The following is a 141876-nucleotide window of genomic DNA, read 5'->3' on the forward strand; positions in this document are numbered from 1 at the left end:
TGCTCTCCTGTCCCTAACCTGTCCCTGCAGCCCTCAGCACCTTCATGTGCCCTGTTAGGACAAAATGTAGTGGAACACCAACCCCAAACGATGGATGTTGAGGGAAACTGAGTGCAAAATTCCGTACCTGAGCAGGGTGACAGCCCAACCTCCCCCTCCCAGATTATTTGTGAGAGATTAGGCTGGGGCAACATCCCTGATACAGCAGGTTTCCTCTCTGAGATAATAAACCCAACCAATTAATTATTCCAAATTAACTCCATCCCTTCAGGCCTGAGGGGTCTGACACAGATGGAGACCCTGATTCCCTCTGCACACCAAGGAGGGAGGATGGAGCTGGATTCTCCTGTGTGAGGGCACAGCAGCTCCTCCCAGCCTGATGGGGAAACACCAGTGTTCTCCAAGCACAGATAAGGGAAGCAGAGCATTTCCTGGAGCTGGCTGATGGTAGTTTTCACACTTACCAGCTGTTTGCACATGAAATTTTTTCACACGATTAGGCAGGTAACAGCACCTCTAAGCCCTGTGTCAAATATTATTACGCAATAAAATAAAACCCGGAGGGAAATCGTCTTGACACACACCCTGATTTACACCCTGCACCGTGGAGATAATTACATTTCGGTGTGATATATAAAAGGCAGCAGAGGAAGCTGGTGGGGAAGGCGCAGCTCTCTGCAGTACCTGCTCAGTCAGAAGTGTCTTGTTAATCATTGTTTTACAGGAATCAAGAAGCTGCTGGAACAAGGAGGGACTAACAGGGAGGGATCCCCAGGGTGGCTGTGAGAGGGCTGGATTGGGGCTGGCTGGGGAAGAGCTCTTGCTGAGCAGGTGACAGGGAGGGGGAGCAGGGTGACCTTTTCCTGCCTCTTCATTTCCTAAACAAGGGTAGAACTCTGATTATTACAGCATTCTCAGCCTTGCTCCCAACGAGAACAAAAACATGGCTGAGGGTGAAGCTCATATTTAAATACATATTCAAATACGTATTTGGGGATGTATGGAGCTGGTGGAGAGAGGGGCCTGGAAGGACGGACTTGGGAGGGAGTTTAATATCTATGGAAAGGGAATCTATCCCTATTCCCTATTTCCTATCCCTATTCTCTATTTCCTACCTCTATTCCCTATCCCCTATTTTCTATCCCTATTCTCTATTCCCTATTCCCTATTCCCTATTTTCTATCCCTATTCCCTAATTCCTATTCCTATTCCTATTCCTATTCCTATTCCTATTCCCTATTGGGTTGGCAACACCAGTCTTTTCACAGGGTGAAAAAGGGACCTGAAAATCTCAATTCCCACCACCTTTTCCTGGCAAGAAAATCCTAAATGGAAATAAATTGTGGCCTGGAAGTGCAGCTCTGAAGTTCTGTGGAATTTCCAGCTGAAGCCTGGGATGGGGCCAGTGGATAAGTTGAAGGGAGCAGCTGAAAACTGAGATTTACTGGACTTTGCAGCCTTGAATTGAGTTCTGACCCACCCTCCCATCTTTGCCTTTCTGCTTGTCTGAGCAGAGGTGAAATCAACACTCAGTGATTGGAAAAAGAAGAGAAGAGAAAGAAATTAATTACTCCTAACAAACTTTTAAGATCATGGGTTCTGCCTTCTGAAAATTCTCCAAATCCCCCTGAAAAGCCAGGTCTGTGCAGTGCACTTTGCATGCCAGCAGGGCCCAATTCTCTGCCTGATAAAAGCAGGAGGGAAGATGAAAAAGCTGGCGGGCAAATAGGATTAATTGTGTGTCAGAGGTGCCTAATTAGACAGAATGATGGACTGGAAGGCAACACACAGGAGGCACCAGCCAGCCCAAGCTGCTCTCAGTGGCCTCTTCTGTTTCCAGGAGCAGCAGCTCTGGGCACTGTAAATGCTCCAGAATCAGCAAGTCCCTCTTTCCCCATCTGTGCCCTCCATCAGGGGTCACCTCTTATGTGCCAGCCTGACCCTGGCATGGTTTCATCCATCCACATGCTGATTTATTCCATCTACCTTTCCCCATGTGTTGGAGAACCCATGTTCCTTCTCCCTGCTCCATTTCAGGGTTTGTCCTTCTGAGCCTTCTCTCCTGCAAGGATTTGGAGCATCTGGAGTGTCTGAAGGAAGTGTTTCTCCTCACTTTCAGCCTCAGGGAGCCTCGGAGTCCCTGGACACAGAGTTGGCTTTGTCAGGGTTTCTCTGTGCCCAGAGACGGAGCCTGCCTTGCCATCCTAAATGGAAATAAATGGCTGGCAGTGCTGTGCTGGAATTTTCCATAAAGAAGAGCAGCTGGAGGGGATCTGGCTATTACACGTGATGGGAGGGTGCCAGTCTCCCCTCCTGCTTGGAGGCTCAGAGAGCACGAGTGGGACTAATTTCATTTCACCTAAAGCGTTCAGCGAATCCTTTTCACCATGTAAAATCCATTGCAGTTTTCTCATTAATCCTCCAAAGTACAGACACTTACTCCAGGCCTAATCCCACTCTGCTATTGTGTTTCTCCACTGCAGCCTTCCCTCATCAGCTTAACAAATTCCCTGATTTCAATAGAAGATCCAGAGCTGAACACGCCGGGCATTAAACTGAAACCTTCTCCCAAGGGCTGCTGCACCTTCCTCCCATCCCTGGGCAGGGATGAATCCTGCAGGAAGGCAGGGGAGGTGGAGGTCATGAGCTGTGACATTTAAAAATTGCTTCTCCCAGCCCGTGTCAGGTGAGACAAAACAAGAGGAACGTGTCCCAGGCAAATGAGAATTGATCGGAGCCGGCTTTGGGGTGAGGCTCTGCTCTCCCCTTTGTGTCTCCCTGGGAATGATCCCAATCCATGCAGGGAGATAGATGGAGAGCCCACGCTGGTGATAAGGTGCTGGATCTAATTAACAGCTTTGTCAAAGGGCTTTGTTTCAGAGGCTGGGCTGCCGCTGCCAGCACCCCTCATGCATCAATGCTGGGCAGCCCTATCCGTGCACAGACAGTGCTGGGGAGCTGCTGAACCTCCTGCTGGACCAGCCACCCTCACACAGAGCTCCTCTTCCTCCTAGCACTTGCATTTCTTCTCTTTTAGCTTCCTCTCCTTTGTATTAATTTTGTTTTCATTCCCTCTCTCCACACAGACTCCGTCCCTCGTTTCCCTTGGCTGTTGGTTCAGGATCAAGCTATTACTTTGCCACCTCTAAAGAGGGAATGCTGACCCTTCCATCTGCTTGGGGCTCCTAAAGGAAAGGCTGAAAGATGGTTATAATAATATTTTCATCTCCGACTGCTCGGCTTTGCTCACCCGTGTCACTTGAACAGCTGTTTCCTTAATTTACACCACAAAATCCTTTTATTTTCTCCCAGTGTGAGTTGTAGCAGGGAAGTATTTCTTTATCTCCTGGGTGAGGTTACAAAGGATTTCCAGCCAGGACCAGCTCAAAATCCCCCTGCTCTGGGTGTGTCTGTCAAGTTTTAGGCTGCCAAAGGTCTTCTCATGGCTCTTTATCTACAAACAAATACTGCAGATAAATACCTGCCATTGCCACCAACCTGACCTTCCCCAGCTCTTCACCCACTCACAGCCCATTCCCCTTCCCTGGGTGCCTCAGTGGCCTGCAGAGCTCAGCTCTCCTCCTCCTCCTGGCCCTGATTTTGCTCTGGGGATGCTCCAAACACCTGAAAAGGTTCCTGAGACACATCTGCCCTTAGACCCCCTTGACACCAATCCAGGCCGATGCCATTTGCTCTCGTCCCATTTATAAGGTCTGATTCCCATGTAAATGTTTCATTTGCTTCCGAAATTACTTTGATCTCTTCTGAATTTTTTATCTCTTTTTATTGCATCCTGGGATCATAATCCTGCTTTATGTCCCGCTATCTTTTGGAGAGGCCAAATGCCTGTGCTGCATTTGTTTTTCAGCCTGGCATGTTCACTGTGCAATTGGCTACATGAGCACACTTCTGAGGGAGAGATTCACAGTGGAAATTAAGCATAAAAGACTAAATGCTCCTGTTGAGCTGTGAGCTGTTGTGTTGCTTTGTTAAATTTTTAAGAGTATTTGGATGGAAACGGTCCTTCTTTTTGGTTTTTAGTTTTTACAAATCTCCTCTGAGAAACCATAGCAGCCTTCTGGAATATGCAGGGAAGAGTTGTCTGTTTTAATAAAAGCGAGAAGGGGAATCAAAATAAACCCAGAAACAGTGATAGATCCTCTAAAATTAGCAGCCTCACAGGCATCCTAGGAGAACTAACTTGGGAATGATGGTGTGACATGCACAGGAATGGGGGAGAGGCTCTTTGATCTCCTCAGCCAAGCCCCAAGCACGATGTTGGGTGGGAAAGTGATGTTCTGGCTCCAGTTAAAGGTGTGATCTCCAAACCTGCAGCACCTCCATGCAGGAGATCCTGCACTATGGGGGAAATGGGCAATGCTGGCACAGAGCTGGAGCCAAGAGGAGAAACACAGGGAGCCAGAGGGGTGGGAGGGGGAGTGTGGGTGAAAAGCAGGCTTGGAGGAGATGAGCAGGGTGCAGAAGGGAGGTTTTGCTGTGGGAGAGCAAGGTTCTCCATCTTCAGCGCATTCTGGTTTGTACTGTGAGCTCGCCCGGCTTCTGAACACAAAGCAAACAACCAGGCCTGTCCGTGCAGTCTGAATTTCCCAGCATTAATTTCCTGGTGCCTCACATTGCCATTGAGGCTCTCGTGGGGGTTTGTTCTGCTCCATCAGTGCTGCCCTGGCTTCAGGAGGGGTCACCCTGCATGGCTGATGAGGTGGTGCCAGTTCCATCTGCACAGGAGCCCGGTGAGAGCTGAATTTCCTCACCTGATCAGCTGGCCCCGAGGCGCTCCTGCAGCACAAAGCACAGGCCAGGCCTGGGGAATCCTAAAAGCCAAAGCCTGGCTTGATCAAACCCTGCTCTACTTCAGTCCTGGCTGCCTGCAGATCTCCCACAGCAAAGCGCAGCCAACAAGGCAATCATGGCCTGAGACACACGAGGCTGTGCCTGAACAAAGGGCTGGATGCTGATGCAATATTTAAAGAGAAATCACTTTTCCTCAGCCCCAGCTGGATAAAAACCCACCGGGCAGGTGGGGTTGGCCCAAAGCTTTTTTCCCTTTATCACTGCAGCAAGTGAGGTGTTTTCAGTGTGAGCCCCAGAGTTATGGCTGTTATTAAGTTAGAATATTTTTATAGACTTCTCCACTTAGAATATACAGGCGTGTTTACACACACAGCCCTTTTGCTTTAATTTAGTCCTCCCCTTCCCTGCACCCCATCAAGTAACTTCTAATAAATGACCAAATAAATGCATTCAGATAGTGCTGTAATGGAGAAAAATTCAGTGCCTAATGAAGAGATTGTTCCTACCCCAGGACTGTAAAGATGAATGATGCTGACTGTGGTTTGAAAACTCCTTTTAGTTTAAAATATTACTCCTTCATAAGGCAAAAAAGAAAGCACAAAGGGGAAAAAAAAAAACAACCCAAAACAATTCTGTATAGTTTTTACCAGTCAGGATCTGCTTGCACACAAAACAGAAACTGTCTCAGCCAAAATTGCTTCATATATCATAGCCCAGCACCAGGCAGATAATGGCAAAGCCAGTTCTGATCAGGGAGTGATTATTGCTCCATGCTCTGAGCACTGATGTGCACACAACTGCTGCAGCTTGATTTCCTTCAGCTGGATTGATCTTTCCAGGCTGAAATTAAGGATGTGATCACCCTGATGAGGTGTTGACCTGAAGGAAAATTCCTAAAAGGAGCCAGTCCTTCTTCTCTCGCACTTAAATGTTCTGTTTGCAATAGGATTGTCCCTTCTCTGCAGCTCTGGGTGCTTAAAGGGAGAAAAAAAAAGGCTTTTTGTCTTCCTGACCCGTTACTGACAGACATCAAATTATCTCAAGATCATCTTAGACTCGATAGAAATGTGTGGTCAGACCAGTTACCAGATTGCAGAAATGAGAAGCAGAACGGAGGGGATTGTGATGAGATCATTGAGTCTGGTGTCATTCCGCTCTCCCCCAGCTCATCCAACGTGATTCTGGAGCACCCACACTGTCCCAGGCTGTTTGTGTGCCTGCTGATCCCACGGAATGTCCCCTTTTCCCACAACATTTTTGTCATTAGGAGTTTCAAAACAGGGACATTTCCCACTGGTACATCACCAGCCAGGATCTGCAGGGACAAATCCCAGCACAAACAGTGACAGGAGCAACAACCAAACCCCGTCCACTACAAAGCTGCGGCCACCTCTCCTCCTTGTTTATCTGAGCCTCTCAGAAAGGACAGAAAGTTGGGAGAAGCCCAGGTTTACCCACATTTGGCAGTTCCCATGTGCCTGTTATCAACATTTCCCTGCTGCAGAACAAGCCCCAAGCTGGGAAAGGCACCCAGCGGCCAAAGGAACAGAGGAGGCAGCAAATAACACAAGGAGAAAAGCCATGCACTGATGAATCCCCTGCTGCTGAGACAACAACAAGTCAAACTTGCACCTTTCATGGCTAAAGCAGCACATTAAAATTAATTGAATCAGCCTCAAGTTCCGTGAAAAGGATGTTCTGTGTCTGTTCATCTGAATCCTCGCTTCCCTCAGAGATGTTTTTCTTGTGCCATGAATCCAAATCCAGGCTGTAAATTCTCCTTGTTGTAAAGCACAGCGAGGCGCAGACCTGGGATCTGCCAGGGTTTGTTATTGAGTTTGTAATATGCAATTGTGGCAGTGATTATAATATCAGCAACTGGATTTCATCTGTCCCCACACATTGAAACAGGCGAGCTGAAATGAGCAGTGACAGGAAAATGGTCTTGTTTGCACATAAATCCTTTAATAACCAGCAATTTCAGAAAGAGAATAGTAGCAGAAAGAAGAAGTTGAAGGACAAAGAACTCACAGATTCAATCCTACATTGAATTTTAGTCTTAAAAACCATATCATTAAGGCCTTCAATGGGCCTTGAAGAGTGGTAAAAGCAACCAAAAAGGGTTAATTCTCCCCTAAATCTCTCATCCAGAGACCACTATTTGCATGCCTTCTAAGGCAGCCAGGAAATTACATTAATTTCTCTAATGTGTGCAGTGCCATAAGTTCCTTTTTTAATTACAATGATCAAAATATTGCTTAAAATTAAAGGCAGCTGCATTTGTTTCTGACGGATATCATAATTGCAATTGTAAATTGGGAAATGTAATGTTTCCTGGTGCTGCTGTGAGTAATGGCTCTGAAATCATTATAGATAGGTAGATATAAATAAACCAGGAGATCTGTGAAAATAGAGCAAAAGCAAGCTAAAAGGGTAATTAGCTGAGCGAATGGGAACAGAGGAATCCGGTGCTCAAACAAAAAAAATCTAAATATTCAGAGGAGCTCTGTGAGTGTATTCATATCATGTTGGAAAAAAAAAATCCAAAAGAAGAGGGGAAAAAAAAAAAAAGAAAGAAAAAGAATGAATTTGAACTCTGAAGGTTTTTTCCTGCTTTATGAATTCCTCCCCATGAGTGAGAATGGCACAGAATTCCTGTGGGGTTTTCCTACCCTTGGAGCATTGCTCACATCTTGTGCTGCTCCCTGAGGATCAGCAGGTGGAAAAGTGGCTGGTGCTGGTGCTGAAAAGCCAAAGGTGACATCTTTAAACCAGCTCCCTCTTTTCAGGGAGTCTGGAGCCATTTTTGGGCTCCTGACCCCAGGGCTATCCCAACCCAATCCCAATAGGAGGAAGAAGAAGCTGAAGGACAAAGAATTCATATATTAAATCCTACGTTGAATTTAAGTCTTAAAAACTGCATCATTAAGGCCTTCAATGTGCCTTGAAGAGTGGTAAAAGCAACCAAAAAGGGTTAATTCTGGGGTTTTTTTTGCTGTCTTTATATGTCAGGATGCTGCTGCCCTTGGGAGAGGGATGGAGCTGTGGAAGAGCTGAAAATATTCAGAAAAAGCCATCAAGGTGCAGCTGTGCCCTTTCTGTGTGCCTAAAAATCCTCCCAGAACAGGAGCCAATTCGGGTGTAAATCCAGAGGAATGAGCTGTCCATCCATTCAGGTTTTTTAAGGGAAAAGAAAAATGAAATTTTCTGGATCTGGGGCCTGGGCAGCTGGGAAATGGCCAGCTCAGCAGCAACATTTATCAGCAGGCCCTGAGATATAACAAGCAATCACACTCCAGCTGGTTTCCCATCAATAAGCAGGGATGGAATATTAGTAACTATTCCGTGGGATTTGGAAGGCAAACACTGAATAAAAAAAGAAATAAAATCCAAAAAAAAAAAAAAAAAAAGAGCAGTTGCGAAACTGGAGAGCTCAGCCCGGGTTCCCTGCTCTGCTTAAACTCCCTTCTCCAACAGCTCCAGGTGGTGCTGCCATGCTGGGAATGGTGGGGAGGACAGATGAGCCAGGGAGGAGAGAAACAGATGGGAAAAGGGGAGCAGGCAACAGCTGTACAAACCCCTGGAACATCCCCAGATGGAGCAGCTGGGCACGGGGCTGGAACTGTTCCTAGCACAGGCAGGACACAGACATCCAACACTGGCTGGAGGATACTTCCTGGAGATAGAATTAGAGGCACAGGAAATAGAAGAAAAAAAAATTATTATTAATAATAATAATAATAAAGGTGTGGAGCTCTGGTGCTGCGGGACAGCCTGAGCTTGGCTTTCAGTGTTGTGCCCACAAAATCTGCAAGCACAAGTAGAGCTGAAACCATTGAACAACTGCTGGAGAAATGCATGTCCTTGCATGTGTGAGAAGGCACTTTGAGCTGAATTGGAGCCAAACCAAGCACCAGAATTTGACTATCCAGGCAAAATTCTGAGAAAAGCCACTCCATCCCATGGAATTACCAAGAAACTCTTTGCTCTGGGTGGGAGGAGAAGCCTGGAGACTTCTCAGGCTTCATTAAAGACACAGGGATCATTATTTTCCTCCTTCAGCTGGTGGAATCTCCTCCTGAAAGGATCTTTTGGCAGCCAGGGATGGACCTAACGAGGACAGTGACCGATGGGAGGGCCTCTGTGGGCTCTATAAACACTATTGATTTTCACATTCTCAGAGAAATGAATTAGGTGGAGGAACTGAGCCCCTGCCTCCTGCACTGGGAGAACAGAACTGCAAACACTGCTGAGGAAAGAAAAGGCTGGGCAGGGAGGGAATGCAGGTGTGGGATGGAAAAGGTTGTCTCCAGTTTAGTGCCCTGCTGTTGTGCCTTAGGGAAGGTCATTTCCCACTAATCAGGCTGATGTTAAACCATGAGGAAATGAGTTTGAACTCCCTGGCTGCTGCCTAATATCAGAATTCCTTCCTAAAGGGGACCAGAAGAGAGAGAAAATGGTGGGGACTGAGTGAATAAAGTGAAAATGGGTTCCTCCCTGCTCCACAGCACTTTGCACAAATCCAGCTGCATATTTATGTCCTCATGCTTGGCAGATGACAAAACAGACACACAGGCATCATCTCCGTGCCACTCACGGGGAGATTGGCATATATATATTACCATTACCATTATATTTACCCTTCCAGGGCTTCCCAGACAGTCCTGCACCTCTGGGAGCTGCAGGGACGTGGGGGTCACAGGCAGTGACAGATGCTGTGACCCCCGAGCCGTGACAAACGGCACAGCCTGTGCCACAGGGCCCTGCCCGCCGCTCCAACCCATCATCACCACCACGGGGAACAGCTCAGGCCCTGCAGCCGGGGGTGGTTTCATCTTCTGCAGGGCTGTGAGCACTCTGAGCCCTGTGTCTGACATCACTCAGCGTGACTGCTTAATTACAGTAATTAGGGAGCGCGGTAGGAACCTGTGCTGTGTGAGAGGGAGGGACTGCACTCAGGAACAGGATTCCCTGGGGTCAGCTCCCTTTGGAGGTGATCCTGCCCATCCCTCCAGCTCCTGGGCTCAGGGAGCCTCAGCAGGGCACCTGCAGCTTCTCCTTGCTCCTCATTCCCTATTTCCCAGCTCGGGTTTCATGCTCAAAAATCAGCGAAACTTTACTGCTGGCTGCTCTTCAGGAGAAGGGCAGGCGTTGGGTAATTCCTGGGAGGGCAGGAGGTGACACCACCACCACCACTGAGTGATGTAGAGCCCTTGGAGCCCTTTCTCACCATCACCACCAAGTGATGTGGAGCCTTCCCACACCATCACCATCAAGTGATGTGGAACCCTTGGAGCCCTTCCACACCATCACCACCAAGTTATGTGGAGCCCTTTGAACCCTTTCCACACCATCACCACCAAGTGATGTGGAGCCTTTTGAACCCTTTCTCACCATCATCACCAAGTGATGTGGAGCCCTTGGAGCCCTTCCACACCATCACCACCAAGTGATGTGGAACCCTTGGAGCCCTTCCACACCATCACCACATCCAAGTGATGCGCAGCGCTTCCACACCATCAGGACAATGGAAGTGCTCCTCACCTCCGGCTCTCGGGGAGTGCAGATGGATAAACCCTTCAGCTGGATAAACCCTCTCCAGCCTGGCAAAGGGACACGGGGAGCTGGCACACAGCACTGCTGTCACCCCAAGGGGAGCTGGATCTCCTGGTGAACAAACCTTTCCCCATGGCACCAAGCACATCCTCGAGCACTCCCTGCTCTGCTCCTCACGCCTGGGCTGGAACAAACCCCATTCCACAACATCACTGCTGACCTTTCCAGTCCTGCCGGGGCTCAGAGCCACCCCCAGCCTGCTGTGACAGCGCCGAGGTGGCACACACGGCTCTGGTCACACTTCAGCAGGCGCTGAAGGGACACGAGGATGAGGAGCTGCCCCCAGCCAGGACAGGAATAATCCTGACCCCACAGCACCGAGGAAAAGCCCTGCCTCGCACTTAATGAACCGTGCATTCCAGTGTAATGAGCTTTATGCTGAGGAGAATAATTAATGTAATTAGCAGTGATATGAAAATGACGGCGCTGGAGCCTGGATGATGATGAGGAGGAGGAGGAGGAGGAGGAGGAGGGGAGGCTGGGGGTGGGAGGAAGCTCGGAGGAAAAGTTCCTTCCCTCTATGGTGCTGTTCCGCCAGAGGAGCAGGGCTGGATGCATTCTTGGCAGCCTTTAAAGCCTCACCTCCCATCTGCCATAAAGGGGAAGAAAATAGAGCATGACAGTAGAGAGAGAGAGAAAAAAAAAATTAAAACAAAATGAAAAAGAAGAGCTCAGCCTGCCCTGTTTGCAGCAGGGATGTGAAATCTTCAGAGCAGCCCTTCTCCTGTGCTGGCCTTGGATTTGCAGCTCCTCCTTGAATTTGAACATCCTCCACCCTCCATGGGGCCTTTTTTTTTTTAGTTCTAGGAGAAAATATCTTTATAAAGGTAATTAGATGGTAAAACAACAGCTTTTCACCTTACTCCACATAAGTATCAATTTACTTATCCTGTGTAAGTGTTTTGATAGGTTTGATATATTTAGTGCTGTCCAAGAGCTGTATTTTAGTTTTATACATATGAATAGATGCATAAATTTCTCCACAGCCATAAAATAGCCCAGCAGGAAGTTTTCTCTTCTGACTGTGGCACTGATCAGACATTCAGCACTGGGGAAAGGGACCACAAAACTCAGTGCTGACCCTGCCAGCCACAGGGAAATAAAAAATGAGCTGGAATTGATGTGTATTCCCAATGGAGTGGGCAGCTTCCACTTGTGCAAGGTGTTCCTGATGCCACACTGGGTGTTGGTGTGAATTTTCATCTCCCATGGGCCACGTTCAGATGGGCATTGGTGGCAGTTTGTGGGAAAATGCTTTAAAAACAATGCAGGAGGTGAATCCAGATTCTTTTCCTCTTCCTGGGAAGTGAGCACAGCCCTGGGGGGAGATGCCAGGATCCAGAAATGCAGGATAAACCTGTCTGTGTGCCGAGGAGAGCATTGCCAGCACTCTGCTCCCACCATGCTGGGTGATTTCCTGGCCCTGAGGAGAATTTTCTGATATTCCCAGAGGAACTCTGGAGTTCTCAGCAGAATTGTGTCAGCTCCTCTCCCACAGCCCAATAAACCCTTCCCAGCCATGGCCAGCTTTGGCTGCTGCTGGTGCTGGTGCATTCAGACCCTCCACCCTCCCTCTGTGCCCCATCCATCAATTCAGCCCCAAATCTGTGGCTGAGTTGTCCCAAAGAGCCTTTACCCAGAGGCTCCATCCTTCTGTGCAGCTTGGCTGGTAAGAAATATCCTGGGCCTTTTTCATTCTCAGAGTCAGTGCTAAAAAATACCATCAACAAACGGTTTATTGATCAATTTGTGTCTGATAGGGAACTCCTGAGGAAGTTCTGAGCGTTCAGATGGATTCACACCCTGGTGCAGTGACTCTGGAGCCAGCACTGAGTGCTGCACCAGAAGTGGGCTGAGGAGGAGGAGGAGGAACCCCTCTTTTCTTTCCCTAAATAGCTGCTGGCCCCAGGACTGGCTCTTTGTGACTGGATCTGTCCCACCCACGTGCAGGGAGAGGCTGGAGGAGGATTCCCAAGCAAAGTGAGGTGGGGCTGGCACCTCCTGAGCATCCAGGGCAGCGAGGAGCAGCATCCACTGAACCCTGCTGCTCTGCTTACCTTTGGGTGCTGGCTGCCCTGTGCTGCAGGCAGGGAGGGATGCAGCAGGAAAAGTGGGTTATTCCATCCTGAGGAGCCTCTGGAATGGGCAGGAACTCCCAGGAGAGCCTGTGGGTGCATTTTGGGGGGTGCAGTGCAAGGGGTGAGGGATGTGGAGGAGAACTCAGCAAGAAGGCAGCCCTGGGAGCAAGGCAGACACCAAACACAGCCCCCACGGGCAGGACAGAAGTTGCTGTAACTCTTCAGCTCACTTTTATTGAAGTTCTGTGATCAGTCTTTTCCATCTGCAAGAGCTCTGGCGTCAGTGCCACCAACACATGGAACAGAACCCGTGACATTTCACCCTGGTGACAGGAAGAACAGCTCCACCTCAGGGGTCTTTCCAACCTGAATTACCCCCTATCCTACAACACCAGCTCCTCCCAGCCCACCGGATCCCACTCCGCCAGTTTCCAGCTGGACTTGCTCAGTGATCCAACAGCGCTGTTGGATGGCTCAGTCCACAGGGCAGGGATCTTGTAAAGTCAATTGGCACCGTGTCAGCAGGAGAACACCTCCCCTGGCCCTGATCCATCACCCCCCAGGCATGGGCAGCCTTATCCTGGAGCAAAGTGAGGATTTAGCCCAGGGGAGATTGGGAAGAGCCATTGGACAAATGCTGGGTGACAGCGGGGAAAGAGCCCTGAGTCAGAACCGTTTCCAAGCACACATTTGTAAAACAGAAGCAGTGGACTCACTATTTCTTACTTCAGGGCTGTCCTTCAGGGTTTCCCCCCTTTTCCCAGGGCACAGAGGAATTTGGTGGCGTGTGGCGAGCCCCTCTTGCCATGTTTTGGGATCAAAGCAGCTCCTCAGGAGAGGCAGAGAGAACCAAGACATTCCTAGACTTAACACCTGTGCTGGCACAACTCAAACCACTGCTTTGAACTGAGGCTTCTCCTGCCTTTTACCTTTTCAGGGAGGATTGAAATCCTTTTGCTTTGCTGCAAGCCCGGTAAAACCCTTTGTGGCAGACTTCTGTGGGCAGCTGAGATCCAAAGCTGCACAAGGCAGGCAGAGTTTTTCTGTAATGCTGCAGTTTGTATCCCCTGCCTTCCCCTCGCTCATCAAAGCATCTTTGTCCCAGACATGGGCAGCAGAGAAAACCACCTGCAACGTGTTCCCAGCCTCCTCTGGCGGGCAATCATTTTGTCTGGCTTCTTTCCTCTTGTATCTGAAGACCTGAACATATTCCACTTCTCATTTAAATTCCTGGATCTGTCTGAAACCGCATCAGGTGAAGGCTCCAAATCAAACCACGGTGCAGGCAGAGCTCTGCTGTTCCAGGCATGCAGGTAGGGAAGCTTGGAATGGGTTTTTGCTTGGTTTTTCCTCACGGTCAGTGGTGCTGGGTTGATTCCAGGACATCGGAGACCTGTGGGGCTCCCAGCATCTCCTCACCTTTCCAAACTGAGGGAGCAAATGCAAGTTTGGCAGATGCAGCGTGGGGTGAATGTGGTGGCTCTGCCTTCAGTTCAGAGCACACCCAGTTTCCAGCTCCATGGTAACCCAAGGTGTTTTGGGGAGAAAACCAGAGAGAAAAATGCATTTTCTGATAGAGACCTGGAGTCCTTTGGTGTCAGGGAACAACAGGTTGAATCCTCTGGAGACTGGCAGAGGAAATGTGACCCCAAATGATCCCAGAAAGATCTGCATCAGTCAGGACTGGCAGGATGGGGTTGAAGAGTTGTGTGGAGTCCTCTGAAGCTGTGTCCTGCTGATCCTCCCCTGATCCTTTGGGAACGAGGGTGCTCCACACACCAGCACGTGGCAGAGCTGCTGCTGCCCATCCCAGCTTGGCCAAAAAATGCATCCAAAATTCCCCTTCCCCCACTGCTGAGCCAGCCAGGCACCCCCAGGTGGCTCAGCTGATGCAACCCACCTGTCACTGAGTGTGAGGCCACCTCCCAGCAGGAAACACCTCTGCAGGTGCAGCAATTCCCCACACACCCTGTCCTGCTCGGGCACTGGGGAAGGGCTGGGGGCGCCTTTTGCCATTCTGGGGGTGATTTTTGCCATTCTGGGGGGATCCATGCACGTGGTGTGATCCCCCCCGGGGCTGTGCTGCCTGACTGCCCGGGGTGTGAACCCCCTCTCCCCCATCCAGATGTGCGTGTCAGCCCGCGGGGAGGCAGAGGGAGCCAGATGTGCAGCAGGGACAGGCAGGACGAGGCTGGAGGTGACAGGGACACAGCAAGGGCGGGGAACAGGCAGAGCTGGACAAAGATGAAGGGGTGCCTCAGTGCAGGGACACCTGGCAGGAGCTGTCACCTGCTGGGAGTTCCATTGCTCACCTGCCCCAATAGCAGTGACAGGTTTGGGGTGCCTGGGCAGCAGGGCAAGGGTGTGGTGCCCACTCTCCCTGCCATGACCTCAGCTCCAGCATCCTCACGTTTTCCAGAGGGTTTTTAGTGCCTGCAGAACGCCAGGTTTGCAAAGCAAAGGAGCCAAAGCCAAGGAAATGCCCTCTGGCCACAAAGCTTTGTCCCCTGGTTCAGAACCATCCCAGCCTCACCTCTTCCATGCCACGGGTGAAACAGATGGGAGTTATCCCTGAAACCAAGCTCTGAGGCAGGATGTTCATTCCTTGTCCTCCTCTTCCTCTTCTTTGCTTTTATGTACATTGAAGTGTATATCGATATTTATATATATATTTTTTTCCTCTAATACAAGTGAACACAAATGTGATGTGGAGATAAATTCCCTTCTCTAAAACACTTTGTGGTCACAGGAATGTACACGTTTGGATTTACACACCCACACACATTCCAATATCAAAAAAAGGTGTAGTCCCAAAACTAAGATGCTTTTATAAAAGTTAAAAGGCCAAATTCCTCTATTGGCTTTTATCCTTCATTAAGAGCAAGGAGATTACCTGAAATCCTGATTTGTTCTTCATATTCTGCCTGAGTTAATTTTAAAATTCCAATCAACAGATGCGAGGAAGAGAAGGGGGAAAAGCTCGTGGGGGGCCACGTTAGGCTTTGGAAGGAAAATTAGAGAGAATGTTTTTCTTTATAATTATTTTCTCCTTTGGGTTTCAGGTTATCAGACCTGTTATTTAAAGGATGCTTTCTCCAAATGTGTTGACTCCAAAATATGTCTCCTTTAAAAGAGTCAATCCAGGAGATTGGGAGTGGGAGCAGGAAGGGAAAAGGACAGAAACAAACCGCCTAAACCGTGTCCTGATCTCTATTTTTGGGTTGGTTTTGAGCATCTTTCGTTATAAGCATCTTATGATTTGGTTCAGCAATCTTGGCTGCTCAGCTCTTCACAAACGGGGATTTGCTATCCCCACTTCCAAGGGGGAAAAGGAGCAGGGAAAAAAAAAATTTAAAAAAAAAGAAATAAAAAGCCACAGGCTCATCTTTGAGCACTGGCTGTGCTGTAAAACCTCACAGAAGCTGCAGCGAGGGCTGGGGATGATGCACACCCAGCTATTGTGGTGTGAGGGGTGCAGGAATCAACACAGGGGAAAAACCTACGGGCACTGGGCTGGGCACATCCCACCCACCACAGGGCAGCTGTCACTCACAGACACATGCACACACAGAGCCAGGAGGAGAACAGAAATATGCAGGTGCTGGAGAGGACGTGGGAGAAGGCAGAGTGTTCCCTTGAGCGTTAGCAAGCCAGGCAGACACTTGGAACTAATCATGGCAATTGCACCCGGATTTAAAACCCAATCAATAACATGAGCGATGGCAAAGGGAGGGGAGGGCTGGAAGGCCTTGGTTGTTGAGCGACAGGAGAGGTGAAAACCATGAGTTTCTTCATTATTATTTTTTTTTTTGTTTGTTTGCAGTGTTGACACTTTAAACATACTGTTCCTTAGGACAGATGTAAGGAGCCCGGGAGCCGGGAGGTGGGCAGCAGAAGGAGATGTCGGAATGGTGAGGATAAAGATCTTGTGGGAGGTCTGACAAGGGGGCATAGACATGAGGGATCTTCTCCAGATATCGATCTTCATGTGAGTAACAGCGGGTCAGGTAATCACTCGCATTCGATATCTCTGAGTGACACTTTCCAAAGTTCTGCAAGTAGAGACAAAAGTCAACGGGTGAAAACTCCGGGATCCACGGCCAGAGAACTCACACACAGCCCTTCAGCTCCTTGCTGAGACACACAGAGAGCAAGCAGGATGGAATATTAACCAGTTTGCAGAGCTCGCTGCTCGAGGAAAATGGAAACCCAGGTGATAAATCCTCACGCTGAGAAGTTTCTGTCTCGCTGCCTGAAATACCCAGATCACTGATGAATATGTATGGCTTGGGCATGGCTTGTCCCTTGTCTGTAAATACTCTGCTCTCTGCACTAAACAAGCAGCCAGCCAAAGGAGGGGCACTTTATTCCTACAATCTCTAACCTGAGTTTTGGGAAAGCAGTGCTTGAAGGCATCATTAATCCGAGCCAGGCCTGGGCTCTTCCATTCAAAGGGCACATCTGTCCTACCAGGGGACGCAGGACAAGCTCACTGTTGACATGGGAGGCAGGAGTGCTGGGCTTTACCTGTGTGAACATCTCCCCTCGGGGTGGGTTCTGTGACTCAAATCAACCACAGAGAACACAAAACCACTTCCAAACCCGAGGCTGCTCTGTCGGCTTTTCCCTCTGTGTGTGGATGCTTTGCCCTGCTGGGGTTAAGGGAGCATCCCTCCCACATCCCAGGGCTGCGGCTCCCCAGAGGGTGGCAGCAGATGGGAAGGATTCCTCCCTGCTCCCAGACCTGTTCCTGCTTTGGAAACCCTACGGGATGACCCAAGCAGGATGGACATTTGTTTTTAAAACCGACCTGCGCTCAGGGGCGCTCACCAGGAGTTAATTTCTTCTCCAAGAGGGAGCAAACAGAGCTGGAAAATGTTTTTGATGCTTGAAACAAGCAGCTTGCCCTTGAGTCTCCTTCCTTGTTCCCTTTCAAAATCCCAGGGACAGCCAGTTTAGTGGAAAGGACAAGGGTTTGGCCCTCAGGAGAAAACGCCTGAAGGAACAGAACAATCCACTCCAGCTCCTGGATAAATATTTCACCAGGATGCTTTAAAAATCTAAAATCCTATAGAAAACAAGGTGTTGGCAATAATTTATTGATGGCTCAGACTGCCGGGAGAGGCACAAAGGCAATTTTGGGAATAGTCTGGCTGAGCCCAGTGAGGGAAAGTTTGTCTGGGCTCCAGGAGAACAGCAGCAGTGCTGAGGTCAACCTCATTTTCATTTCCCTTCTATTAGTAAAACGGTTTATCCTACAGATTGAGCTTTTAAAAGTCAGTAGTGGAGTTGCTGTGCTGGGATTCTAAATTTGGGTGGGCCTTTCCCACAGTTTTTGTCCACTTTAGCCTTTTAATTGCCAAGTAAAAATGTGGATAAGGGAAGCATTAGAGCTCTTTAACCAGTGGAGCCTTAGCCAGGAGCTATGAAAAAGTTTCACTAACTCAACCTTAAATAAATGTTTGCTGTTCTTTTGACCAGCTGATAAAAGAGGTAAAAAGGGGCTCATAAATTGGGCAAATTGAATGTGTAAAGCCCTCTCCCTGTACAACCTACTCTTAAGAATTGTCACACTCAACAGAATCCTTTTCCAGACATGGAAGGGGGAAAAAAATCTGTATTTAGCCATGCTCTCCTCCTGCTTTAATCTTGTGGGTTAAGCTAGCCTGAAAGGGAAGTTGTCTTAATTACAGAAATTTAGTAAGACAAAGCAAGCAAGGGGGTTTCTCTAATTTGTTATCAATGAAGTGGGAGGGGAAATTTCTGTGCTTTCTGAGAAAAGCAGAAGATTTGCTGGACAGAAAGGTCTCCTAGGAGAGATCCTCAGTTGACAAAAGTGGAAGCTGAGCTGGATGTGACCAGGTGACAGCAAAAGGGGCTGTGAGATAACTTTACAGGCTGGTTGTGACAATATGCAGGGTCAGCAGAGCATTTATCCTCCTGCTTATCTCCCAGTTAATGTGGCTGTGAGACAGGGCCCATGAGGCATTGCCAAAGCCACCCAGAGCAGTTCTGTCAGCGCCTCTGTTTGCACAGGTGAGTGCAAACAAATCCTCCTTTCCTTGCTGGCCCCTCTTTTGCGCTCGCTCCTCACTCACACGGGGTCAGGGCAGGGCAGCTGGAGAATGTCAGGGCCAGAGGGAGAGAATTCCCTGTCTCCTTTTGCCTTTCTCCAGCACCTGAGCTAGCTGGGAGTTGCTTTGTTCCCTGAGCTCATTTGTGGAGTGGCAAAAGGGAGGAGAACAAAACCAGGCTGGTGTTTTCCAACACATCTCGCAGCCGGCGCCCTTTGACTTCCTTCCCCAGTCCCACTGTGACTTTTCCCCAGTCTAAGTTATCTTTAACGAAGTTTGAAATTAAATTAGGGATAATGAACTAATTAAATTGAACTGGCACACAATTCTACCACCTTCCCCCACCTGACTTCTCCCACTTGCCTTTGTCTCCAGCATGACTCCATACAATTCTTCATTATCTGGGTTACATCCTCCCCTCTCAGTTTTATTTCCAAGGGTTTGATTAAAGGGGATGTCAGCAATCTATCCATTTCAGACAGCCTGGCAGATTACCTTCAAACAGGCTTTATTTGATTGAATTAGGGAGCTTTCATTTCTGCCATGACTTTAACTCAACCCTTCTCCATCCCTCCACACCCAATTCCATCTTTCCTTCTATTTGCAGAACATCTCTTTGGGTAGCAGGAGGCGTGAGGCAGCTGACCATGTCCTGTACTTTTAATCATCTGGAATAATGAGTTCCTACTGGTCTGAAAGTGAAAAACTCCTTCTCAGTGACCTGAGGGTTTCTCTGCTATGATTTTCGGGAAATCTGAAGATTTTGCAGGTGAGAGTTGGGCGGGTAATGGTTTCCTCTGCTTGGCCAAGCTCATGCACTTATGGAATGTGTTCACCTGTGTTTTCCTGGCTGGGGAAAAACCCCTGTTGCTCAAAACTCCAGAAATTTTTTGGGCCGCCACTACCCTGAACCCTCTCATCTGTGGGTTTGGAATTTTGGGCTGCAGCAAAGCCTGATGGCCAGGAAGGAGCAGCTCTGTTGAGTGGCAGCATCACAAAGCTGCTGTCACACCGTGGACCAGCCAGGACAGAAAATACACTGGGAACCAAAAAAATAATTATTCCCTCCTGGTGTTGGGAGCCTCACATCCTCTCCTCCCCTGGGTCTGAACTCCCTGCTCGGGGGATTTGAGGGATTTTTCTACTTCCAAGTATGGCCATGATTTTAGGGATATCTAGGCAGGTTCCTGCTCTGTTTGGTGCTTTATCTGTGAGGGAGTTCTTGGATAATCCCTGTCCTGATTAAAGAATGAGCATTGATGTGTCAGGGAGGAGCAGGAACCTGAGCTTGGGCTCCTGTGAGGACAGAACTGAGGACAAGTGGGACAGAGGGACTCACCCTGGGTTTAGGAAATAAAATGATTGAACCGAAATTCCCAAAATGCAGAGCAAGGACCTGTGGTAAGGGATGCATTCAGACACATGCAAGTATTAATTATGCAGAAAACTTGCTCAGAACATTGCATTCCTTCTTGAGCATGCTTTTCTCTTCCCCTGCTGCCTCTGGTACCTACCTGGTCCGTGTTCCTACAGCTCCTCACACCATCAATCATCCCAAACATTTCCCTCCTGGCTGTTTCTCTCCCAAATCCTCCTCTCCACCCTTCTGGAGTCAAGGCAGGGCTGATCTCCTCATTTAAAAATGGGAAACTAATAAGGAGCTCGCTCTTTGCAATTTCTCCTGCAATTTGGAAATTTTACAATTTCTCCTGCAATTTGGAAATGGGAATCTGAACCCTGGTCACTGATTTGTTGTGTTCTTGATTCCAAGTATGATGGTTTCCAGCTATTCCTGCTGCAACAGGGACAAGAAATTCCCAAGCAAAACAGAGAGCTGGATTGTGGGGAAGTGAAGGGGGAGGAAATAATTAAAAAAGCATCAAAAAAAATTAAATTGCCCTGATTTGTGGTGTGTCTTAGCAGGGAGATTACACCTTCAAAGCACCATATGACTGGCTTTATTTTTACTTCAGAGAGACTGGGAGGATTTCCAAATTTGGATTTGGAGGATTACTGTCCTTTTGCTGACAATAAAATTCCCCACCCTGGGGAGGACGAGGCGAGACCTCCCAAGATGGATTAGGGAGCTCTTGCCTTGTTTGGAGCAGCGGGAGCAGCCCAAGAATCTGTTGGGAACGGGAGGTGAAGACACGAGGGAGAGAGGCTGGTTTCCACCAGCCATTCCCATCCCAGAGAGGCTGGAGGTGCCAAACAGATCCCCACAAGGAGACAGAGGGAAGGGGAGAACCAAACCCATCCAGAACTTACTGTCCACTCTCGCTCGTTACGTCTACGAAGACCTTGATCCTCATTCTGGGAGCAGGAGTGGGTGAGACACCACAAGAGAGACAGGTTATGGATCTGCTCCGGCCCAGCTGCTGCAGACACTCACCTAGGAGGGCTTTTGCTACACCAGGGGAGCTACAGGGCTGCTTCCAGCACGGGGAAACCAGGGAGAACAGGGACAGAGCAAACTGGAGCAGCCCCTGCACAGCCCGCACCCGGCAGTGGGTGCTGCACCCTCACCGTGGAGCTCCTCAGCTCAGGGGGACCTGAACTGGATTGTCCAGGGCTTTATAAAAATGCCATTTTCCTCCTGCCCTTCCTCCCTTCCTTTCCCTTCCCAATGATCCAATGGTTTTTGTCTTCTCCAAGCCGTCCCTTTCTGGCCCCAAGCTCCTGCTTCTCTTGAGCCCCCTCTGATCTACCTGGGCTGACCAGGAGGGATTTAATGATCTCCAAAGCACCTCTGCGTTTGCTGGCTGCCTTTTCTCCTCCCCTTTCCATTCCTTCAAACCCAAAGATCCTTCCTGCTGCTGGAAAGGCAGCAAAGCAAAGGGGAAGGAGCAAGGCAGAGCCTGGAGTCACCACAGCCTCAGGAGTGAGGGACAGCTGGAGCCAAGGAGAGGGGCACCAGTGGCATTTCCTTGGCCAAAACCTCTTGGAATCATCCAGCAAATGTAGGAAAGGAGAAATCTCTCCCTTTCAGGGACCTGATGTGTTTAATAAATGAGAAAAGCTGTGATTATGGGGCAAAGGAACATAGGAAGAGCAGAAGTCACCCCAATTTTAGTGTTTCTTCCACTAAAAAAATCATAATTCAGGCAGTTACTGGAGATGGTCCAGAACAAGCAACTGAGTCCAAATCACTCCCTGCCACAGGAGCTGAGCTTGAAAGAGCTTGGTGACACTTGAAAAAGTCCAGAGAACAGGGCTCAGTCAGTAACCTTGTCCTGAGAAGGAGAACACCAAGCAAAATCATCTCTCCCTCTCTCCCAGGCATCCATACTTGCCACCTGCACCAGCCACACCACGCCAGCCCTGTCACTGTCACATGCACTGTCCCTCTCTGCCTGTCCCTTATCCACGGAGTCTTTCAGCTTGGGGGAACCTTTAGGTGCTCCCAAATTCTGTCACATCCTCTCCCACCTTGTTCTTTCACATATGCTCCACCTTCTCTAGAGTTACTTCCACATGCACACAAGCCTTTCTTTTTTTTTTTAAATTTTCCTTTCCATCATTCCCTTGTCCTGGGAGCAAGGAGGGAAAAGCCCTCTGAGCCTCTCTGACCTTCTGGTTCCTCAGAAATTCCCTCAACCAGAGCAGGAACTTCAAACCCACCTGGAGCAGGGGGGCCAAACCAAGCCATGACCCCTCTCCCCCTGTCCCACATGCCTGGCTGCAGGAAGCAAAGGGAAACACAGCAAAAAGAGCATGCAGAGAGGCAAGGCAAGGCAAGGCAAAGGCATTCTGGGCAACAACCCCAAAAAATAAAAAAGAGAGACAGAAAGAGAGCAGGAAAGCAGGCAGGGAAGGACAGACAGAGAGAGCGCTCCAGAGGGAGGGAGGAATGCAGGGATGGGGGGATTTGAGGGGTGCAGTGAGGGAGGCAGAGTGTCGTGGCGAGTACCTTGAGGCCAGAATCTGAGGGGAAAGGGCCTAGAGGGACATGCGCTAGCGAAGGTTGGGCTGGATGGTTGCATACTCGACTAGGTCTCCTCCTGCATGGATGGAGCTCCGAGGGCTGGGTGACACAGCCAGAGCCGACGTGTCCAGCTCTGCATACTGGACATCACAGTCCTTGTTGCCAGGGTTCTGGAGAGAAGAGAGCAGCAAGGCAGTGGGGGGACACGAGGGAGGAGTGGGGGGCAGGAGGGGAGTGAGGGCAGAGGGGCCGTGCAGATGGTGAGGGGTGAGACAGGACACGGAGAGGGTGAAGGGAGAAGAAAGAAGAAAAAGGGTGAGGAGGGAGGGGAGGAGTAAGAAAACAGGGGGGGAGTAAGAAAAAACAGTTAAAAAGAAGGAGGTAGGGAGGTAATGAATAATCAGTCAGGTAAAATCCCAAATCAAAGCAAAAGTCATCAAGGTGCTGCTCCCCCAAAAGCAGAGCTGAGTGACCCAGCCCTGGCTGGCAGCACTCCCAGCCACTGCCCCTTTCCCTGGGGCTGCTCCCAGCACCCTCTCACTGCTCTGATCTTCCACTGAACCCCCCCTGGCACCAGCATTGTCCTTAGCTGGGGCTGGGTCAGTGAGTCCAAACCTCACAATGCACCTGAGCTGTTTGAACCCCAGAGTTTGGGATTCACTGCAAAATCAGGTTTGAGGAAGATGAGTGAAATTCCTTGGTTTGAAATTTGGGGTTTTGTGAAGGAGCTACCCAGAGGGAATGGCTTTAAAGCCCAAACTCCAAAGGCATGGCCACAGGGGAATGTCAGTGTTGTTCTGCCCCAATGTGGGAAATGTGGAGTGCTGAGGAGCCTCGTTTAACACAAGGCTTGGCTGCACAGCTTGGCACTGCAGATTACCTCTGCAGCACGAGTTTGTCATCCTAACACGGTCTAAGAGATGCTCAAAGCATCCTCCTTTGGCATGGAAATATTTATGGGTATTCCTTCACTAAGCAGGCTTATCAGCGAGGACTGCATGAATGGAATATTATCCAATTTGTCTGATCATTCCTAGCCAGGCATCTTTCATGCAGATAATAATAATGGGAGAAGCCTGGGAGGCAGGATAGCCCAGAGCTTGTGGCTCAAGGGGAAAAAGGATCACCAGGAGCAGCCTTGGTGCCAGCAGCCATGGTGTGAGGGGGGATCCTGGCTTCTTGCCCCATGGAGTTTCTTTAATCCTCCCTTTTTGGGGCTGGTTGCAGTGCCAGCATTAGCCAGGCATCTGTGAGCCTCTCTGAGAGGAGAGAGGTGTCTCTTCCAAACAAAACAGCTCTCCAGTCTCTCTCTCCCCTTTCCAAGATGGCTGCACTGCATGGCAGTCGTGCAAAAGGTGTTTAATTTGAAAGTGCTCCTCTCCTCTCCATTTGGAAGTGTCCTCAGTCACCGAGCAGCTGTGGCTGAGCCGTTTTTAGGAGTTTATAGCCCTGTAATGAGCTGGTTGAGTGCCTGTTGCTGGAAGGGGCTGTTCACTCCATGATTATCTCGGCCTGTGCCAGGGCCTGGCTCCCTGCTCTGCCCCTCAGCCATGGGGATGAGGGGAATGGAGGGGAACGGGGCTGCAGCAGCATTCCCAGCATTTCCAGCGCTCAGCAAAGCCGGGGCTGCAGGAGCAGAGGGCTGGAGGTCACCTCTGTCCTGCCCTTGGTGGCCAGATGGCAGTGGCGAGTTGTTGGCATCAAAGCTGCACATCCTGTGGAGCCTCTGCTTCGTGTCTGGACACAGAGTTTGGACATTTAGGAAAATTAGCAATGCCAACTCCAGTCTCAGACCTAAATCTAGGCCTTACAGAGCTCTTTCCCTCTGAATTTTGTGTCTCAGCACCTTCCCCTACTCCTGGAGGAAGCCAGACTAAGTTTTACCTCCTCGTTCCTATCCTGCCTGCTTTGCCTCACTCCTCTCTGCTTCCTTCTCACAGGAGGTGTTTTCTCCATGGATTTCCCTTCCTTTCTCCCACTCCTGGGCTTGCTCCTGCACTTTTCTGCCTGTTTGGAGCAGAATTTATTACAATATCAATAATGTGCCTTGTATACAAGGCCCAGCAGTGCCTCACGCAAGCGCTGGGTGTAAATCATCACCATCGGCACCCCGGTAATTGCCCTGCAAACCCTGAGAAATTATTTGGCTGTCTGCAGCAATGAAACTTCCCCTTCTACCTGTGCAAATGGGCCCTGCTGACACGGACACTAATCACAGCTCTGCTCCTGCACTGCCTCTGCCTCCACCCTTCTCTGGCTCCTGCTGCCTCTCACACATGCATGGAGCATCCACCTGGCACAAAAGCACTGGCAGAGCTCACCTGCCTTCACCCACACACCTGGAACACCTGAATCACACTCCTCACTGTGATTTGGGGTGATACCCTCACTGTCACCCCAAAAGTGCTCAGAGAAAAGCACTGCAGGCAGCCCCCACACCCACCCCTGGAGCCTCAAGTGCCCACACCACTCTCCTTGGGCATTTTGGGGCTGTCAGCTCTCTGTTGGCTTCCTCACAGCCTGGAACCCTAAAAACAGGGATTTATTCATGGCTCTGCTCCCTCCTGCAGGTATCCTGAGCCTGCAGACGTGCCCCAGCCTCTCCCTGTGTCCTGGTCCCCTGCCAGCACACGTCCACACGCTCGGCCCTGCACACCCTCTTGGAGCTTCCTCCTCCACCTGCCTCTTTTATTCTCTCCTGGCACTTCTCCCGCTCTCCCCTCCCTCACTCTTTGCCATCTCTAATCACTCCCTGACTCCCATTCTAGCGCTGTGAAATCGTCAACCCCAGGCGGTGCCTTTCGTGATAAATCTGGTTTATCCCAAATTACGAGGTTTTGCACAATTCATTCAAAGCTGAACGCACCCGCCCCATTTTCCTGCAGGATCTGCTCCCTTCCACTCTCATCTCCTTCACTCCCCTCCCAAAACAAATCTGCAGATGAGGTACAGGCAGAACAAGAATATCCTGCCTTTCTGCAGTGCATTTCGCTCTCAGGGATCCCAGAACCACAGAGCAGCCACTGCATCTGCATTTGGAGCAGGTGGGAGCAGGGCTGTGCCAAAGTGAGCCTGGCAGGGACCAGGGATGTGCTTCCCTCCTCATCCTCCAGCTGAGCCAGCCCTCAGGTGAAGGATTGGGCAGGAATTGCTTCATCCCATGGTGGTTTTGGACACCACTGCTGTTCCCTGGGGCTTCCCAGTCCTCAGAATCCCACTGTGACATGAAAAGGAGGTTGCGCAGTGCTTTAAGGGTGAAAAAAGTGATGCAAGTCCCTTTTTTCCCCAGCAGAGAGGAAGGCAAAGCTCGTTCCTTGGCAAAGCGTGGCCCGACAGCACAACCCAGCCCTGGCCTGGCTGAGGCAGCACGTCCTGCCTGTGAGATCTGGGCAGAATCCAGCAAAATCAGCACTCCTTGGCAGCCAAGGACACCCTGGTGTCCCTTGCCAGCCCCAAACTCCATCAGCCAGCTGCCTGCCCAGAGGATGCAGTCACTATTGAGCGAGGGGTGGGAGCAGGCCGCATCCTGCTGCTGGGGCAGGGAGCCAGAGCACGGCGCAGGTACGTGCTGGGCGAGCCTGGTGGCACTGCCAGGGGCTGCCACAGCTGTGCCAGCCCCGTGCCAAGAGCTGGAGACCCCCAGACGCCCCGTGCTCGCTGCAGAGCCAGTTCTTGGTGGGCCAAGCGAAGGGAGAGCTCCATGGGCGAGGAGCAGCCGGTGCCAGGCGTGGGACATGGAAATGCATCTTCTCCGGCCAGCACTGAGAGCAGCAAACTCTGTTGCCATGGTTACGGAGCAGCAACCCATCAGGCCCCATCTCACATCACTAACTCTGCCACTTAATTAACTGACTGCTCGTTATTTCCCGAAATGAGCTCCTCCATCCTCCTGCTTGCCTGAAATTCAGCTTTCAGACGCTTTCCGAGCCGCGGTCTCGCTCCAGCGTCCTGTGTTTCATTTAAAACTCAGCAAGGAGCAGAAAGAGCTGGGGAGCAGCCCCAGGGCTGAGGGAGGGCTCCAAGGGGAAGTTTTCCTTTAGGGATGAAATGAACAGGATCAGCACAGAACTGTGGCTTTTGATTTCCAGCGTCCTTGGCATCTCCCTGGCATCAGACTTGTGCCAGCTAAAGGTCACTGAGCCCTGTCCTTGCATTGTCTGCACATGGCAGGGCCACACCAGGATGAACTGGGCTGTAATTAGTGGGGTTCATAAAAGATTACTCCAGTCTGGGCTGATATTTCTGCCCCTTTCTCCAGGCAGGATTTCACTATGCTGAAGCACCAGGCCGGGTGTGCAGTGCTCTGAATTCCTCATGAGGAGGAGTTTGGGACAGACCTGAAGGATTTACATTGGGATATCTGGTCTGCTATGGTTAAAAAAGCAGAGCATCCCCATGCCATGGGGTGAGGGAGGGAAAGGATGCTGTTCAGGGCCTCGGAGTGGGATGGTTTTGTGTTTTCTCATCAAAAACTCACTCTAATCTTACCTGTTTCCTATTCCCTACACCCTCACATCTAACATTTCCTCACTCCTTGCAAACCAGCCTTTCCCATGTGACTGCCAGCATCTCCTCCTGACCCTTAATCTCTCCCTGCTGCTGCTGCCTCACATTAACATCTCTCCATCTGAGGCTGAACAAATCCACACTCCAGAAAAAAAAAAAAAAAAAAGGTTTAAATAACTTGTTGTTGTCAAGTGAGAGTCAAACGCTGGCATGCTCTGCCCTGCAGATAATTGCTTTGTGAGGCTCTCACTGCTGCTTCCCTCAGCTGCAAACCCCAATAGGGGCTCCCTGCAGGAGCTGAGCGGTGCCCAGGGGTGGCAGGTACAGAATTTGGGGTGGGCAGGGCATTTTACCCATAAAAGCACATTTGTGGGACCTACAGACAGCTGAGTTAGAGCTGGGATCAGTGTGGAGGCTGCTTTCCTCCAGGATGGGATAATCCCAGGCTGTGGATTTTGCTGTTTCAGGGTCCTGGGTGCCAGGTGGGGCTGGGCTGAGGTGCCAGGCGGTGCCACTGTCACCCTGTGCTCCTTACCAGCTTGTCACTGTAGGGAGAGGGCTCGGGGGCTGCCATGTCATAGTAGGGAGTCTGCAGAGGGAACTTCTGGATCTCCTCCTCGTGTTTCATGTTGTCCAAGTGAACAACCTGGAGTAAAAGGGACAGGAGAGGGATGAGAAGAGAAGGGATAATCATCCTGTGGCACAGCTTGGGGCAAGCTCTGCTTCAGGTGGCACCACAACCAAACACCAACTCCTTCAGACTTCAATATCCATCAAAGGGGCAGAGCAGAACCCAATTATATCTTTTAATTAATGCTAGACTCTGGGAATTCTGGGGGACAAGTCACAGAGTCAGAGAATCATAGAGTCATAGAACAGTTTGGGTTGGAAGGGACCTTAAAAATAATTTAATTCAAAGCTCCCACTAGACCAAGTTTCTCAGAGCCCCATCCAACCTGGCCTTGAAAAATCCTCATTTTCTGCCCCTCAAACCCAATCCAGGAACATCTTTGCTCTTGCAAACCCCATTTCCCAAAATCCAGGCCCTGTGGACCCTGCTTGGGATCAGTTTTCCGTGCCAGAGGCAGGAATTTGCAGGTTTTTACCTGGATGTCTTCTGGAGTCAGGTGGCTTTTCATGTCCTGTTTCCTCTTTGGTGGAGGGGCAGGTTTGTGGGATGGAGGGAGGTCAATCCTGCAGGGAAAGAGGAGGCTGCTGAGCAGAAAGCAGGAGAAAAGGTTCTGCTGCTTTGATGTGCCCAAGGGTTTGATTGTGTTTGTCACCAAACTGCCAATACAATCACACAGATTATCCTCAGGAACTCCCCCGTGCCCTTTGCCTCACCCCAATTAGAATTGTTAATGGAAAATAAACTCCCTCCTAGCATTGTGTCCTTATTCCAGGCAAATCCCAGTGTCAGAGTGCAGATCCTGAGGGTGCAGTGGGATACCTGCTCAGGAGTGACTGCAAATCCCTTGGGAGGTGTTTGTGATATGGCTGTGAGGTACCAGAAAGTGATAACAAGGTAATCGTCACAGACATCTTTTATGGAAAATCCTTTCCTTAGGATTTTTTTTTCCTCGTGAGAAGCTAAGAGGCCTCAGGAACAAAATGTAAACAATGGTTATCTGCTGCTGTGGAATGCAACAGTTGCATCTGGGATTGGTCTCATGTGGTTGTTTCTAATTAATGGCCAATCACAGCTGGCTCGGACTGAGAGCCGAGCCACAAACCTTTGTTATCATTCCTTTCTATTCTATTCTTAGCCAGCCTTCTGATGAAACCTTTCCTTCTATTCTTTTAGTATAGTTTTAATGTAATATATATAATAAAATAATGAATCAAGCCTTCTGAAACATGGAGTCAGATCCTCATTTCTTCCCCAATCCAAAAACCCCTGTGAGCACCGTCACAGGTAATGCCAACCCCAGCCTGACATCTCTCTGGAAATGGTTCCTGTCTGCAATAAACAGCCCTGTTTGCAGCCACAGCTCCCCAGGAGGAGTTGGAAGCCTCCTCATGGACCTGCCCTGCCAGGCAGGGACATTTATCTCCAACCCTCACCAAGGATCAGCTCCTACCCCAGAGAACAGGGATTGGCAGCCACGATAATCCCAGCCTGGAGACTGTCTCCGCACATTCTGTTCACATGCACAGATGTGTCTAATCCTTTTACAAAACTTATTAAAACTCTGATCCGCTAATTAGCTGGCTGCCCCCCTCGCTCCTCTCCGTGCAGACTCCACCAGATCCGATGGAGATGGGCGCCTTCCCTTGGATCCCAGCGCGGGACTGGAATGTGCTGGGGACAGGGAGGGCAGAGCAGGTCCCCGGGGCTCTGTAAAACATTGACTCCGTGGCTCTGCACAAAAGAAACGCCATTACCTTCGGGATCAGCCTCCACAATAGAGGCAGCACCTCGGCAGAGCCGGGCACAGTTGTGTTTCTATTCTCAGCTAAAGTGGCTCTTCCCTGAGCCTGGTGGAGGGCCATTGTGGGAAGTGGATTGTCAGAATGCATCTCGATCACAGGCCCGCTGCTGTTGATGCAATTTCACCTTGTGGTGCTGGTTTTTGTTGTTTGTGTGCCTCTCTGCCTCTCCTGCCGCTTCCCCCGCTCCTCTCCCCTGCCTCTCCTGCTATCCTCCAGGGCCCTCTCTCAAATGGGATTAAATGGAGCACAAAATGTGCCCAAGGTGGAACAACAATGAGCTGGGGGCTGGGGGAGCATAAAAGCAACCTCTGGGTGCTGGGCTTTGCGTGCCTCCCTTGCTCTCCCTGGGAAGGGAGGGAGGGAAGGAGGGGATGAAGAGCCGGTGCAGGACAGAGCTGTTCAGCAGAGCCCAGGCTAAATGCTCCTGGAGAGGTTCCTGCTGCACAAAGTGACCTCCACACCACTGCACTCCCTGCCTGGCATCTCTGCTGCCCTGTGTGGGCAGGGCAAAGCCCAGTTCCAAAGAGGAGCCCCTCTGGTGGCCTCTGTCCCTGCTGTTGGCAGAGTTTATGTCACCCACAGATCCCAAACTGCAGTGCTGGTAGATGTGAACCCTTCCCAGACTCTTTGGAATGCATTCAGAGATGCTCAGGTGTCGCAGATATCTTTTTATGAAAGTCCTTTCCTTAGGATTTTTTCCTCCTGAGAAGCTGACAGGCCTCAGGAACAAAATGCAAACAATGGTTATCTGCTGCTGTGGGACGCAACAGGTGCATCTCTGATTGGTCTCATGTGGTTGTTTCTGATTAATGGCCAACCACAGTCAGCTGGCTCGGACTCTCTATCTGAGACACAAGCTTTTGTTATCATTCTTTTCTTATTTTATTCTTAGCTAGCCTTCTGATGAAATCCTTTCTTCTATTCTTTTAGTATAGTTTTAATGTAATATATATCATAAAATAATGAATCAGCCTTCTGAAACATGGAGCCAGATCCTCATCTCTTCCCTCATCCTCGAACCCCTGTGAACACAGCCACAGAGAAACAAGACAGAACCAGCAGGAAAACATTTTCCCACCAAATTTCCCCCTTGTGGAGGTAGAGGAAGGGCTGGAGGAGCTGTGCCCGTGCCCAGGGCAGCTGCAGCCTGGCTGGGCAGTGCTGGTGCTACTCACAGGTCGTTGTCGGTGTCGGAGCAGCTCTTCTGCTGCCGCCTGTAGACAATGATGACGGTGACGGCCACGCCAATGATGAAGACGGCGGCAATGACGCCTCCCACGATCCCGATGATGCCTCCGGGGGCACTCTGAGGTAGTGGCTTGTCTGCAACACACGGGGAAGCACAGGGGACAGGGTAAGAACGGCAGAAATGCAGCTGGGGTAGCGCTGGCACCACCAGGGAGCAAAGGTAAGGATGAATCCCAAAGCTTTCCTGAGTGTCCCTGTCCAGCAGCTCCATGGAGGGAACCAGATCCTATTGAAATGCACTGCTCAGAGCTCAAGAGGAACAGAAAATGTGGCAGGGGACAGGGTTAGAACAGCAGAAATGCAGCTGGGGTGGTGCTGGCACCACCAGGGAGCAAAGGTGAGGATGAATCCCGAAGCTTCCCTGAGTGTCCCTGTCCAGCAGCTCCATGGAGGGAGCCAGATCCTATTGAAATGCGCTGCTCAGAGCTCAAGAGGAGCAGAAATTGTGGCTACAATTGTGTCTCCAAGAGTTAAACACTTCCTTACTCCGCTCTGCGGTTTCATCTTCAGGTGTTTATTCCTGGATCCGCTTCCCTGCCTTTGTTCAGGGCTCAAAGGAAGAAGGGTTTAGGGAATAAAGGTGCTTCCAAGCATTCATGTGGACCTGCTGCTTGATACTGTTGAAGTATTCTGAAAGCCTTCTGCTGGGCTTTGTCCCAGCTCCCTCACTGAATTCCTGGTGCTGCTGGAGTGTTCCTTAAATGAGCTAAGGAGCAATGCTCAATAGACTGAGGTGGGGCAGAGGTTTGTGCACCCCAAATCATTCCTAAAAAAGATGCCCTGAGCGCAGGATTTAGGAGCAGGAGGGAGATAGACCCAGTCTTGCATTTCATCCCCTGCTTGGTGACCAGGGCCAGCTCCTTGGTGACAAACATGGGCCTCATCCAAAGGAAACCCATCCCGATGGGAAAGCGCTTTGAAACCTGCGATAAAAGGATTTAATTTGCTCTACCTTCCAACCTAATTAAACTTGAAAACTAGCTAATTGGTACTTTGTACTTACAACTCAGGCAGTGATGAAAGGAGGAGATAATTGGGATGGAGGAAGAAGGAGGAGGAGGAGGAGGAAAAGATATTCAGGGGAGGGGAGCAAGACAGGGATGAGGGAACAAGGGGCTTTGTAGGACTTGTCTGTCACATCTAATTTTTGTACTTCTCTTAATGCCCTGGCTACTGGCTGCTCTGAGAGACCACATTGGGCTAATGGATCTTATTCTGCAACAATTTGGACCAGAATCTCCCCTAAACTACCCATCCCCAAGGCCTCAGAATTAGGCCCACTTTCCATGTGCAAAGCAGTAAAACAAAATGTATGTGGCTATAAAACATCTGCACACATCCCCAAACCACACAGGATGAGGAATCCAGGACTTTTCAGGGTGAAAATCCTGCTCTTTACTCCCACTTCACCTCCATGGATGCAGCGCTGCTCATCCTGAACCCTCCCCGTGCCAGGTGCAGCCTCAAAAGGGCTGCGCTGGATCATTTCCAAGAGCGCATTCCCAGATGTCCCCTCCCTTCCCCAGCTCTCAGATTTGCTGCTGTCATCCAGGAGTGAACTGAGGTGTGCAAACATCTCCCTGGGAGCCCCCCCTGCCCTGCTCCATCCCAAATTGCACAAAACACTCCCAGCCCCACGCTGAGGAATTCACCCTGGGAATTGCTCTGACACCAATGCCCCATTCCCATTCCCACAAAATCCTGGTTTTTTCCTGCCACAATTTGACACTCCATGGGTCATCATCCCACCCTGCCCCTGCCTTTTTCCTGCTCCTTAATGTGAGCTCCAAGCTGTGTTAGTTTGGTGGCAGGATGCTGGAGCCATCAGACCCCACGGTTGGCAGCCTCTTCTCTTCTCTGTTGTTATTATATTCCTAGAGTCCCAGCTCTCAGGCCGCTACAGCTCTCAGCTGTCCTATCTTCTATCACGTCGGGGTCACCACTTGTTGCTATTATATTTCTAGAGTCCCATACCTCCTCAGTGATATTTCTTGGGGGCAGTTCTTCACAGCACAGACTTCTGCTTGTTGCTGCTTCTTAGTCAGGGCTCTTTTCAGGCTTCCCCCCAACTGGCCAAGCCCACCCCCTTTTATCACAGTTATCTTCACTAGCCACAGCTGCAGCCCAATTAAGGACATCGCAGCGTCAGCCCATCAAAAACAACCGGGGCTTATCAGGCCTATACACAGATACTCAAATACAATACAGATATTTTACTAGGACTCCTACTTCTCTCCTCTCCTCTCCCCTCCCCTCCCTAAGTCACAACACCTTGTAAATAATATTTGTGCCTCCAGACAGTTCTCTCACATCTGACATCTCACCACAGAGCCCCCCTCCAGGCCAGCACTGGGGATTGTGGCTGTAAAGAATGTCCCAGTCACTTTGGCTGGGACATTCCCGTGATGGATTGGCCCCTGATGGCTCTGGGGATGGCAGAGAACGAACAGGGAACATCAGCCTCCTGCTGCTGCCGTAAATCAGGAAAAAAAGGGTGGAAGGAGAAAGAGGGAAAGGAAATAAATAAATAAAATGGATCTCCAGGCGCTCAGGTGAGGCTGGGTGATGGCAGGAAGGGGCTGAGAAGATTTAGAGGTGGGGGGAATACAGCAGGAGAGGGAGAGGTGAATGCAGGGCAGCAAGGGGAGGAGGGGAGTGAAAGAATGATGGAGAATTGCAGATATTTTGGTGTTTATGAGAGTCCCTCTCCTTCCCAGGCTCTCTGCATGAACATCCCAGGGTCAGAGCCCATCCCAGGGCTGTGTGGCCTTGCAGGGACAAGCATCAAAGCATGGCACAGCCCTGTGACAGCAAACCCTGCCCCTGCACGTGCAGCTCTCCTTGCTGGGGACAATGTGAGCCACTCCAAAGGGTTGGAGGTGACAGCACTAATTGCTGGCAAGAAGAGGAAACCCCAGGAGGTGAGGAAGATAACTGAGAGAAGAAGGTCCTGAGAGAGCAGGAAAGTGCCCAGGATAGAGGAAAATGAGAATTAGAGAGAAACCTTCCTTTATGCTTGCTCTTCTCTTTTACATTTTCCCCCCCTTTTAAAACTATTTTTTCATCTCTATCCACTGTTTATTTCCCCCTGGGGAAGAGTTGTGGTTGGTACAGTTTGGAGGCCACCACCAGAGCTTTTCTGGAGGGCAGGGTGGCTGCAAAAAGGGACATTTCCAGTCAAAGGGGAGAACACCAGAAGAGCCTCAGGAGATGCCCAGCAGTGCCAGACGAGGATTCGGTTCCACTGACAGGGCTTTTGGGCAGCCCTGGGAAGATGCTTGAAAGGCTTGTGAATCAGGATCAGAATAAATTGGCAGGACAGCTCAGGGGCCTCCAGACAGGAGTGGGAAAAGGCTTTGCCAATTAAGAATGCAAACTCCCGTGCTCTGTCACGCTTGAACAATTTAAGTCTCCAAAAAAAGAACCAAATTAAAAAAAATAAAGAAAAAAAAGAAAGAAAACAAAGTTTGTGTGAAGCAGTTGGCAGTGAGGCAGGTACCAGAGGGGCTCAACAAACAGCTCAGCCTTATCTGGATGTCTGAGGGCTGCTGGGAAACTCCCTGCTCCTGCTGGAAGCTGAATTAATTCACAGTATTACAATTAAGGAGAAAAGAAGGGCGTCCCACCCCCAGTCTCTCTCAGAGCTGTTTTGTTCATGACTTTGTTCTCCCACGGCTCTTCTGGAGAGGGAGGCAGGCACAGGGAAGGGAGGGAATGGTTATCTCTCTGTAAAACGTCATTCCCAGTCACCGGTGCCGCGTGAGGGGAGCCACCAGCAGATGAGATCTGTGCACAGCCAGGCCAGGAACACCAATCTGAGGTGCTGATAGCCAATTCCCCAGTTCTGAGGGGCTGATAGCCAATTCTCCAGCCCCAGAGCCCAGTTCAACCACATTCCAACCTGCCAGCCACTCCTAGGGAAGGTGGGATGCTGTTAGCCATGGATGTATGTCCTGCTATCCATGGACGTGTGTCCTGTTAGCCATGGATGTGTGTCCCATTGTAGCCATGGATGTGTGTCCTGTTAGCCATGGATGTGAGTCCTTCTAGCCATGGATTTGTGTCCCGCCAGCCATGGATATTTGTCCCTCCACATCTGCCCTGAATTCAGCTGCCCCAAGGACATCCTGAGCCCCATCTCATTGCTGAGTCACTGAGCTTCAACCCCCAGGTGAATCTGGAAGCTGGGCCACTCTCAGGGCTGGTTTACAGCAGCTCTGAGTGGAGCTAATTTGTTCCAAGAGAGATGCACACCCTTCTCCTGTCTGCCCTCTGCTAAATCCAACCTGATCCCTCTTTCCTTCCCAGCCAACCACCACAATCAACACACAGCACCTCTGCTCTGAGACCTGCTTTACCCATAACCAGCTCCAAAGCAGGGTTCCCTTTCCATTTATCACCTCCCCACAGTGAGCACATCTCCCTTTATTTCATGGCTGGCCAAGGGGCTCACAGCCTTGGGCAGGGATTGGGATCCTTCTCTTTTGAAGCTCCTGCAGCAGCCAGCCTTGCTGGATTTAATGCAACCTCAGCCCTGCTCACAGCATTTACAGCACAGCACCCTGTGCCCAGCCTGTCCCCAGCCTGGATTGTCACCGTGACCTGGTGGAAGGAGAAGTTTGCTGGACTCTTTCTGCCTGGTGAGCAAGACAATGAGCTCAGACGATGCATATTTATAATGCACCCCACCTGACACATTCCAGGGAGCCTGAGACAAGTTCACAGAGCTAAATTAAACCGAGTTGAAAAGCTTGGCAGAACAAATACTTCCCTGGCTTGGTTCTGAAGGCAGGAGCAGGATTGGCTAATTTGAGACACGCTCCAGTTGAACACACACCCCCAGGCACAAGCTGCTCCCCAGCCTTGTTGTGATGCCTTTTGTTGGCAAAGGGTTAATGGAAAGCTGTTCCCAGGAGCTGATAGGGCAGAGGGGAGGATAAACAGAGGGGCTTGCTGGGGGTTTTAGAGGGATCTGAAGCCTGGGGAGGAGAGTGACGAGGGTTTCTCTGGGGGCTCTGTGCGTTCAGTGAATCCCTTGCAGGGCCAGCCAAGGCAGGCTGTTAGCCATGGGTGTGTGTCTCCCAAGCACCCAGAGGATGAGAGGGATTCAGGAGGGCAGACACTGCTGGGAAAGCTGCACAGCAGCACTGGACCATGAGTATGTGAGGCTAAAATCCTTCAGCCCTTCATCCTCTGCATCCAAACCCTTCCCAGCCCTTGCTTGATCCTGGTTTGAAGGGGAGTGCAGCAGCTCACTCTGCTCCCTCCTAGGCCCCCTCAGACCCTGCTCAGGCTCAGACCCTTCCCTCACTGCAGGTGGTGCTGACCAGGCTGCTCTTCACAGTGAAATTCTGCCCTGTGCAAACACAAACCCACGTTCCACAGCAATTCCTGGTTTGCAGCATTAATTAACCCCTGGAAGGATCCAGACCCAGCTCTGTCACCAAGGACTGCTCTTCCAGGGAGAGGAACAGGGGCAGCTGCACCTCAGCTCGGGTAGCAGGAGTGCTTTGGTTAGGAAAGGTGATTGGCAGGGTTTTCTGAGCAGGAAGAGTGTCTGGGCTTCACTTGGAGACAAAAGCACCGTGTCAGTAATTCCCATGCCTGTTATGTAACCCCAGCAAACTTCCACACACGCTCAGGGGAAGATTTTTCTCCTGGGCAGAGCATTTCTGGTGTGATTTTCAATATTATAATGAAGATAGCTCAGCTGCAGAATGCATGGACCTTGAATGTTTCGCCACGCAGACATCCATCAACATCTTGATTTAACACATCCTTAAAGCTTGTTGGTTCCAGGAGGTTCTGGAATAAGGGATGCTATCAGCTGTCTGTTCCACTGATAGACAACATCTTCATTTACCCCATCCTCAAAACTTGTTAGTTGCAGGATGTCCTTGGCTGGGGGATGCTGCCTGCTCCCCTGATTAGGTCTCCTTTCTTCCTGATTAGGTTTGAAAGCCCACAAAGATCTGACAGCAGGGAACATCCTGACTCGAGATAGTCTTGACCTATTCCGCATTTTGCAGCACAGCCAGCTAAAGGTTAAGCACCAAAAATGAAGGCAGAGCTGCTCTTCTGCCTCCGTGCCCTGATATAAGTCAGATGGAATTTTCAGAGCCGCCACAGCCTCTCCCATCGGGCTGTTTGTTGATGTAACTCTCACTTACACAATCAGCCACCACACAGGCGAGTGCCAAGGCATGGCTGCGATCCTGACAATGCCTCCTTTGCCTGGAAATCCCCCTCTGCACCGGCTGGGCCCCCAGAATGTGCTGCTCACCTCCCACACGGCACTGCTGGGCCTGCAGAGGGGTGCTGGGAGTGTCCTGATTTACTGCGCGTGTGATGGGGGGGAAAACTCAGTGTCCCCAACAAATAAACGCCCTGACCCCTCTGCATTGTCCTTTTTCTCCCTCTCACAAGTGGGAATCCCTCTGTCCCCTTCTAATTTCCCTCCCATGAAGCCCAGAAATCTGGGTATCCCCTGGGTGCTCGGCCATTCCCAGCACAGCCATTCCCCTGTCTGGGTACTGATCACAGCATCCCTTGAACATCCCTGACCACTTTCCTTCCCTCTGTCATTTCTGCCAGCCCAACTGGCACTTTGAGGCTTTCCAAGCCTCTCCCCAGCCTCTGATGGGGTTTTGGGAGAGCCTGGACGTGCAATGTGTGGATCCAGCTCTCCCTGGGGTGCCTGCTTTGAAGTGGACACTGGGATTTCACACACATTCCAGCAGGGAATGGCTTTGCCATGCGAGGCTCTCTCCAGTAATGACCAGCTTGTCCCTCCCCTGCAGGAAGCACCATCCTTGCTTAAATGACATCTGGTTAAAGAGCTGCTGGCCACAAAAACATGTCTGGAATGTGGCCCTAGCCCTTGGTGGCCTCCCCTTCCATGCTGCCAGCAGCCACTGACAAGGATGGGGTTTGGATGCAGCTGTGGGAGCAGGGTGTGAACCCCTGGGATCCAGCAGGGATGAGGATTCTGCAGAGCTCTGGTGGGAATTTCTCACAGATTCCTCATCCTGGGCTGGTTTTTCTCCTCTGTGCTGAGGATTCTGCAGAGCTCTGGTGGAAGATCCACCACAGATTCCTCGTCCTGGGCTGAGGATTCTGCAGAACTTTGGTGGGAGCTCCACCACAGATTCCTCATTCTGGTCTGGTTTTCCTCTCTCTGCTGAGAATTCTGCAGAACTCTGGTGGGATCCCCACCACAGATTCCCCATCCTGGGCTGTTTTTTCTTGTTTGTGCCCCTCCAGCAAAGAGGGGGCAAACACAACCTTGCTCCACTAATCCACCCCAAACTCACCTGCCCTCTGTCCCTGCCAGCCCCACAGAGCCTCCTGCCTCCCACCACCAGGATTTGCAGCACCTCAGCCTGTTTTGGGGAAGAAGATGAGCCCTGGAGAAGAAGGGAAATGTTCTCTGGCATTTCCTCTGCCTCGCAGCCCTTAATTTTAGTTCTGCTTCGTTTCCTTGCAGCTTGGCAGAGTAATGAACAATCAAATCCCTTTAGTAATTTATTTCTTCTGCCGCACAGTTGCGAGGAGGTGATGACACTTGAAATTGCCTCTCCTGGAGGGATGGAGGGGCTGGATCCTGCAGCCCATTACACCAGGATGTTCCTGTCCTGCTCTCAGCAGCCTGCCCAGAGCACAGCGTGCTCCCAAGCCCATGTTCAGCCACAGATACAGCCCAGCTCCCTTGATGAGTCCATTAAGGTCACGCTATTACAAGCAGCCACCAGATGAATTCTGTCAGATAGAAGGCGCAGGGACTGCAGCTCAGACTCTCATCATTTGTGTTAATAGAGTTAATTTGCTCAACGATCCCCAGCAGCACTCCTGGGAGCTCTGGCTCTGCCTGGCCGTGTGCCCCGGGCCGTGTTTGTCTCCCGTTGCCGTGGGGGTGTTTACAGCTGGGTCCTGGATGTCTCCAGAGGATGAGCTCACCTCCCCTTTGCATCCCTGCTCAGGGAGCCAGGATGGAGCTCAGGGCGGGGAGGAGCTGCTCTGCTCCCCTGATAGCTGGCAGGGAAAGGGGCACAGTCTGTGGTGGTGTTCACAGGGGTCCCAGGATGAGGGGAGAGACGAGAATGTTGACTCTGTGTTTCAGAGGGCTGATTTATTATTTTATTATATATTTTATATTAAAACTATGCTAAAAGAATAGAAGAAAGTATTTCAGCAGAAGGCTGGCTAAGAATAGAAAAAGAATGGAATGATAACAAAAATTTGTGTCTCGGACAGAGACCCCGAGCCAGCTGACTGTGACTGGCCATTAATTAGAAACAACCACATGAGACCAATCCCAGATGCACCTGTTGCATTCCACAGCAGCAGATAACCATTGTTTGCGTTTTGTTCCTGAGGCCTGTCAGCTTCTCCGGAGGAAAAACCCTAAAGGAAAGGATTTTTCAGAGAATGTGTCTGTGACATCAGTCCTCTCCTGTGCCCAGGCAGCTGCAGCAGCAGGGAGGGCTCCAGGCTGCTCCTCACACCCTTTCCTTCTCTCCTGTCCCAAATCCCTGAGACATGCAGCAAACCAGACCAAAAGTGACTTTCCATCCTCCTGGGGCAGGGAGGGAGCTGCCAGATGTGTGAGGATGGAGCTTCCAGATGTGTGAAGATGGAGGCTTGGATGCTCCTGTGGCTCTGGTGCTGCTGCCTCCCCTCCTGCCCCTCACACGCCTTCCAGGACTGTCACCATCCCTGTCCTGCTGTCCCCAGCTGTCCCCACCCAATCCTGCTCCAGGAGAGGGGCCTGGTGCAGAAAACAACTCAGGCCTCACCTTCCTGACCTTTTTCCTGATTTCTCTCTCCTGTTAATGGCACTGGAAGGCTTCTCACACACCTCCTCACTTCACCTAACTTCTGAAATGATAAATTCACCAATAAATGGCACCAATAGTTTGCCACGCAGCCTCATTCAGCTGGGAGTTTCTCAGCTTGGACAGGGAGCTTCCCTCTTGTCCAGCATGGATGAAATGGAAAAGCAGGAAAAGGATAAAATGGAAAAGCAGGAAAAGGAGCAAAAGGAAAAGCAGAAAAAGGAGCAAAAGGAAAAGCAGAAAAAGGAGCAAATTGAAAAGCAGAAAAAGGAGCAAATGGAAAAGCAGGAAAGGAGCAAATGGAAAAGCAGGAAAAGGATAAAATGGAAAAGCAGGAAAAGGAGCAAATGGAAAAGCAGGAAAAGGATAAAATGGGAAAGCAGGAAAAAGATAAAATGGGAAAGCAGGAGAGGGAGCAAATGGAAAAGTAAGAAAAGGAGCAAATGGAAAAGCAGGAAAAGGATAAAATGGGAAAGCAGGAAAGGGAGCAGCCAGTGAGCAGCCCAGAGAAGCTGAAGGACAGCCATGAGTACTAAACCCAGCCTTACCCTGGGGGCACAACAGGACCAAACAACCCCCCTGCACTGTCCACAGGCACTCCTGCATGTGGATGTGGTCAAGAGAGCTGGAATGACCCAGAAAAGGCACAAGATTTGAAAAGCTGCTCGTGATCTGTCTCTGGGGACTGGCACACCTGTGTTGGTGGCTCCTGAGACGACAAAACAATTTCCCTGCGTTTGAGGATGGCAAAGCTGAGGAGCTTCCTGGACAGCATCTCCTTGGATATTCCACTTATTACAAGCAAACAGAGGGGTTGAAAGACTCAGCTGAGGAGATTCCAAACTCACAGCTGTTGGTTTTTTACTGTTTGTTAAAATAGTTAAATTTGAGAAAGGTTAAATTCCAGCAGAAAGGAGGAGGGCACAGAGAATGCCTCGAATCCTACAGGGTGGTTTCCTGGCACCACAGAAAAAGCAAACACAGGCTCCAGGTAATGAAGAATTAAAAGGGAGGAATATAATCAATGCCAGTCTGTGAGGGTCATGGGAAATGGGCCTTGTCAGTCAAACACAATGTCATTTTTTTGCCTACTAAACCAGTCATGTCATCAAAGCGAGAGTGGAGACGGGATGGAAAATAGATTTAGGGTGACTGACAGGATCTGGGAGTGGAACACAGAGGCTGCCAGAGCTGGGCTGTCACAAGGGCACCCTTGAGCCAGGACATTCCTCCCCATCTCCAAACCTCCCTCTGCCAGCCCAATGCCCTGCTGGGTGCCAGGAGAGGGGAGGTGACCCCTGTGTGACACAGGGCCCTGGGGTAAAGGACATTGTAGGGATGGACAGGGCTCTCAGAGCCTCTGGGCAGAGTGCAGGGCTGCTCTCAGGGCTTCTGCTGCTCACAGCGACCCTGAGATGTGTTAGAAAATCTCTTTTCCCAGCCCAGCGGTCACAGAAGGAGTCAGAGCTCTTCTATTCTCGTTGTCAAGGTTGTTTAGTGTTTCTTATCTATAAAATTTTTTCTCCTGTCCAGCCAAAATCCGTTCAGCAGGACAGACAGAGGCACTCTGAAACCCTCAGGGTGGTGTTATCTTTTTATACCAAAAACTACATGTACAATATTTACAATAACTTCCCAATACCCATCACCTGTGTTAGACAGTGAGCTTCTACTTTAAACCAATCCCAAAGTGCCACCATCACAGCAGAAGATGGAGGCCAAGAAGAAGAAGGAGAAAGGCTGGACACACCCAGATCCCTCCATCTTGCCTCCTGAACCCCCATTCTAAAAACCCCCAAAAAATCCATTTTTTCACCCTGTGATAAATTCATTGTCATTCTACTCAAAATTTTGTGGCTTGTAATTCTTCATGTAAGCTTGGTAATTTTTTACATGGGTCATAATCAAAGGCACAGGGGTCTTGGGCTCTGTGCCAGGGTCTCTGAGACCCCTGGCAGGGATCCTGGCACTCCAGGACACCCAGAATTATCTTGAATTCCAACAAGCTGCCTGTGCACATCCCTCCTTTTGGGGACAGGCTCCAACCCCTTCCTTTCACATCTCCCCATCCTGTTGCTCAGGTAACAATTTCAAGGCAGGTCCTCCAAGCAAATTTTTAGGTCAGTTATAATTGGAGGAGCTCACACGGAGCTATAAAACATCAGTTAATATGCTGGAACTATCTAGTTAAATGCCAATTATAAAACCCCATAAGCTCCTCAACTCAAATATATTAATAACATAATTAAACATTTATTGCTTATGCAAATTAAAAGTTCAGTTAATCGGACGCCAACCAAACCCCAGGAAGTGACCATTTAAATAACTAATTTCTATTTAATTACAATTCCTCCCCTTGCAAAGCCCCCCCACGCCATTTTTGCTGGGCAGTGTTTACTCCAGCTTGGCATTCCCATCCCATTCCCAGACAGATGCAGCATTCAGAGCACAGCTGGCAGCAGCTGGACTGGGCACACTGGGGCAATTATGGACCTCAGGATGAGCATTTTGGGGTGGGATCAGCTCCCTGGGTGGACAGATGTGTGTGCCAGCAGAAAGGCTCTGTGCATTGTTCTGGTGGCACTGGGAGGACTGGGAGATGCAGCAGTGGGGTGAGGCTGGAAATGAAGCATGTATTCCTCGGGGGATGGAGGAATTGAAGCATTTATTGCTCAGGGAATGGAGGAATTTAAGGATTTATTCCTCGGGGAATGGAGGAATTTCCCCTGGTGAGCAGAGCCATAAGGATGGACTCCCTCCTCCCTTCCCTCCTCCCTTCCCTCCATCCACGGGCAATCAGTTAAACCTGACAGGTGTGAACTTGGCAAATTTCTGTTCCAAAGCCTGAGGAAAGCAGGCTGGCAGGAGTTTGGGGTGTTCAGGGACATGAGGGAGAGAGGGAAATGTTCTCACACCCTCGCTCTGCGGGGTGAGGGTGGGTGGAAGGAGGGAAGGTGCACCTGGACTCAGGCTGAGGCTGGAAAAGGACCTGAAAACCACAAAAATCAGAACCCCCCTCCTCTCACAGCTCCCTTTGACCCTTTAGGATTTGATCCCTAATCACCTCCTGGGATTTAGCCAGTGATAATTTCCCCAGCAAACCACAGGACAGCGTCTTCTGCACAGAGGCAGAAAAAGATCATTTTCTGCTCACATTCAACCATTTTCCTCCCAAAATTCCCAACCATTCAGACAAAAACCTCTGCCTGCTTCCTGCCAGGACCTGGGTTTGGTCCAGCAGTGGTGAAATCTGCGGAGGAGGGAGCATCCCCAGCTCACCTTGAGCCTGGCTCAGCCACACGAGGCCACGCTCACCCCAGCTGTGAGGTGAAGGGAGCAGCTCGGATGCCAGGGATCCATAAATCTCTGCCTTTCAATAATTCAGCCCCTGGAGGGTGACACAACACTTTTTACCCTACATTTCAGGTGAAAATATCAGCCTGGCTCTCTGCTTTCTGCTCGCCAGGATGTGAAATTCCAGCAGCGCAGCACGCATCCATTTTTTATTCTTTTTTTTTTTAAATCGTTTTTTATTTTTAACAGGCTGAGCCTTGTTCTGCAAATACTCTCTAAATCCAGGCTGCATCTAGACACGTCTGGGAAGGCTGTGAAATGCCTGTTTGGAGGAGGAGGAGGAGGAGGAGGAGAGAACCAGCCCTCCTCTCCTTCTGCCAGGCACCACTGAGGGCATCTGAGGCTCAACAGCACTGCTGGTGTCACAGGTCCCTCAGCTGGAATCCATTTGCATAAAGCAATTTCCTCCAACAAATATGTTCATACAAATCAAACTGGAGATTGCAAATCATTTGAAAGTGGTGAAAAAAAAAAAAAAAAACCAACAAAAAATCCAAACCCAAAAAGCAAACCAAACCCAACCCCAATCAAACGTATTTGTTGCTACGAGTAATTCAGCCTGCACCGTGAGTTTCTCTTGGTTCCATTTGCCCAGCAGTGGCTGCAGGAGGTTTGATGGGCTCTGGGTGACCTTGAGTGCTCTGAGCTGAGCTGCAGCAGGGCTTGCCTCTCACCTCACAAGGAATTTGGGATTGGAGGTTGCATATTTCAGCGGCCTGACCTGTTTCCAGTGCCCCCTCACTGGTTTAACATCTCCCAGTCCTGCTTTCCTCTCTGGCTGCTGCAGCCCTTTGGCTCCTGCACTTCCAGCTCTGGTTCTGTGGATTTATCCCCCTGGTTTTGGGTCTTGTGCAAGGCATCAGTCCCAGGTGCTGCTCCAGGGAAATTCCCTGATCGCCCTGAGCTGCATCTCACCACAAATCCTTCTCCAGCTCCTTTATTTGGTCAGAAATAACACCCCACAGTCACCAGGCATGGTGAGGGAGTGCACAGGGTGGGGACCCGGCCCTGCACCTCCACCAGGGACATTCCAGCCCTGAATTCCACCTGCATTCACCTGGGAGGGGGATCCCACCACGCACAGAGCCACAAACCTCCCCCTGCCCTGGTGCAGCTCCTGCCTTGCTCCGTGCTGATCCTCAGGGCTCTGCAGCCCCTCTTGGGCTCCCCTACAGATCTGTGCCTTGGAGAAAGGATCCAAGCCACTTTTTTTCCAGTCCAGCCACTTTTTTTTCCTGATGCAGTTCCTGCCTCACCCTATGCTGCTCCTCAGCGCTCTGCAGCTCCTTTTGGGCACTCCTGCAGCCCCTTCTGGGCTCTCCTGCAGCCCCTTCTGGGCCCTCCTGCAGATCTGTGCCTTGGAGAAGGGATCCAAGCCATGTTTTTGTCCATCAGGCACTGCTGGCCTTCCCCACCTCCAGTGTTTTTCTGCTTGGTTCCAAAGAAAACCAATCTTTGGGCTCTCCTGCAGCCCCTTTTGGGCCCTCCTGCAGATCTGTGCCTTGGAGAAGGGATCCAAGCCATGCTTTTGTCCATCAGGCGCTGCTGGCGCTCCCACCCCCAGTGTGTTTCTGCTTGGTTCCAAGGAAACCCAATCCTTGTGGGCTCTGCCTGGGGGGCTGCTCCTGCTGCCTGCAGCCCTCTGCAACTCGAGCTGCCGAGGAGAGGCCCCGGGCTGTGGCTTTTATCCATCAGCGCTGAGCTCCTCAGGCCTGGCCTGGGAAAGCAGAGCAGCATTTCCCAGGGGCTCATCCCAGCCCCTCCTGTCCTTCTTCCCATCTCAGCCCCAGCTCTGCAGGGCTCCTTCTGTTCCTCCCCATCCCCAGAGGAGGCTGAGGCAGCTGCTGGGAGCCGGTTCTGTAGGAGCTGTGGTCGCTCCTGAAGGAAAGCTGCTCCTCCAGCAGGTGCCATGGCTAATGGGGCAAAATGAGAGGGGTGGAAAATGGGGGGAGAGATACACAAAGCCCAAGTCCCCTTGGTCACCTTGGAGCCTGTTTCTTCCTCCTTTTCCAGAAGGAAAGCATTCCCAGGGCCCTCTAATCCCTCCCAAAGCAGGTGCCATGGCTAAGGGGGCAAAATGAGAGGGGGAAAATGGGGGGAGAGAAAGACACAGCTCAGAGAGTGGTCACAAGTCCCCTTGTCCACCTTGGAGCCTGTTTTTTCCTCCTTTTCCACAAGGAAAGTATTCCCAGGGCTGTCTCTAATCCCTCCCAAAGCACAGTGGCTGAGCTCTGGCTCTGTTTGCAGAATTTTGGGGGGTTCTCCTGCCAGGCTGCACTCAGGTCACCAGTCCCAGGGACCAAACCACTCCTCCCCACCCTATTTTTGCCCTCTCCCTCCAGCTCCAACCCCAATTTGGGTCAGATCCCTCTCCCTCTGTGCTGGGCTTGGGCTCAGGTTTAGGTCCAGGCCTGCAGCACATCACCCACATGCTGAGGCTGGGTGCAAAAAGCCCTTCCCAGGGAGCATCCCACTGTCCCAGAGGATGGCACAGGAGCTGCTGATAGCAGTGCAAGGACAGCAGAAATGTTCCCTCTGATCTGCTGCCCGCCTTGTCTCTCCCTCCCTGGCCAAAGCTTGGCCTTGAGCTTTGGGAACAAGGTTTCCTTTGGGAACAAGGATCTTTGGGAACAAGGTTTTCTTTGCAGCCTCCTGTCACACAAAGTGTCCTTCCCAAAGCAGGGACATGGGGATAGTGATGCCTAAAGTTTCAGCTTTTCTATTTTTTCAGTTTCTGTGCTTCTTTACTGTGTGGGTCTGAGTTCACATCAGGGGATGCTGAGCTCTGTGCACAGAGCATGGAGACAAAACAATTCCTGCTCCAGCTGGGCACCAAGGACAAATGATCCAAATCTCAGCCCAGGAGCACAAACACCGTGGGCTGGAGAGAGAAAAACAAGCAGGGTGGGACTGCCTGGGCTAAAGCTGGGATGGGACAATGAACTGCAAGGTGCAAATGGAGCAGAACTGATCCCAGGGAGAGACCCCGGGAGCAATCGTGCATTTTGGGGCCATTTTGGGTCATCTTGGGTTCATTTTGGGACCATTTGGGTTCATCTTGGGACCATTTTGGGTTTATATTGGGTTCATTTTGGGACCATTTGTGTTCATCTTGGGACCATTTTGGGTTTATCTTAGGTTCCTTTTGGGACCATTTGGGTTCACCTTGTGTTCATTTTGGGACCATTTTGGGTTCATCTTGGGTTAATTTTGTGGCTATTTTGGGTGCAGCCCTGGCTGGGCTCTTATGCTGCCCAAGATGCATCCATTGAGGCCTCCTAATAAATCCCTGCTTTATTCTTTAGCTCCATCCAGTCTCTGTTCCAGGCCAGCCTTCCCAAGGCATCAATATGCCCTGAGCTCCCCCTGAGCTCCCCCTGAGCTCCTCCTGAGCCTGCAGAGGCTTTTGAAGCCCCATTGCCATGGCAGGCACGTGTGGCTCTATAAACCATCCTCCAGTGTCTCTGCATCCTGGCCCTGTCACCAGCTCATTCCACATTTCTAGGGAAATATTGACATTTTTCCAATAGCCTGTCCCGTCTGCTGCAGCCAGCAGTGAGAACTTCCTCACCACAGACACCCATCCTAACTTCTCACAGATTTTCCGATGGATTTTTCTGCCCTGTGTTTTTCTAGCCGTCTATTTTTAAGCTCAGGTTAGCTTTGGGCCTCAGCCAAGGAATTTCACTGTTTACATCAACAAAGGGAAGCTCTCCCAGCCTCCTTTAGCCTGCACTGGATCTGCTGTCCAGGAATTCCACACAAAACCACCGTGGTTTGCAAACCCAGTCATTCCCAGCCACCTCCTCCAGCCCATTGCTGGAGATCTCTGAACCCTTCACCCTCAGCAACTCCCCTTCCAAAATACAAATGCAAATAATTGGAATTTCCAAAAAAACACTGCAAATCCTGGGATATTTCCATCCCAAATAATTGGAAAACCATGAGTCCCCTCACAGCTTCCACTCCCACTGAATGCACAACGACGCAGCCACAGATGTCCCAGAAAGAAGGAGAAGATATCTTTTTTTAAAATTCTTTATTTATAAAAAAGTACATTTTTTTTTCCACAGCTCAGCCACTATTGGTTTTTTTTTATACAAGTAAAAGGAAGGGTGATGCAACACCCCACCCACACAAATTATAACCATGAAAATATCCCCCCCTCCGCAACCCAGGACTCAAAATGAACAAATTACAAAGGATGGAAAACAAAACAAAACAAAACAAAAAACAAAACAAAAATCTTAAAAAAAAAAAAAAAGAAAACAAAAACCCAGAAAAAAACCCCAAACCGAAATCATGAAAGTCCATTACATTATTATTATTATTATTTTTATTTTTTATTTTTTACAAAAGCACAACACAGATTACAAAATAAAAAAGAAAAAAATAAAAGAAAAAAAAAAGTGGGGTTGGGGTTGTTTGTTTGTCTGTCTGCAGTTTGAATTCCACAATGATCATTACAGCCAGAGGACGAAGAAAAAGAGAGATAAAACCACTGGAGCTGAGGAATCATGTTTTAAAAAAAGAGAAAGGCCAAAGAAAAGAAAATCCAGACCCTCAAGGAGAGCCCCTCCACCAAGAGCAGAGGATCTGACCCCGTGTGCTCCTCGCTTTCACCCAGGGAAAATCCCCAGTCCCAAATCCAAGCTCAGCTTTAGGCTTGGTTTTGTCTTTCCTTCCCTCTGATGGGCTGAGCCCCCCTGCTCTCCCCCAGCCCCTCTGCCCTTGGCCCCGCTCTGGGTGAGGTTGGGATGGATGGGAAGGACCCAGAACCTTCCCACCCTCCAAGGGGAATCCTCCAAGGGTTCCCCTCTCACCCCAGGGAAAAGCCCAAAGTGGCAGCAGATTCCCTTGGGATGAAGGGGATGGAGAGAGTGCAGGGTGAGGGGCTGCTCCACACCTCAGCAGTAAAGAGCAGGCAGCGTGATGATGCTGGCAGTGTCCCCTGTCCCCACAGACCCCAAACTTCAGTGCTGCAACAGCAGAGCTGGAGGCAAAACTAAAAGTTTAAGTTTCTTTCTTTCTGGGTTTTAACCTGCTGGGATTAGCCCCATTTCCACCCTGGGAAGCTCAGAGCTTACAGGAATGACACAGCTGAGCCCCACAAGGGCAATGGGGTTTTTCCCTCCCCTTAATCTGCTCCCCAAACCCCAAAAATCTGTGTGTGTGTGTGCGTGTGTGAGCTTGTGCAGGGCAAGGAGCCAAGCAGAGCAGCAGCCCCGTGCCAATCACACTCCCTGCTCTGATTGCCTCGAGATCAATCTTTGGAGTCTCTCTCTCCCCAACCCTCCCTGATTTTTGCTGAACTGTTGTTGTGTTTCTTTTTGACTCAACATCAGGAAAATGGCTCCCTTTGTCCCTCATGTCTTTGCAGTCAATTTGGTGCAACCATCTCAAGTTTGTTGATTTATTTCATGAGGAAATCTTCAGGTTGTTTTTTTTTTTTCCCTGCTTGAATGAAAATGATTTAACAGGGGGAAAAAAAATAAATCAACAAACCTGGTAATTAAATAAGGGAAAAAAACATCACCAGGGTGAATTGCAATGAATAATCCTAGAGAAAAGCCCCAGCAGGGAAACAGCTGGGGTGGCTTTGTACATAAAGCACAGGCTCGTTGTGGGCTGTGACACAGCTCTGTTTGCTTGCACAGCTCCCTGAATTCACTCTGGGAATGAGATGGGGGATTGGCCCAAATTCACCTGAATTTTGGGTCACTGACCTCTCTCACTGCGCGCTCAGCCTCCCCACCCACCCTGAGGTACCACGGGATTTGTTATCCAGGATGAGGCTGGGAAAGGGAAAAGGGAAAAGGGAGAAGGGAAAAGGGAAAAGGGAGAAGGGAAAAGGGAGAAGGGAAAGGGAAAAGGGAGAAGGGAGAAGGGAAAAGGGAGAAGGGAAAAGGGAAAAGGGAAAGGGAAAAGGGGAAAAAAAGGGAGAAGGGAAAAGCACCAGGCTGATGTGTCTGTTCCTGGCCAGGAATCCCTGCCAGGAGAGGGGATGAGGCACTGACCCCAGCCCCAGCAGGGTGAAGGCATTCCCCAGGCAGAACCCCAACCCAGGGGGGCCACACCAGTTTGGGACTGGTGTGAAATGGGACATTTCCTGCCCAGCAGCAGCTCCCTAGCACCAGATGGAGAGGACAGCTTCCCTGTCCCAGCTGGGAGCTCCCACTCACTCCTTTGCAGGTCCCAGGGGCATTTTCCAGCTCCTGAGCACCTCTGATGGAAGGGGGGTGGGAGAAGCAGGGGATTTTTCGCTTGAGGGTCCCACAGAGGTGGCCCAGCTCATGTGTGGCACTCCAGGCTGGCAGAATCTGCCCTCTGAGGGACATTGGGGCACAAAGGGACAGGTGACACCATCAGCAGAGCACAGAGCAGCCCAGGCTGGCCCTGCACAGCCCCAGCCCATTCCCTCCCTGCAGGATGCACGTGGTTCTTCACTTTGGCCTCTGCCCTGAGCTCACCCCTGCACTCAGGTGGGAGCAGGGATCACTTTCTGCTTGATGATGCTGGAAAAACTCATCTAATTCCCTCCAAGGGTCCCCTCAGAGCAATTTAACCCAGAGAAGGCAGTGATGCTATTACTGGACCAAAAACAGCTCTCAGATGAAGCATCAATCTGATTTTCTGCCCCCACACTTCTTTCCTCTTCCACCTTGCTATGGATTAATGGCTAATCACTCGGCTAATTACCCCCCCAAGAGTCTCCTGGCCATCTAGCTGACCTTGCAAGGGACAGCAAGAAGCAAATGACAGCACAGAGGTGGCATTTCTCCATGGCTGTGGTGATAATTGCACCAGGGGAGCAATGCTGAGGAGCTCAAGGATGAGAGAAACGCAGCACTGAGCCTTGAACTCGCAGGGTGCCTCGCTGCTGTGCCAGGCAACGCTGTCTAAGGATCTTCCACTGCAGCTTCTGGATGAAAAATGAACATCTGACCCCTTTTCTGAACCACTCTGAGCAGGTAAGTGGCTGAGCTAAGTCCTAAATTTAGGCTGATGCAAAAAGGGCAGGGAGAAGTGCTGCAGGAGGAAGGGAATGGTGTACAGGATCTGGCTTGGAAATCCCACATTGCTCCACTGTCTCCTTCCCTTTCCCTGGCCCCCACTGGGGTTCTGAGCCCTCACTCAGTGGACAGTGTGGGAATGGGCAATAAATAATCCAAGGAGGCTGCAGCTCCAAAAATGGCACCTTCAAAGGCAAACTAATAACCCCCAAAGCAGATTTCTTATGGTTCTTTTGCTCATCCCTGAATTTGGGAGCAGCCCTGACCTCTCCCAGCCCTCATGTCAGCCTTGGCACCTTTGTTCTTTAGGACACAGAGCTGTGGGGTCAGCCTGGTGGGAATTGCCCAGACCTGAGCAGTGGCCTCAATGTGAAGAACCCCTGCTGGAACCTGCAGATTTTATATAAAAGATTGTTTTCTTGCAAAGCCACCCCCTCAGAGGGAAATCTGCAGGGCAGGCTCTGTGCCACTGATCTCACAGGTGCCTGCTGGTGCCTGCACAGAGCCTGGTGTGGCACTGTCACCATCCTGTCCCCAGGGGCTCAGATCTGAAGGATTATTCACTCCAGAGTTGGACTTCGCTGGGAATTCTCCCTGCACCACACACTGAGCCAGATTACAGCTCTCCCTCTGGGGGAATCAAAGCCCTGTGTGCGCTGCTCTCCCAAGGCACTGGAGGGAAGTCATTCCCATCCCTAATCATCACTAATCAGAGCTTTGGAGAGATGTTAAGAGGTTTTTATTCCCTTTATTGGGGGCTTTCCTGCTAGCAGGGTGCTCCTGGTGGCAGCGGGGTGATTCAGCCTGAGGGATCCTGAGGGAATCTGTGCCTGCCCTGATCTGAGAGGACACAGAGCAGCCTTCCTGTGGCATGTGGCTGTCCAGGGAATCTCTGCATGCCCTGGATCTCAAAGGACACAGAGCAGCCTTCCTGTGGCATGTGGCTGTCCAGGGAATCTCTGCATGCCCTGGATCTCAAAGGACACAGAGCAGCCTTCCTGTGGCATGTGGCTGTGGTGCCAGGAGCCAGGAAGCCTGAGGGGGCTGGCAGGAACAGCAGAGAGATTACAGCCCTACAATTGGATTGCCCACTGCCCTACCCCACTAATGCAATCAGGGCACGCTGGGGAGGGCTCAGGCTGTGGTCTGCAGCGAGCACCTCACAGGAAAGGAAAGCTTTGGAGGCTGCCTGGATCAGAGATCTGACCTTGACTCATCTGTGTGGGTCTGCCTCTCCAGCCTCCTCCCTTTCTGCAGCAGGATAACTGCTGTGGAACAAAACCCAGCGGGTAAGGCAGCAGGAGAATTAGTCCTGCTATTTTTAGATGTGCATGATAATACAGCTCAGAAAACTGGGGATTTCTTTTCAAACAAAAGATTTATTTATACATGGAATTAAAAAAAAAAAAAAATATAACCCACAAGAAGAAAAATAAGCCCCAACCCAATGAATCTAATTTGGAGATGGTCGGTGTGAGACAGAGAGCCCTGAAGTCTGGAATCCCATTTATTCACAGAGCAGAGATAGCAGCAATCCAAACCCCCCCAGCACAACGGCGTGGCTCAAGGCAAGGAGGGAAAGATCAATACCCTAGGCTCAATCCCTCCTACCCTGTCTGCCAAGGCTGTGCTCAGGAGAGGGATGTGAGATTGGAAAAGTGGCAATCAATGCCACCTATGTGGTGCAGCCACGGGCTGGGGTTGTTGCTAGGGGAGAGAGAGAGAGAGAGGGAGGGAGGGGAGCACCCCCGTGCTCTGACCGAAATAAAAAATAAAGTGTAAACACATGACAATTAAGTCTTAGTGGTATAATAAAATAAACCTCAGGGGCTGGTCCTGCCCTGCCTGGGTGTGCAGAGCATGGCTGAAGGCAGTGAATGTGTGGAAGCAAAGTGTCCTCAGTTGGTCCCTTCCCCAGGGGATGTGGGTGCCCCAGTGAACTGCTCTGTGGCTGGTACCAGCAATGACAACAGCAACAAGAACAAAAAGAGCCAGCCTTTCTCTGAGCCATCACGGGGGGAAAAGTGTCAGCAATAAATACTCCTTTTCTTTCGTTTAAAAGAACACTCAAACAAAGACAGAGAAATGAAAAGCCAGGCGATAATAAATCGTAGGAGGAAAATGGCAGTTTTGTTTCCCTGCTCTGCTATCAGCCCCTACACCTGGGGTTTGGTCTAGGGCGTTTTTTTCCCCCTTTCTCCTCATTTTCCTTTTATTGAGTCATTAAAAACTGAGTGTGGTTCTCTCCAGGTGTGCAGCAGGCAATGGGAATGTCACCCAGACCCCACCAAAAACAACAAAAAAAAAGTGATTAGGGGAAAAAAAACCCAAAATCCATTCACCTGATAATGGCACCTATGTTTCCATTGCCATAAAACTCTCCTGGCTCTGTCCTACGGACAGCCCACCTGCCCCCCTCCCAAGGTTAAAAAACAAACAAAGAAGACAACATACAAACAAATTTCCAGTGTTTCAGGGGAGGTGGGAGCGGGAGGAGGAAGCCTCGGGGAGGGAAGGGCACTCTGAGACATGAAGACACAAACAGAGTGTAATATACAGGCTGGGCAACAGTCGTTAAAGCAAAGAGTAACACCTAAGCCACCGACCAATACAAACACCACAGAAGGGGACGAAAGTCGTCGAAGAGAGAAATTAAAAAAGCCAAAAACCAAAACCGAGAGAAAATAATTACCCGACCTCCCGCCCGCCCTCCCGCACGAGCCCCGCCCCCCCTCCCCAAAAAATGATCCGTAAGCAAAGCCACCCTCCCTCCCCGCTGGCCCCCAGCATCCAAAAAGTCTGTGCGGGGCCGGGGCGTGCGCGGGAGGGATGCAGGGGAGGGAGGGCATCGTTGGTGAGCGTTGGTGAGTGTGTGTGAGCGTGTGTGAGTGTAGCAGAGGGGCGTGGAGCTACACGTACCACTCCTTTTTGGAAATAAAAGAGCCGTCGGTCTGCGACACCATGTTGTCGGCCAGGTCGAGCTGCTCGGGGTCGTACTGGAAGCCGAGTGTCCTCTCGTCGTAAGGTTCGGGGTGGGCCTCGCCCTCGTCCACGGTGAAGTAAGGCCTCTTGGCATCCTCCTCGTAGGCTTTGGGGCCGCCCAGCTTGCGCTCTCCTCCGGCATCCTCGTCCTCGTCCTCGTAGGTGCTGCCGCCCAAGGGGCCCGGCTTCTTCTCGTCGTCCGAGTCGTCGGGGTACTGCAGGTTCTGGGCCATGGGGGGGTGGTGCTGTGGGATGCCAGCCTTGCTGTAGCCGTTGCCGTACACGTGCTTCTTTGTGCTGTAGTCACCCTTGAAGGTGTGACGCCGGCGCCGGAGTACCACAAAGAGCACCACGGCCACCAGCAGGACCAGCGAGACGCCTCCCACTATGCCCCCAATCACCGGTGTGGGGATGTTCGGCTGCACCATGGATTTGTGATCATCGATTGGAGACGGGGTGTAGGGAAATTCTGGGTAGGAAAAGACAGATGGAAGGGGGAACAGTGTCAAACCATGCGGAAACGCGCCCTCCCCTCCATGCTCTCATTGCCAGTTTGGGGCGGGGGGGTGAGGGGGTGGGAAGATGAGGGTAAGGAACAGGGAAGGGAAAAACTGGGGAAAGGGGAACAGGGGTGTCCTCAGCAAGGGGAAGGTGCCGTGCCAAGCTGGCCAAGCCTCATGCAGGAGCCCAGCAGGCTGGAAGCAGTGGTTTTACCCTCCCCAGCCCTCCTGGTGGCTCCTGGTGTGCTCACATCCCACCAGCCCCGAGTCGTGAGTCCGGACGCGCTCCGTTTGAGCAGCTGACAGAATTCCAGCTTCCCTGAGAGTGCTCCTGACAGGGAGCAAACCCCAAACCCCACCCGAGGGTGGGCATAGACAGGTGCCATGGTGAACCCACCAGCTCTGCACCCTCTCCTCACATCCCAGCCCAGATTAGAACCAAGGCAGCAGCACCTTGTGATCCCCCACCCACAGGTGCCCTGTGGCTGCTCAGAGCCCTGCTGGCTCCTGAGCCCTTGTGCTGACCCTGCAGCGTGAGGACACAGCCCTCCCACTGCTTCTTCCCCTTCCCTGGCCAGCACAGTGCCACTCCTCCTGCTAATCTTGCTCCTACCCTGACCTATTTAAAAATAAATAAATAAATAAATAACTCAAAAGGAGGCAGAGGAAAGAGATGAGAAAGCAGCTCTGTTCTCTTTCATGCGCTTTAACACCTACACTTTGGCACAGATAAAGTTTGAACCAGGACTTCAATCAACCTTCCTGGGCACAGGTACAGCCCCTGGCTGAGCTCAGAGCCTGTTGAACATCCGTGTCCAGCAGGCATCAAACACCACATGCTTGTCTCAGCCCTTCTCCTGCCTCCCAATTTAGGCAGCAGGTGCCCTGTTAATGCCCTGTGGCAGCCTTGTTTTTGCATATGAGGTCTCTCCCAGTGCTTTTCCCACCCCCAAGGCCTCTCTGCCAACCCTGGAACCTCCTGGCCTTCAGTTCTTCCCCCAGCAGCAAAGTCAGCATCCCTGAGCACAGCCAGGGTTGTGGGGGGCTCAGAGGCAGCAGATCCAAATGGATGAGAGGCAGTGACTGCTGCCACCCTCCTCCATTCCCTGCTGGCACAGCTTAGCCCAGTCACTGAGGGAGAGGGACAAAGGAGCTTCCCCTGAGTGCAGGCACTGCAACAGCTGCAGTTTTGGACAAGGGCACTGAATTCGAGCAATTGCTGGCCTGAGCCATAAATGTTTTAGGGTTTTTTTGTGCCTGGGAGATGATTAATTCCTGCCTTTCCTGAAACAAAAACCCAACAACAGCCTCTTGGTTTCTGCAGTGCCGACTTGCCTGGAGCAGAGCCTCCCAAGGCTGAACCCACACAGAGAGCAGCCCAGTGGGCAGAGTGGGCTGGGGGACAGATGGAGGGTCCCTGCTGCAGCCACAATGAGGAGCAGGATGCTGTGCAGGCAGGAGCCAGCATTTTTTCCCAAAGACAGCCTTAGAGAAGCAGCAAGGGCATGTCTTGCAGCACGGGGAGCTGGGGCTGGGCTGTGGAAAGCCAAAGCCACATGTTGCCTCAACAGAAGGCCTGTCCCAGCCAGCTGGTTAATGCAGATCCTCTCTGCAGGGACACCAGGGACAGTCACGTCCATCCCCTCATGGTCCTGCCTGCTGAGGGCTCAGCTTCAACCACAAACACCCACACTGCTCCCTCTGCCCCTAGCAAACCTCAGAGATCCCTCTGCCCCCAGCTCTGAGCACAGATATGAGAGGAGAAGGCTGTGCCTGATTCCTAAAGGAGCTTGGCCCACTTTCCTGTTAAAAGCCTCATTGACAGCCCAGGTTGGATGCATGCAGAGAAAAGGGGGGATGTTTTCCTACCTTTCTCAGGAGATTTTTATTTTTTCCCTGCCTTTTGTGCTGCCCACCCCTGATATAGCACTCGCCACCTCCGTGGCACTGCCAACACTGTGGACACGAGCAGGAACACATCCATCCATCCATCCATCCATCCATCCATCCATCCATCCATCCATCCATCCATCCATCCATCCATCCATCCATCCATTTTTCACCCATCCATTTTTCATCCATCCATCCATCCATCCATCCATCCATCCATCCATCCATCCATCCATCCATCCATCCATCCATCCATCCATCCATCCCTGGTGGATTTCACACATTCCTCAAGCCAGGATCTATTTTCTCCCCTCATCTCATCCCCACTCTCCATTCCCATGCCAGAAAAAACAAACCCAGACTGTGGGCAGGGAGAAAGAAAGAAAGAAAGAAGGAAAACAGAGGGAAGATCAAATCACCCCCTGATCACCCACAGAGCTCCTCCCTCCTCATCCTCCCTCCAGCCCCGGGCCAAGGGGGGCTCTGGGGGTCCCTGGGGTGGGTCAGTGTTGGGAGACGAGGGGGTCTGGCCCCTCCAGAGCCCAGCACTGCCACTGGATGGCGGCACAGACCCGTGCTGGCTCCACAACAGGGTGGACCCTGCCCCGCTCCCGGGCAGGAAGGAGGGGCTGTGCCCTGGGACAGGTGGTGAGCGGGCACCAGCGTGTCACCTGTCCCCGCATCCAGATCCATTCATCGCCAGGATCTCCACCAATCCCACAAATTGGGATCCCGCCTCGTTTCAAACAGAGCAACACCAAGGGGAGAGGGGGAAGTGTGGGAAAAGGAATCCCCTTTTTTTGTGTCCGAGGGGGGAGCGTGAAATTTCTGGAACCCTGAGCGTGCTCGGGGGCCCCATGTGAAAAATCCATTAGGAAGAGTCTGGAGAGAATTAAAGCCCCTGTGAAAAGCAGCCTGGAGAAACAGGAGACAGTGGAGCCGAGGGAGGGGGAACAAGCCAGGCTTTAATGCCAGCATGAAAAGCCTCCCTCCCCCTGCCACCCCCCAGCCCTTATAAAAAGAGGGAGTGCTGTATGAATAGGAATTAAAGCAGCAACACTATCTGCCCGTGCCCAGCTCTGCCAGCTGTTGCATTCAGCCCAGCTTCCTGTCCCTGTGCCAGCAGCCAGACCTTGGGGACAGCAGCTGGGAGAGCAGGCAGAGAGACAGGAGCTCACCCCGGGCTCAGCCTGGCACCTGGCCCAGCCCACAGGTTGCCTTTGATCCCTCTGCGAGGCTTCAGGCATCTCCTGCCCTCTTCCTGCAGCAGCCCAGGGCTGAACAGTGAGGCCACAAACTTCCCCAAACCTTCCCCATCACAAGAGTGGCTTCAAAAGTAGAGGTTTGAAAGAATCTCATCTTTCTCTTAAAGCTGTTTTTCAATAAAAATGAGGCGCATGCAAATCATCACACCTGTCCATCAATCCTTTATCTGCTGCTTTTTTCAACCTGCTGGCCAATTTTAGTGCTGTGTGACAGAAGGAGCTGAAATTATCAGAAAGCTCCTGGAGACGGCTGGAGTGGGATCCTTGCTAGAGGTGGGAGCCAAACCTCATTAGACATCAGAGAACCCAGAGGGACAGGAGGCTGCTCCCAGGAGCAGGAAGGGCCCAGATCAGAAAAAGGGTATTTTTAGACACCCAGTAATTCTTCTGTGATATGCAGATCCACTGGAAATCAGCTTTCAAAAGCTCTTCTGCTCATCTGCTGGGATATTTTAAAAGACTGCTTCCTGTGGACATGTTTTTCCTTTAAGCCCCATTACCCTCCTTTTCCCCTCAATCCTAAGGAGCTAGGGAAAAGCTAGCACCAGCCCAAATTCTCCCTGTAGCCACGGGCACTGAAGAAAATGTCATTTTCACTGAAAAAAATGTCCAAGAAAATGGATATTTGTCCATTCCATGAGGAATTATCTGCTGGACATGTGTCAGCCCAAGCTCTTCCAGAGGAAGACTCTGGGTTTCCTTTTGCTTTGGAAAACCAAACAAACGTGAACAGCAACTCCAGGGAGGAACAGGACCTGAATTCCAACGTATTCGTGGGGCTCCCCAGTTCCCAGATGGCCTCAGCAAACACAGAAATGACCCTGCAGGGTTTGCTCAGGAGCCAGATTGCTGATGGCAAACTTTCCCTGCCGGAACGGCCCACGCCAAATTATCCCAGGACTTTGCTCGTGTGTTGAGTTATGTACACGAGGCAAGATAAGGAGAAAACTCGGGACAAAGCTGCAATTTGAGAAGCCCGGAGCACTGCTGACCTCCTCCCTCCCCCCTGCGCCTCTGCCATGTCCATCTCCAGCTTTCCAAGCTTTCCCCTCCCTCCCAGGGGTTCCTGCAGGGCGGGAGGGGACGGAACAACCACTGGCAGCTAATCCAGCAGTGCAGCAGCTGCCCCCGGCCTTTCAGAGTGTGACAGCTCTCGGGCCAGATGCCAAACGTGTCTTAGGCTTTAATCTCTCTCTCAGGTCACCTATCCCCTGTCAGTCAGGCCCTGCTCCGGTGTGGGCAGCTGGCACAGATGCCACCAGACAGGATGCACAGCCACTCTGCAGGATTAGCATCAGCCAGACCCCCCCTCCCTGGGGCTTGCTCCCCCCGGCCCCACATCCTCCCACCGAAATCTGCCTGCCTTTGGGAGCACCTGCTGCAGGAACTGGCGTTTAGGGCTTCCCAGAAAGGGCTTTTCCCAGCCAGTGCTGTGTGGCAGCAGCTCCAGAGAGCCCCAGGGCTGTTTGCAGTGACCTTGCTGGGACGAGAGCGCTGCTGGTGTGTAAATAACTCCCTGCTGGGAGCCAAGCAGGGGGGGTCAGCAACCCCTGCCAGCTTTTCCTCCCCCCCAGCCTGTAGCACATCCAAGGCCAGACTGCAGAGCTGCTGGCACAGGCTCTCCCTGCTGCCCCAGCTCTGTGAGTCTCCTTCAAAGGTCTATTTGGCTTTTTTTTTCCCCAGGTCCATTTGCCATTTTTTTCCCTTTCTCCTTGTGCTTCCTCTAGCTGGAGCCAGTGCACAAATGGGTGAATGTTTCCTGCATGGGGGCAGGGTGTGTCCATGCTCTGCTGCACCCAGAAAAGCCCATGTTCATGAATTCATGGACATTTCCACGTGCAAATGTTCTATTCCTGCCCTGTGCAGGAATTCCCATTTCCCAAAATTCCCATTTTCATCCTGCCCCGTGCACGCAGCTTTGGGAAAACCATTTCCATGGGCAGGCTGAAAATTGGGAGTCTCAGGTGGGAATATCCATGGGCAGGATGAAAATGGGATCACACAGGTGTGAATATCCATGGTGTGAATGTCCATTGGGGTCACACACATTTGAATGTCCATGGCCAGGATACAGATTAGCATCACACAGGTGAATATCCATGGCTGGGATGCACATTGGGATCACACAGGTGAATATCCATGGCCAGGATGCAGATTGGGATGAGACAGGTGAATATTCATGGCCAGGATGGGATCACACAGGTGAATGTCCATAACCAGGACACAAATGGGATCACACAGGTGTGAATGTCCATAAGCAGGATAAAAATGGGATCACATAGGTGGGAATGTCCATTGGGGTCACACACACATGAATGTCCACAGGCAGGATGAAAATGGGATCACACAGGTGTGAATATCCATGGTGTGAATGTCCATTGGGGTCACACACATTTGAATGTCCATGGCCAGGATGCAGATTGGGAACACACAGGTGAATATCCATGGCCAGGATGCAGATTGGGATGAGACAGGTGAATGTCCATGGCCAGGATGGGATCACACAGGTGAATGTCCATAACCAGGACACAAATGGGATCACACAGGTGAATATCCATGGCCAGGATGCAGATTAGGATCACACAGGTGAATGTCCATGGCCAGGATGCAGATTTGGATCACACAGGTGAATATCCATGGCCAGTTCTCTGTCCAGGACCACCACACATGTGCAGTCCATAAGCTCAGCCTTTTACTCTGTCACCCACTACCTGTAATAAATAGTTACATGTCACACTACATGGCTTGCCTGCGACTGACAAAGGTCCTGCAAGGCAGGAGAAGCTATTAGGGGAACAGATTGCTGGAATAAAATATTAAATTTCCACTTATCAATCTCTTTAATGCGCCATAACTCTCCGAGAAGCATTCAGCCTTCTCCCTCTGAACAAATTGCCCTCCCCATCAGGGGGCTGGACCAGCCCTGCATTTTCCTCTCTGGGGCCTGGAGGGAAGATTTTGGGTGGCATAAGGGGGTAGAACAGGGAGACAGAAAGGGGAAAAGCTGCTGCACGCTTTTCTCTGCATCAGCCTTCTGTGTTGTTTTTTTTTTCCTCCCAAGGCTGGCTGCTCACTAGATTGAACTCCATTTATTGCATGCAGCTCTTGAAAGAGGTTTCGTGGTCCACTGACAATCCCTAAATTGCCTGCAAGACCCAAACAAATGTACCTGTAATAGCTGAGTGAGGAGGGTGAGCCCTCCCCAGCACCGGCCTAATCGCTCCTCAGGGAGAGCTGGATAAACATATTCAGATCCCATGAATTATTAAAGGATTTTTTTTTTTTTTATTATGTGGTGCAGGCCTGGCCTGTGGGGTTGGCTGTTAATCCCTCCTCACAGGGCAGCTGTGGGTGTGCCCTTCATTCTCTCTCATTTAACCTCATCCCCACAGCCAGGACCTTTGGGAACCAGCTGAGATTAGAGGCAGGCAGACACGGCACAACCCCAAAAATCCTGCCAGCCCTGTGCTGGTGGAGCCTGAGAACAATGCTCTTTTCCAGTCCTTTATAAAAACACCAGGAAAAGAGACAATTCCAAATTCCAGAGGGGGAAGCCACAGCCCCTCGTGTCTGGAGGAGCCTGTGCAGGCGAGCTGGTGCAGCCACCTTCAGTGCCACTGTGGTGCTGAGACACATCAAAAACGGGCAGGAAACACAAAGAGAGGGCTGTGCCTCGTGCCCTGACACCCCAAATGATACGGGGTGGCTGGACAGGCAGAATTGTGGAGGCCGGGAGGGGCTTCTCCTAAATTACACCCTACCCTGGACTTTACTAGCAGCAATTCAAGCTGCAACAAGAATAACAGCAAGAAATGGACACAGAGGCTATGGAGGGATGGAAAGTGAGAGCCTCTCACTCTCAAAGTCTCTTTCATTCCCTACTCCACTTCCTTCTCTCTATCTGGGGCTGACCTTGGAGGTTTTTAAGCTCTGCTCACTGTTTCAAACATGCCCCAAGGTTGTGGACGCTGTGTGGGATGGATTTCTGCTGCCAAAGGGAGTCAGCTCAGCTTGAACCAAGCACTGCCCCAGGAACACCGAGGTGACAACTCCCCAGCAGCTGATTTTGGCCATGACCTTGCCCTGGTTTTGGGTGGTTGGGCAGGGCTGGGCACAAAGGGCTTTGTTCTCCCAGTGCCTTTCCCTGGCACAAGAAACAGCCCCCGGAGAAATGGCTGTACCAGAACACTTCAGCAGGCAGGGATCCAGGACAGGAGGTGTGAATGAAAGGCCTGCTCCAGTGATAAAGATCATAAACAAATACCGGGTAATTAGCATCTAATTAGCACATCCCACCCATTGACCTCCAAGCACTTGGATAGAGGAAGCTTAGCCTGGTTTGCCCAAGTTAGAGAGGGGAGCTGAGGTGCCAAACACGGAGTTATTGCTAATTTTAGCTGCCCCAGACTCAGCTCTGTGCTTGCTCAGCATTTACCAGCAGAGAAACTGGTGCAGGGGCTGGGGTTTCATCACCCTCAGGTCAGGCAACTCCCAAGGTTTGGGGTGGCAGGAGAGGCTCTGAGTTCCTTGGGCTGGGCAGAGCAAGAGGTCACAGCCCTGGGAGGCTGTCCTGTGCTCCCCGTGCCTTGGAAGCACCCAGTGCACCTCATTCACCTCACTGCCCATCCTGTCCGGGCTGTTTGCAGCCCAGAGCTCGCTGCAGTGTGGCTGTGCCCCACCTCACTGCTCCAAGAAGCACTTCCAGCCATCCTGAGTCACTGCCTGATAACCCAAATGGCTCCTTTTGCCCCAAAGGAATGGGATAATTGTCCCTTTCCTGCTCTCGAAACACCCACAGCCACTTTTCCCCCTCGGTGATGTCTCACAATGTCACTCTGACTTTCAGAAATCAGGTTACTGCCATATGTTATTTCTTCTCTCGAAGCTGTTTCCTGACATGACTTTCTCTCCCTGACGCTACCTCAGCTTGCCCACATCTTTCCCTCCCTCCTGTGGCCACAGTGCTTTGCAGGCCCTCAGATCCCTTCTGTCTCTGTGGCATCACAGCATCACTTCCCACTGCCTGCAGCCTGGGATGCTGCTCCTCCCTGGAGCCCAAGGCTCCTCCAGCACCCACAGGGATCCCTGGCAGGTGAGTGAATTCGCAGAGCAGCACTGCAAGGAGCTCAAATGAAGAATCATGAGAATTGCCCAACACCAGGAACACCAAACACCATCGTGGACAAGTGACTCATCCATCTCCTGCCTTTCTGGCAGTCCACATCCTCACCCTGCCCCTTGTTCTGATCAATATCTCCCTGACGTGCCTCTGCTGTTAGCATGTACAACAATCTCTCTGAACCCAAAGCAGAAGACGAGGGGGGAACAAACTGAATTGGTGTAGGAAAGAAAAAAGACCACGAGAGGAAAGGAGAAAATCCACAGCAAACCAGTGCAACACCAGCACAAAGCCAAGAACTCCACTGCCCCATTTCCCTCAGGAGATTCCCACCCTGAAAGAAGACTGTGACTGAGGAGATGGTGCTGTGGTACAGACACATTTTGTGAAAAACCTTTTCTTTAGGATTTTTTCTCCTGAGAAGCTGAGAGGCCTCAGGAACTAATGCAAACAATGATTATCTGCTGCTGTGGAATGCAACAGGTGGATCTGTGATTGGTCTCATGTGGTTGTTTCTAATTAATGACCAATCACAGTCCAGCTGTCCGGACTGTCTGTGCGAGACACAAACTTTTGTTATCATTTAATTCCTTTTCTATTCTTAGCTAGCTTTCTGATGAAATCCTTTCTTCTATTCTTTTAGTATAGTTTTAATATAATAGATATCATAAAATAATAAATCAAGCCCTCTGAAACATGGAGTCAGATCCTCATCTCTTCCCTCATCCTAAGAACACCATCACAGAACTGCTCACACCTTTGTGTCCCTCCCCACCTTGTTTTTTCCATGCTGCAGAGCAGCCCAGGTGCTCACACCTTTGTGTCCCTCCCCAGTTTGTTTTTTTCCATGTTGCAGAGCAGCCCAGGTGCTGTCCTACCTGTGACATTGACCTCCACCAGGCCCGAGCGTGTCCCGATGGCGTTGGTGGCCTCGCAGACGTAGGTGCCAGCCACGCTGTAGGACACGGGCCCTTTGAAGTAGATGGTGTTGTTCTGGATTTCCACACTCCCTGGCAGGGTCCCGTTTGGCCTGGCGGGGACAGAGACAATGGTTGACCCCACAGGTGACACCCAGAGGTGACAGCAACATTCTGGGTCTGTGCTTGCCCTTGGGCAGGTGGGGAAGCTGGAGGTGCTGGCTGGAAAATCCCCATTAATGTAGGCTGGAAAATCCCCATTAATGTAGGCATGAAAAGGACACAACCTGAGCTTGTTTTAAACCCAATTTCCTGCCCGTTTAACTCTCCTGATCAGCCAGGGTTAATTTCAAGCACAGCAGTGTTGATTTAGAGCCCTGCTCACGTCACAAAGTGTGAAACTGGAATAATGCAAAACTAAACCCGGAGATACAGAAAATAAATTGACAAAGGCAGAGGAAAAAAATAATTTAAAAAAAAAAAAGCCCCTGTGTGTTAGGAAAAGACACACATGGCCTGGTTATTCTTAATTACTGAAGCAAAGTAAAGTAATTACTCCTCTTAGGCAATTAAAAATTACTCAAGTAATTCCTTCCCCTCCTCCCAACCCAAATGTGCACATATTGTCAGCAATTTATAAGAAACAAAAGGGAATAACGGGGGTATAATTAGGATTGTAAAGCAGTGCCTAAATGCATGTATTCTGCATGTCTACATGTACACATATGTACAGAAAACAATTTTTCCAGCTGCATCAAGCCAACAATCCCAAAGCTGATGGAGAAACACCTTAACCATGGTCCTATAGAGCCCTGAACCTACAAAAACAAGAGCACAGGGTGCTCAAAGGGGTGGTGTGGGATTGCTGCCTCCTCTGACTGCTGCTCATCACCACCCAAATGGGAGGAGAGGAAGAGCACTGCTGGGTTTTACATTCCAGGCACAGAAATTGCCTCAAGTGGCATCTCTTCTGCTTTTGGGTGCGTTTTTGCCTCTGAGGCTTTCCTGGAAATGTTGTGAGGAGCCCAGAGAGCCCCTCAGAGTTTTAAGTCAGACTGGCAGAACCAACAGATGGAGAGAGCTGGGGATGGAGAACTAGGAAAAAAGGCAAGATAAACAATCCTCTTCAGACTTTCACTTTGAACAGTTTGATCTGGGAAGTGGAATGAGAGAGAATGTGCTCCTTGCAAAGCCATGTTGAGAGCCTCTCTCCTGATGACAAATGCCAGCTGAAAGGAAGAAAGGATCCATTTGATCTTCCTCTTTTAAAGCTACATGAGTGCTTACAGAGAAGAAAGAGCAGCAGGAGAACCACATCAGGTTGTATCAATTCCCACCTGACTGCCCAGACACCCCTCACTCACTTTTCAAGTTCCTTTAGTGTGCTCAGCCAAAAGCTGGAAACCTGAGGACAAGGAATTGTTGCGGTTTAATGCCAGTCACGTGAGGAGCTGATTCCAGGGGAAGGTTGTTCACACACACACACAAATTTTGTGTTATTTGTGCCTTTTCAAAGCAGGGAAATCCTGGGTTCTTTCCCAGCTCTGCTGCCGAGGCACTTGGTGGTTCTGGGCACGTGAATCACCTTGTCACATCTCAGCTGCCTCACGTCACCAGGGCAGAAAATGATCCCAGGGAGGTGAGAAAGGGGAATTTTCCCTGGATATTGAGGCTGCACTGAGCTGGCAGCCACCCCCCACCACAGGCACAGGCTGTACCTTGGGGTGACACCGCTGACACTAATGGGACTGGGCCCTAAGTGACCACAGGGTGAGTGAGGTGTCTGCAGAGACTCCTTGTCCCTGCTGGGAGGTGACATTTGCTGCTGGCAGCAGGGCTCTGGGGACACTTACAGCTTCCACTCATAGGTGTGAGCTGGGGGGTTGGCATCAGACTTGCAGATCAGCTTCACATCCTTGCGGTTCAGGAACCAGTTGCCATCAAAGCCCTCGATGGTGACTTCTGGCTCATCTGCAGGGGTGGGGGGAAAGGGAGGAGAGCAGGGGGGGAAAAGGAGAGAGGAAAGGGGAGGAAATGAGGTGGGAAGAGATGAGGGGCACGGTGGGAAAAGGAGAGAGATTAAAAGGAGATGAAAGGATTGTGGGAAAGGGGACAAAATGAAATAGGTAGAGGTAAGGGGGTAGGAGTGGGAGAAGGAAAGATTTCAAGGAGCGAAAGGTGATGGGACAAGTAATGTGGGAAAGGAAAGGGGAGAAAATGAGATAGGGAGAGATGAGGAGGCAGGAGTGGGAGAAGGAGAGAGAACACGAGGAGGGAAAGGTGATGGGACAAGGAATGTGGGAAAGGAAAGGGGAGAAGGTGAAATAAGAAGAGATGAGGCAGGAGTGGAGGAAGGAGAGAAACATGAGGAGGGAAAGATCATGGGAATGCAAAAGAGAGAGAGAAGGGGAGCAAAAGGGACACAGCAGAAGCAGAGGAAGAAGGAAGGAAAAAGAGAAAACCCACAATTATTCCAAAGGATCCTTTCAGTTCTCACTCTCAAAACCACAACCACAGCCCCTCCAGCAGCCCAACCCAAACCCCTCTTTCCCCAGAGCCCAGCCCTGAGCAGGGGGAGCCCTCCCAGCCGTGCCAGGCCCCTTACACTGCACGTTGAGGGTGATGCTGTCGGTGAACCTCTCCAGCTGGTAGTTGACCACGCACATGAGCTGCTGGCGGTGCGCCTCGCGGCTCGGCACCAGCCGGTACCGGCTGATCACCGTGATGGTGCCGTTGCTGTTCCGGATCTCCTGGAACTCCGCCTCCCCCTTCAGCTTCGTGTCCCAGGTGACGGTGCTGGGGGGTTTCCCGTTGGAGGAGGTGCAGGTGGCCACCAGGATCTTCTCTGTCCTGCCAGACTTGGCAATTAGAGGCCTCTTGGTGCCCTCCATCCAGTTGGTGGGTTTGGCTGTAGGGGAGTGCGGAAAGGAGGAGGAGGAGTGTCACAGACATGTTTTATGAAAAATCTTTTCTTTAGGATTTTTCCTCTTGAGAAGCTGAGAAGCTCCAGAAACAAAATGTAAACAATGGTTATCTGCTGCTGTAGAATGCAGCAGGTAGATCTTTGATTGGCTCATGTTAGTTGTTTCTAATTAATGACCAATCACAGTCAGCTAGCTCAGACTTTCTGTCCGAGACACAAGCTTTTGTCATCATTCTTTCTTTTCCTATTCTTAGCCAGCCTTCTGATGAAATCTTTCCTTCTATTCTTTTAGTATAGTTTTAATATAATATATATGATAAAATAATAAATCAAGCCTTCTGAAACATGGAGTCAGATCCTTGTCTCCTCCCTCATCCTAAGACCCCTGTGAACACGGTCAAAGAGGAAGAGGAGAAAAGGGTGCAAAGGGATGGTTAGAAAAGCAGTGCTGCTCTGTTTGCTACATCCCCAGAGCCGTCTAACACCACTGAGGCTGTGACAGGGCTTGTGGTGAGTCCAGAGTGTGTAAATTGCCAGCAATAATTCCCATATAGTAATCGCTTTATGGCAGTGCCTATGCACCTTGCACCATCTACCTGCATCATTTATGGGGAAACAATGGTGGAGGTGCCCTAAATGCACAGATATATGGAAAGCCCTTTCCTCCCAGAGGTTTTCATCCCTGTGTTAGAAAGGAACTGAAATTGGAGAGGAAACAACTCATGTAGACCTTGGGTGGGGTCTGTTCACTCACAGCCCTGAGCTCCAGGGACAAGCTCTGATTGAGTTTAGGATCAATCTGTTGTTTCTTCTCTCTTGACAGCCCCCGCTCATTAAAACTCACCACTCCCACAGGGCCCTGGTCACTGTTACTGCACCTACATTAGGAGTGTAGGTGGAGGGAAAAGGGGAATTGAGGCCTGGAAAAAGAAGAGGTCTGACAGCTCAGCTGTCTCAGAACCACCTGCTTTGTTCTCCCTGCTCTTCACCTCTTCCCAGTCAACATTAAAACATTCAAATCCATCCCAGCTACAATTCACACCCCAAATTCACCCCGAGCTCCCAGGATGTGAATCTCAGCTTCCTCCAGCTCTGTTGGACTGGAGGTTCACCCTGCAGAGCCTTACCCAGCACGGTGAGGTTCAGCTGCCCTTCCCGGTTGCCGGTGGGGAAGGTGGCAAACTCACAGATGTAAACGCCCTCATCGTCCAGCTCCAGCCGGGACAGCTGGATGGTGCCATCCTTGAAGGAAGGGTTGCGGAAAGTCACCCGCTCCTTGTAGGGGGACAGGATGGACACGCCCATGGCGGGGTTGTAGATGGCCACATTCTGCTTGGTGCCGTTGGTGGCCTTCTGCCACGTCACCTGCGTGATCTTCACGATGGGCAGCGGGTTGGTGAAGCTGCAGTGCAGCACCACGTCCGTGCCGATGAACCCCGAGACGGAGTCATTGACCAAGACGCTCTGAGCTTGCAGCCCTGCAATGAAATGGCAACTTGTGAGCGTTTGGGGGCTTCCCAGAAGCACTGTGGTTATTGGCATCAGGCTCAGGAATTTCTCTGTTTATTCCACTTGTTTCACAGAATTCACAGAATCACCAGGTTGGATGAGACCTTTGAGATCATCGAGTCCAACTCAGCCCCAACACTTCAACTAAACCCTGGCACCCAGTGCCACATCCAGGCTTTGTTAAACACACCCAGGGATGGTGACTCCACCACCTCCCTGGGCAGAACATTCCAGAACTTTATCACTCTTTCTATAAAAACATTTTTCCTAATATCCATCCAAAATTTCCCTTGGCACAACTTGAGGCTGCATCCTCTGGCTCTTCCCTCTGGCACAGCCACCTTTCAGGAGATGTAGAGAGTGATAAGGTCACTCCTGAGTCTCCTTTTCTCTAGGCTAAACAACTCCAGCTCCCTCAGTAGTTCCTCACAGGGCTTGTGTTTCTTATTGACATGGCTGATACAAGAGCAATTTGTGGCTACAGGCACCTTCTGCATCCACCTGCAGCCTCATTCTTGGTCATAAACATCTTCCTCCCACTATGACCAGCCCAGCTCATCATCATCACCCAAAGGCACAGGGCTGGATCAATAACACCTTCCTCCCTTTTGTCTTCAGCTCCGGGTGACACTGAGTCAGTTGTGGTAAATATGCAGGGCATGTGTGTCTGCAGGCATGTGAAAGCCCTGATGTTTATCAGCACAGCACATCCCAACATATGCTAACACACACTCAGACATCCATTTAATCCCATTGGAGCTGCAGCAGTAATTAAAGGAGCTGCAAAGACTCAGCCCTCATTTCTGGGCAGCAATAATTCCCATATGAGAACAATGTTAAGGCACTGCCTCTGCACCTTGCATGATCTCCCTGTATCATCCAGATCATTTCTGTGGCCTTTTTATAACCCCAGAAGTGGCTGAATTTAGGAACCTTCCACCCTGTTCTGTGGAAGGTGCTGGTGAGAAGTGGGAGCTGAAGTCCATGACAGCTCTTCTGTCTCAATTGATTCCTCCCCTGCCAGATGGAGAAAAGCATCTCCCACCAGACTGACCCTGAAATTCATCTTTGTTGCCACTGTGTCTTTTCCTAATCTGTGTGTTTAGAGATAATGCTCTGGTAATTATACAGCCAGTATTTGCATGATAAATACAACAGTGAGGCAAGGTGGGAAGAACGAGAAAAGCGGGTTTTGCTCCCAGCTTCTGGGAGAATCTGCAATTGGATGGATTTTGGAAGCTGGGCAGGAAAGGAAAGAAAGGGATAATAAAAAAAAAAAAAGATAGAGAACTCTTTCATGTTCTGCACAGAGTGAGAAACATGAAAGAATAATGGAACAGAGAGAGGGGCTGGGGAAAGAAAAATGCAGAGCAAGAGAAACAAGACAGCACCTCCTAACAGAAATGTCACCCTGCTCTGTTCTTCCAGGGATGAATGGCTCCCTGTCCAAGGCTAAAATAAACTCCTCAGTGTTGGTCCCCGTGGCAGATGTGCCCTGGGACCTCTCCAAGAGTCTCCTTCCTGCAGTTTCACAGACACACACACACGAGTGCAGGGAGACAAAACTCTTCTCCACCCACACTCCACGTTGCCCTCTCACTCCCTGCCTGCTGTTCCCAGCCTTACCCTAATCCCCAATTCTCATCCACGCCTCTTCTTTCTCCCTTCTCCTTCCTGTGACCCTGAGGACAAGCCCCAACAACCCGGCCTGGCCACGAGACGCCACCACTGACCACAGCCATCAGCAGTTCCGACCGAAACTCGGCCTCCAGAGCTTTGTGTGGACTTGCCCCCTGCTCCCCGAGCCAAGCCCCACACCCCAGCACTGCAGCTGGGTGCTCAGGAATGTTCTCCAGAGCTTCTTGCAGCCACAGCAAAGCGCTGGTGCCCTCAAGTGCCTGCACACACAAAGCCACCATGTCCTCTGGGGCTGGCAGGGTGCATCCTTCCCCTCCCAGCACAGCCAGGGCCATCTTCCCCACAGTTTTGCTTCCACAAAGCAGAAGGTAGGATGTCCCCACTCTGAGGAATCCTTCTCCAGAGGGGAAATATGGTCCCCACTCATCTGGACCGTGTTTCCTCTCTGGATCAGGATGTTCCAGCAGGACACAGTGCAGGACATTTCTACCACCAGCACCCACAACATCCTCCCTGATGAAACGAGGGCACAGGCTGGGTTTAGACAAGGCCACGCTGGGATCTGAGGGAAGAACGGGTGCACAGGGGAGGGGGAGATGTCTCCACCATGCTGTGCAGCATATGCTGCTCCTTCCACCCCGGAGGTGAGCATTGCCCACACCCGCCAAGGTGAGGAACAGCTTTGCCAAGCAGTCTGGCTCGGAAGGCTCCAGAGCCTCCCAGAGCGTGTGGGAGCTTGCTGGGGAGCACTTCAATCACGTAGCCAGGGCCTTGGGAACGGCCCGGCCTGGGTGGGTGTGCTCAGCACTCCCTCAGCTCTCAGGGCCGGGGGAGCGCGGAGTCATCAGTGCCGCTTCCACCGAGACCTGGTGCCCCCAGCAGGGCCTGCCTGGGGCTGGGGCGCTGCCACAGCTGGCTCTGCTCCCCACAGGAGCTGGCTCTGCTCCCCACAAGCTCCCTGACCCCCCACGGGGCCTGGCGGGGCCCTTTGAACTGGAGTTTCCACACCCCAACAAAGCGGCCCAGTGCAGGAAGTCACGGCTCAGCGTCTCCTCTTGGTGCCCGGGAGCAGCAGAGGAGCCAAACTGCACACAGGAGAGGGTGGAAGGCCACCAGATTCTCCTCAGGGTCACCCCTGCAGGGCTGGCAGTCCCTCGTGTCGTGAGCACTGCTAGGCTGAATGTCGCAGACATCTTTTACGGAAAATCCTTTCCTTAGGATTTTTCCTCCTGAGAAGCTGAAAGGCCTCAGGAACAAAATGTAAGCATTGATTATCTGCTGCTGTGGAATGCAACAGCTGGATCTTTGATTGACCCATCTTGGATGTTTGTAATTAATGGCCAATCACAGTCAGCTAGCTCGGACAGAGAGCCGAGCCACAAACCTTTGTTATCATTCTTTCCTATTCTATTCTTATCTAGCCTTCTGATGAAACCTTTTCTTCTATTCTTTTACTATAGTTTTAATGTAATATATATCATAAAATAATAAATCAAGCCTTCTGAAGTCATGGAGTCAGATCCTCGTCTCTTCCCTCATTCCAAGAACCCCTGTGAGCACTGCCACAGCTGAAGGCTTCCACTGATGTGCCTCTCGAATGGAGATAAAGTCATTCAACCTGCAGGAAATGTGATGGATGGCACAGGGGAGGTCAGTCCAGTCCCTCACTCCATCCATCATTACTGTGCCCTTCCTTTTCGCTGTGATTTCCCTGCAAATTAATGAACTGACCCTTTTAAAAATCAAGTTATTTATCTTGACCTTGAGCAGCAGCAACAATTCCCAGTTCTACCCTCCCCCTGCCATGGGACCCATGCATCAAAACAAGCTGGGTTTGCACATAAACTGGAGAAAAAGTGGATTTTGGAGATGCTAAACCTGATCCTGAGCTCACAATGGTCCTGCAGAAGCCTTCAGTGCCCAGGTGTGAATAGCCAGATTTCTGGCCAGGGAAAAAGCTGGTGCCAGTTGAGTGAGGACAGCTTGCCAACAGTCAAATGCTGCCAAAGCTGGGATTCAGGCCCTTACATGCAGCAGCCTTGACAAAAACACATTCCAAACTTTCTCAGGGCTCCAGGGGAAAAGGGAAAACAAAAAAATAACACCCGGCAGAACAAAATAACAAAACAAAACAAACAAAAAAACACCCTGAAAAACCCCAAACACAGTGCGGAAATCGCGCTTCCTTTCCAGGTGACTGAACAACTCTTTTGCAAGACAGGAAAAACTCTCTCTGTTCCACTCACCCAAGCCTCAAATCAGGAAAACAACGCACCCATTCTGCTCGAGGAGCACCCACACCTCGATGCAGCGATGTGGAACGGGGGCAGATGGGGGAAAGGGGTTTGGGAGGTTGTTGGATCAGCTTCCCATCCTAAATCAGAAGCCAGAGGGCAAACCTGGCTGCTGCCACGCTCTGGAGAGTGCTCGTTTGAGTACTTGTTTGCAAGGTGACTGAGCTGGGCTGGCGGGCCTTCCCTCACCCCGTTACACACTCAATAATTCATCAGGGCAAATGCATAGATAATTGATGGCAATGAGCACGCACAGCCGGCAGAGGAGGAGAAAATAAAATCACTAATCAGCCTCTGGAGAGGTTTGAACATATTCAGCTGGATATGTGTGTGTGTGTGTGAAGTGCTGGGATTGGCCACGTTTCTCCTTTTGCTGAACGATCCGTGCGCTTGGTAGGGCAGGGAGAAAGCTGGGGATGAATCCTGCCATTTTCACAGCCCAGATCTCCCAGTGCCCACCAATCCATGCTGACACCTCCCAGGGGCAGCCAGCACCCGAGCAAGGATTAGCTGGATGGGTTGCAGCTTGCCCACTTGCATTTTATTCATTAGTTTTGTGGTGTTATTTTTTTGTCGCGGACCAAAAAGGGCTCAGCCGTGTGCCAAAGACATGTTGGTGCCAAGACCTCATTAGTGCAGACCTCGGAGATCCTACTCCTCCACCTTGGCCTCTGAAGTGGTTTGTGTTGATGCCTTTCCTCACGATCCCAAGCCCAGATATTCACCGAGGCCTCGGGGGCTCCGTGCACAGCTTGGGGTGCCCTGAGGCACATGGGCTGGGAAGGGAGGGCTGCACTCCCTGTCAGGGACACAGCAGAAGTGGCAGGTGGTGGCTCTTGGAGCTGGAAACCCTCTCTCTAAAAGCCCAGGAGGCGCTGTCCCACACTTGCAAATCAGGTTCTTGCTCTCCCGTATAGAAAGCTCTGGAAATGATTTCCAGGCTCTGGGTGAGCTCTGTCACAACCTCACTCAATGCCTCTTTGTTAAGAGCCATGTGAACTGCACTCTGTTTTGCACAACCTTGCCTCTGCTGAGCCTCTCACCGATTTCTCTCCCTCCTGCTCCCTGATACTCATCTCCCCCCCAGGGCACTGAAACAGCCCTTGGCAGGGTGTGATGAGCCACCCTTTGGTGTGGCAATATCATGACTGATGCAGATGTCACAAAGCTCCTGATTCTTAGTCACAGCAGCTGGGATCTTACAGAAGGGCAAATCAATGCATCACACTTCAACCTGCACAAAGTCCCACAAAAGGACCTGATTTTGGGACAGCTCCATGGCCATGGCAGTGATGTCCCATCCTGTATCTCTCACAGACACTGCAAATTTTTCATGAAGGAAAAGTGGGATGGAACAGGAGCCCAAAACTTTCCACTTGGTGGCACTTAAAAAATTCTCTGCTGTTGTTTCTGAACTCTGAATCTTTCCAAAGGAAAACTAGGTCTGAAACACAACTTGTGTGGGACAGAGCCTCCAGCAGCCCAGAGGAACATCCCAGGTGTGCCAGGCAGGGTGGGAAACACGGGAGAAAAGATCCTAAATCCCAGCAGGGGAATTTCAGGTGGCAAGAAGCAAAGGTGTGAGGTGGCACTTGGCCAGGAGGTTGGGGTTAGTGCCTCTGCTCTTGCCAGGGAGGTTTTGCATTGATTGCCAGGCATTTAAATCAGGATTCTGCTGCTCTTCCAGGAGCACAGGGCCTCCCGTTGCAATGAAGGAGTGGGCTCCAGTGAGTCAGTGGGCTCCAGTGAGTCACCTCAGGCCCTTCCTGTGGCAGCAGACTTTCACTGGAGGTCTCTCTGCATTCCACTGATTCACCCCTGCAGAGCCTGAGCACCACAGGGATTGTAAAACTTGAGTTTCCAACACAAGGAGAGGGGGAGCCTTAGAAGGAAGATGAGATGAGAGAGATGTGGCAAGATTATAGCTCCAGGTGACATGGCTACACATGAAAGGCCTGAGATAACACTGGGATGGGGGGGGGGCACCCCAAGAGAGAAACTGCACGCCCAGGCATCCCTTCCCCCTTCCCAGTGGGAGCTGGGAGAGATTTATGGGAGCTGTCGGGAAATGGCAGCGTTGTACAATGGCCTGCCTGGCCCTCAGCCAAATAAATCCCTCTCAAACCAGAAAGGACTGGGCTGGCCTTTGGCTTGCAAATGAGAAACATGGGGTCCTCTCATCGAGGTCACTGGTTCAGACCCAGATCCAGCCCAGGGCAGAGATGATTTTATCCCAGGAGCAGTCAATGGCTTGTTTCGAGCGAGGTCTCCAGCCAGGCCATCACTGGCTGCCTTTGGGATAAAGCCTTCTCCTGCCTGGGCAGGATTTCCTCTCTGGATAAATGGAGCACAAAGCAGCCTCAGGAGCCCCTTGAATGAAAGCTCTTCCCCAAAGGGCCTCATCCATCCATGCTCCACTTATAATCTGGTCACTGAGCCACTGCTGGGATTCACACACAGGCCTCAAGCAAGAGCAAGGCCATGCTTGTCCCAGTGCTCCTCAGAAAGAGGAAAGAAAAACAGAGACCAGGGTGGGACGGGCCACAGATTGAAGAGACAGGGATGACTAGACCATGAGTTTTTCAACTTTGCAAACATCCCCAGCACAAAGCAGCCTCAGGAGCCCCTGGAACGAAAGCTCTTCCCCAGAGGGCCTCATCCATCGATGCTCCACTTATTCCCTGTTACACTTTGTGAAATCTGGTCACTGAGCCACTGCTGGGATTCACACATAGGCCCCAAGCAAGAGTGAGGCCATGCTTGTCCCAGTCCTCCTCACAGAAAGAGATGGAAGAAAAGCAGAGGCCAGGGTGGGATGGGCCACAGATGGAAGAGGCAGGGATGACCACCAGACTAAACCACGAGTTTTTCAACTTTACAAACATCCCCAGCTGCATCCAGCCAGGAAAAGCAGGGGAGTGGGATGGGAACAGCAGCCTGCCTCTGCTCCCAGCTCTCCCTCCCTGCCGTTCCTTCCCTGCCTTTCTCACAGCTGCTTTGCTTCACCCCCCAAGTCACGGGGAGGGGAACATGCCCCATGGCAAAAGCAGGGAGGCTGGCAGAGCAGGGCTCCTGCAGAAAGAGCTGACACAGCACTGGGAAAGGCCTTCCTGCAATAAAGCTCCCAAAGCCCGTGCTCAGCAACAAAGCACAAAGGCTCCGTCCGCGCCGCGCAGCGCCCGGCCCGCCCCAGCGCGCCCGGCTCATCCAGCTGCCAGCTCCCACACACCTGAGCACACACACACAGCCTGCTGTGCCCACTGCTGCCCACTTGGCTCATTTCACCTCTCCTGTGGGCTGGATGTGGCTCCAGCTCCTTCCTCAGCTCTTTTCCTTCTCTGTGCCCTTGCTCACACCTGTCCAGCGCTTGGTTTCGCAACTCCAATCCCTTTGTCCTGCTATTTTCACATCACATCTCCTTCCCTCCCCACTGCCTGTGTCCAGGATTGCCTCTCCAGCTCTTCAATGCTTGTGCCTTCCTTTGATTTGCCCTCTTTCCATTGTAGCATTAAAAATCTTCCCACCCCTCTTGTATCTCCACAACCACACCCCAGCCCACTTGCTTGCCCCTGCTCATCCACTATTCCACCAGTGGACATGTCCAAGATGACATTCTGCACTAGGAAAAGCAGGCAGCTGGCCAGGCAAAGACAAAGAACCAAAAATCCAAGACTCTTCTCTCTGGAATCATCTCACTGTCTGCCAGCAAGGGAAAAACCAAGGTATTTTTGCTTACCAATTCTAACCTGTAAGCAAAAGAAAAGAGGACCACAAGCAGAGCCAATGCTTATTTGGTGGTTGGGTGGGGAAGAAAAGCTGGAAAATCAAGTGTGGAGGAAGGGAAAGAAGCTGGAGCTTTGAGAAGAGGGAAACTAATTAAGCTGAGACTGTCCTGAGACCTTATCTTGATGGGCTGAGTCTCCAAATGCACACGAGTGTTTTCTCCGCTCTGCCTCTTTCTTTGACTTCCTTGTTGCCTTGGATATTGCTCAAGGAGCTCTGGTCCAGTGCTAAATCTCCTCGAGCTCTCCAGGTGCTAAGGAGGAGAGATTTAATGAGGAGCTGTGAAGAGGGGATCAAGATAGTAACCCATGGAGAGCCTCATTTCCGAAAGGAGGGAACTTGAGACTGAAGAGATTCAATAAAAATAAAAATAAACTCGATGGCACAGAAAAAGGAGAGAACATCAGATCCTTCCTCCCCTCGCTGGTCTGTGGAGCTGGAGCAGGAAATGGGGGAGCTCTCAGGGCTGGAGCAGGGAGTGACTCACTCGCCTCCACAATGGGAACGGGACAAAGCCGAAACTCTGCTGACTCAGGCGTGACTTCAGCGCCAGGGTTAATAACTGGCAGCCTCCCCTGGCTGCCCCAGCAGCCAATTCCCTCTGTCCCCACTCAAACCAAGCCTCTTTCATCAGCAGAGATGCCCGGTCACAGGAAATTATCAAAGATCCAAACGCTGGCCTTGCGTCCAAAACGCGGTGAAAAACGCACCCCTGCCAAAGCCCGCTGGTGCTGGCCAGCCCTGTAATTTTCATGGAGAAGATCAAAACTCTGACTTTCCTATAGCTGAAATGTGTGTTTAACAGTCTCAGCTTTCTGCCTGTGGTTTTGCTTTCCTCCCATTATCTCTCAGGATATAACATATTGCTGATATCTCACTATCTCCCGAAGTTAAAAAGAAATGTTTCCTCCTCTCGCGAGCAGGAATGCCACACTCTGTTCTTCTGTAATTTGTTTCGAAAGACAGAAACAAGCAAGTTTTTTGTAACCAGGAGAATGTGATATATGCTCTGGTGGCTGACAAGTCGGGAAAAGCTTTGCAAACAAGACAAATGCAAACATGGCACCAACAGATGCAATGGACAGACACCCTTTGCTGGCTCCCTGCCTGAGATTTCTCTTTTAATGTGTTTTTATCTTGCTCTAGAGATATCTCTGCAGGGAAGTGGGAAAGGCTCAGACCTCCCAACTTTCTCTGGGTTGTTTAAAGATTCCAGCCCGTGAACAACAGCCCAGAAAGAACAGTGAGTACAAATAACCCCAAATTCAGTGCTCTGCTTGATTTCCAGCCTGCTGCTGCTCAGCTTCCTTATCATCAAGCCCCTGTGTAAGAAATTCCTACAAATTTCATTTCTTGCTGGGTTTATGGTCTCCACAAAGCAGAGGCAGACACAGCTCCAGCCCTACCTGGGCCCCATCTGCAGGAATCACTCTGCATATTTATGGAAAAAAGCTTTGCATCTTCAAAAGGCTTTTCAAACAGCAACTAATTAATCCTCCAACACCCTGAGAGGCAGGAAAGCCTTATTACCCCTGCTTTCAGGGCTGGGGAAATCAGAGGTGCTGAATGACAAAGAGATGTGCCCAAGGCCACCCAGGCAAGCAGCGGCAACCTCAGCCGGTTGGAGGTGGGGTTGTGCAGAGGATGGTGGCAATTCCCACCTGAGGAAGCAGGGATGGAGGCATTTGTGGGGAGCCCCACAGCCCCACCCATCCCTCATGCAAATGGCAGAGTCACCCTCATTTCCATGGCTGAGGAAACCGGCGGAGATGAAGTGGAAAATCCATTTAACAGGCAGAGCGTGGAAACCTAAACATTGTCCAGGTAAGAGCTCCACTAAAGTTTCCTAAAATGTGGCTCACGATTTTACCAACCACAAGGAAACTGCTTGCAACCAAATCTCAGAGATTTTGTGCTAAGGACATGCCAGAAATCAGGAGAGACTTTGAGGGGGTGAGTGTGGCATTCACCCTCTGAGCAAAGCCAGCGCCACATTTCTGAAATATCCCACAAGCTGAAAAACAGTGGGTTAGATTAGATTTTAAGAACAAATTCTCTGCTGTGAGGGAGTGGCACGGGTTTCCCAGAGAAGCTGTGGCTGCCCCATCCCTGAAAGTGCCCAGGGATGGAGCTCTGAGCACCCTGGGATGGTGAGAAGTGTCCTTGCCCATGGCAGGGGGTGAAATGGGATCAACTTTGAGGTCCTTTAAACCCAAACCATTCTGTGACCCTGGTGCTGGGTGGAGATGCAGCTCTGCCATCCATTAATGTCCCAACCTTCATCCAGGCTGTCTGAGGAATGATTGCTGGGCTTAGAGGGGCCTGCAAGGGGCAGGACTGTAAACAAGGGACAAGACCACCCATTAAAGGAGGGCTGAGCATGGGGAGGGGGAGGAAAGCAGGGAGGAAAGCAGGGAGGGAGGGTCAGAGACAGCAGGGAGACCTCCCAGCACGGGTCATGCTCCCTGCCCCATCCTCTGCGCTGCCTGGGCTTTGCTTTCCTGGGACACCAACCAGGTACAGCCCCTCCACCCTGCCCAGAAAGGTGAGGGCTGTCAGTAAGGGCTCAGAGAGGCCAGAGGGCAAGGCAGGAGGAACAGGGAATTCTGCAGGAAAAAAAAAGATTATTTGTCCTGCAGAGAGTTCACAAACTCCCATTTCCCTTTGGCCATCTCTCATTGCTCCTTCGGCTGAGTTAACTGGGGACTTAGACTCAAAAGTTTTATCTCAGTGATTGTAACGCAATGAGGGACACAGGTGAACTTCCAGGAAGGGAAATTAAAGATTTCTCCATGCCTGATTATCCCATTCTCCAGCAAGGTGGCTTTGTGCTTCCAGGTAGCCCCAGGGAGGAGCTGGGCTGTGCCACAACACCCAGGGGAATTTGATGACAAATGTCCCTCAGGAGGTGGAGTGACACCAGTGCTGAGTGCCTCAGTGCCCAGGGACAAAGGTGTCCCTCCAAACACAACCTTCAGCACTTCTGGGGGCCTCTCTTAGGGGGTTCCACTTGAATTCTGAGCAGGAAGGTTGGCATCCCCACAGCTCTCAATCCCTGTGGCAGGCTAGAATCACAGATTTGCCCTAAAACTGTTCCCCAGGTCCTGATCCACGAGAGACCAGGCAGGAGCAAAAGCAATCAGCTCCTCATGGAGATCCATGGGGATCTGAGATCTGATCCATGCAGAGGCAGAGGGAAGAGCCAACTCCCCATCCCCAGCCTGGTGCTGGAGAAACCAGGCCTGGATTCTCAGGGTTAAACAGCTCAGTTGGCCTTAATTGACAGATTTTCTTGCCTTTCATGGTGATTTCATTGCCTTTTGTTCAACTACATCAGCTCCAGGCTCCCTGTTCCCTTCTCAGGGAGCAACAAGCCGCGTGCAGAGGGATGTGGAAGCCAGATGGATTTTCCTGTGCCACTGGGGAGAGCTCCAGGGAGCCATCCTGCTCTTCCAGAGACCAGGAGGTCAACTGCTCTCAGGGGACTCCTGTGTGCTTTGTCTCAGCTCAAACTGGAGGCTGCCACAAAAATGGAAAGCATGCTATGAAAAAATAACCAGAGCTGGTGGAACATTTTCCAGCACAGCATATTTTTCTGATGGAAAGTGTCACTTAGTCCAAGCCAAAACCATCTAATGGAACGTGCTGATTTTGGCAAAATTCTATTTTTGAAAAAATAAATAAATAAAGCCTTCTTGATAACTTTGAAATGGTTTTTCCTTGTGGGCTCTCATTTTTTTGCAATGGCATTATGGTAAAACGCTGAGCAGGAGTGCAGCCAGGATGGGATGCTTTGCTTGCCATGGAATGGGGGCATTTTGGATGAAGCCAGGCCAAAGTTTTCTTTGGAAATTTCCCTTCTGGGGAAGTTTTCAAATGACAGCCACAAAGCAGAAGGAGACCTCCCTCTGAAACCGCCAACATCCCCACTCTGCCAGCCCATCCTGCCTTAGTCATCCCCAGAGCTGACCTTTCCAGCAGCTCTCACCCCCAAACACAAATCACCTCCCTGTGCCTCTCCCCACCTTCCCTCCCCACAGCCCCTGATCCATCTGGGTTCATGCTCTCCTGCCCCTCATCCCACCCTGTCCCTGGAGTTTTCTGGGGGTTTGGGCCAGCCCTGCAAGCTGTGTGGGACCCCCAGCCCCTCTGGAGCCCCTCTGGGCTCTGTCTGCTCCTCCTTCCTGACAGACGGATTTGCTCCCACCCTGCACCTGCCTGCTGTGCCCACCTCCTCCTCCTCCTCCACAAGTCTGCTGCTTGTGCCTTTCCACTCTCTAACAACTCCAGGGGAGGCTGGTTGGGAGAACTCCCGTTCCTTTCAGATTTGGGGGCAAAAAAGAGGGGGAGAGAGAGAGAGAACACAAACCAGGCTATTCCACTTTTTTAGCAGACATGACAATATGGACACAGCTCCTCCAGAACATTGTGCTTATTTTAAGGCAAACTTTACCCCAAAAATGTCAGCCAGCTCTCCTGGTGGGAGGAAGAATGAAGGCATGGAAGGGTCCTCCAGGTTTCCAGCAGAACTTTTAGCTTGGAAAAGCTGGAAACTCCTGAGCACCTTCCCCAGCACAGCATGCTGCTTCCCTGCTGCCTCCCAAGGGCTGGAGCAATGATCAGTGCTCTAAAATTCCCATTTCCCATGGGAGAAGCTCTGTCCTCCATCAGGGGAGTGCTCAGGGTGGGGAAAATGGCTCTGGAGACAAACCGGTGGAGGCAGGAGCAGGGAGGCCTGGAGGGGAGATTGCCCAGAGAGGATGTGGACTCTCCATCCCTGGAAATATCCAAGGAGAGGATGGATAGGACTCAGGGGAAGCTGTCCCTGCCCATGGCAGAGTGTAAATTAATGTTTTTTAAGGTCCTTTCTAACCCAAAACATGCTGGGACTCCATGCCCTGACCTCCTATGCCAGGACCATCATCAGGTGAGAAGGAAGTGTGCAGGAGGAATCCCAAGGAGGGAGACAAGAACTCCTGCTCAGAGGGATGGGACCAGCCTGGCTGTGGCTCCTTTGGTGCTCCACCACCTCTGGAGCTGGGGTGGCTCCCAGGCTGCAGTGTCACTTGTTTGTCACCCCTGCTTGAGCTAAGTTCTGCTCAGAGCCACCTTTACTTGTTGCTCAGGGAGCAGAGTGGCAGAGAGAACACAGCTGGAAGCTTGGCTGCCTAAAGAGATGGATGGGAGGATATAAATAGCTAATGGCAAGAGGAAAGAGGACAAAAAGTCCCATTTCCAATCTGGTAAAAAAACTGACCAGAATAGTAGAGGAGGAAGACTTCCAGAAATAAGCATGTGGGTATTAAATGAATGGAAAATGAATTAAAAGAGAAGACAGGGGAAAGAGACTAAAAGGAGACTCTGAACCTGTTTGAACAGTAATTGTCCCATCTTGGAAAAAGAGTTTATGGAAAAAGCTTTTCTTTTGTCACCTGGGTGCCACAAACCCCTACTGGAGGTACCTTCAGAGTGACAAGAGGCAGTGGAGAAGGAAGATAAGCATGCAGATAAATGCCATTAACCCCTGTTAGTGCAGGGCTCAGAGAGTTCAAAGGCTCCATCTGCACTGAAGGCTGGAGGTCACAGGAATTGTTTTGCTTGTCAGTAAAAACTCTGAGAGGAGGCAGTTGAATAAACCAAAAGTTTCTTGCAGGCTTGAGAGCCTCCTGTTTGTGAGGCTGCCACAACACCAGGGCTGTGACAGTCACAGGGAGCTCAGCAGATCCAGAAAGGGAGAGAAGATCATTCCAAGTGTGCCAAGGTGGGTTCTGCCTCTGAGGCCATCCCTGAGCCACAGGGATGCAGCAAACAGCGGATGAGGAGGATGTGCCCCAAAGGGAAGGGAAGAGCCTTCCTTGAGGGGAGCGACACACCTTCCTGAGGAGAGATCCCATCAGAGAGAAACAACAGCCCTGGAAAGGACAATAACAGCTCTCTGCTCCTCTCAGGGCGAGCTGTGAGGATCCCCACAGCTGTTCCCAGCCCTGGGGCTCTCCAGCTCCACAAACACCCAGCCAAGGACGGGGACACTTTGCTGTGGATGTCCCCAAGCGAAGCACTCAGACAGGGAAGCCGCACAAAGCCCAAGAGGAAGAGGAAGTTTACAGCTGTCCTCAGAAAAGTCAGCGTGGCCTTTCCTCTCAGAGCCTCCCCATCCCCTGGGAAAGCACAACTCATCTGCAAGTCTGCACAGAGCCCTCTGGGAGCTGCAACCTCGGGCCTGACAACTCTGTGGCAGAGTGTGAATCCAAAGTAATTGCACTGTTTGCTCTGGGAATACTCCAGGTACACTTGGCATAACAGAGGAACTCAGAATTCTCTCCTTGCAGGATCTACAAACCCCCTCTTTCTTTACATCCCCAGGATTTTCTCTGCTCCCTTCTTTCTTTCCATTGCAGTGATTTTAGAATTTTAGAATTTTTTTTTGAGTCTCTGCCTTCACTCTCTGCCTGTGTAATGAAATCTTTTTATCCTCCAAAGCTGCCTTGCAGAGAGGGGGATCTCTGGAGCAGAAACCGAGGGCAGGGTCCCTTGGGCATGGAGAAAACGATCGGCAGGCAGCTGCTGGGGCTGCAGGGTTGAGCCATTTTAATTACCTGCAAGCAGAGCACCAGCCAAGGAATGGCCAGTGTGCAAAGCAAGCCCTGGATGTCTCACCAGGCTCCTGCTGATGCTCTGTTAGATTAAATTCTTTGGTGAGAGCTGCTCTGCAGTTTTATGGCAGCGGGGATGATCCCCCTGCACCCCTGTCTGGGCTGGGGCAGCTCCCAGAGCTGTGCAAATGCAAATCTCCCATCTGGGTGACACCAAGGAACTTCAGCAGGGTTTGAAGTTATCTCTTTTCAATTCTTAACCCAGCAGAGAGGCAGATCCCTCCTCTCGATCATCTCCCCGTGGTCCCCTCATATCCCTTCATCTTCCTCAGGTGCCCACAGCAAACCCAAGGGAAGGAAAATGGTGTTTGGGTGTGTGTCTGTGTGGGCAGAGGGAAGGGAAGGAGCAGATCTTTCCCAGGGCACTCAGATGGGAGTCAGGGCTGAGCAGCAGCTCTCCCCAAGCAGGGATGGACATTTGGGGCACCCTGGATTTGTGTGAAGACCTCTGAGGCTATGGCAGAGCTCCTTCCCAGATGGAATGTGGCAAACTGAGCTGTCAGAAACTCCTGCATGTGCCTAACTCTACTCTGCCTCCTTTCCAAGCTCTCCCCAAGCAGGGATGGACATTTGGGGCACCCTGGCTTTGTTATGAGGTTTTGGCAGGGGTCCTGGGGTCCTTCAAGCAGGAATGGCAAACTGTGCTGTCAGAAACTCCAGAAACTCCTGCACATGCCTAACTCCTCCCTGCCTCCTTCCCAAGCTCTCCCCAAGCAGGGATGGACATTTGGGGCACCTTGGATTTGTTATGAGGTTATGGCAGGGCTCCTTCAAGCAAGAATGGCAAACTGTGCTGTCAGAAACTCCCCTGTGCCTCCTTCCCAAGCTCTCCCCAAGCTGGGATGGACATTTGGGGCACCCTGGATTTGTGTAAAATCCTCTGAGGCTATGGCAGGGCTCCATTCCAGCAGGAATGTGGCAAACTGAGCTGTCAGAAACTCCTCTCTGCCTCCTTCCCAAGCTCTCCCCAAGCACGGGAGAGACATTTGGGGCACCTTGGATTTGTTATAAGGTTATGGCAGGGGTCCTGGGGTCCTTCAAGCAGGAATGGCAAACTGTGCTGTCAGAAACCCCCTCTGCCTCCCTCCCAAGCTCTCCACAGGCAATTCTGTCCCTCCCAGCTGGCAGTGGCTGTGCTGCACAGACCCCCTTGGCTCCATCCCCTCTCCCCCGTGCCTGCAGGTGCTGGGGAAGGCACGGCTGAGGCTCCCACGGGGCTCAGGGTCCCCATCCCTCCCGTTTCCCTGGCCCTGCTGCATGGGAAGCCGCGCCCTGACCTCTTCCAGCTCCGACTTGCTTTCCCAAATTGGGCTGGTTTGGGGCAGGACGTGCCTGGACCTGCCCCCTCCTCCCCAAGCCTTTGAAGGCAGCCACGTAGGCAGCTGCACCCACAGACTTTGGTGTGGAAAAGCCACAAATCCCCTGAGTCACCTGGCTCCAGCCTCTGGAGGTTCCTGTTCCCTCTCTCGGTGGGACAGACAGGCACAGGACAGCAGGACTCCCTTCCCAAGAGCTCCTGGGAAGGAGGAGATCCTGTGCCAGGCTGGGGAGCAGCATTTTGGGCTCAGGATGGGAAAAGGGGAGTCCTCTGTGCAGGGTTTTGCACCTCAAAGTGGGAGAAGGGGACACAGGATTTGGACTCAGGATGAGAAGAGAGCTTTGTGCAGGATTTTGGACTCAGGATAGAAGGGGAAACCTTTCTGCTGGATTTCGGGCTCAGGATGGGAGAAGGGGAGATTTTTGTACAGGATTTTGAAGCCAGAATGGGAAAAGGGGGGGTCCTTTGTGCAGCCAGCTGTGAGAAGGGGACAGGGCACAGGGACTCCTGGTGCCACAGCAGACAACCAGAGCAGATGTATCCCTGCAGGGTGAGCCCCCAGCCAGGGGGCTCTGGTGTTTTTCAGCCTCAGCAAAGGGATCTGCCTGCTTGGGGGGCTCTCTGTGCTCAGCACTGACCCATTTCCCCTTCCACTTCCATTCCCACCCCATTCTCCCGCTCTCCTTGTCCCCCAGTGCTCTCCACGGAGGGCTGAGGGTGAGCTGGGTGTGGAAGGAGCCACCTGGCAGGCAGGGCACAGAGCAGGGTGCGTGCCCAGGGAACGTCTCACGGCAGAGGAAACACGTGCAGCGCTCCAAGGACACAAAACCCTCCTGGATTTCCGCAGCCCCGGCTCCAAATCCCCCAGCAAGGCCATTTTCTCAGCCAAAGGGACAATGGGAGCTGACATAAACAATCCCACAGGATCAGCACATCCAGCCCACCCCCACTGCTGCCTCGCCTCCCCCTCAGCCCAGCTGAGGCCAGCAAGACACAATGTGTAATTAGGTTAATGAGCTAAGCCCGGATTTTAATTGGGATTCCCTGATTTACTGGTCTATCTCCTCTTTTTGTTTTACTGCTGGTGCAGGTTCCTAAAAGCTGCCCTTGCTGAAGGCCCTGATATTAGAAAGGTCTTAGGGATCTTTAATTGTATTTAATCATCGAGGTAATTAATGATCCTTGAGCAAAATGGAGATTGCATCTAGAGTAGCTCCAGTCTTGCCCTTTAGCATCTGTTGTGTCTGGGCACTGGAATTCTGCAGGCAGGCAGGACAGGGGTTCACACAGAGCCAGACAAAAGGATGGGAGAGAGAGGAGAGTGGTGGGGAGAGAAGGCATTGGGGGAACAAAGCAGATTTGAAATGGGTAGAAGAGTCTTTTGAACTCTGAGTCCAAACTTCTGCACAAAAATCTCCCCTTCTCCCATCCCGAGCCCAAAATCCTGCACAAAAATCTCCCCTTCTACCCCTTTGAGGCCCAAAATTCTGCACAAAAATCTCCCTTTCTCCCACTTTGAGGTCCAAAATCCTGCACAAAAATCTCCCCTTCTACCCCTCTGAGGCCCAAAATTCTGCACAAAAATCTCCCTTTCTCCCACTTTGAGGTCCAAAATCCTGCACAAAAATCTCCCCTTCTCCCACTTTGAGGTCCAAAATCCTGCACAAAAATCTCCCCTTCTCCCACTTTGAGGCCCAAAATCCTGCACAAAGGACCCCCCTTCACTCATCCTGGAGTCCAAAATCCTGCACAAAAATCTCCCCTTGTCCCATCCTGAGCAGGGAAAGGGAAACAATGGCATTCCTTCTCCTCACGGACAGGAGCCATTCAACTCCAGAGCCAGGGGGGATGGCTGCTTGTCCCCTGTGTCCCCAAACTGGACAGCCTTGACTCAGACAACTCCCACGAGACGAGCACCAGCTCCTGCTGCTCCCCTTCTCCATCCCTTCCCTCCCTCTGGCACCATTTCACGGCCCTTTTTTCTCAGGGAGACGTTCCCAAAGTTCAAAACCTTGAGCTGGAACAGTGGAGAGGGGGAGTGATGGGGCAGCAAGTCCCAGCACGTCCCCTCTCTGCCAGGCCACAAACCCTGCACCTCCCATCCCCTCCAGAGCACAAACAGAGCCTGTCCAACCAGAAACTGGGGCTGCCTGCTCCAACTTGCCCCAGAAAGGCAGATTTAGTGAGAAATGGCACAGGCAAAGCAGCAGCAGGGACGTGGAACCAGCCCCTGAGCTGTCCTGAGCACAGGGGCTGTGCTGGCTTGTTGAGGAATGTCCCCTGGCTCCCAGCCGCGGTGACAAGGGACAGTTCAGCCCAGGAAAAGCAAAAAGCACTGCCCTCCCCTCCTCCAGCCCCAATTTGTGCAGGAGAGTTGCACAAATTGCACACAAAGCACTGCAGCCTGTAGTGGGGGGATATTTGGGACTGCATGAATCCTCCCTAAAGGAAAAATCCAGCTGGCACAGCAGATCCCCCTTCTCACTCCCATTCTGGTGGGGTAGAGCACGAGTGAAAGATCCTGGAATGAGTCTGCCTTTATTCTGTCCCTGTAAATGAGCCCCAGATTAAGCCAAATAAACTCTGGGAGCTGGGACTGAGTTGTTGGGCTGGGCTGGCATTTCCAGCTGCCCACAAACTGAGCTTTGGGAGAGAGGGGCAGCCTGAGCCAGGCTGAAGGGCTGGGGGCAGAGTTCCCCTCCAGATCCTGCAGATTTCCCTGCAAATCTGTGGCTCAGTTTCCATGGGAAAGGCTCTGCCCAGAGCCAGGCCTGGCTGGGAATCTGCCCCTTCCCACTCTGGAACAAGCTGCCTCCCCAGGCAGGTCCCAGCTTGCTTGGGCCGTCAGCTTGGCAGATCTCATTTCTGCTGTTTTCTTCTCCTTTATTGCCTCCTGATCTGCCCCAGGGCCTGAGAGAGGGCTGCCTCCTCCTCTGGAGCATTAGCAGCCCTGCCAGTTTTCCCCACTTGGAATATTTCATGCACAGGCCCAGGTTTCTCCCACGCTCCCTCCCCATCCACCTTCCCCAGCCCAGGTCCAGCTGTGGCTCCTGTGGCAGCTCCAGGGGCTGGCACAGCTCGGGGGGTGCCCCTGCCCTGCTCCCTGGGCTTCGCCCCCAGCCACAGCACGACTGGGAACACCAGATGGGAGATACTGGGAGAGGCAGAGCGAGGAGGGACACCCAAAAATGGAACGCAAAGGGGATAAAATCACAGGCCTGTCCACAGGGGCACCGCAGTGGGGAATAAAGGGCTGGGAGATGGGGAAAGCCTGGCTACAGATGCTGGGAAGAGAAGAAGGGGGAGATACTGGAATCTGAAATGCAGGGAACGCTCAGAACTTTGGGTCTGTAAGCCAGAGCTTAGAATTAAACACAAGATTTGATCTGAGACCTTGGAAAAGGCTTCCAAACTTGGAAAACTTCCAAACTTAGGTGAAAACTTTAGTCCTGCCCCCATGCCTGGCAGAGCAGGGTCCAGCCTCTGTCCCAAGGCTGATCTGCACGGCCCCTGATGCTGGGAATGGCCAAGCTGATTGCAACAGCCCCTGAGATCTGCACCAAGCCTCTCCTCCCTCCCAGCACACAGATCAGGCCGCCTGATTGTGTCATTTATTCCCCCATAAACAAAGCAGCCAGAGGAGAAACCCAGCCCAGAAATGAGAAACCTTCCAGGAGACACAGCTGGGCCAGGCAGGAGGAGCAGGGCAGGCTTTGAGAGCTGGGCTGGAGGCACAGCAGCATCACTGCAGCTGGCAAACACCCCTGGTGGGTCCATCTGCCCCACAGCACCCTCAGAACAGCACCTGCAGCAGAACACAGCCAGCCCTGAAGCTCCAGGGCAGGACTGATCCTGGCTGGCCACAGCAGGGAGGAGCTGCCCCTTCCAGGCACGTTCCCTGCTGTCCCTGGTGCCACCACCAAGAGCTTTCCCTGGGCTCAACAGCAGGCCTGAGGTCCAAACCCAAAATCTGCATCAGTGGGGCTCAATCCTATTGCCTGCACCCAGAAATGGTGTTACATGCCATCAGGGAGTGACTCCAACAGCTCCCACCCTCCTATGAGTGCAGGACTCCAGGGCTCCTGTGCGTCCCTTCCAGCTCAGGACGTTCTCTGGTTCCAGCAGTGTCTGCAGCCTGGCTTGGTGAGCAGCCACGGTCACAGGGGCACTGCAGTGTCCCCGTGTCACAGCCATGGTGGCTGCACTGGAGGAGAGCTGGGCTTGGTCTCTGACAGAACCGCAGGACACAGCCTCGAGCTATGGCGGGGAAGGGATAGGTTGGATATTAGGCAAAATTTTTTCACCAAAAGAATAATAAAGCACTGGAATGCTCTTCCCAGGGAGGTGGTGGAATCACCATCTCAGGAGGTGTTTAAAAACAGACGGAACATGAAACTTGGTGCTATAATCTGGTTAAGGTGTCAGGGCACAGGTTGGACTTGATGATTTTAGAGGTCTCTTCCAACCTCATTATTCTGTGACTCTGTGACTCTGAGGTTCTGTGACTCTGTGATTCTGCAGTTCAGTGATTCTGTGACTCTGTGATTTTGTGATTCTGAGATTCTGAGAGGCAATTTCAGCATCCACAGAGCTGGGACGCCCTGAGGAGCAGGGGATGCAGCAAACAGAGCACAGAGGATGGAATTAAACGGTTTTTAAGATCCCTTCTTAAATGCAGAGTTAAGAATTAAATGCTTTTTAAGAATTAAATGTTTTTTAAATAATTAAATTTTTTTAAATAATTAAATGCTTTTTAAAAGCCCAGGGGAGGAGCAGGGGCTGGGCCCCCCTTGGATAACCACCCCCAGTGTCCCAGAGCTCCTCCAGGTGTTTATGGGGGGCTCCCCCTCAGGCAGGGCTGCCCCAGGGGAGCTGGAGCTGCCCAGCCTGGCTCTGGTGCTTTGTCCTGTCCCTGGAGCTGCCCAGCCTGGCTCTGGTGCCTTCTCCTGTCCCTGGAGCTGCCCAGCCTGGCTCTGGTGCCTTCTCCTGCTCTGGAGCTGCCCAGCCTGGCTCTGGTGCCTTCTCCTGTGCTGGAGCTGCCCAGCCTGGCTCTGGTGCCTTCTCCTGCTCTGGAGCTGCCCAGCCTAGCTCTGGTGCCTTCTCCTGCTCTGGAGCTGCCCAGCCTGGCTCTGCTGCCTTCTCCTGCTCTGGAGCTGCCCAGCCTGGCTCTGCTGCCTTCTCCTCTCCCTGCAGCTGCCCAGCCTGGCTCTGGTGCCTTCTCCTGACCCTGGAGCTGCCCAGCCTGGCTCTGGTGCCTTCTCCTGTCCCTGGAGCTGCCCAGCCTGGCTCTGGTGCCTTCTCCTGCTCTGGAGCTGCCCAGCCTGGCTCTGGTGCCTTCTCCTGTGCTGGAGCTGCCCAGCCTGGCTCTGGTGCTTTGTCCTGTCCCTGGAGCTGCCCAGCCTGGCTCTGGTGCCTTCTCCTGCTCTGGAGCTGCCCAGCCTGGCTCTGGTGCCTTCTCCTGTCCCTGGAGCTGCCCAGCCTGGCTCTGGTGCCTTCTCCTGACCCTGGAGCTGCCCAGCCTGGCTCTGGTGCCTTCTCCTGTCCCTGGAGCTGCCCAGCCTGGCTCTGGTGCCTTCTCCTGTGCTGGAGCTGCCCAGCCTGGCTCTGGTGCCTTCTCCTGTCCCTGGAGCTGCCCAGCCTGGCTCTGGTGCCTTCTCCTGTGCTGGAGCTGCCCAGCCTGGCTCTGGTGCCTTCTCCTGTCCCTGGAGCTGCCCAGCCTGGCTCTGGTGCCTTCTCCTGTGCTGGAGCTGCCCAGGGCAGGGCTGCTTTCCCTCCCTGTGTGTGCCAAGGGCAGCAGCCAGGCTCTGCCTGTGCCTCAGCTCTGCCTTCCCAGGAGGAAGAGGAAGAGTGGCAGGCTCGGAGGCAGCACACAGGCGCCTGACTCACACTTCCCTCGTGTTTTCCCCTTTCTCCCACCCTCCACAGCACCTCTGGCTCTGCCTTTCTGGCCCCTCTGCACACAACAGCGTCGCTGTGCCGTGCCAGGAGGAGCAGCCTGACAAATTCACAGCAGGGAAATTCAGTGGGCAGGGGGGACACACCTGGCCCTGTCACACTCCCTGTCACCCCTGCCTTCAAAGCTCTGCCCTTCACACACGTGAGTGCACCCAGCAACTGAAAGTTTCAGCCACAAAAAACCAATCAAATTGGAGTTTTCAGCCACACAACTGCAAAAAGCCCTCAGTGTCCTTGCTTGGTGCTGCCAGATGAGGACGGATCAGGCCAAAGCACGAATAAATTGTCCGAAAACTCCTCTTGATCCACTGCCTTGGTTTTTTACAGAGGTGGGAACAGAGCAAAGGATCTTGAGGGAGGCAGAGAAGCCACTGGCTGCAGCACAGCCTACGAAACCTGGCCAAGTCGCTGAGAAAGCTCAGAACCACTGCTCAAATAGATTTTAAATGGAGTCCCAGGCCTTCCTGCACTGAGGGTGATGAAGAATAAAATGAGCTGAGAGCTTTTCAGTGCACACACTGAGGACAAATGGCTTTTTAATTGATAATGCCAGGAGCTGGAGCCAGGGGATTCATCAGCAACATTTTGGCACCTCTCAGGACTGCAGGATTCTGCCCGTGCTTGTGTTAAATGGCACATTAACAGGAGCAGGAGTGCAAGAAGAGTGCAAGGACTCACAGCAGCTCCAAGAACTGCGGGAGCTGCTGCCAGAACTCATCTTTGAGTTCACCCACGGAGAGCAGCTCCTGCAGTGCTGACAGCAGCTCCTTTGGCTGGGATTGTCCCACAGCTGTCCCAGGGGACAGTGAGCACAGGAGAGGATGGTTCAGCGCCAGCTCAGTCATCCTGAGTGGATTTGGGAGGCTGGGATGCCCTTTGTGCCACCCCCTGTGCCATCCCCCTGTGCCATCCCTTTGTGTCCTGTCCTTGTGCCATTCCCCTGTGCCTTCCCCCTGTGCCATCCCCCTGTGCCATCCCCCTGTGCCATCCCTTTGTGCCCTGCCCTTGTGCCATCCCCTTGTGCCATCCCCTTGTGCCATCCCTTTGTGCCATCCCCCTGTGCCATCCCTTTGTGCCATCCCCCTGTGCCATCCCCTTGTGCCATCCCTTTGTGCCATCCCTTCTGCCATCCCCTTGTGCCCTGTCCTTGTGCCATCCCCTTGTGCCATCCCTTTGTGCCCTGCCCTTGTGCCATCCCCTTGTGCCACCCCCTGTGCCATCCCCCTGTGCCATCCCCTTGTGCCATCCCCCTGTGCCCTGCCCTTGTGCCATCCCTTTGTGCCCTGTCCTTGTGCCATCCCCTTGTGCCATCCCTTTGTGCCCTGCCCTTGTGCCATCCCCTTGTGCCATCCCTTTGTGCCCTGTCCTTGTGCCATCCCTTTGTGCCATCCCCTTGTGCCATCCCCTTGTGCCATCCCTTTGTGCCATCCCCCTGTGCCATCCCCTTGTGCCATCCCTTTGTGCCCTGCCCTTGTGCCATCCCCCTGTGCCATCCCCTTGTGCCATCCCCCTGTGCCATCCCCCTGTGCCATCCCCCTGTGCCATCCCTTTGTGCCATCCCTTTGTGCCATCCCCTTGTGCCATCCCTTGTGCCATCCCTTGTGCCCTGCCCACCCTGGCTGTGTGTTCTCCTCTCCATCCCCCTCAGAAATCTCTTCCCAGCTTTGCTGCCACAGCTTTGTGGCTCCTTGGGAGCAACCCAAGCAAGGAGATGAATCTTTGGAGAGACGCTAATGACTTCTGTCAGATTAATAAATTAACAAATCTCCCGTTTATTCTCCAGATTTCATTTCCTGTCCTTGCGTTTTCTCTTCCTGCCATGCAAAAACACCATGGGAAAACATGGGAGCAGGAAAGGGGAGCAGGAGGCTCCAAGAAAGGGCCACTTTCCCCAACACTGGGAAGCCCTTAAGCATCTCCAAGCCACTGAAAGGGCTCCTAAAGTTGCAGAAAGGTGAGAGGAGGAGGAGAAACTCTGCCTGCACAAGGAGCAGCCCCCCTTGATGGAAAATCCCAGCTCACACATCTCCATCCTGGCTCTCTGTCTGCACTCAAAGTCAGTGAGAGAAACTCTCAGTTCAGGCACTCTGCATAAGAAATCCACCTTGGGCTGGATAAATCTGGAAGTGCCTGGTTTTATTTTTCCCCTGGACACGAGGGAGTCTGGATGATTTGCTCCATTTTCCCTTTTTGTTCCAAAGCAGGGAACTCAGTGCAATGGAGCCTTTCTCACTGACCTGGGCAAGAGGGAGAGGGCTCTGCTCACCCAGAGACTGCTGAAATCTCTTGTGGAGGACAGCTCAGCCTCTGCTGTCTCAAGGAGCTGCTGAGCTGGAGAAGCCATTCCAGGAGAGCATTTTCTCCTCAGAAATGACTCCTGAAGTGCTGCTGTTCTTAGATGGTCTCAACCAGAACAGCCACAAGGCGAACATCAGCTGAACCTGTCTCCTCCTCCTTGTCATCACTGGCTTTTGCCCAAATTTCTGAGCAGAACTCGCCTTTCCCCTTCTCCCTTTGCAATTCCCCCTCTGAGAAAAGCGACACCGGCTGTGGATCGGATTTCAGCCTCATCACTTAAAGATGATGTGTTTTAGCCCAGCGCTGGTCCAGCCTGGGTAAAACGATGCCTGGTCCCACCCCCTGGAGCAGCCCAAGGCACAGGCAGGGCAAACCCAGCTGGGTTTCTTGCAGGCACTGCCAGGACCTGCCCCTGTTTCCCAGCTCAGCAGAGCTCAAGTGGAGCATCCACGTAGAAATAATAGGAAGGGGAGGAAAATTGGGATCCTACTGCGGGCCATCAGGTCTTTTCCATTCCTTTCCCAGCCATCCATCCCTGGATGGCCCTGGATTCCCTGCCTTGCTGGCAATTTCTTGCTGGCAAGCACACAGGCAGGAGGATGAGAGGCTTTGTGCCAAAGAATAGGTGGTGAGAGGAGAAATGGGAGCAGAGAAGCCAACAGAATCGACCTCTCCTGCTCCAAGCATTCCTCTCCTGAGCATCCCACACGCTCACCTGTGCAGGTGCAGGGCTGAGGCAGTGCTTCTCTTTGCTATTTTGGAGAGGCAGAAGGCGAATCCCCCAAGGATTGCTGTTCCATGGGCACAAAAGGTAAAAAAGAACCCAAAACTGTCGGAGTGTTGGGGGGTAGGAGGGTCAGGATGGATGGAGACGAGAGATCTCTGCAGCCAGGGCTGGGAATTTGGGGCTTATTGCAAAGGGCCAAGTGCAGGGCCCTGCTGGGAGCTGCCAGCCACAGCTCAGAGCAGGACTGAGAGAAGAGAGGGGAGAGAGGATGAGAGGGTGAGAGAGTAAAAGGGTAAGAGAGTAAGGGAGTAAAAAAGGTAAGAGAGCAAAAGGGGTAAGAGAGTGAGGCTCCCATTACAATACAATAAATCTTCTGTGCTGAATATTGTAATTCTCACTAACCAATCTAGTCCAAGACACAAATCCTACAGCATTTCCATGCAGCCTATAAGAATCATTCCATCACCATCCTGTGTTATATTTTACACAAGCTCTTTCCTCACCAAGCCTTGGAAAGCAAGGCCAGGCCTGCAGCCTGCTCAGAGCCCCAGAACCTCTGTGTCCCCTTCATCCACCTGCTTGCCATGATCTCTCATTTGTTTGTGTACAGCTTTATATTTAACCTTGTAAGGAGAGTTAAACCCCATTACCATGCTCTGTTACATTTTAAACCCTAAAAACTCCTCTTTGGGCCCCTTCTGCCGAGCTGTAGGGTCTGCTCTGACCCTTGGGCCTGTCTGCAAGCAGAGGGTGTTGTTCCATCAAAAGGGGATCACCTTCAGCCAGTCACACCATTGTTTTCCAGTTGTTCAGTAACTGAGGCATCTCAAATGAAACTGATTTCATTACAATTTCAGTTTCTATGTTCTCAGAATCTTTTGCCAGGCAATCGTATTGATAAGGCTTTCCTGTTCCATCTTCCCCAGCCCAGAACAAAAGGCAGCAGCAGCAGCAGCATCACCTCCCTGCCCCCTCCCCGCAATGTCCGCTGGCTGCAGCCTAATCCGGGCAGGCAGCAGTGTCACCCGGGGGGACAGCGCTGTCCCCTCCCTGCCACAAAGGGGGGCTCAGCAAGAACAAAGCGCCGGCAATTCATCACAACCCGGCATTGCCATGCTAATGAGCGCTCCCCGTTCCATCCCGCCGCCCGCCCGCCCGTGGCAAATTGGAGCGAAAATCCAGCCCGGAGAGGATGCAACTTTTATGTCCGATGAGCGTCGCCGGGCTCCAGCACCAATCCTCTGCCTCGGTTTATTTTTAATTGACTCCTACTAAGCCGGAGTGCATTTTCATCCATTTCCAAATGGAGCAGCTGTTGAAACTGAAAATCAGCAGCAGAAAGTGCGGACGTTTCTATTTTGCGGTGTTCGCTCCTCAGCTCGCTCCATTTCCAAACCTCAGCAGCCTGCCCAGAACAAAGGATGCCGTGGTGCAGAGCATTAACCCCATCCTGAAACCTCCGAATCCTTGCAACCCTCGCATTCCACTCTGAGAGCCTCACATTCCATCCTGAAACCTCTGCATTCTCACCCGGCATCCCTCCTGCCCTCCTGACATCCCAATCCTGCAGCCCTTGGTATCCCCGTCCTGTACCACTCACATCCCATCCTGCACCATCTTATTTCCCCATCCTGCACCCCTAACACCCCATCCTGCATCTCTCATGTCCCCATTTTGCAAAATCTACATCCCCATCTTGCATCCCAATCCTGCATCCCTCATGGCTCCATCCTGTACCACTCACATCCCCATCCTAAACCTTCTTATATCCCACACCAATCCCACACCCTCTTATATTCCCATCCTGCACCCCTAACACCCCATCCTGCATCTCTCAAATCCCCATTTTGCAAAATTTGTGTCCCCATCTTGCATTCCTAATATCCTCATCCTGCAGCCCTTGATATCCCCATTGTGCACCTCTCAAATCCCCATCCTGCAACCCCTGCATCCCAATCCTGCATCCCCATCCTGCATTCCTCACATCCCCATCCCACAGCCTCTTATATCCCCATCCTGCATCTCTCAAATCCCCGTTTTGCAAAATCTGTATCCCCATCTTGCATCCTCATCTTGCATTGCTCACATCCTCATCCTACACCCTTTGATATTCCCATCCTGCACCCCTCAAATCCCTATTTTGCAAAGTTTGTGTCCCCATCTTGCATCCCAATCCTGCATTCCTCACATCCTCATCCTGCACCCCGTGATATCCCATCCTGCACCCTCTTATATCCCCATCCTGCACCCCTCAAATCCCCATTTTGCAAAGTTTGTGTCCCCATCTTGCATCCCAATCCTGCATTCCTCACATCCTCGTCCTGCACCCCTTGATATCCCATCCTGCATCCCTCATATTCCCATCCTGCTACCCCTATATCCCCAAACTCCAACCCCAACCTCCCAATCCTGCATCCCCACCCTGCGTTCCTCACATCCCCATCCTGCACCCTCTTATATTCCCATCCTGCACCTCTCAAATCCCCATTCTGCAAAATCTACATCCCCATCTTGCGCTCCTCACATCCCCATCCTTCCTTCCTCACATCCCCATCCTTCCTTCCTCACATCCTCCTCCTGCACCCCTCAATTCCTCACCCTTCAACCCCTGCACCCCATCTTTCCTCCCTTCCATCCTCATCCTTCACAACTGCATCCCCAGCCTGTAAATTCACATTTACATCCTGCAGTGCCAGGTCTGTGGGTTTTTATCCCTCCCTGCATCCTGCACTCAGTGTCACCAGCACGGTGACAATGTGTCACCTCAAAGGGTGAGCCTGGAAAAGCTCTGTCCCCAGGCAGGGAGTGCTCCCATCCCTCCAAACAGGGCCAGCACACTCATCCTGTGCACAACTGACCCGCACACAAACCCCAGGGTCACCCTGTTACCTTTATCTAAATTTTTTTTATGTTTACATTCTTGATGTAAATAACTGATTGCTTTGCATTCTTCTATGGAGGAGGAGAAATTTAACAGACTGCTAATTTGCCCAGTGCCATTGCAGAGGTGGACACTGTCATCCTCCAATCCACTGCCACTTTTGAAAATCTATAAATGGTAAAGTCAGAAATTAAACTTCTCTCTTTTTTACCTTAGAGAGTTGCATGTCTGCATAATTTTTTAAATTTATTTATTTATTTTGTTTATTTATTTGTGTCCTGTGACAACACTCTAGAACCTGAGAAAAGCCCTGGCAAGGCTCTGGCCCCTGGAGTGGCCAGCTGGACGCCAAGAGCTCATCCCAAGGCTGGGATTTAGCAGGCAGGATGTTGGGATCAGGCACCAGAGCTGACACAAATAAGCTGAGTCCTCCTCCACAAGGCAAACACCAGCTGGCCAAGCCATGGCCATGCCACTGCTCAGCCCCAAGGGACAATAATCCACAGAATTATCATTATTGTAGTGCCAGAATCCACAGACCTGGCACTCCAGAATCCACTGGAGAACCCTGGGCATTGCCAAATCCCTGGACCCAGAGCCAACATGGAAATGCTGCAAATGGGATGGGGCAGGAGCTGGGACAGGATCCCTCAAGCAGGGGATGAGCTGTGGGGTCTGGCTGGCTCTGAGGACCCCCAGAATTCCCTCCCTGCACACAGGGGAGCTGCCAGCCTCTAGGGGTGTGTGCCAGGGGTTTCTGTACTTGGCAAAAATTGCTGATGGGCAATAAAAGCTCGATTTCCCTCCCTCAGCAGTTTGCAACAGGGTTTATACAGGAGCAGCTGCCCAGAGCCTGGATCCCTAATCCCAGCAAAGCCAGAGGGGAAGCTGGATCCTGCTCTAGGAAGGAAATCCTGCTCTCCTTGGCTTCCTTGGAGAAGCCCCAAGGAGGAGCAGGAGGAGGGGAGTGGATCCAGGTCACACTTTGCTGGCACATGTCAGCACGGCTCCCTCTGTAAATAACATTTCACACCAGGGCCACGCTGAGTGCCAGCCAGTTCAGGTGCTTGGCACATATTAGCTTTGAGGTGTTCAGAAAATCTGACACTGACCAGTGTGCTCCAGTCTTAAAATAATTGATTCATTAAAAGCTGACCCTGAGCTGTTTTTCTGAAGGTCTGTGCCTAGCTCTAAACCCCAAAAAAGCCATTTTTATCTTTTGCCGACCAAACAAATCCAGCTTCAGACCTCTGATTAAATATTAACAACTTAGCACAGACCACAAGCAAGCTCCACAGCTATTTATTGCTCCAAAGGCAGCTGCAGCAAGAAACACAGAACAAAACAAACCAAAACCAGCCAGGAACGAGCGGTGCCATCCACATCAACAAGTTTCCCTTGAGTGCTTGAGTCAGCTCAGAGCCAGGGGGCATTTCAAGCACGTTTCACTGGGCTCAGAGCTTGGGGACCTGGTGCTGTTGGAGCTCCAGGTGCCTCCCAGCACCCCTTCCTGGGGTGTTCCATGTGCTGGGGATATCAGTGGTTCCCCACTTTGGAGATCACTGCAAACCCCTCTGATGCCTGAAGAGCTCAGTGAGGGTGACTGCCTGGGTTTATCAGCCTTTCATCCCCATTTCCAAGCCCAGTTTGGGGCTGGAAGTGACATTTAGGGACACAGAGATGAGGTGAGGGCGTGCAGGAGCCCAGCAGCAGCCAGGCAAAGCACACAGGCAGGAGGATGAGAGGCTTTGTGCCAAAAAATAGGTGGTCAGAGCAGGAATAGGAGCAGAGAAGACAACAGATCCAACCATTCCTCCCCTGAGCATCCCACACAGCAGCACGCTCACCTGTGCAGGTGCAGGGCTTTTCTTTGCTCTTTATAACTCACAGGGTCAATGTTTGTCCCTGTGAGTCACAGCCAGGTGTGGGACACCCCTGGAACCGAGGTCAAACCCCCAAAGTGCCCAGCGTGCCCCACTCTGTGCACCCCATAGATCCAGCAAGGCTTTCCCCATCACCCCATCCCCTGGAGCGACAGGACAAAAGGGGTTTGCTCCCCATTGCTCTCCCGATCCTGCCTGGAAACCACAAAGCAGCTGTGCCTGTGCCTGGGCTCTGAGCCAGGCTGGGATCCCCCTCCCCACCTGATTTCTCAGGTTTCTGAGGCACAGCATCAAATAACCCATCAGTCATGGCGAGAGATGATCCCCTATTAGCAATTCCATGCAAACAGCTCTGCTCTTGCCAGGATTAAAGCCAATTAAAGAACCTTGCTTTTCAAGGGGAGAGCAAGATGAGAGGAGGGTTTTTTGTGGGTTTTTGTTGGTGTCTGGCTGGGAGGAAATATCTCCCCATAAGAACTATTGATGAGTTCTTTTCAGATCACATTGATTTTGCTCAGAGCCATTTGGGATTCATGTCTCCAGAGGAAAAAAAGAGAAACACAAAGAGGACAACAACAAAATCCCCACAAGCCATGTCCTAAAAAGGCAAAAGAAAGAACTTTTATTTGCAGGAGGATCAATGGTGTTTGCTGAAGTCAGCAATTGGTGTTTTGGGTTTCAAAGCTCTCTCAGGGCGAGGGAGCCTCACTCTCAAGGTGAAGAGCAAGCTCATAAATCTGGGAGAAGCTTCAAGCCCAGAATCTGCTGATTCCCCACTGCAGGGAGGGCAGAGCCAACAGGAAAAGGGCATTTGCTCTGCAAACAGGGAGCAGGATGAGCTCCTTGTAAATCGCTGCTCACGAGGGAACAGGTGACATTCAGCCCTGCTGCACTCAGATCTGGGATAAAGGGGAGCACAAAGGTGACTTTAAGCCAGCTCTGCACTCACCAGGGCCTTGTGAGCAGCTGGTTCCTCATCTCAGCTCACAGCACAAGCCTCTGATGCTGGGGAAACAAAGCTCGTCCTCAACACTCAACCCCAGCCCCAAAGCCTAAAACCATGGAATGGGGTGGAAGGGAATTAAAGATCAACTTCCCTCTCCCCTGCCATGGGCAGGGACATTTTCCAGGTTGCTCCCAGCCCTATCCAACCTGAAATGCCTCCTGCCCTGGGAGCAGACGTGTCCACGGCAGGGGAAAGGCAGAGAAATGGGAAAATCTCCAGGTGGGACTGCAGCACAAAATGCACAGGGAGAACTCACCCCATCCATCCCACTTCCCCACATTTAGGAGGAACAAGCAAAAAAGCCTCATCATCAACCTCCCAGCCTGCCTCTGCTGCCAGTGCCCTCCCCAAAAGGAGCCCTGCCTTTAGGATCACAGCATCATTAGGGTGGGAAAACCCTCCAGGATCATCGAGGGCAATCACTAAACCACAGAGCTTCCCCCCGCCTGCTCCGGTGCCCCCCAGCCCCAGTGGCACCAGTTTGGAGCCAGCTCCTGCCCCTCAGAGCAGCCTTAGGGTGCCAGGGGTGTTCAGGGGTGTTTAGCACACCCACCCTCCTCAGCAGGCAGGTAGGTGACCCCTCAAGGTCCCCTGCAAAGCTGAATTATCTCCTCTTTCTATCAGGATGCTAAACTAGCACAAAAACATGTCTGTCTTCCTGTCAATATGTCACTCCGCGTTCGCTTCACTTTCGTCTGTCAAACATTAGCCCAGATCTCACTGTCAACAAGCAGATATTCATTTGTTGTTTCCTCTTTTGTTTGCTTCTTTTTCCAGGCCATTTCCACTTGAGATGCAGCCAGGCAGAGCCACATGCACACAAATAGCAGGGCACCATTTTCACTTCATTCCAGGCTTTTTTTTTTACTGGAAAAACTGGGAGTAACTCGCTCTGACAAGTGACTCCTTGCATTAAACCAAGCTGCCAGGCTCCCCTTGGCCACACACCTGGGCAAGGTGAGGGGATCAGGGCTGGGCAGGGATGATCTTTAAGGTCCTTCCAACCCAAACCAGTCTGGGATTCCATGGGAATGGCTGCAGGGCTGGGGGAGAGGCAGAGCCCCCTGTCAGAGCATCCTCACTGCTTGTGGCCATGCCTGGGGGGCAGGAGAGATCCCAGACCACACCTGAGGAGATCCAGACCTCATCTGCACATCCCCAACCTTCACCTGAAGAGATCCAAACCTCACCTGAAGAGATCCAGACCTCATCTGAAGAGATCCAGATCTCACTTACATGGCTCCAACCCTCACCTGAAGAGATCCAGACCTCACCTGCACATCCCAAACCCTCATCTGAAGAGATCCTGACCTCATCTGAAGAGATCCAAACCTCACTTGAAGAGATCCAGACCTCACCTGCATGGCCCCAGCCTTCACCTGAAGAGATCCAGACCTCACCTGAAGAGATCCACACTCACCTGCACAGCTCCAACCCTCACCTGAAGAGATCCAGACCTCATCTGTGCATCCCCAAGCCTCACCTGAAGGGTCCAGACCTCACCTGAAGAGATCCAGACCTCACCTGCACATCCCTAACCTTCCCCTGAAGAGACCCAGACCCCACCTGCATAGCTCCAACCCTCACCTGCAGCTTCAACCCTCACCTGAAGAGATCCAGACCTCACCTGAAGAGATCCAGACCTCACCTGAAAAGATCCAGACCTCACCTGCACATCCCCAACCCTCACCTGGCTGCTGCCACACACCTCGATGGGACACCCAACCCGAGGGGAAGGGAAAAGCAGAGAGCAGGAGGAGCCCAGCCCTAAGGGGGGAAACAGGGAGGAGACAGAAGGATCTCTTCCCTCTCCCCTTCATTTCCGCCCAAGATTAAAGAAAAAAAAGAATATTTTCCTGCCTGGATTCATTTTCCCGGCCCGTCTCAAGCCACCCCGTTGCCATGGCAATGGGCTGAAGGAACAGATGGGCCTGGCAGGCAAATCCCCCTTGGAGGGGAATGCTCAGGGCCACACCCTTGGGGACAGGGGGACAGGGGGGTCACCACCCTCTGGCACCCTCCCCTCACCCTCCCCATGGCCACCACACCTTGGTGGCACCTCAGGGATGGCTCTGCAGGAAGGAGGGACAGGGATTGTCCCCTCCCAAGGGCCTGAGATCCACCTGGCTGTGGGAAACCCACATTTTCTCAGGCATCTGCAGCATCTCCCTGCCTGCCTCAGCCCTAAAGCAGGGCACAGGGGGCACAGTGCCATCCCTGGAGTCAGGGGACACAGGGCTCAGCTGTCCCAGCCTTGTCCCAGAGGGATTCATCCGGCCAGACTGGGCTGAGGAGAGGGGTGGGTGAGATAAAACCCAGCCATTAATCTCCCTGGGGATTAAACATCCACGTGGGGCCCTGTGTGGGGCAGCTGAGCCCTCCTGGAGAGAAGAGAGGAGAAGAGAAGAGAAGAGAGGAGAAGAGAAGAGAAGAGAAGAGAAGAGAAGAGAAGAGAAGAGAAGAGAAGAGAAGAGAAGAGAAGAGAAGAGAAGAGAAGAGAAGAGAAGAGAAGAGAAGAGAAGAGAAGAGAAGAGAAGAGAAGAGAAGAGAAGAGAAGAGAAGAGAAGAGAAGAGAAGAGAAGAGAAGAGAAGAGAGAAGAGAATTCTTTCACCTCATCCTTTACTTCATCCTTCACCTCTTCCTTTACCTCATCCTTCCCCTCATCCTTTACTTCCTCTTTCACCTCATCCTTCACGTTTCAGAAGGCTGATATATTATATTATATTATATTATATTATATTATATTATATTATATTATATTATATTATATTATATTATATTATATTATATTATATTATATTATATTATATTATATTATATTATATTATATTATATTATATTATATTATATTATATTATATTATATTATATTATATTATATTATATTATATTATATTGTATTACATTATATTATATCATATCACATTATATTATATATTTTTTAATTTTTATTATTTTTCTATTTAAAATGCTATATTAAAACTATACTGAAGAAATAGAGAAAAGAATACTTTAGAAGGTTAGACAAGAAGAATGATAATGAAAGAAGAAAAAGAATGACAATGAAAGCTCCTGACCGACTCCTCAGAGTCCAACACAGCTGATGGTGACTGGTTATTAAATTAAACGATTCACATGGAACTAATCAAACAATCCCTTGCTATATTCCAAAGCAGCAGATAGTTATTTTTTTATATTTATTTGAAAGTTTTTTGAAGCTTCTCATCTTTTCAGGAGAAAAATCCTGGCGAAGGGATTTTTTCATCAAATATCATGGTGACAAGGAGGGGAAGCAGGGTGGGAGACGATGGCGCTGAGGGGCTGGGTTTTCCTTGCCCATGGAGTCCTGAGAGGTTCTAGCCCAGGGAAGCAGCATTCCTTATGGTTCAGAAGCCAGAAAGGGGAAGCAGGGTGGGAGATGATGGTGCTGGGGAGCTGAACCCTTCCTGCCTTCCCTTCCCTTCCCTTCCCTTCCCTTCCCTTCCCTTCCCTTCCCTTCCCTTCCCTTCCCTTCCCTTCCCTTCCCTTCCCTTCCCTTCCCTTCCCTTCCCTTCCCTTCCCTTCCCTTCCCTTCCCTTCCCTTCCCTTCCCTTCCCTTCCCTTCCCTTCCCTTCCCTTCCCTTCCCTTCCCTTCCCTGCCCTCCCCGCAGCCCTGGCACCCTCCCAGGGGCGCTGGGTGCTGCCCTGGGGGCCCAGCCCGGCCCAACCTGCTCCAGCCCACACCCGTGGGAAGCTCAGAGCCCGTCCTGCCTCCCAGGTGTGGCCCTGGCCCCGGGCTCCTGCTCCAGAGCCGGCTGCCAGCTGGGCAGGGCAGCAAAGCCTCCCAGGGCCATGGCAGCACCAGCAGCACCGTTTGGGGCTTCTTCTCCTTCCTCCAGGAGGAATAAATATATATATTTTTTTTTTCTGTCTGGAATGCTTGCAAAGTTCTGATAATCCCTCGTGTCCTTTATGGCTCTATCCAAAGTTCACTATAATTACCCCTTTTTAGGGCTTCTTCTCCTTCACAGTGGGTTCCCCTTCACAGGAGGTTCCCTGATATATATATATACATATTTTTCTGCTGGTGTCTGGTATGCTTGCAAAGTTTTGATAATCCCTTGTATCCCTTATGACTTTATCCAAAGCTCACTATTATTACACCTCTTTGAGGGTTCTTCTCCTTCACAGGGCATTCCCTGATATATATATATAACTTCTTTTTCTGCTGGTGTCTGGAATGCTTGCAAAGTTTTGATGATCCCTCATGTCCTTTATGGCTCTACCCAAAGTTCACTATAATCTGTGTGTCCAAAGCTGCAGTGTCAGCGGGAGACCCTCACATTAAATCCATGCAGAAATCAGTTGGTTTTCTGCTACCCCCAGCCTGTATTGGTGCTTTTTGTCTCCGGGGTTTTTCTCTGCCCCACACCCTGCCCCAGAGCCCTCCTCTTCCCTCCCTTCCCTCTGCTCCCTTCCCGGATCACAGCTGCCTCCCCTCCCTGTATTGCAAACATTATTCAGCTCTGAGATAAGCAGCTCTCCAGCAGCACTTTATTAATCCCACAGGAGGCAGGAAGAAGCGGAGTGGAAGGGTTTTAGTGTGGCCAGGACAGACTAATGTTCCACAGAACACCTTTGCAGATGAGAGCCACGTCTTTTTCCCAGAAAGCCTCCTGGGAAGCTTGGGTAATAATTAACAATTATCGACCTTTAAACCCTCCATCTCTGTCTGTGTGTCCTGGCCAGGATTTTGTAATAACTCCCTCAGTCTGGAACACTCCCAGCCCGGGGTGCTGGGGTGCACTGGGGCTGCAGGGTGAGGAGGAGGAGGAGGATGCAGACAGACTCCGTGGGCAGGCTGCTGACTCTGCTGCTCCTCCAGAGCTTGGAAGTGAACCTCCCTTCCTTCCTCCAATGAATCCTGCGCCTCCTTTGGCCACAGAATGGCTCTTTGTGGCTCTTCCCAGGGAAGCTTCTCCCAGCCCTGGAATGCCAGAGACTCTCTTGCATATGGCTGAAGTCGTCATCACCCAGGAGAGAGAGACTCAGAGCTTTTCCAGCACAGAGACACTTGTTCCAGCCCATCTGCTGTCTGAGGCAGCCACAGTCAGTGCCATCAGTGCCAGGCTCACACGGGGACACACTGGGAGCCTCAGGGGGCTCTGGGTTCCATCCCTGCCTGGGGGAAGGAGCACGGGGATTTGGAAGTGCTTGTTCATGCAAGAAATGGTGTTTCTGTTATCTGGGGCAGCTCAGGCGCCAGGGATGCTGCTCACAGGCATGCAGGGAGGTTTTGGGAAGAGCAAAAAAAGGAGTGTCACCTACTGCCATGGCAGGACACCATGAGTGTCACCTGTTGTCATAGCAGGACACCATGAGTGTCACCTACTGCCATGGCAGGACACCATGAGTGTCACCTGCTGTCATGGCAGGACACCATGAGTGTCACCTGCTGCTATAGCAGGACACCATGAGTGTCACCTGTTGTCATAGCAGGACACCATGAGTGTCACCTACTGCTATAGCAGGACACCATGAGTGTCACCTGTTGTCATAGCAGGACACCATGAGTGTCACCTGCTGCTATAGCAGGACACCATGAGTGTCACCTGCTGTCATAGCAGGACACCATGAGTGTCACCTACTGCCATAGCATGACATCGTGAGTGTCACCTGCTGCCATGGCAGGACGCCATGAGTGTCACCTACTGCCATAGCATGACATCGTGAGTGTCATCTATTTTCATGGCAGGACACCATGAGTGTCACCTACTGCCCTGGCAGGACACCATGAGTGTCACCTGCTGCCATAGCATGACATCGTGAGTGTCACCTACTGCTATAGCAGGACACCATGAGTGTCACCTATTCTCATGGCAGGACACCATGAGTGTCACCTGCTGCCATGGCAGGACACCATGAGTGTCACCTGCTGCCATGGCAGAACACCATGAGTGTCACCTGCTGTCATAGCAGGACACCATGAGTGTCACCTACTGCTGCCATGGCAGGACACCATGAGTGTCACCTGCTGTCATAGCAGGACACCATGAGTGTCGCCTACTGCCATGGCAGGACACCATGAGTGTCACCTGCTGTCATAGCAGGACACCATGAGTGTCACCTACTGCCATGGCAGGACACCATGAGTGTCACTATGGCCATGATAGGACATCCTTCCTGCCTCAGCACCCTGTGCAGGTTGTGAACCCCTGACAGCCATTCCTGAGTCCAGCACAGTCCAGGCTGCGGGTGGGAAGGAGCTGGGAAGTGCCGAGATATCCAACCCACACCTCTCACCCTCCTGTCCTGGAAACCAGAGGTGACCTGAGCACAAAACCAGCAGAAATCAAGAGAGCTTTGGGTTCCAGCAGGCAGGGAAGCAATGGGCTGTGCTCACCCAACTCCATGATGTCAGCCCCACATCCCACACCCAGAGCAGCCAGAAACTGAGCCCAGTGTTTGCTCTGACAGAATGTTTGTACTTGGATCCGTGCAAAAGCATTTCCTGCCTTCCAAATTCTCTGCCTGCGTCTGGCAGCCGTGAAAAAACGACCGAATAAAGGAGAGTCACCTTTCCCTGAGCTCTGCAAGTGCCTCCTGCCTGGCTGAGGGAGGATCGGGTGTGCAGGGCACGGGGACAGCTCCCAGCAGCTCCTGACAAGGAAAGGCACACAGAGGTGAGGGGAGCTGGCCAAGGATGTTCCAGGGAGCTGCTGGCACAGCCAGGAAACGCTGCCAGCCCTTCTGAGCTCTGCCATCACCTCCAGGCCATCCTTTCCCTGTAAGCAGGAGCTGATTCATGCCTGGTAGGAGCTGCTGTGAGGCAGAAGATATTCCCCTCGCCAGTGAGGTGCTCTGAGGTGCTCCACGGGCACGGCAGCGTTGGAAATGTCAAGAACACAAAAGAATATATGTACTTAAGGAGAGTGATTCGAGCCTTTTATTTCCAAAGTGGGTTTAGAGGCGGTGAAAGGTCTCGGATCGATACCTGCAAAGCTGCAAATTGGAGTCCTCCCCTTTGCCACGGGGAGGGTGCAGCTGAGACAGCGTCTGCACCACCAGCCTGCCCACAGCCCTGCCAGCCTGCCTCAGCTCTGACCTTCAAGTGGCAGAGGGAAACTCCCCCTCGCCTTGCAGCCCTGGGCTTTTGTTCCTTGCATGCTGATTTATTTAACTCGGGTACATTCTGTCTAGGGAAGAACCCGAGTCCTGATAAACTCACTCCAAGTGCGCGCTGAGGAGAAGCCTGTGCATCCTGCAGCTGCAGACAAACCCCAGGGGGGGTTTGCAGCACAGATTTTGAGGTAAATCCAGGAGAAAGCTCAAGTACCAGGCAGGCTGTGGCATTTTGGAAGGTGAAATGCAGCCACCTGCTCAAGTGCCCCATTACAAAAATATTTTTCTTCCCCTCCCTGCCCCACAGGCTGTGCTCAGCCCCAGGGACCCCTGGAAAGGTTTTTCCCCATCCAGATTTGGGATCAATACACCTGTCAGGCCCTGGCCACAGCACCCCTGCTAATTGGAATTACAGCAGGCAGACTCAGCCCTCACTCCATCTCTCTGTCGCTTGTCATAATGTAATCAAAATCTCTCTCTCTCTCTCTTTATCACCCAGCCTGACAGGAGCAGAGGCAGCCACAGGACTGCAGATTCCTCCAGACCTCACTGGGGCTGGGCAGCTTGGCCACAGGGCTGGGAAAAGAGCCCCTCGCTGCCAAAACTGCAGCTTTGGGGTGAGCAGGATGATGGGAGAGGTGGCCTGAACCCCACAAGGCAGGAAGGGATGGAGGAAGGGATGGGGATATGGGAAAAGAGCTCCTCACTGCCAAAACTGCAGCTTTGGGGTGAGCAGGATAATGGGAGAGGTGGCCCCAAGGCAGGAAGGGATGGGGATGTGGGAAAAGAGCTCCTCACTGACAAAATTCCAGGTTTTGGGTGATCAGGATAATGGTAAAGGTGGCCTGAAACCCCCTAGGGAGGAAAGGATGGGGATGTGGGAAAAGAGCCCCTCACTGCCAAAACTGCAGCTTTGGGATGAGCAGGTTAATGGGAGAGGTGGCCTGAACCCCCCAAGGCAGGAAGGGATGGGGACGTGGGCAGGGGATGCAGCCCCAGGTGTGACCAGAGGCAGCCCCAGGTTGGCTATGAGGGTGGGCAGAGCCCAGGAAGGAGCCTCCCTCCTCTTCCTCGCTGCCTCCTGCCTCACCTCAGCCACAGCTTGCCAGTGGCTCCAGAGGCAGGAGTGAGCAGGGATGGGTGGATAAGGCAGTTTGGCACGGACACAGGGCACAGAGCAGGACCCAGAGCTCTCTTTGGCCAATTTTCAGAGCCAGGGTGATCCATCCTGGGCAAACGGTGCAGCGGCCGTGATTTGTTGGCCATTAGCACCCAGCAGCAATGCAGGGCTGAATTACCCATTGCAGGGAGGGATCAGCAGCCTGGACCTTCCCAGCTCCCCGGAGAGTGGCCATAAACAAAACTTAAATAATTAGAGTGCTTGGGTGGAGATGCAGCCTCTAAGTATTCTCAGGCTGGCGCAAATATAGGAAATAAATTCTTGGAAGGTGCCAGGCTGGATGGGGCAGAGGGAGGCTCATTTTCCAGATCACTTGAGAGCAGCCGTTATAAATCTCAGTGAAAGATGCACCTCCCCAGGCTGGCGATATTTTTAAACTCCAAGAGAGAGAGAAAGAAGGGGGGGGGGAGAGAAAAAAACCCATTTTAGTATTTACACCACAGGCGAAATGGGTATTTAAAAATCAGGGTACATTTTCCAAAGTCTGTTCCTGCCACGCCAACAAATAAAGAATTTTCTTTCTATAGTGTGCTAGCTGGCAATATTAGCCCCAGAGAATTCACTGCTACCACCATCATTCTGTTGTGAGCTGAGAAATCAAACTCCCAGAAGGACTGGGGGAGTCGGGGGATAAAGGTTCCATCACTGGCAAATTGCTGCTCCAGCTCCAAAGTCAATCAGCAGCAAATGCAAATCCTGAGGGGTGGCTCCTGCCCTGTCCCTGCTCATTGGGGGTGTGGGATGATGTCCCAGGGATGTGCCAGCCCTGGAGATGGGAATCCATGGATCAGCATGGGCAGGATCGCCAGGCCAGTGTTCCTGGAGTGGAACACAGAGCTGGAGTGGGCACACATCTGGTTTTTGGGTGGATATTCAGGAAATCTTGTCAAGAGCTGCCTGATCATGGGCAGGACGTGATAGCTCCAGCCTGGATCTCCTGGAGAACCCCAGATAAGAACTGCCAGTGCTCTGCCTTTCCCTGCAACCCCTGCAGCCTTCCCTGTCCTCAGTCCTGCTCCTCATTCCATCCTCAGGCACAGAGAACATTGCTGCTTTTACAAACTCCGCTCTGCCCAAGCCTTTCTCCCTCCTTCCCACCCCTGTCCTCGACTGCTGCCATCCTCCACAGGATCCCACCCAGCTCCTACCAAAGGGGTACCCAGCACGCCCATCCCAGCATCCAACAAATCCCCAAAGAACCCTCCCGGAAAGATTAGAGCACTGCAATCACTCTCTGGGACAGGGATCCCCACAATCCCTGCCCCTCTTTCCCTGGGTTCTCATTGAATTTCTCCCTGGGTTCTCACTGGATCTTTCCCTGGGTTTTCACTGATCCTTTCCCTGGGTTCTCATTGATTCTTTCCCTGGGTTCTCACTGAATCTCTTTCTGGGTTCTCACTGATTCTTTCCCTGGGTTCTCATTGAATTTTTCCCTGGGTTTTCAATGATCCTTTCCCTGGGTTCTCACTGGATCTTTCCCTGGGTTCTTATTGATCCTTTTCCTGGGTTCTCATTGATTCTTTCCCTGGGTTCTCACTGGATCTTTCCCTGGGTTCTCATTGGATCTTTCCCTAGGTTCTCACTCATTCTTTCCTTGGGTTCTCACTGAACCTTTCCCTGGCTTCTCACCGAATCTGACCTCCAGGTAAATTTGGCAAAGCTCAGCCCCATCACTGGGAAAAGCCTCTGCACAAAACTCACCCACACAGAGAGCTCCTGACCCAGATTTTGGGGGGCTGAGCTGGAGGAAGGAGATCCACCACTGCCCTTTTCCCCTCAGCACCCTGAGCATGTGAAAATAAACTCACCAAGTAGAAGATCCAGCCCTCCATGGAGCCTGGCAGAGCCCAGAGGGGTCCTGTATCCAATGGAAACTGGCAGCTGATATGAATCACAGCATGGCAGGGATGCTGCTATGTAACACATCCCCGATCCTCAGCAGCCACAAACGGGCACAGCCCCAATTCTGCCCTGTGCCCAGAGATGTCCCTTCCTCCAGCACAGCCCCCAGACACTCTCTGACCAGGGCAAGAGCCCAGAGAGGCCCAGCAATGAGCAGCTTGTGCAGCTGTGCACCACCAAATCTGCTGCTGCCTCCAGTTCCAGCCCTCAGAACAACATAAGTGAGGAGACAGGCAGGAAAAAGGAAATACAGCCCCTCCAGAATGGGGGAGGTCATTAATTTGTGTGTTCTTGAACTGATCTGGATTATCCATCTCTAACATTTCCCCTGGTTTTGGCACCCCCAGGTTAGGAAGGCCATCAGCACTGGTGAGATCAAGACTCTGGGCTTGCCTCCAAGGGGTCTCTGCTGGTGGTGTAGCCCAAGAAAAGTCAGGGTAAAGCCCCTTGGATGCCTCTTCTTAAGGAAAACGTAGCCAGAGCTTGATGCAGGTAATTCTGCAGTGCAAAGTGTCCTCCTGACTGCAGGATTTGTAGGGTTATTTCTAGGAGAGGCTTCAAGGCAAGGGGAGCCTCCATCAGAGCCATGGGTTTGGGTTTGGGTGAGTTATGACTGCACAGAACTGATAACTCAGAGCTGATAATTCAGAGCTGGGAACTCAGAGCTGGGAACTCAGAGCTGATAACTCAGAGGTGATAATGGGCACCAGGCTGCCCAAGGACAGGGCAGGGTTCATCCCTCCCTTGCTGCTCTCCCCTGCCCTGAGTGCCACAGGGCAGCAAAACCATCCCGTGCCAAGCTGCTCTGCACAGCAATCAGGAGCAGGGAGTGACAGAAACTCTGACCTCTCTCCTCCCCTACTTCTCCCATTAAACTCTGTGACTTCTGCCCATCAGGGATCATTTGTAACCCCCGGCTCTGCCAGGGCACTCAGCACAGCAACCTCTAATTGCAGCCCTCTGCTCCTGAGTCACAGCAGCCTCCTGTGCCCATCAGAGCCCACAGGCAGAGCTCTGCCCCCAGGCTGGGCCCTTGGGCTGTGGAAATGGACACTGCAAAGTGCTCCAGCAGCATTTCCCTTGGAGGGGAAATGAAAGAAGAATGAAATTAAGCAATGAAACCTGGTTTTGCACACGTGAGAGCCTCAGAGCAGAGAGCAGACACTCTTGGGACAGTTCCTGGGTGAAATCCCTGCACGCACATGACACAGCTACACCACAGCAGCCACACAGAGCACAGGGCTGGCTCTGCTCCCAGGTGGTCACACAGCCCTCCTTTCCAGCCCCCCGGGTGCCTCACAGACTGCCCTGTGCGCTGGAATGTTCTGGAAAGGCTCATGTCAGCCCTGCCTAACAGGACCCTCCATCACTCCTGGCCGTGCTCCTGATGTCCCTCTCCAGCACAGGGGGAGGGAAGAGGGATGGATCTTCCACAAGAGAAGCAAAACAGCCTCAAACCCATCCTGATTGCTGGGGAGGGAGGTGGAGGCTGAGTCCTCCTGCCTAAGCAGACCTGGGAGTACCTGCTGTCTCCCAGCCAGGTGGTCCATCTGGTGCCTGGTGCTGCTCCGAGGCAGGGATGTGATTTGCAGGTCCTGGACCACATCTGGAGCATCCCTGCATGCTTGGGAGCAGATGGGAGCACTTGGCTGTTTCCCGCAGCTAGAAAGGCAAATAGGCTGGGATGGGGGGCAGAAAACCCCTTCGTTGTGCTCTAACATCCAGGGAGGAGGAGAATCTCCCTGCTCCTGCCTCTCCTGGGCTCTCCTCCCTGCACACCTGGGCTCAAGCGCCCTCCACCAGTGCCCCACTGGTCTGGCTCAGAGCAGGGAGGGCAGGCCTGCAGCACAGAGAGGAGAGCTGGGTGGATAATGCTCAGAAATGCTTCCAGCTTGCATCACACCCGATAATGTCAGGGCAGGATTATGAACCTCCTGCAGGGACGGCTTTGTGGTGGGGAATGGAGGAGAGATGGCTCATCAGGTTGGGTCAGTTCCTCCCACCATGCCCAGCACGCCACAGAGCTGCTGGCAGGACAGGAGAGCTCTGTGCCTCCCCAGGCTGGGCTCTGCTGTCCCTCTGGGCTGGGGACAGCAAGGGACAGGAGCTGTGTCCCCTCCCTACGGCCAGGAGCTGCTGTTGGTGTGCCCTGGCACTGCAGCAGAGATGGAGAGCCATGGCTCTGGTGGGAAGGGCTGCAATCAGTGCCCAGACAGGACAAACCCTGGGTGGCAGCAGGAGCTGAGCTCCACACGTGTCCCCAAGGAGCTGGGACACAGCACAGGGCACGGACAGTAACACGTGCTGCCAATTTCACATCCCATTTCTCCCTGTGACTCAGAAGGGGCGTTAAACCCAGTGTGGGACAGAGGGGAAACTCCTTCCTTCCTCTTCGTCATTTGAGCAGATTTTCTTCTGCTCCAGAGCCAAGGAGTTCCCCTTGGAAACCCTGGGCTGTGCCTCAATGCAGGCTGGGCTAATCCTGGCAAAAAGTGCACCTGGGAGAACATCCATGGTTCAGTACAGGCAGGAGGAACCGTGGCATGAGACCTCTCATTCCTTAAACAAACCTTCACCTGGAGCTGCTGCTGTGTGTCAAACAGCACACAATTCCTTCACCTGGAACCTCAGAGCTGGGAAATCTCCGTGCTGGGCTCTGGTAATTAACACAAAGAGGTGTCTCCAGTGCAAACCGGGTCCCTGCTCCAGTGGCTCAGCACCAGCTCGCCCTTCAGCAGAGCTGCCCTGATTTAATCTGACGTGATTTGAAAAAGCAACATCTCCAGGGGCTGTGAGACTGGAGTACCTTCCTTTGTCCCTCCTTCATTTGTTTCTGCCTTTTTGCACTGATGAGCCTGGCTGGCCTCTGAAAGGGGCCGAGCAGGAGCCATCAGCACCTCGGGCAAGGATGTTGCAATATTCCAACCCTTTCCTGGCAGCCCTGAGGACCGTGGCCATGCTCCTGAGCGCTGGCCAACCCATCCCTGCAGCCCTCACACAGCCCAGCTCCAGCTCTTCCCAAAATTCCCGGCTTGGAGCAAACCAGTCTGGTGGAAGATGTCCGTGCCCAAGGCAGGGTGTTGGAAGAGATGTTCTTTAAGGTTCCTTCCAATCCAAATCATTGCGGATTCTGTGATAAAACCCTTTTTCCTGCAGTGCTTGCCCCATCCCTGTCTGCTCACACACAGCCCAATTCCAGCTTTTCCCAAAATTCCTGGCTTGGAGCAAACCAAGGTGGAAGGTGTCCCTGCCCAAGGCAGGAGGTTGGAAGACAATCTTTAAGGTGCCTTCCAACCCAAACTACTGTGGATTCTGTGATAAATCCCCTTTTCCCTGCAGTGCTTGCCCCATCCTGGCAGCGCTGCGTGACTCCCCAGGTGGTTAGAGGTGGGCAAAGACCCCTTGCTGCTGTCCCCCCGGGGCTGTCCCCAGCCTGGTGGCACTAGCAGAGGGCAGGAGGTGCCGGTGGCAGCCCGGGAAGCAGGTCATGGCCAACCTGCTCTTCAGGTTCCTGCCGTGATTCAGCCGAGGTGTGAGCCCCGCTCAAAGGAGCCCCGTGGTGCCTCCCTTTAGCTCGGCTTTTGTGGCCGCTGCAGCTGCAGCCCAGAGCAGCAGGGGTGGTGCAAGGAGAGATGTGCCGGGCTCTGCCAGCATCTCCTGCCCACCAGCTCGTCCCCAGCACTGGAATTGCTGCTGGATGAGCCCCTGGAATCTCCCTGAGGATGGGGCTGGGCTGGGAGCTCCTGCCTGACCAACGCTGCTGGTTCAGGGGGCAAACAGCATCTCAGGGAAGGACCAGCACACAAAGCAGAGAGTCTTCACCAGACCCCACGTAGCTCCTTTTGCATTGTGTCAAAATCATATATATAAATATAAACATATATAAAGATGTGTTTAAAGTTTGAATTCAAGGAGAGGAAACTCAGGATCCTCTACTAACAGAATCCACAACGATTTGGACTGGAAGGCACCTAAAGATCATCTTCCAACACCCCCTGCCCATGGGCTGAGCTGCCTCTGCCCCAGCCTGGTGCCTCACCCACACTGACACACTCAGCAGCTCCAGGGTAAAACCCGCCTGGTCGGTTTAAGTGAATTTTAAAGAGAGAAAAAATCAGCCAAAGACACGTTTTTGCTGCCTGAAATGCCTGAAATAGCCTGATGCTGCTGTTTGTGAGTTTTGGGAGGCGGGGGAAGAAAAAAATAACAGCCAAGAACTCAACCCAAATGCTGAAGGAGACTCTGGCAACTTTTTTTTTTTTTTTCATTTTGGAAGCTACTTTGGGATATTAAAAGTACAAGATGGAGCAGATCCTGCAGTGACACGCTCTGGCTCTTTCCAGCTGTGGCTCCCCGAAATGAACCCTCCCTCCAGCTGCAGCCCAGCCTGACCTCAGCCCTGCGGGTCACCGCGGCTCAGCCAATGCTCCTTTGATGGAAAAACCCCGTGGCAAAGCAGCTCCAGCCACCTCTGAGGCTCTCCATCCCCCGTGGAGCATCTCAAAGCGCTTTGCAGAGCGTTCCCAGGCAGAGCGGGAGGCGGCCCAGCAGTGCCAGAGAGGAATTTGTCTGCAGCAGTTTGGGAGCAGGGGCAGGAGCAGGCACAGGTGATGCCTCCGCTCTGTGTGGCTGCACCCGGAGCTCCACGGCGGGGACAAACAGACAGATTGTTAAGGTTTGTAAAACACAAATTGAACTGCAAGTGTTGCTAAGCTGTGCCTGGGATCTCTGCTCGCCTTCCCCCACGGCTCTCTGTAACCCCTGTTGATATCAATATCTCGAGTGGAGCGTGAGCTGATACCTGGTTCCAAATGGATGGGCAGGGAAGGCTGCAGGAGCCGTGAATTGAATCCGTTCTGGGCGATTGAACCGCTCACATTAAAGATAATTTGTAAAGCAGATTTTTATACCAGGCTCCTTACAGCTTTTACAGCGGCGGAACTTTTATTTCCTTATCAGAGCAAAGGGAAAAAAAAAGCTAACATTATCTGAAGGGGGAGGTGGGTGGGAACAGAATGAAATAGCATTGATCAGCTGGACATGAAAGGTTTCCCAGAGAGCAGGCACTGCTCTGATCCTTCTTGGGTGCTGGGTACAAAAACCACATTTTCCAACAAGTCCACAGCTACCAATTCACTTGTAGTAGAGGATTGTGAGTTTCCTCTCCTTGTAGAGCAAGCTTGTCTGAATTCAAAGCTTAAATTGAATATATATATATATATTTATTTATTTATATATATATAAAACGTATATATATATATATATAACATGTATATCTATATATATATAACATATATATGTATATAACATATACATATATACAGCTTTGTATATGTTTATATGACATATATATATGTGTATTTTATATATATATGATTTTGGCAAAATAAATTGTGAACTCAAGGAACCACCTGGGGTCTGGTAAAGACCCTCTGCTTTGTGCTGCTCCTTCCCTGCAGCTCTGGGTCCATCAGAGCACCCAAACGAACCAAAGTAAATGAATGAATGAATATTCAACACCCAGGATCAGCCCCTCCTGCAGCTGCGGTGCATCCACCACTGAACAGGTCGGGCCGAGAGTGTCGCCCACACAGGCTGCAGGGCGCTGTGCTCAGGGCCAGGCTTTGGGGAGGCTGATCCTGCTGGAACACTGCAGAGCTGGCTGTCCCCCGGCCTTGGCAAGGCACCACGAGATGCACCACTGCCTTGTCCTGGCAGAGCTGTCAGCGGGACAGGGCAAGACAAACTGCCACGCTGCTGCAGCGGCAAGAGAGGAGCTGCTGCTGGCAGCACAGCCCCGAGGACGGCCAAAAATAGGAGGAGAAGTCTCTCTTGGCAGGACAAGGTGAGATGCCAGGCTGTGTCAGGGTCGCTGCGCGTCTCCTTGGTGAAAGCAGCTCCCAGGGGAGCACAAAGTCCTTTGGTTCAGCCGGAGCATTGCTGCCCCTCCAGCGCCTCTGCCCGGGGCTCTGGGGGGAGGATGAGGTGAAGAACGGCATGGAAAGTTCCGAGACTCCTTGCGAGGAGCCGGAGCTCAGCCAGGCACCTGCCTGAAGCACAGAGGAGCGCGGGGAGCCCGAGGCTGTCCCTTCCGTCACCTCTGTTTGCGAGGCACACAGATCCCTTTGTCCTGGGGACACCGAGGTGCACCCAGCCCTGCTTTCCCATCGCCCTGCGAACCTTTTCCCTCTCACAGCCTCCCTGGTTTCTGGATCGCCACCCCCTCCCGTTCCATCCATTTTAACCAGACCCATCCAGCCGCTGGGATCTGTTGATCTCCCGTGCCCTGATGTTATCGCATCCCCGGCTTTGCCAGGGAGCTCTGGGCCCCGATGGCCCAGACCTCGCTCATATCTCAAAGTCCGGACCCAGCCAGCCTGGCCGCTCCTTTGGGACGCTGCCCCAGCCCCAATATCGCAGGAGAGGACGCAATTCCACCCTGCCTTCATCGCAACTTCCCAGCTGCAGCTCCCAGCCCAGGCTGGATCCGCTGCCGTGCCCGCGCTCCAGCCCCAGCCACCGAAAAGGCAAAACCCCGGCTCTGTTTGCATCTCTCAGCTCATTCACAAGCTGCGAACGCAGACTGACTGCCGATCCCCTTTCCACGGCTCCGACTCGCGGAAAGCCCTCCAGGATGGCATTAACCCCTTCTGCACCGGAGCGGAATAATAGATGAGTCCCCGCAGGGCAGTGGCCAAAGTGGGTCACTCGCCCGCTCCCCAGCGCTGTGCCCAGCCCGGGGCAGCTCCTAGCCCAGGGAAGGACACACGGACAGCTCTGCTCTCCCCAGCGAGCGGGGAGAGGCGCATCTCTGCCCATCTCCGTTGCAGAGACGGATCAGAACGCGAGGGATGGATCGGAACCAAAGGGATGAATAAGATGCCATCAGGCAGCCAAGCTCAGAGGCAGCGCAAGGAAGCGCTGAAAGCTGGGAGCGGTCCAGCCCCTCCGCTAAAGAGCCCGTGGGAAGTGTGTGCGGAGGGGAGCGGGCATTCTGGGCATGCTGGAGAGCCCAAACCCTCCGTCTCTCCTCCCGAAACATCTGCCCAGCCTCGTGGCTGCCTTTCCGGGGAAGCCTGGCTGCTGCTGCGCCTCGCTAGACGCCGCTCCATCCAAAAAGCAAACAAACGGCCTCGGCTCGCAGGGCTCCGGAGCCCGCTGCCCGCAGCTGCTTCCAAAACAAACGAGCGTGTTGTTCCGAGCCGAGCCGGCGCTGAAACCGGCCCCGGCTCCTCTCCCGCCCTCGCACAGATGCTCCCACACCTGCTCCGCGCCCCACAACGCCGATCCCACCCTTCCCGCACCCCGTTTCCCGCACGGGCACCCCGCAAACCCCTCCGGGGCTGCCTCCAGCCCCGCAGCGCCCTCCGGGGAGCGGCTCACCTGGTAGGAGCGCGGCTGCCAGGATGCAAACTCCGATAGTCCACCACGATGCACGGCAACTTGTCTGCGGCCGTGAAGCCATGAGAGTTCCTTAAGAGCGATGGGCAGGGGTCGGTCTGGCAGCGCCGCGGGGCCCCCCACCCTCCCAGCCCGCGGTGATGCTCAGGTCTGCTTGAAAAAAAATGAAATTTCAAAATAAAAATAAAAATACGATCGGAGGTGGGTGAGGACAAAGAGAGGGCGGGAGGGATCCGCACATCCGCGGGGCCCCTCGGGGCGGGCGCGGGGCGCTCCGGCCGCGGGGCAGTGCGGGCGCTTCCTTCCGCAGAGCCCGGGCGAGCGGCGAGGAGAAGGGAGGGGGGTGGAAAATGCGATTTAAAAAAAAAAAAAAATTGAGAGGAAAAAAATATTGAGAGAAAAAAATAATATTGGGAGGAAAAAAAAAAATGAGGAAAAAAAAATTGAGAGAAAAAAAAAAATCAAAGAAAAGAAACCCCAAGAGCAAGAGGGGAGGCAAAAGAAGCGCAGAGCGGCGAGGCAGAGCCCTCGGCGGGCTGCGGCGGTGCCGTGGCTCCGGCGGCGGGGCTCGGCAGCCCCCGCCCGCTGCCCGCCCTGCGCTGGGGCCCCGCTGTCGCTGCTCAGGCGCTGCCGCTGCGGGGCCGGGCGCGGCGCTCCATGGCCGGGCGGGGGGCGCGGGGCCGGGCCGGCCGCGGGTGCCCGGGTGCGGTGCCCGCTGCGGTGCCCGGTGCGGGGCTCGGCGGCCGCGCTCGCACTCACGCACACACTGGCGGGAGGAGCCCGCCCCGTGATGTCAGCGCTCGGAGGAAGGAGGGCGCAGCGTTAACCCTTCCCTGGGCCGCCGCCGGTGCGCGGCCAGGCGAGGGCGGGACGGGCGGCCGGGCTCGCCGCCCGCCCCTCCGGATGCTGGCAGCTGGCGGCAGCTGGGCTTTGTTCGCCGAGCGGCCCAGGGCGCCTCGCCGTGGGTTGGCGGAGGTGCTCTTGCCTCGCTTGCGGACTTGGGGCTGTTCCCGAATTCTTGAGCCGGTCCTGAATTCCTTTCGGGCGCCCGGCACCCCACCGACCGCCCCGGCCGAACGCATTTTTCACCCTGCGCGATGTGAGTGAGATACGCGGGACGTAAAGCGGCGCTCCGGAACGCCTGGGATGGGGACACCGCAGCGCTTTCCTGGGGCCTGCTGGAAGAAGGAGATTGTTGTGGCCACCCTCTGTGTGCGCCGATGAGCGAGGGGATTCAGCGCTGGCACGAGAGCTGATGCGCGGGAGGAGGGGGCAGCGGTTTCGCTGCGCTTTGTGGCAGCCTTTATTATGTGGACACAGAGCCAGCCTTTGTGGATCTCTCGCCAAGGAGGTGTTCAGCCTGCTAATGCCGGCCCCTGAGCTGCCCCGGCCTCTGCGAGGATGCTGAACCCCAAACAAAGATGTGAACAGCAATGACAACAACCAACAACAAAGTCATGTTGATTTCAAGCTCCATTAGAACAACACGGGAACAAATCAATGCCTGGCAGGCAGAAAAGGATGGAAGCAGTGGGGAAGGATACCACACATAGTGGGAAAGGGAAAGGAGGGGGGGGCAGCCAGCAGCTATAAAAAGATACCCCTAAGGACCCCTTCGGCAGTCTCCTCCTCCTTTTAATTCCTTTAGAAGTTAATTCCTGTTCGAGGGAAGGATGGGCAGCTCTGTAACAAAGCGGATTAGGCAGATACAAGGTTTGCTCCGAAATAACAAAAGTTATTACGTAGTAATGAGGTTTAGTTAATAGATTCGCAGGCTGTAAGGCCGCTGGGATTCCTTTGGACATCCAGCCTGTGGAGCTGGGGCTGCTGAGATGATGATTTCTGCCTCCTGCCTCCTCTCTAAAGCTCAGGAGGGCAAACCCCCATCCTTGTGGGCAGGCAGGCCGTGGGGAGATCCCAGCGTCCTTGTTGTTGCTTGGTTTTCCTGCCCGTGGAGTGTTTATCTGTCTAATTTCAGTTTTAATCCATAAAATCTCATTATTTCCTTTCCCAACTCCATTAAAGAGATACCTCCGATGAGACATTGCTCCCCTGGGCAGGTCTCTCTGAGTTACCATGGAGTTCCCCACATTAACAATGCTCCAGCTTGCGTTATTCCCAGTGTCACATTCCCCTTTCTCCCATTTATTGTCACTGCACCTGAGCTGACATCCCTGAGACCTGTGGGGCAGCCACACCTCAACTCTCCTCCTTTGAGCTTCCTGCATTTCAGGTGGGGGGGAAAATTCACATTTCCCTTCAAAAATCTGGGGAGATTTCACAGAGCCTTGGGGCCTTGGCTTCCCAAATCACAGCCCTCAACCATGTGAGACAAAAATGTAAATCCATTTAGCAGCAGCAGCAGTGGACCATTAGCCCTGGTGCATGAGGCCTGACTTACTGAGCCAGAATGTATTATTTTCATGATCCTGCACAAAGCAAAACCCATCACATTTGGCACAGTTCTGGCTGTTAACTTCTAAGATTTATTACACAGTGCCATGGGGGCCCCTGTTCTGCAGCATTTTGTGAGACCAAAATTTCCATGAAGCCCAAGGGGAACTCGTGCATGAGCAGGAGAGGCAGGAGCAGAATGCTCTGGTTTGGCGGTTTTTTGTTGTTTCTAGGGGAGGAAGATCATAATATGTAACATATTTAATTGCATCATGCTTTATATTGTTTTTAATTTGGGGAGGTCTCTGTGTGCATGGCCTCTGAGGGGCTGGGGGAGCTGCTTTGCCAGATCAGCTGGTTTAAACCCATTTTTTATTTCCTTGTTTTACCCCTCACAACAGTGAGTTCCTAAAACTCATCTCAGCCAGAGATGAGGAAAAGGAGCCCTGCAGTGATAAGACAGGGGATTTCAAGGTTCCTGCTGCAGGAACACATGAACCACCGTGAGACTCAGAAATCCCTTCCATAAATCTCTAAATGTGTTCCGCTGCAAACAAAGAGAGAAAAAACCAACCCACCTGGTGCCTCAGGTAGAACTGGGCTGTGAGGAACCCCACCTTCTCCAAGGAAAATAATTTATAAAACTGTGATATTTACCCTCTCTTGGGTTTTAGGGGTGGTTAAAGTCTCATTTTAGGTGGCAAAACAGAGATCCAAACCTTTCCTGTGCCCCCTTGTGAAATCAGGTTTAGGCACAGACCCTGGAAGTGGTGTAGGAACTTGGCCCACACTTACATAAGTTGTCACGCCAATATTGCTCCTGAAAATCACCATTAGAGCATGAAACAACATTTGGCTGGGAAAAAAAAAAAAAAAAAAAAAGAAAAAAGAAAACAACAGGCTTGCAGTGTTTTGTCCTCCCAGCATTTTGGCTGCTCTGCCAGCACCGGGGTTTTCTGCTGATGCTGCTGTGTGAGGTAACGTCTCCTCAGCAACCTGCTGGAATGGGACCTCCCCAAAGCCTTCCCACTGGAAAATGTGGGCAGTGAGCAGTGGGCAGGGGCTGGGATGGGGCTGGGATGGGGTTGGAATGGGGCTGGGATGGGGCTGGCACTGACAACCCCTTGGATGAGGGGTTGGTGAGGGTTCTACACTGGCACAGCTCCTCTGGATGGGATCTTCCCTGGCAAACTGATGCACATCCTTCCCCAGGGTGGAACAGTTCCTGGAGTTGTCTTGTCCAAATCTTTCTAAAGCAGCTCCTGGCTGCTGTGGGATGAGCACAGAACCGGGGCTGGGCTGGTGGATGGAGCCAGGAATTCCCCCAGTGCCTCCCCAGTGGCTCCCTGCCACTTGAAAGGCTCAGTGGGAACGGACACCTTCTCTGAGATTTTTACAGCTCTCACTACCAGAAAGTCTTGGAAGGGGAGGAGGAGGAGGGGAGGAGGGATTGCTCTCTCAGGCATTCCTCGGTGGGGTTTTTTCAGCTGCTTTTGTTTGCTGCAGAGCCCGCAGCAGAGAGCTGTCACTCCGAGCTGGGAGCGCGTTTGACGCTCCTGTCTGTGCCGTGTACCTGGTGTGTATTTGCTGCAGTGCTGATTACATTAACTCCCGTGTTTATAAACACTTGGAATCAGTGCAGAAGGCTGCGCTCGGCGGAATTTTAACGCCGGCACCGGTTTTATTTTTCGCTTTTTTCGTCTGTAAACACACATAATGCGTCTGTGGTGCAGCCAGCAATGGGGGGTCGGGGGTGCAGAGGGATTCCCGAGCTGATTCCGTGCTTGGCTTCACTTCTGAGCTCTCCTGGTGCAGCCTCCTGCATGGACTCACACGCACACAGCACACATGCTCTGCGCGGGCAGCTCGCACATCCCATTTCAAAAGGCAATTCAGCGCTGATAGTCGCTGCTGCCCTGCTGTTCTCTGGATAGAGCCAGCAGTTAGAGGAGGAATTAAGTCTGAACTGGGGAGAAAATTGCCTCCCAGTTAATGGGAGCTGATGCGAGCTGCAAACAGCAGTGGGGTTTTTTTTCTCTGAGCCCCTCTGCTGAAGGGCTGGCAAGAGCCTTTCTGTGCTGAGTGCCTTAACCCTGGCAATCCCCACAGCACCCCCTTGTGAGGCAGGAATTACACCGTAATCCTCATTATACACGGAGAAAAGAAACCGGGGGAGATGAGGAATCCCAGCCTCGCAGGAAGCGGGATGAGTTCTGCCAGGGATTGCCAGTGGAAAGCGGCTGGAACTGCGAGGCCGGTGGGCTTGGAAATGCCCTGCGAGGGCTGGAGTGAGGGGCTTTCAATGCAGGGGAGGAATTCGGGATGGAATTTGGGGTCTTGCGTGGGTAAGAGTGATGCAAACAACAACCACTGGCACAAGGTTTGGCCAGCAATGCTGGGGACTCCAGTGGCTCCCGTGGGCTCTGTGTCAGCCTGTTCCCATCAGCAGGGAATAATTCCTTCATCAAAGCCCTGAAATGCCTCCAGGAAGGAGCTGCTGTCTTCCCAGAAGGAGCTGACATGGAAGAAGGGATTGAAGGATCTCTCTTGCACGCACACCAAGCGCTGGGGATGGTGTGTGAGCGTGTCCACGAGGGCCAGAGGCAGGCAGGAGATGAGGCACAGCATCCACAGGGAAAGGGAAAGCAGAGGAGAGGCAGAGGGTGGAATCAGCAGAACACTTCAAAGGGCATCGCTGATGAGGTCGGGCAAGGGGAATTCTCTCGCAGAGGCATGGGCACAGCTCGTTCAGAGCAGCAGTGACTGTATCAGAAAATATCATTTATTATTGAGCAGCTCTGTGCCCCGCCATCCCCAGGGCCTTGGCAGTGCCCATGCTTGGAAGGCAGGACACAGAGTCCCCAGGCAAGGTGGGAGCAGCCTCCTGACGGGGTGTCAGGAGCTGCTGTGCAGCCATCCATGAGGGAGAGCTCCCGGAGAGGATTTCTCTGCCCTGGAAATTCTCTGACACGCTCTGCTCCGGGTTTGAGTCGGGATCAGGGCTTGCTGCAAGTGTACAACTGGAAATAAGCCTTTTGCTGTTTGTGCTTGGACAAATAGGCTTCTCTTCCTGCATGAGCTCTGCTGGGGCCTGATCTCGGGGTCACACGGGGAGCTTGGAGGGTCTGTCTCATTTGCAGGCTGTCACGGCAGTGCCACCGGAGGGGAATGTGATGCTGTGGCTGCAGAGCTGCTGTGGTCGGGGAGCTGTGCCCCTGCAGCCACCCCTGCCATCAGCAGGGCAAAGCCACTGCCACCCTCTGGGGACCTTGGAGCTGGACCAGATCCATGGCAGGGTGCAATTCTGCAGCAACTCCCATGCATTAAGCTAGCAAATCCATGCCAGACATGGGAATTTTTAGTGTTATCCTGGAGTGAGTTGAGCGCAATCACTGCTGTGGACACAGACAGTGACAGGGAAGGTGTCACAGGCATCTTTTTATGGAAAATCCTTTCCTCAGGCTTTTTCCTCCTGAGAAGCTGGGAGGCCTCAGGAACAAAATGCAAACAATGATTATCTGCTGCTGTGGAATGCAACAGGTGCATCTGGGATTGGTCTCATGTGGTTGTTTCTAATTAATGGCCAATCACAGTCAGCTGGCTCAGACTCTCTGTCCCAGACACAAACCTTTGTTATCATTCTTTCTTATTCTATTCTTAGCCAGCCTTCTGATGAAACTTTTTCTTCTATTCTTTTAGTATAGCTTTAATGTAATATATATCATAAAAAAATAAATCAAGCCTTCTGAAACATGGAGTCAGATCCTCGTCTCTTCCCTCAACATAAAACCCCCGTGAACACCACCACAGGAAGGGACTGCCCCACTCCACCCTTGCCATTGTTTCTGAGGCACATCCAGCAAAGATTATCTTTTATCTCCCCTTCTTTCAGCCATGCCATTAACTTCTGGCTGTCCCAAAAAAAGCAGGACCCTCTACCCCCATCCACCAGGCCAGGTGGGAACCAGCACATCCCAGAGATGCTGATTTACCATCCCTGAGGCTGGCAGCTTTCACACTTGATAAACAGAGCTGTGAATGCTGAGCTTACCTTGTCTGCACCCCTGGATCTCCTGTGGGGAGGCTCTGGGGGTTTCCTGTGCACGTTCCTGCTCCGGCCCAGGCAGGGAAGGGGATTTATCAAACAATGCACTGTGAGCCCGGGGTAATCCCCCTCCCAGCCTGCTTTGTAAATGCCAACTGGGCCTGCCTGATGTCCATTCACAGGGGTTTTGCTGCAGTCTGAGGAGTTAGCAATGGGAATTTGGAGGGGCTCCAAGGGGAATGTCTCTGTCAGCCTGGAGTGAGGGCAGAGGGGGCAGAGGGATGGGGTGGCTGCTCTGAACCAGGGGACAAACCTCTCCTCATGGGCCACTTCCCTGCTCCTGGCTCATCCTTCTCCATCCATGGGTTTCTGCTTTCTCCCGCAGGTGCTGGAGGGAGGCGTCACCTGGGAAATCGTGAGAGGAACCAAGTTCTTGTCAGAACCCAGAGCATCCCTCTGGCTGTCCTGAGCAGCCCAGACCCTGCCAGGGGGCTCAGAGACCCTGGCACAGAGCCCAAAATGCCCCTGTGGGTTTGATTATGACCCATGGAGCAAATTACCAACCTTGTATGAGGATCAGCAAGCCACAACAGCTTAATAATAATAATAATAGTGAAATTATCACAGGGTGGAAAAGTAGATTTTGGGGTTTTAGGTAAGGGGATTCGGGAGGCAAGATGGAGGAATCTGGGCATGTCCAGCCTTTCTCCTTCTTCTTCTTGGCCTCCATCTTCTGCTGTGATGGTGGCACTCTTGGATTGGTTTAGAGTAGAAGCTCACTGTCTAACATAGGTGATGGGTATTGGAAAGTAATTGTAAATATTGTACACGTAGTTTTTAGTATAAAGACATAACACTGCCCCTGGGGCAGGCAGAGTGCCTGAACTGTCCTGCTGGATGGACCTCAGCAGGGCAGGAGAAAATTTTTTACATGTAAGAAACAATAAACAACCTTGAGACCAAGAAATGAAGAGCCCTGACTCCTCCTTCAAGCTCTGGGCTGGGAAAGGAGAATTTCCAACTCTTCTCAGGGTCACTGTGAGCAGCGAGAGATCCCAACAAGTTCTGATCATGAGACCTTTCCAGAGGCTCTGGGTGGCTTTGCCCAGCTTGGCCTGGCAGCGAGGATGAGCCCTCATGGCACCAAATTTCACCAGCCAAAGAAACAGCTTTGCTCCTAACTCCTGTTTACAATTTAGATTTATTTGTGATGGGAAAAAAAAAAAAAAAAAAAAAAAAAAAAAAAATGGAAAAAAAAAAATCAGTGGGTTAATGGTGCTTTACAACCTTCTGAGGAAGAAGGATTCATGCAGGCTGTGGATTTTGGGGAGCCGGATTTATTTGCCCTCCCTCCTCAGTGTGACTCTGTTTCCATGAGCCCCTGCCACCCCGGGCACCCTCCCAGAGCTGCAAAGTGACTTTAATGAGTCATCTCCTCCCGAGCGGGGACAAAAGATGTCACATTACATTTCTGTTTGCAAACGTTCCGAGTGCGTGGCTCCAGCTCTCTGACACAAAACGAGCTCACAGTGGAAACTGTGCAGGGCTGCATTTCCACGGGATCTTGGTGGGGTTTCGTGACGTTCTTGGGTTCTAAATCCCGTTCTCATGGGGGGACAGCTAAGCCAGCACCTACACGGAGTTTGGTGGTGGTAAAATTCAATGTTTTCTACAGATTTGTGACAAGGAGAAAACTTTTAGCTGCAGGAAGAGACCCCTGAGTTCAACCTGTGTTTTTGACACCTTTTTTTCTCATGGGATTTTCTGTGTTCAAGGCCAGGTTGGGTTTGGTTACATTTTATTTTACCCTGATGCAAACAATTGGGACAAGAATTCAGATCTCCCAGTGCCTGTCTGTGGCATCTATTCCTCCTCTCCAGATCTGAGGCTGAGCCTTCATCCCCTCCTGCCTCAGTTTGCCACCAAACATGGGAAGTTTGGAGGCCAAAACCCTTTCAGTGAATTAACCCAGAGCTGGGGATAGATGAGTAACTGGTTTCCATCTGGAGCATTGTGGGGAAATTGGACCTCTGTGGAGGTGAAATGTTGGAGATGGATAATGGCAGGGACAAGCTGTTAAGGGCTTTTTGTCCTTCTGTGGGCAGCAAGAGTCTCTTTTCTCTTTCAAGATAACCTGAGAGGAGCAGGGCTGTGGGCTCACTCCATTTGTCAAGCGATTCTTCTAAATGTATTTAAATACTTTTACAGCCTCTGTTAATGAAACTTTGGTGACCCCGGGGCTCCTGAGGGAATCCATCTGCATCTAAGTGATGGAAAATGAACTCGGTAATGGCTGGGCTCTGCTTAGTCAATGTGGGATATCGATCCCTGGTGATGAAGGGCTGGATGGGAAGGGGCTGGGCTGGATGGGCTTTATCCTGGGCTGGGTGGGCAGAAATTGGTGGAAGATAGCTTGGAAAACACCTCATTTTCCCTGCTGGCTGCAGGGATTTTGGCGGTGCCAAAAGGACACATGGAAAGGCTGCTCAAGATCTGATTCCTCACCCCAGAAATTTTGGATGTCCGAATTTCCCTCTCTCTGAAAGGTTTGTCTCTCCCAAACCACCCAGCAATCTCATTTCCTCTTGTCACAGCTGATTCAGCAGGGGCGGGGAGATGAGATATGGATAAGGTGGGAGATAAGGGCTGGAGAGCATCCCTGCATCCCCTGGGAGGATTTTGGAATGTTCCCTGGAGGGTTTGGAATGTTTCTCATCACCTGAAGGGAGTTATCCTGGGGGAAGGGCTTGTCCTGGTCTAACAAACTCCCCTCAAGCCTTTTTCCTGTTGCTCATCACTGAGGGGAAAATAGGGAGGAAATCTTACCCGGAGATTTGGGGATCTGCTGCAGGGAATGGGAACATTGCCCAACGGGAAAGGAATGAGATGGGGGAGGGATGACAGGTTGGAAGAGGGAATAGGGAACAAAACTGATATTTTTGGTGAGTTTTGGGTGCAATCCTCCTATAAACACTGGCAAAAATGGTGTTGGGTGTTTTGGGAGCCCTGATCCAGCCTTCCCTCTCTCCCACAGGGCACAGCACAGCCCAGGGAGCTGGGAGCAGAGCTCCAGACGGGGTGAATTGATCTGTTCCATCAGTGGGTGATGCTGATTTCCATCCCAGTGAGATCAGAACATCAGGGCTGCCTGGGCTCCCCCGCAGGCTCCCTCTGCTCTGCCTCGGGGGATCCCCCTATTTAAAGGCACTGCAGGGAAAGAAAGGCAATTTTGGAGAAGTCAGTGAAACCCTTCTGGCTCTGGAGCAGCTCTGGATGCCCTCACAGGGCGCTGGGATGGCAGCAGGCAGAGCGGAGCAGTTTTGGGAGGGTGGGATGGTGCTCAGGGGTCCCCAAACCCTCTGGGCCACAGCCTCAGCTGATAAAAGCTGGCAGAGCTGGGCTGATCGATGGCTCAGCTGCAGCAGCCCCACAGGAGAGCGTTTCCCGAGCGCTCTCGTCTCCCTCCACTCGCCTTCAGTCACTAAAATCTGCTTCATTAACAAACCCTCCCTAATCACCGCTCCTGAGCAGCCCAGCGCTCTGCCCACTGGGGCTCTGCGTGGAGCTCCTTCCCAAGGACTTTTCCAGCCAATATAACTCACACTTTAATGACTTTCCTTCTCCTCAGCCAGTTGTTGGAGGAGCTGGAGCAGTGGCTGGATGTTAGCTGTGAATCTGCTGGCATCCCGAGCAACCAGACATCTTCCTTCCCTGGAAAGGAGGTGGTCTTTAGCCAAAATAATAAAGGAAATTTAAGTCAGGGAGTTACAGAGTCACAGATTTGAGTCATAGATTTTGGTGTCAGGAGTGGGGACAATCACAAATTTTAGTGTTTTAGGTGGGGAAAATCACAAATTTTGGTGTCAGGAGTGGGGACAATCACAGATTTTAATGTCGTGAGTCATTTAGGATCCCTGTCACCTGATTTAGGATCCCATTCCTGGGCGCAGGGCAGGGCTTTGCTGCCCTAACCATCAAAGCTGGGCAGCAGGAAGGAGACGGGCACTGTGGCCAGGGGGGACAGACGTGCCAGGAGCAGGGAATGAGAGGGGACAGAGTGCTGGCATGTGCCACTCACCGTCACAAAACCAGAGGAGGAACGAGGAGTCCAAGGGGATCAGCGTCAGCGGGGCACGGGATGTGACAGGAGCTGGCAGGAGGTGACAGCAGCGGGCAGGCAGCGAGGGGACGTGCCAGCCTGTGACACAACTGCCTCAGAGCCAGGACAGCACACAGGGCACCTGTGGCAGGCTGGCAACGAGACCAGGGCAGCGCGGCAGCGGGGAGAGGAGGAATCCCAAATCCCTCATCTGAATCCTGAATCCCAAATCCCTCATCTGAATCCTGAATCCCGAATCCCAAACCCAAATCCTGAATCCTGAATCCCAAATTCTGAATCCCAAACCCAAATCCCGAATCCCTCTTCCAAATTCGGAATCCTGAACCCTGAATCCCAAATTCTGAATCCCAAATCCCAAACCCAAGTCCTGAATCGGAAATCTTGAATCTCAAATTCTGAATCCCAAATCTTGAATCCTGAATCTTGAATCCTGAATCCCAAATCTTGAATCCCAAATTCTGAATCCTGAATCTTGAATCCTTATCCTCATCCCTCACCCCGAATCCCAAATCTTCATCTGAATTGCTCACTCCAAATCCCTCATCTCTCATCCCTCATCCCTCACCCTGAATTCCAAATCCTGAATCCCTCATCCCTCATCCCCCATCCCTCACCCATCATCCTCATCCCTCATCCTCATCCTCACCCCTCATCCCTCATCTTCATCCCAAATCCCTCATCCTCATCCTCACCCCTCATCCCTCATAATCATCCTGAATCCCTCATCCCTCATCTCTCACCCCTCATCCTCTTCCTCACCCCTCATCCTCATTGTCATGGGTGGGGACAATCACAGCTTGTAATGTCAGGAGTGGGGACAATCACAGATTTTGGTGTCTGTCTGAATCCCTCATCCTCATCCTCATCCCTCATCCTTCATCTTCATCCCAAATCCCTCATCCTTGTCCCTCATCCTCATCCTCACCCCTCATCCCTCATCTTCATCCTCACCCCTCATCCTTCATCTTCATCCCAAATCCCTCATCCTCGTCCCTCATCCCTCATCTCTCATCCCGAATCACAAATCTCTCATCCTCACCCCTCATCCCTCATCTTCATCCTCAACCCTCATCCTTCATCTTCATCCCAAATCCCTCATCCTCGTCCCTCATCCCTCATCTCTCATCCCTCATCCCTCATCTCTCATCCTCACCCCTCACCTCTCGTCCCTCATCACTCACCCCTAACCTCTCACCCCAAATCCCTCATCCTCATCCTCAGCCTCACCCTCAGCCCCTCCCCAAGCCCTCCCTGGTGCCCGCAGTGCCAGCCCAGGGCAGGACGGGTCGCACAGGGACACGGGCGGTGTCACGGCCGCCGGGACAAGGGACAGGGCCGGGTTCCTCTGTGCCCCGACATTCCGGGAGGGAAGGAAGAGCCATCGCCGGCTCTCGAGGCAGCGAGCCGAGCCGAGCCGAGCAGATGAAGGCTTTGCCATCTGCGAACAAGTTGTTCTGATTGAATTAGAGAACGTTTAACATTTACAGATAATTAGCAACAGCCACCCATTACAAAGGCGGAGGAGGGAAGGGGAGCTTTGAGAGGCGATTGGAAGCTCCTTGACACATCAGCCAGGGGAGCATTTCAGACGCAACTCCTGAGCCTTTCCAGATGCTTTGTGCTCCTTACATCCCCGGTTCTTGGGAGCCAAGATTCTCTCCCTTCTGTCCTCTCCATTAGTTTTAAACTGCCTTTTGCCTTTTTCTCCCCGCCAGCTCCTCTCTGGGAGGTTTTAGCCGGGTTTCCTCTCTGGTCCCATGAAGCAAAAGGGAAAGAAATTTGCTTTTCTGCTCCATTACTGTCACAATTCCTTTGGTCTGAAGCCGAGGGGAGGGACAGCCCTGAACGCAGAGGTTCCTGTGCTATCCTGACCTCTGCAGGAGAGACCTGGACCTAAACCTGGGGAGGATTTTATTCAACCTCTATTACAGAGCAAGATAAATACCTTTATAATAGAAAAAAATATTTTTTTTGTAGATAAAAAATAGTAAAATATGTAAAATACTCTCCTTTGTGCTCAAAAATACATTCTCCTCTTTTTATCTTTGTGTTTCCTTAATGTGTTTTTACATCAACAGTATTAAGGAAAACACGTTTGCCATCCTTTTCTTTTGAGCGCCAAAGGAGCTCAAATTCCCCCAAACACAAAAAGAGATGATTTCCATCCCAAATTTTCCTCTGAAAAAGAGCTGGCATTTCTCAAGCAGCTCGAGCAGTAATTGCCTCGCAGCAGTGCTGGTAATTTCCCTGCATCTGCTGCGGAGACACCCGAGGGGTGAAGCCATAAAGCTGCAGCTGCCCTTTGCCTGGAAGGAGCCTCAGCGATGGTTTTTGGGCAGCACATCCAAGGCTTGGCCTCTGCTCCCAGAGCCGTGGGCAATTCCAGCAGCAGAGCCACGGGATGCCAGTGGGATTGCTGTGCCTTGCAGGGAGGAGAATCCTGACAGAGAATGAATAGGTTCGTGTTTGGATGGACTCTCAGAAGGAAATGAATGCTCTGAGAAGCTCTGGATGCCCTGGAGGTGTTCAAAGCCAGGCTGGACAGAGCTTGGAGCAACCTGGGACAGTGGAAGGTGTCCCTGCCCATGGCAGAGGGTGGAACACAGTGATCTTTGAGCTCCCTTCCAACCCAACCCATTCCGAGAGTCTGTGAAACGGCAAACAGAGGTTTTTCCCACCAAAAAATCCCGGGAATTTTGTCTGGGACGGTGATACCGACAGGGCACAGCTGGCACCCCGTCCCTGTGCCCCTTACCGGGCTGTCTCCAGCAGGCAGTGATGCGCAGGACCCTGACAGACATCTAGTGGCATTTCCTATAACTACAGCGCTGCCAGGCTGCCCGGGGGCGCCACAGCCCGGGGGGACGGGGCAGTGGCGAAATCAACATCGGCTGGAGGGCTGGGCACCTCTGAGCTCCGTCCTCTGAGCTCCATCCTCTGAGCTCCGTCCTCTGAGCTCCATCCTCTGAGCTCCATCCTCTGAGCTCCGTCCTCGGAGCTCCATCCTCTGAGCTCCTTCCTCTGAGCTCTATCCTCGGAGCTCCATCCTCTGAGCTCCATCCTCTGAGCTCCATCCTCTGAGCTCCGTCCTCGGAGCTCCATCCCCTGAGCTCCATCTTCGGCTCCAGAGCGAGGAAAAGGAGAAATCCGTGTTCCAGCAGGGCTGGAGTCTGGGACAGTCCCTCTGAGGCACTGCGGGCTGCCCTGCACTGCCCTGGGCCGGGGCATGGGCAGGGATGGTGGGCACGGGGAGGGGACGGATGGATGGATGGAGGATGGATGGATGGATGGATGGATGGATGGATGGATGGATGGATGGATGGATGGATGGGTGGTGGGCACAGAGAGGATGGATGGTGGGCACGGGCAGGGGATGGATGGACGGATGGGTGGTCGGCATGGGCAGGGGTTGGTGGGCTTATGCAGGGATGGATGGATGGATGGATGGATGGATGGATGGATGGATGGATGGGTGGATGGGGATGGATGGATGGATGGATGGATGGATGGATGGATGGATGGATGGATGGTGGGCACAGAGAAGGATGGGTTGTGGGCACAGGGATGGATGGATGGATGGGTGGTGGGCATAGAGATGGTTGGATGGATGGATGGTGGGCACGGGCAGGGCATGGTGGGCATGGGCAGGGATGGATGGATGGACAGATGGATGGATGGATGGATGGGTGGTGGGCACAGGCATGGCATGGGTGGTGGGCACAGGGATGGATGGTTGGTGGGCATGGGCCAGGATGGGTGGTGGGCACAGGGATGGATGGATGGATGGATGGATGGATGGATGGATGGATGGATGGATGGTGGGCATGGGCAGGGATGAATGGATGGATTGTGCGCACAGGGATGGATGGATGGATGGATGGATGGATGGATGGATGGATGGATGGATGGATGGTGGGCATGGGCCAGGATGGGTGGTGGGCACAGGGATGGATGGATGGATGGATGGATGGATGGATGGATGGATGGATGGATGGGTTGTGGGCACAGGCACGGGATGGGTGGTGGGCACAGGGATGGATGGATGGATGGATGGATGGATGGATGGATGGATGGATGGATGGTGGGCATGGGCAGGGATGAATGGATGGATGGTGCGCACAGGGATGGATGGATGGATGGATGGATGGATGGATGGATGGATGGATGGATGGTTGGTGGGCATGGGCCAGGATGGGTGGTGGGCACAGGGATGGATGGATGGATGGATGGATGGATGGATGGATGGATGGATGGATGGTGGGCATGGGCCAGGATGGGTGGTGGGCACAGGGATGGATTGATGGCTGGCGGCCACGGGCAGCCCATCCCCATCACTCCCGGGGCCGCCCCACACGTGCCCGCGCCCCGGCTGCGAGCATGAGCCAATGCCTGCAAGGGGGTGTCAGACGCGGTTACAGTGAAACACGATATTTATAACAAAGTGTGGGGGAAGGTGTCACATCACATCACGCTCATGCTCCGGCGCCCGAGACGCGGGGATGGGGAGGGCCGGCAGGCAGCGGGAGGAGCCGGCTCTGGGAATGCCGATTCCCACCCTGAGCAGGGTTTGCCAGGGCCAGCAGAGCAGGGCAGGGCTGTGGTGGGTGCTGGAATCACCTGGCGCTGTCACCCGGCTCTGGGAGCCGTGCCTGGCCCTGCTCTGCTTTCCCACGGGGAAAAATAAACTCCAGAATCTCGCTGACCTCCAGCACTGCTCCACTGTAGCTTTTGTGCACGGGCACGTCCCACTCCTTGTGCGTCAGCTGCCTTGGAGCACAGCCTTGCTGATAAACCTCGCCTTACCAAGCTGACATTAAGCGCTGTAATCTTTTGAATAAACAGTTCTTTGGAGAAAGCTGTGTCCCTGAGAGCTGGGCACTCTCAGAGTCCCAGGGATGATCTGTATGGCCTGGATGCCACATCCCTGTAATTCCCATGGTCTGTATGGCCTGGGTACCACCCCCCTGTTATTTCCATGATCTGTATGCCTGGATAGCTCATCCCTGTATTTCCCATGGTCTGTATGGCCTGGATAACACATCCCTGTAATTCCCATGGTCTCTATGGCCTGGGTAACACCCCCCTGTAATTCCCATGGTCTGTATGGCCTGGGTACCACTCCCCTGTTATTTCCATGATCTGTATGCCTGGATAGCACATCCCTGTAATGCCCATGGTCTGTATGGCCTGGGTAACACATCCCTGTAATTCCCATGGTCTGTATGGCCTGAGTGACACATCTCTGTTATTGCCATGATTTGTATGGCCTGGGTGACAATGTCCCTGTTATTCCCATGATTTGTATGGCCTGGACAGCGCATCCCTGTTATTTCCATGACCTATATGGTCTGGATAACATGTCCCTGTAATTCCCATGATTTGTATGGCCTGGGTAACACCCCCATGTTATTGCCATGGTCTGTATGGCCTGGGTACCACCCCTCTGTAATTCCCATGGTCTGTATGGCCTGGGTAACACATCCCTGTAATTCCCATGATTTGTATGGCCTGGGTACCACCCCCATGTTATTGCCGTGACCTGTATAGCCTGGATAACACATCCCTGTAATTCCCATGGTCTGTATGGCCTGGGTACCACCCCTCTGTAATTCCCATGGTCTGTATGGCCTGGGTAACACATCCCTGTAATTCCCATGGTCTGTATGGCCTGGATAACACATCCCTGTAATTCCCATGGTCTGTATGGCCTGGGTAACACCCCCCTGTTATTGCCATGGTCTGTATGGCCTGGGTAACACCCCCCTGTAATTCCCATGGTCTCTATGGCCTGGGTACCACCCCCCTGTTATTTCCACAAGAGGAGGGCACAGCCCAGCTGTGAGGATGCCCCAGTGCGACAACCCGGGGACATCCATCCTCACAGGACATTCCCAGTGGGATCACAGGGGGACACAACGTCCAAGCCCAGCCCTGCTGGCTCCCTGCACACCCCACAGGGCTGTCTGAGCAGGGGTGGCTGTCACTGGGTGACACTGCCAGCTCTGTGTCACCTCAGAGCACAGACACACCACCCGAGTCACTGCTTGTGCCAAAACTCAATGCTGAATCTTGACTGGGGTGACAGTGGGGGGCATTTGTGGGTCCTGGGAGGCACTGGATGCCCCACAACATGTCCAGCCCATGGATGTGGGCACATCCCTGCTCCCTGCACGGCTGGAAGGAGCTTGTCCTGCTCCCTGCAGTGACTGAGCAGCCTGGCATTTACCCAGGGTTTATTTGGACACTCCAGAGCCAGCTGCAGACATTTTTTTCATTTGCTTTTTGTCTGACTTCATGCCCTTTTGGTGATTGCTTATAAACTCGGCGTGGAGAAGGGAGCTTGAAGGGAAGGAGGCTTGTGCTGCATCCACCAGAGGCAGCCAGACTAAGAGAGAGAGAAGAAAAAAACCAATCCTCATGAATTATCTGTCCTGGAAACAGCGTGTTCTTTTTACAATTCCCTTTGACTGTTTAGGGAAAGATTTATCCTCTCCTTTCTCTGACAGCAGAGTTTGCAGTGCTGCTGTTAAGTTCGGGCCAGCCTGGATTAACTGTGCATCCTCAGTGCCTGATTAGCTCTATTTGCTGTGTTTTTATTGACCTATGCAAGAGGGAAATCTGGGTCAGGCCAGGCTGATGAGGCTGGAGCTGGCTCTGCAATATAAATCAGAACAAACGAGGCCGTGCAGCCGCTGAGCCATCACATCCTGCTCTGGGCTGGGTGGCCCCAAAGTGTCCAGGGGACATCATTAGGAACTTTCCCGAGCTGTCACTCAGAAGGGAGCCTGCTTTGGAGGCGCAGGGCTGTTTTGGGAGCTGCTCCTTGTTTCTGGGTGAGGTGCATTTAATCAGTGAGTGGCTGCAAATAGAAAGGGCCCCTGCCTGGCTGTGGCTCCGTGTTTCTGTGCACACAGGAGGGATGAGACAGCTGAAGGGAGCCTGCAGGGCTGAAATGAGTTTTTGCACAGAAGCAGGAGGGGAGGGCAGAGTCTTTTACCCAGACCTTATTGATGGCTTTTGCCACGCACAGCCGAGGGGGAAGCAGCGCAGACTGCGTGCTGCTGGCAGTCCTGAGTCTCCTCTAAGGCTGGCACTGCTGGTTTGTTGGATCACAGCAGGGATCAGCCTGCAGTGACCCAGCGTGCAGCTGCGTTAGTCACCCTGCTCGGGGGGGACACAGCAGGCTGTGACAGGCTGATCTCAGCTGCCTCGCCGAACCCCTGCACCGCTGGAAAAGCTCTTTGCAAGGAGACAAAGGTGTCTGGTGCTGGAAGTTTCCAGGCTGGGGAGCAGGGAGCAGCCTCAGCTGGTGCTGTCTGGGGTGTGTGATGCGCTGGGAGTGCGGTGTCACACAGCATCAGCTTCACTTTCAGCAGGGCCCAGGCGCAGCGACAGCACTGGGGACCACAGAGCCACCGTGGGAGGGGACAGCAGAGCAGCACAGCCCCTCACAGGGCTCAGAGCCCACAGGGGCACCCAGAGAGGGGCACACAGGGCAGGGCAGGCTGTCCCGGCTGCCGGGCTCCCCTCGGGGCTGCCAGGAGGCGCTGCTGGCTCACACAGCGAGGCCAGCTCAGGTCACTGTCACCTTGTGCTGCCAAGAGCCACACGTGTGGCGCTGGCCCTGGACAGGGTCACCTGGGCGGGGGAGCTGCGTGGGATCTGCTTTTGGAGGAGCAATGGGCTGGGGAGGGCAGGGTGAGCTCAGCCCTGGGAACGGAGCAGGGAGGGTTCAGGGAGAGGAGGGAGCAGAGCTCCTGTGAGATTTCACGTCAGGCCTCAGTGAACCTGCAGGGCTTTCCCACCTGGAGGGGTTTTGGAACATGTGGAGCAGGAATTCCTTCAGTGGGAGTGTCAGGAAATGCCCTTTTAGGAACAGGGAGAACCCACCAGGAAATGCCCTTTTAGGAACAGGGAGAACCCACCAGTGTTTGTACAGCTCCACACCCAGTACAGCAGGTGTCCAGGGCTCTTCTTCTGGGAAAATCCAGTCAGGAAAACAAGAGATGTAGGAGTGATGGGTGTAGGAGGGTGGGGATGGATGGAGATGCGAGATCTCTGCAGCCAGGTCTGGAATTTGGGGTTTATTGCAAAGGGCCTGGGTGCAGGGCCCTGCTGGGAGCTGCCAGGCACAGCTCAGAGCAGGATAGAGAAAAGAGAGGGGGAGAGAGGATGAGAGGGTGAGAGAGTGAGAGGGTAAGAGGGTGAGGTTCCCCTTCCAATACCATAAATTTTCTTCTGTGTTGAATATTCTAATTCCCACTATCCAATCTAGTACAAGATACAAATCCTACAGCATTTACATACAGCCTGTAAGAATCACTACATTACCATCCTGTGTCACATTTTAAACCCTAAAAAATCCTCTTTGTGCCCCTTCTGCCAAGCTGTAGGGTCTGCCCTGACCCTTGGGCCTGTCTGCAAGCAGAGGGTGTTGTTCCATCAAAAGGGGATCACCTTCAGCCAGCCACACCATTGTTTTCCAGTTGTTCAGTAACTGAGGCATCTCAAAGCTTGCTTTCATTTCAGTCTCACTTATAGTTTCCTTATTCTCAAAATCTTTTGCCAGGCAATCGTATTGATAAGGCTTTCCTGTTTCATCTTCCCCAACAAAGAGAAACATCAGCTTTTATGAAGCAAAAGAGACCCAGACCCGCTGGTGTCCCCCACTGAACCCATCCAGCCCAGCCCAGCTCCAAGGAGATGCATCCTTGGGTGATGCTGGAGGACGCAGGGGCACCCCGGGGCTGTCTGTCTGTCTGTCCTGCTGGGCTGAGCCATGGCCCTGCCTCCCCAGGCATTGCCATTCCCTCCACACGCCGCTCCTGCCTCCCTGCCCTGCTTTATGCCTGTGATTCACTCACGTCACGGGCGCGGCGTCGCGGAATTGAATCCACGGCAGGCTGAATTTATGATGAGAGAAATTAACCCTTCGCCACCCCCTGCCTCCCCCAGCCCCTCCTGTGTGCAGCACCCTGGCTGAGACACCCCAGGGGAAGACAAGGATTCCTGCAGGATTGCCGCTGCCCTGAAATGAAGGGATCAGGGAAGGCGTTCCATGGGCAGCCAAAGTGAGCTGGCACTGCAGCCTCTCCATCAGGCTCCTGTCTGCTGCTTCCACGCTAACAGTCCCCTCCATAATGATCTATTCCCACTTCTGGGTGATTTCCAAAGCATTCCCAGCAGGTATTTCTCAGCCTTGCCATGCCCTGCCCCTCCCCTCTGAATTTCTCCCTCTCTCCAGCTGAATTATTGGATGAACCGCAAGGCTCAGAAGCCAAACAAAGAAGGAAAGGGAGCAGAAACCAGAGACAATTTACAGGTCACAAGCCAAACTCGCTGCGGGGCTGTGGCTGGGCGTGTTGGAATTGCTCCATCCTCAGGAGCTAATTTGGGACATGCTCTGCTCCCTGCCTGGGGAGGAAATGGCTCCTGTGCAGCAGGCGCTTGTCTGTGACAGATCTCTTGTAAACAGCATAATAGCTCCGTGTCAGAGCAGACATCTTCATCAGGTGCTCTGCCAAGGCCCCGGGGGAAGCTGGAGGACAGAGCTGTGGTCAGCAGGGATTTTTCAGGCACAGCCTGGCTGGGACTGAGGCTGCACAGAGCCAAAGGCTGCTCAGAGAAAAGGAGATTTGTGCTGTACCTGCAGCATCCCCCAGCAGAGCAGCTTTGCTCCGGTACTCTCAGCAGAGGCACTAAAGGAAAGGTGATATCAAAACTGGAGCAGGATGGAGAGAGGATTTCCTGCTCTGGGGGAAGGTCAAAGCCTTTCTTTTTTACCAGAATGAAAATCCTGGCGTTTCTCATCGATCCTCAAAACCAGCTTTTATCTGGGCTTGATCACAACAATTCATTTAGGCCTTTTTATATTTTTTTCCTACTCCTGCACATGTATTCACCACCCTTCCCTTTGTACAGCCCCCAAAATCCAAGTTTCAAATCTGGAACCAAGGTGCTGCTGTGTTTCTTTTTCTGCTGAGTGAGGGGAATCTGTCTTGCTCTCAAATGAACATTTTGGGATTTCTCTTTCTGCTGGAGGCTGAACAATTTCTGTGGGCATCAGCCTTCCCCTGGTGCTGTGATGTTTTTTCCTCTCCTGTGAGTCCATCCATCCATCCATCCATCCATCCATCCATCCATCCATCCATCCATCCATCCATCCATCCATCCATCCATCCATTCCCATCCTTCCAGAGCAGCCCTGAGACACCCCCAGGTGCAGAAATCCTGCTCGAGGTGCAGAAACTGCAGCAGCACAAGGAGTCTCTACAGCAAAGAGTGCGTTTATTGAGATTTCAAATCTGGAACCAAAGTGCTGCTCTGCTCCTTTTTCTCTGGGATTGCTGTTGAGTGAGGAGAATCTGTCTTGCTCTCAAATGAACATTTTGGGATTTCTCTTTCTGCTGGAGGCTGAAACCACAACAATTTCCGTGGGCATCAGCATTGTGATATTTCTCCTCTCCTCTTTTAGCCTCTAAGCCCCACAGCCCTGTGAGTCCATCCATCCATCCATTCATTTTTCCATCCATTCCCATCCTTCCAGAGCAGCCCTGAGACATCCCCAGCTACAGAAATGCTGCTCGAGGTGCAGAAACTGCAGCAGCACGAGGAGCCTTTCCAGCAGAGTGTGTTTATTGATATTTTATTATGCTGTTTAGCAGGACCCTGGTGCCTGTAATAAAGCACTAAGGAAGTGTAGCAGCACATTCTCATTGATCCCCTTCAGTGCTGTGATATTTCTGGGAGGACCAGCCACAAAGAAAAGGAATCATTTTGCTCCCTTCCCCTGCGCTGAGTTGCTGATGGCAAAATGCCCCGGGAGCCTGAGGATTAATTGGATTTAATGTCACCCCCAGCTGAATAATCACAAAGCACATGGGAAGAGGAGAAGCTTTGGGGGTTTTTGATCTGTAGAAGTGCACAGTGAGGGATCTGGAGGAATCCACGGTGACTCAGGAGAGCTCAGATCTGGTAATTCCTGGCTGGATGGGAATGCTGTGGGCTGGATGAGCTGGAAATCCCTCGGTGTGACAGCGGTGACAATCTGCTCTGCTCTGCTCTGAGGTCTGCACCTGGCAGGGACCTGTCCCTCTGTCCCTAAGAACACTGGAGTTCCATCTGGTACCAAAAATGGGATAAAAAATGCTCTTATCTGGCACCAAAAAATCAGAAAAAAAATTGCTCTCACCTGGAATTTATTTGGCACCAAAACTGGGGAAAAAAACCTGCTCTCATCTGGAACTTATCTGGTACCAAAAATGGGAATAGACTGCTCTCATCTGATACTAAAAATGGGAAAAAATCTGGTCTCACCTGGAATTTACCTGGTACCAAACTGGGTTAAAAAATTGCTGTCGCCTGGAATTTCATCTGGCACCAAAAGTGGGAAAAAAGCTGCTCCCATTTGGAGTTTATGTGGTACCAAAAGTGGGGAAAAACCTGCTCCCATCTGGAATTTTCTCTGGTACCAAAATTGGGAGAAAACCTGCTCTCACCTGAATTTTATCAGGTACCAAAAGTGGGTTAAAAAATTGATCTCACCTGGAATTTTATCTGGTACCAAAACTGAGATAAAAATCTGCTATGACCTGGAATTGATCTGGTACCAAACTGGGGAAAAAAATTTCTCTCATCTGAATTTTCTCTGGTACCAAAAGTGGGACAAAACACTTGTTCTCATCTGGAATTTATCTGGTACTAAAACTGGGAAAAAAACCTGCTCTCACCTGGATTTTATCTGGAACCAAAACTGGGATAAAACCTGCCCTTACCTAACTTATCTGGCTGGATAATTTTTCCCAAAACCGGGGAAAAAAACTGCTCACAACTGGAATTTATCTGGTACCAAAACTGGGGAAAAAAACTGCTCTCACCTGAATTTTCTCTGATACCAAAAGTGGGATAACAATCCTGCTCTCTCCTGGAATTTTATCTGGCACCAAAACTGGGATAAAAATCTGCTCTCATTTGGAATTTATCTGGCACCAAAACCAGGATAAAACCTGTCCCCACCTAGAACTTATCTGGCCAGATAAGTTTTCCCAAAACTGGGGAAAAAAAACCTGCTCACATCTGGAATTTATCTGACACCAAAACTGGGGAAAAAATTGCTCTGATCTGGAATTTATCTGGCAGCAAATTTGGGAAAAAACCTTTCAGGTCAGAGCTCAAGGAAAGCTTTAATGCATCCAGCCTGGTGTTTGAGACCTGTCTGTGCCCCCCTTCTCCTCCTGGGTGATTTTTTAAGAAGAAAACCTGCTCCAAAGGGTACCAAAAACTGGGGAAAAAAGCTTTTTATTCCTGGAGCTGCAGTTCTCACCCCTGGGAAGAGCTGGGAGCCTCTGGCTCTGCCATCCCTGTGCAGGCACATAATTCTGTCTGGGCTGGAGGTTTTATTCCTGTAAACATTGTATTTATTATTAAAAGAATACATATCTATAGGCTGGCGAATTCATATTGCAGCAAAAAAAAAAAAAAAAAAAGTCATAAAGTTCCCACTAAAGAGGCAGGAAAATGCTGTGAGGAGAACAAAGCAGGAATTTATCACTGGGTTTGGGCAATCTCGGAGCCAGGCATGGCGTTGTAAATAAAACACACAGCGCTCCTTTCACCACAAATGTACTCCCAATCAGGGAAAAAAATACAAATAATTTGAGATCTGATCCGCTCCTCAATCAGGATGTGACTTATGCTCGGGAATCAGGGAGATAAAAAATGGGGGCAATTTCTGAATCACTCTGGGCTCCAAATGCTGCGTCCTCAACTGCTCTTGGAGGGAGGAGCTTTGGGAAGGAGCAGAGGAATTTGTGATGCCTCAAATTTTGAGGTTTAATCCTATTTTTCTTTAATTCCAGCACCCTAAATGAAGGCAGCCAATATTGCTCATCTTTCCTGAACAACTTTACCAAGTTCCCCACACACAACCTTTCATTTTTATGGGATGATTTAACTCTTGCCCTGCTTGGTGCAGGCCGAAAAATTCCAGGATTGGTTTAATCCCAGGTTTCCTAAATTCCAGAACCTCACAAATGAAGGCAGACAATATTGCTCATCTTTTCTGAAGAATTTTATGGAGTTCCCCACACACAAGCTTTTATTTTTATGGGATGATTTAACTCTTGCCCTGCTTGGTGCAGGCTGAAAAATTCCAGGATTGGTTTAAACCAAGAATTTGATGCCTGAGGTTCTTTTAAAGGATATTTCAGAGGGATTAAGAAAGCAAAGCTCACTAATATCAGGCTTTAATTTGCCACGCTGCTGCTGGTGGATTTGTGGGGCCTGCCAATGAGGGTGAAAGCTTTGCAGCCACCAAAACCACGCTGGCAGTGACTTGTGGAGAGTGTAAAATCCCTGTCTGAGGGAATTTCAGCCCTGGTTTAAAACCCTGACCAGACAAAACTCATTCCTGTGTGCCAGAACCTTCCTGCAGAATTCTTTTGGTGCCTTTTAATGCATCTGATGCTGCTTCAGAGCCATTTAAGCCCAGCTTAACTTGTTCTTGATCCCTTAATTGTATCATTAGGAGCATTTCCAAATCAGTTCTGTAAAATATAAAAAATATCTCACTGCTGAGTCTGAGGAGAGCCATTATCCAAGTTTTGATCCATTTCTCTGATAAGAGTGATTAATTTTAGTGAGGCACTGCTTGCTGGGGACGCAGAGGAGGAGGGACAGTCTGTCCCTTTGGGTGACATTCTTCATGTCTGTCATCCTGGTGACATCCAGGTGACACTCAGGTGTCTTCAGGTGACATTCAGGTAACATCCAGGTGACATTCAGGTGTCTTCAGGTGACATTCAGCTTTTGGGCTTTGGGGTTTTCAAAACCCTGAGTGTGTTTTGGTGCCTTATGGGGGCAATTCATGCTTTGTATAGATATTATTGAGGGAAATTATTATTAGATATTAATAGGTAAATTGTTAATAGAGAATAATTATTATCTGTTATTATCTAATATTAATAGATATAGATATTAATTAGAAATGATTAATAAATAATTTTATTTAAATGCTACACCATCCCCATGGCTCAGGGGATAAATCTTATAAAATGCAATATTTCATATTGTACAATAAGACAATATGAAATTTAGAGCAGATTCTGAGTGGAGCAGGGGAGGATTGAGCAGCTGAGGGGATCCTTGTGCTCAGCCCAAGTTCATTACTCTGCCAGGAGTTTATGATTCCTTTGTTATGGAGGTTCAATACTGATTGATTTTTAAATAATTTTTTTTTGGGGATGGCGGGGGGAGTTTAATAAATTCACTTTATTGTTGGGCTTTGATGTTATTTTCCATGTGATCGGCATAAAGTTTCTCCCTTGATTCCCTCTCCACTGAATTTTAGACCTTGAGGCCCTTCTCTGCCTCTCTCTGATCAAAAGCTGGGCCTGGACTAAAGCTCGGTTCTGAAGTAGTAATTCAGGAATTCAGCCAGCCCCACTCGCTTCTTACCCCAAACCTGTGTTTTCTCAGGTATTTTCTGTTGGAATCAAGGAATTTCAGGTCTTGTTAATGAGTCTTAACAGATGGGAAATTTCAGGTGCCTGAGCATTTGCATCACGGCGTCATTTGGATAATAATTGTGGCTGTTCCCCAGGGATGGCAAAGAGGGGATCTTTAAAAGGAAATTTATCCACTTTGCAAACCCAAATGTGTTGTGAGACAGGAACTTCTTACAGAAAAGCACAGAAACCCATCAGAGCTCCATGGTGAGCTGTCCAAGGGAGCTGGGCAGGGATTTGGGAATTCTGGAGGATGACTGAGGAGGTAATGTGGGATTTTCTGAGAGCCCTGTCAAAGGGAGGAATGATGAGTCTGACTCCATGTTCTTAGAAGGCTCATATATTATATTATATTATATTATATTATATTATATTATATTATATTATATTATATTATATTATATTATATTATATTATATTATATTATATTATATTATATTATATTATATTATATTATATTATATTATATTATCTATAATAAAATTTTACTAAAGAATAGAGAAAGGATACAGGCAGAAGGCTAAAAAGATAATAATGAAAACTCCTGACTCCTTCCTGACACAACCTGATCGGTCATTAAGTCAAAACAATTCACACAAAACCAATGAAACAATGACCAGTTGGATAAACAATGTCCAAACACATTCCAAAGCAGCAAAACACAGGAGAAGCAAATCAGATAATTATTGTTTTCCTTTTTCTCTGAGGCTTCTCAGCTTCCCAGGAGAAAAATCCCGGGCAAAGGGATTTTTTAGAAAATATGAGGGTGACAATTTACCCTGGATTGTTCCAGGAGTCCTTGGCCATGCAGCTGATCCCATCAACTGGGACAATTCCATTTGAAGTTTTCGCCTCGCGCTTTCCCTTGGGAAAATATTTCCTTCAATCCTCACTATAAATTTGTTCTGTCAATTAAAAACCACCTTACAGGTGCCACCAACCCCATAGGCCTGGATGGCGTTGGAGCAGGTGGGTTTGGGGGTAATTAAACCACTTTTAGGAATCCTTCTCGAGGTGAAACAAACACTTTCTCCAGGTGCAACCAATTCCCTCCCCAGGTGTCACCAATTCCCTCCCCAGGTGTCACCAATTTCTTTCACAGGTGTCACCAATTCCCTCCCCAGGTGTCACCAATTCCCTCCCCAGGTGTTTCAGCTAAAGCCAACGTCCCCAAATCCCCATCACCTGGGTCGCCACCTCTGCAGGAGATTTATTGAGCAGCTCCAGCCCCTGCTCACCTTTTAGGATGTTCTTCTGGACATTTTCATTGGTTTTTTTGTTTGTTTGGGACTTTTTTTGGTGCATTTTTAGTTTATGGTTATACACTGCTGTGGCTGTAGGTGCCAGCTGATTTTTCCATCTGCTCTGACCACAAAGCTGCAGGATAAGGTAGGAAAACTTTCTGCTGTTGCTTTTTGTGAGTCTCCCTCCAGCCTGGAGTGCCAGGGGAAGGAGGAAAAAATCTCTTTTTGGGGGAGAAGAGTGTGTTTTAAAGAGCAGGGATATCTGTCAGTGAGACAGCAGCTGCTCTGTAATTCATTCCCAGCTCTGCCTCCTCCTCCTCCTCCTCTTGGCCCAGAAATGTCGACACAGCACTTTTTTCTCTCTTGGGTTGTTTATTGAGGGGTTTTTGAAATTATTTCAGTGTGTCTAGGGGCTGTACTGAGGAAAGGGCGAAGAAAATTAGGGAAAATTCAGGGGTCTGTGCAGCCTCTCCCTGGATTTGTCAGTGGTGGATGAGTTCATTTCACCCAGGCTGGGGCACAGGAGCATCAAGGGGAGCTGCTAAAATCCA

At 51.8% G+C, this 141876-nt stretch overlaps 1 protein-coding gene across 3 annotated transcripts; it reads right to left on the reverse strand.

Moving 5' to 3' along the window:
• Positions 1-12714: 12714 nt before the first annotated feature.
• Positions 12715-115582, reverse strand: NECTIN1 (nectin cell adhesion molecule 1). 3 transcript variants are annotated; one of them, XM_063178342.1, is made up of 10 exons: positions 115001-115582; positions 66617-66967; positions 65172-65474; positions 64420-64537; positions 62528-62679; positions 30620-30767; positions 28118-28205; positions 27547-27657; positions 22491-22675; positions 16437-16558 (listed from the first exon to the last, which is right to left on the reverse strand). In XM_063178342.1, the coding sequence occupies exons 1-9, from the start codon at positions 115080-115082 to the stop codon at positions 22535-22537; spliced, it is 1494 nt and encodes a 497-aa protein (XP_063034412.1). In that variant the 5' UTR covers positions 115083-115582; the 3' UTR covers positions 16437-16558; positions 22491-22534. The 3 variants fall into 3 exon arrangements, with proteins under 3 accessions (XP_063034410.1, XP_063034412.1, XP_063034411.1); XM_063178340.1 differs by lacking the exon at positions 22491-22675 and having other exon boundaries at positions 12715-16558; XM_063178341.1 differs by lacking the exons at positions 16437-16558; positions 22491-22675; positions 27547-27657; positions 28118-28205; positions 30620-30767 and adding an exon at positions 52621-53344 and having other exon boundaries at positions 115001-115577.
• Positions 115583-141876: the final 26294 nt, after the last annotated feature.

Source organism: Melospiza melodia, chromosome 29 (assembly GCF_035770615.1).
Source record: "Melospiza melodia melodia isolate bMelMel2 chromosome 29, bMelMel2.pri, whole genome shotgun sequence".
Classification (NCBI taxonomy): Eukaryota; Metazoa; Chordata; class Aves; order Passeriformes; family Passerellidae; genus Melospiza; species Melospiza melodia.

What these genes read in the sequence shown, in the direction of transcription:
- NECTIN1 (XM_063178340.1), bottom strand. Translation starts at nt 115,082, where the DNA reads ATGGCTTCACGGCCGCAGACAAGTTGCCGTGCATCGTGGTGGACTATC. An exon ending in GGCAGCCGCGCTCCTACCAG is followed by an intron (nt 66,968 to 115,000) that starts GTGAGCCGCTCC and finishes ATTTCATTGCAG; the next exon opens with GGCTGCAAGCTCAGAGCGTC. An exon ending in CTCCCTACAGTGACAAGCTG is followed by an intron (nt 16,559 to 27,546) that starts GTAAGGAGCACA and finishes CTCTACTTGCAG; the next exon opens with AACTTTGGAAAGTGTCACTC.